At 43.7% G+C, this 144,179-nt stretch overlaps 1 protein-coding gene across 6 annotated transcripts; it reads left to right on the forward strand.

Annotated features, from left to right (window-relative positions):
* Window positions 1-9,746: 9,746 nt before the first annotated feature.
* SIPA1 (signal-induced proliferation-associated 1) lies at window positions 9,747-118,515 on the forward strand. 6 transcript variants are annotated; one of them, XM_088442526.1, is made up of 15 exons: window positions 9,747-9,930; window positions 63,829-65,139; window positions 65,264-65,388; window positions 66,116-66,304; window positions 75,664-75,838; window positions 76,013-76,116; window positions 76,597-77,394; window positions 87,841-88,115; window positions 88,207-88,377; window positions 89,554-89,620; window positions 91,908-92,019; window positions 94,401-94,499; window positions 99,440-99,500; window positions 99,599-99,665; window positions 117,680-118,515. In XM_088442526.1, the coding sequence occupies exons 2-15, from the start codon at window positions 64,398-64,400 to the stop codon at window positions 117,848-117,850; spliced, it is 3,156 nt and encodes a 1,051-aa protein (XP_088298652.1). In that variant the 5' UTR covers window positions 9,747-9,930; window positions 63,829-64,397; the 3' UTR covers window positions 117,851-118,515. The 6 variants fall into 6 exon arrangements, with proteins under 6 accessions (XP_088298652.1, XP_088298658.1, XP_088298656.1 ...); XM_088442530.1 differs by lacking the exon at window positions 9,747-9,930 and adding an exon at window positions 9,938-9,958; XM_088442529.1 differs by lacking the exon at window positions 9,747-9,930 and adding an exon at window positions 28,487-28,637.
* The last annotated feature ends 25,664 nt before the right edge of the window (window positions 118,516-144,179 follow it).

The following is a 144,179-nucleotide window of genomic DNA, read 5'->3' on the forward strand; positions in this document are numbered from 1 at the left end:
AGCGTGCGCCTGTGTCATAAGTAAAGGGCCGGCTGGCTTGACCGTTAAGGGTGCTGTAACCCCCGAAAGTACACTCCAGTCCAAACCAAAAAAAAATTATTTTCTGTGTTTGTGAATTGTGTGCGCAGTAGCCGCACGTGCATCAACAAAGTAGTGCCAAGCGTGCGCCTGTGTCATAAGTAAAGGGCCGGCTGGCTTGACCGTTAAAGGGTGCTGTAACCCCCAAAGTACACTCCAGTCCAAACCAAAAAAAAAATTATTTTCTGTGTTTGTGAATTGTGTGCGCAGTAGCCGCACGTGCATCAACAAAGTAGTGCCAAGCGTGCACCTGTGTCATAAGTAAAGGGCCGGCTGGCTTGACCGTTAAGGGTGCTGTAACCCCCGAAAGTACACTCCAGTCCAAACCAAAAAAAAATTATTTTCTGTGTTTGTGAATTGTGTGCGCAGTAGCCGCACGTGCATCAACAAAGTAGTGCCAAGCGTGCGCCTGTGTCATAAGTAAAGGGCCGGCTGGCTTGACCGTTAAGGGTACTGTAACCCCCGAAAGTACACTCCAGTCCAAACCAAAAAAAAATTATTTTCTGTGTTTGTGAATTGTGTGCGCAGTAGCCGCACGTGCATCAACAAAGTAGTGCCAAGAGTGCGCCTGTGTCATAAGTAAAGGGCCGGCTGGCTTGACCGTTAAAGGGTGCTGTAACCCCCGAAAGTACACTCCAGTCCAAACCAAAAAAAAATTATTTTCTGTGTTTGTGAATTGTGTGCGCAGTAGCCGCACGTGCATCAACAAAGTAGTGCCAAGCGTGCGCCTGTGTCATAAGTAAAGGGCCAGCTGGCTTGACCGTTAAGGGTGCTGTAACCCCCGAAAGTACACTCCAGTCCAAACCAAAAAAAAATTATTTTCTGTGTTTGTGAATTGTGTGCGCAGTAGCCGCACGTGCATCAACAAAGTAGTGCCAAGAGTGCGCCTGTGTCATAAGTAAAGGGCCGGCTGGCTTGACCGTTAAAGGGTGCTGTAACCCACAAAGTACACTCCAGTCCAAACCAAAAAAAAAATTATTTTCTGTGTTTAGCCGCACGTATATATCAAATCGATATAACATAAATGGAGGACCAAACTTTCTCCGATAAAAATAAAATAGAGAAAGATCAAGAACCACTTCCTCCTAGTGCTGAAGCTGCTGCCACTAGTCATGACATAGACGATAACATGCCATCAACGTCGTCTGCCAAGGCCGATGCCCAATGTCATAGTAGAGGGCACATACAATCCCAAATGGCAAAGTTCAGGAAAATGACCTTGAAAAAGACATTTAAATCAGCTGAAGAGAAACGTAAACTTGCCAATATGCCATTTACGACACGGAGTGGCAAGGAACGGCTAAGGTCGATCCCTAGTATGTTCATGACTAGTGGTTCAGCTTCACATGACGATGGAAGCCCTCCTCCCACTAAAAAAATCAAAAGAGTTAAGCTGGCAAAAGCACAGCGAAGAACTGTGCTTTCTAAGAAGATATCACAAATCCCCAAGGAGAGTCCAAGTGTGGTGGTGGTTGCGATGCCTGACCTTCCCAGCACTGGACGGGAAGAGGTGGCTCTTTCCACCATTTGCACGCCCCCTGCAAGTGCTGAAAGGAGCACCCACAGTCCACTTGCTGATATGCAAATTGAAGATGTCACTGTTGAAGTACAACAGGATGAGGATACTGGTGTAGCTGGCGCTGAGGAGGAAGTTGGCGAGGAGGATTCTGATGGTGATGTGGTTTGTTTAAATCAGGCTCCGGGGGAGACAGTTGTTGTCCGTGGGATGAAAAAGCCCATCACGGTCATGCCTGGGCAGAAGACCAAACATTCCACCTCTTTGGTCTGGCAATATTTCTATCCAAATCCGGACAACAACTGTCTTGCCATATGTACCATATGTAAAGGTGAAATAAGTAGGGGTAGGGACGTCAACCACCTAGGAACATCCTCCCTTATACGGCACCTGCAGCGCGTTCATAAAAAGTTACTGTCAAGTTCAGAAACTTTGGCTAAGACCATAAGCAGTCCAGGGACACCTAAATCCCGTTGTCCTGTTGTATCCAAGCGCCTGCAAACCACACCGTCAACTCCCTCCTCGTCAATTTCCTCCTTAGTCAGGATCGGAAGTAGTCCTGCAGGCCATGTCACTGGCATGACTGACTCTCCTATCCGGGATTCCTCTGGAGGATCCTGCATTGCTACGCCTACTGCTGCCGCTGCTGCTGTTGCTGCTGCTGGGAGTCGTTCATCATCCCAGAGAGGAAGTAGGAACACCACTACTTTTACTAAACAATTGACCCTCCAACAGTCCTTAGCGAGGAGGATGAAGTACGACAGCAGTCATCCTGAAGCAAAACGTATAACTGAGGCCTTGACTGCTATGTTGGTGTTAGACGTGCGTCCGGTATCCGCCATTAGTGCAGTGGGATTTAGACAATTGATGGAGGTAGTGTGTCCCCGGTTCCAAATCCCGTCTAGATTCCACTTCACTAGGCAGGCGATACCGAGACTGTACAGAAACGTCAGAAAAAGTGTCCTCAGTGTCCTGAAAAATGCCGTTGTACACAATGTCCACTTAACCACGGACATGTGGACAAGTGGAACAGGGCAGACTAAGGACTATATGACTGTGACAGCCCACTGGGTAGATGTATCACCTTACGCAGCAACAGCAGCAGCGTCACCAGTAGCAGTATCTCAGAAACGCCAGCTCGTTACAAGGCAGGCTACGCTGTGTATCACCGGTTTCAGTAAGAGGCACACCGCCGACAACCTCTTAGAGAAACTGAGGGAAATCATCGCCCAGTGGCTTACCCCACTTAGACTCTCCTGGGGATTTGTGATATCTGACAACGCCACCAATATTGTGCGGGCATTACATCTGGGCAAATTCCAGCACGTCCCATGTTTTGCTCACACAATAAACTTGGTGGTGCAGAATTTTCTGAAAAGCGACAGGGGCGTGCAGGAGACGCTTTGGGTGGCCCGAAAAATTTCTGGCCACTTTCGCCATTCAGCGACTGCGTGCCGAAGACTGGAGCGCCAGCAAACACTCTTGAACCTGCCCCGCCATCACCTGAAGCAAGAGGTTGTGACGCGGTGGAACTCAACCCTCTATATGCTTCAGAGGATGGAGGAGCAGCAAAAGGCCATACAAGCCTATACATCCACCTATGACATAGGCAAAGGAGGGGGTATGCACCTGACTCAAGCGCAGTGGAGAATGATTTCCGTGTTGTGCAAGGTTCTCCAGCCCTTCGAACTTGCCACACGTGAAGTCAGTTCAGACACAGCCAGCTTGAGTCAGGTCATTCCCCTCATCAGGCTTTTGCAGAAGCAGCTGGAGAAAGTGAAGGAGGAGCTAAGACGGAGCGATTCCGCTCGGCATGTGGGACTTGTGGATGAAGCCCTTCATTCGCTTTGCCAGGATTCCATTGTGGTCAATCTGTTGAAATCAGACCACTACATTTTGGCCACCGTGCTTGATCCTAGGTTTAAAGCCTATGTGGTGTCTCTCTTTCCGGCCGACACAAGCCTGCAGAGGTGCAAAGACCTGCTGGTGAACACACTGTCAGCTGAAGCGGAACGTGACACGTCAACGGCTCCTTCTTCATTTTCTCCCGCAACTGGGGCTGCCAGGAAAAAACTTAGGTATCCTAAGCAACCCGCTGGCGGTGATGCAGGGCAGGCAGGACCAAGTTTGGACATCTGGTCCGGACTGAAGGACCTGGCAACAATTTCTGACATGTCTACTGTCACTGCATATGATACTGTCACCATTGACAGAATGGTGGAGGATTACATCGGTGACAGCATCCAAGTAGGCATGTCAGACAGTCCATACCTGTACTGGCAGGAAAAAGAGGCAATTTGGAGGCCCCTGTACAAGCTGGCTCTATTTTACCTGAGTTGCCCCCCCTCCAGTGTGTACTCCGAAAGAGTGTTTAGTGCAGCCGGGAACCTTGTCAGCGAAAGGCGTAGGAGGTTGCTTCCACAGAATGTGGAGAAGATGATGTTCATCAAAATGAATTATCAGCTCTTCCAGGGAGACCAGCCTCCAGAAGGTACAGAGGGACCTGTGGTGGTGGATTCAAGTGGGGACGAGTTAATACTTTGTGAGGATGAGGATGTACACACTGAAGAGGGTGAGGAATCGGTGGATGAGGAGGATGAGGATGACATCTTGCCTCCGTAGAGCCAGTTTGTGCAGGGACACATTAATTGCCAGCTTGTTTTGTGGGGGCCCAAACGAACCAATCATTTCAGCCACAGTTGTGTGGCAGACCCTGGCGCTGAAATGATTGATTTGTTAAAGTGTGCATGTCCTGTTTATACAACATAAGGGTGGGTGGGAGGGCCCAAGGACAATTCCATCTTGCACTTCTTTTTTTTCTTTGCATTATGTACAGTTTGGGGCCTAGTTTTTCTAACTGCCATCCTGTCTGCCACTGCAGTGTCACTCCTAGATGGGTCACGTGTTTGTGCCGCCCACTCGTGTCGCTTAGCATAGTCATCCAGCTACCTCGGTGCAACCTTTTGGACATGAAAACACTATTGTGAGGTGTTCAGAATAGACTGGAAATGAGTGGAAATTAAGGTTATTGAGGTTAATAATAGCATAGGAGCAGAGAAACCAACAAATTCTGTGATTTTAGCTGTTTTTATGCTTTTTAAAAAAAAAATACAGATCCAAAGCACAAAACCCAGAACCCAAAACACGGAAGGGTGGTTTTGGCAAAACCAATCCAGATCCAAAACACGAAGAAAGATCCAGATCCAAAACCAAAACACGAAAAGTGGCCGGTGCACACCCCTAATATATATATATATATATATATATATATATATACACACATCCATCACTCACGGGTTCCACAGGTTACTGGGCCGGGTGCCCTCCACAGTCGGCCTCTAACAGCAGGGCAAACTGTACATACCAAACGCAGGGCGACACTCCGTAACAAACATATCCAACAGCAGTAGGTAGTTTTGCAACGTTTCAGCGCTTTATTCTGCACTTTCGTCAAGCATACAGATCATGCTTGACGAAAGCGCAGAATAAAGCGCTGAAATGTTGCATATATATATATATATATGCTTAAATAAAGACTGCACTCCAAGATTCTTGTAAATAACCATACATGTACAGTATTGGCATCAACATTTCAGAGCCCCCATGACTATGTTTATTTGATTGCCTTTTAAAAAAGAGCCACAAGGGGCTCTGAAATGTTGGTGGTGTAGCCCAATACATGTATGATTATTTACAAGAATCTTGGGGTGCTGCAGTCTTTATTTAAGCCTGACCATCTTACTACTGAGGCCACCCAAGAAGTTGTCTTTATCAGAGAGTGCCAGTCCAGATATATATACACATACTGAACATACACACACACACACAGGGGGGAATGGGCGGCACTCAGGGGACTTATACAGAATAAAACACCACAGCATAGTGGTTTCCAATGCAATTTCAGTTTTAATAACTTTTTTCAAGGCCAGATTAATTGTGGATTCTTTTTGGGAGGGCCCCGGGCATCTACGTCTATTTGTTACAGCTGGAGTGCCGGATTCTTTTTTTTTTTCTTTAATATATATATATAAATATATAAATATATAAATAACAATATACCAAACGAAGAATCCGGCACTCCAGCTGTAATATATACATACATATGTATGTATTGAGGCCAGCATCTTCCCCAGAAATTTACCTTAATCCAGTCATGTCACAACGCGTTGAGACGCGTTCCTGTGACGTGTCTGCTTGAAGCCTGGTGTATTGCCGGTGTATGAATCTGCTATACTTGCTGTCGTTTCAAACGCCAATATTGGTACGTATTTTCAGTGTTTTATGATTGCAATAAATTGTTTTACTGTTTGATGCACGATGTGGCACCCCCTTCTTGTGCTTTGATTTTAGGTTTAGGATAGATAGATAGATAGATAGATAGATAGATAGATAGATAGAGGTAACTACCATAGGTACAAGAGGTGCAGTTGCTATAGGGCCCAGAGCTTAGGGGGCCCATCTACCTTGTCAAAGTTACATGTGTTATACAGTTTTTCACCATTGGGTGGTACATATAAGGTCCATTTAAACTTTTGCTATGGGGCCTTCAAATACCTAGTTACGCCCCTGGATGGATAGATGGATAGTTAGACATCACTGTGTGAATCCATGCTTATCTGTCTATCCTCTAGTCCAGTGGTTCTCAAACTCGGTCCTCAGGACCCCAAACAGGTCACGTTTTCCAGGTCACCCAGCAGGTGCACAGTTGTACTCATTGCTCACTGACACATTTTGAAAGATCCAGAGGTGAAGCTAATTATTTCACTTGTGATTGTGAGGAGACCTGGAAAACATGCACTCTGTGGGGTCTTGAGGCCAGAGTTCGAGAACCTGTGCTCTAGTCATTGCCATGTATCTAATATTGATGGCGTAGGTGCATTATACGCAGGTGATAGGCATACTTGCCTACTTTTGAAAAAACATTTCAGGGAGATTGTGAAAGCAGCACCTATGAGCGCAGTGGTAAAGTGCACGTGTACTGCTACATCTCAGAGACGTGTCATAACATTGACTTACATCCAAATGTAAACGAGCCCAAAAGCAGTAAGCAAGATCGATTTTTTTGATGCAAATACACTGATATATTACTGAAAATGCATGTAGCCATAGGGATCACTGTGCTTTATAACCGATGCAGGGAAATTATACTATTGATCCCATTTGAGTGTAAATATCTCTGTGTATTTTTATATACGTATAACATTATAATGGGGGTAAGGTGCAATCAGGGAGATTGCTAGGCCCTTCAGGGAGTCAGGGAGATTGCTACTATTTCAGGGAGTCTCCCTGACAATCAAGGAGAGTTGGCAAGTATGGTGATAGGACACAGAGGATTTGTCTCATATGCAGACACACTGTGCGCCCCATTGTACGGCCTCTGCCTGCAGCCAGGTATGATCTAGCTGGGGAAGTGTGTGTGAGCCACATATTTACATTACATTGTCCATAAAGAATTTGATTTGGAGCTGGACCACCCACCTGAGGCACCCAGGCAGAGGAGTAGCGTGGAACCATGGCGCCTGGAGAAAGTGCATGTCATAGCGCCCCCTTCCTGTACTGAACTGTGCCAGTGGCGTATGGCCAGCCTGCGGGGGAATACTGAAGTGAAGACAAAAACAGCAGTGACAGTATTACGCTGGGGTATGGAGGCCCCATTGGGGGAGTAGAATCTCACATTAATGAGTAGCTGCTTTGGCACTGCTTTAATTATGTACAGCACCTAGGACCTGACTTTAGCTCCTTTGAATCATTGTTATTAGTCAATAGAGGAGATTGTATTATATATTCTGATCATTTAACTTAAATTGACAGAGTACATGTGCTAGAGGGATATTACACAGGGTGCACAGCTTATTACTGCAATTACTGCCCCAAGCATCACTGGAGTGGGAACACCTATGGGAAGCTCCCTTAGCTATGCTCCTACTTCACAAATATACACTGCACCTGTATTAACGTGAGTACTACTAATCATGTTCTGTCTACCACCATTATTATTATTTCAGGTCTCCTAATATTTTTTAAAAGACCTTTCAAATAACACTTTGTGGTCACGCCTGGGAACACCTCCATTACTTTATATAGCAAAGCAGTGACTTTTTTTAAACTCATATCTTATAATTGAAGTTTAGGATTTTACCTCAGATGTGTAACTATTAAGTCCATTGACGCACAGTGAATGAATGAGGAGAGAAGGAGGGAGGGGATCAAAGAGGAGAGGGGAGAGGAAAGTGCCGATCAGAGAGGGGAGGTGTCAGAGGCCAATAAGAAAAGGTGAGGAGAGGGGTGGTGACAGAAGCCAATAAAAAAGGAAATGAGAGGGGTGGTGACAGAAGCCAATAAAACATGAGAGGGGAAGGGCAAAGAGTCGATCAGAGAGGGGTGGTGACAGAAGCCAATAAGAAAGGAGAGGACGGGGCAAAGAGCCGATCACAGGGTAGAGGGGAGGGAATCAGAGAGGTGAGAAGTGAATGTAATTAATCTGACAGGAAAGGGGAGGTGACAGAAGATGATCACAGAGGAGGGAGGGCCGGAGGGGAGGCAATCTAAGCAGCTTGAGGCAGCATGAAATGTAGAAATGTATCTAAGATCCGTAACTTATTTAGGATATAAAGAAAAGAAACCGAGATAAAAATAACAGGTGGCCGTCATACTGTGCAGTGCCCTTTGAATTCGGGAACCCTGAATGGCGCCCTCTGTCCATTTTGGAGCCCGGAGCTCATGCTCCACTGGAACCACCCTCGCTACTCCCCTGCACCCAGGGTGCTGCGGAGCACAGTTTGGGAACCACTGGTATACAGCATTGTGGGCTTGATTCGGAGTCAGATGCAGTGACAATGTTGTATGCAGTGGAGCAATGTTTTCATCTGATTTGCACCACATATACATCCTGATGGTGATCGTACAGAGGCGCAGTACTCATTCACATGCACACACAAAGAAGTGAATTAGAACTGTGATGGGCATTCCTGGGCAGTTACAGGTTTTTGGCTTATTAGATACAGATGGCCATGTTACTGTAGTCGTATGTGTGTCGCTGAAAGTGACTGCGTATAGAGACTCTGAATTGATCACATTGCAGATCACACTCAAATGGATGACCTGCACCTAGCATAGGGTTGGTGAAAGTTTCAATGGTGCGATGGATGGTTGCATCTAAGACACACAAAGCATGACTGCAGCATCTGTAGACACTAAGAGTGGGCGTCTCAGTCCTTGCACATTCAGACACATGGATGTACACCAGGGAGAGGCACTGTAACGGCATTAGCATAATGTCACAGACGAAACTGCAGCAAAAGACACAAGAAAGGAGCAACTGCGTCCAACTCAGAATCAGGCCCTGTGATCCCGCCCCCTCTTCAGACCACGCCCCAATTAGGGCTGCTTCCATACATTTCCCGGGCTGGTTTTCCATCATAATCCGCCCATGTAACATTGTAGTAATCGTTTAGAAACAGATGCCTGAGGGCAGTGAATAAATGTTGATGCCACAAGGCATTGGGATATTTATATACAGCTTTCAGCATGCCTCCGTACCATCCTGAATCAGGCAACATACCTTCCAGCCATAATGTTTATTCCAAAACTTGTCTTCCTTCTCATATTCAAGAAATTTTGCAGACCAACCTGCTGGATCCTACCCACTTCCTCAGCCTGGGCAACATTATATCCCCTGCAATATACAGGGGGGCAGCAGCAGGTGTGCAGCAACACACACACCGAGTTGTCCCATTACCCCCAGAGCATTATAGAGAGGTCATCTTAAGGTGCGTACACACTGGGCGATAAAGTGGACGACTGAACGATAACGATATCATGAACGACATTGAGCACAGCCTGCCGGGGACACACTACACGATATCGCTCAGCGAGCATATCGTCTAGTGTGTACGCACCAACAGTGATTCTAGCAATGCTATAATTTATATTATCTGGATTAAAGTATGCTCTTTCACAAAATAAATAAGCCAGAGGAGCTGATAACTAAACCTGATCTCACTGCCATACCATACCATGCCTAGCCTAGAGAGTAGCTATTTCAAATTGAAATGAGCTCCTAGCAATATGCTAAAGCCAGACTACCAAACAGCCTACACACTGATCATGTGCAGAGTGCAGAGACCAGGAGCAGCATTCAGGAGAACAGGAAGCACGATGAGGCTGTGATGAGAAGCTGTCAGGGATCTGCAGGAAGCAGGACCCTCTGGAGGGTGTTTTATATGCAGCACCTGGCTAACAGCAACTACAAGGAAGGAAACCCCTCACTTTCTGCTTAGCTACTTGCTAAATGTTTAGTTACAGCATGTCACCAGAGATTGAAAGTGCAAATCCAGGTAAGGGAGAGCTGCTACAGTGATTCAGGTATTCTTACAAAACATATTACTGTTTATCATGGATATATAATATATATTTAAGTATCACACATGAAGTTTGTACTGACAGTTGTCTGTGACAGATTTGCTAACACTTGAATATTTTTTACTGATCTTTGCATAAAGATTTATTGGTTTCTAACAATTTTGACTACACATTATTAAGCCATACAGAATTTTGCTGAGAATGAAAAGTGTCTAGTATTAAAGGTGGTTTAGGGATTGTAAGTAATCAGTTTACAACCCTAAGCAATCTCAAGATTATTAACCTCCTATTTATTACAATCCGCATTTCAAATGCAGATTGTAGTCTGATCATTTCACCTAAATTCTCATTGCAAATTTAGGAACTATTGCGAGAATGTATCAACATTCTCAAGTAGGGACAGAGCTTGTGAAAAAGCTCTGTCCCTGCGAATCACCACAGCATAGTTCTCACTGTATTTTTGTGCATGCGCCAATGCCGGCTAGCGCTCACCCCCACTCCTGAGCGCGACCGCTACCCCCCCCTTTCCTTGGTGATCGGTGAGCTCTCTCCTTTGGACAGCTGTTCTCTGGGCATACTGGATCGCTTTAGGTGGGATGCATTAATACAGATTTTGCGGTCAAACCTCAGACAATGATGTTTTCGGAGGTTTGACTGTTTAACGTATATGCACCGAGCTCCAGAATGTGATACATTCCAGAGCTTGATTATGGTGGGCAACGCCATCTTTAGATCTTACTTGCCTTCTCTCCTGGAATGGTGGGGAGGCTGCTGAAAATTGGGTGGAGCTCCCGGGCATCCGGAAAAGTGAGCAAGTCTCCTGCACCCTCCTCCAGCCTATAGGCTTCTATTCATACTCCTCCCTGAGAGGAAGCGCCCCCTGCGGCATGCACAGTAGTACTTCTGGGACATAAACTTCTATCACAAATATAGAATCATAGAATTTGACGGCAGATATGAACCGCTTGTTCCATCTAATCTGCCCCATTTTTACACATATTGCATTGCACAAGAGTGCTGTCCTTTGTGATTTTATTCAACCATACCGCATTAATAAACGCCATAATGCTTGCGATGAGTGGCGGGATGCATCACATTTAAAATGCAATGCTCCATGCAAACCGCCTAATGCCTATTCAATTACATCCATATAATTTGAGCTGTCACTTTGCTTCTTACATTTTGCCAGGACATGCTTTTATTGGAACCGCTGCTCCAGCAAGATAAGTTGAATAAATTCGGTAAAAAAAAATAATTCTTTATTGCAGCGATAAGAAATGCTAGGCAATAGAGAAATGTGTGTTCATTCATAAATCGGCTTGTGGAGCTTGGCTAAGCAGTAGACAAGGCTTATTGGTGGAACATTGTATTTGGATTAGAGATCGCTTGTGATTGATGGACAAGCACAAGGTAAGACTATGGGGACTCAGTGCAGTTTTTATAAATATACCCCTGTATTAGTTTTATCTTGCTTTAATAAACCTAAAAAGCAAATTACATTATGTAAGAGAGACAGTAACAGTTAGCACTGTGTGAGAGGCCCAGCTTATCAAAAGTTATTTCACTTAAGGTTTCTACTGTATTATGGGGAGCCACCTTTTTCTGTGTACATTGGACGTTCTGCCCGTACCAGCGGACGCAGATGCTCTGAGCTCATGGGACCTGGCATGACTGCAGCAAAGATGAGTGAGGATACGTGTAGAATAATGAACCTGATGGCAATGGGTGCTAGACAAAAAAAGGCAAACAAAAATCATACTCTCTTAAATTATCTCTAGATTATTTTTCTGCATTTAACATGAACCCAGCGTCCAAAAAGCAGCGACTTAGTAAATCTACCCCTAGGAGTAGTACTAATGGGTACTTTGGTTGATGCCCTCTGCAGATTTCTACTCAGCTGCTGAGAGATGAAGATCGAAAACTGTCCAAGGCTTGGAGTCAGGAAACAAGGATGCAGCATAATAGTAAAAAAACAGTACAAGGTCAGGACAGGAGGATATCCAGTATAGTCACAAGGAGAAGCCAAGGTTACCAAGATAAATTAAGTTAGCTCTCAGCAGAAATACTTGGCCAGAGCCAGGGATAGAAGACTGGGAATGGGCAGATTATATAAGAAAGCAAAACTGCTGCATGAAAAATGTACCCAGGCAAGTGAGTCAGTGTGAAATCAGCGCCTGATTCAGGTCAGTACAGTACGTGAATCTGATGGTTTATGTACTAACCCGATGGTGGGTGAACTGCGTATGTGCAGAAGGAGTCCAGCGATTATGCTTGCAGTGCCCGACAGCTGTAGCCTGACTGACGGGTGTTTTGGGACGGGGATGGAGTGGTGCTAACCTGCATTCCCGGAATGGTTTTCTTAGATGGCCTAGTGACCGATGATCGCGATGGTGATCCGATGCTGTGTCTTTGGTCGCAGAACTCGGATCACACCTGCTGACAGGAGGTGTCTATTTCTGCCACACACCTCCTGCAGCATTAGAATATGTACAAATCCCTGCTGTGTCCAAAGACACAGCAGGGATGTGCACTGCGTCTACATCTGAATCAGGCCCTCGGATCACAGGTACAACATACAGTACCTCCCAGTTCTGATGTGACAACGCTGCTGGCCAGAAAGTTGGGATGATCAGACTAGCAGTGAGCTGGTGCCACTGGAGAGAATGGCAAATGGTTGGGTGTTTGGAGGGAAGGTAAGTAAGGGCCATCCCTATGTGCACACCCCAATCATGGTTTGGCCACAGCAGTCACTGCTGCCTCCCCCCAATTTCCCAGTATAAGTGGTGAAACAGGACTGTAGACATTTCTATGTAAAGGATGCGGATGCTTAGGTTGCAGCACAGTCCTGAAAGTGAATCATTGGGAATTCTGTGACCTACAGTAAATATAATAACCACTGTCTGTATGTAAAACGTAACTATTGGATCCATTTCAGCATATATTTATTAGTACAGCATTGAAAGGGAATCCTGATTCATGCATATAAAAGCTGTCTCATAATACCATGTATAGTAACTCAAATTCCATCCTGACTCCATCTTTGGACCCCATGTTCTCCTTAAGTGTTGGGGTCCTGACTGTGTTTCTTACATTTTGTGTTGAAATAAGTATGTAAGAAAAAGCAGGGGGTAGGTGTGGGGTACTTGAATTTTTTGGGTATTTAACAAGTGTGTACAACAGCATACATTGAAGATATGCTACAATTTCCGTAATTCTTGTTTGCTATAACTTTTTAAGCCGGGCACACACTAGACGCTATGTCGTCCAATCCGCCGGATCGGACAACACAGTGTGTACCTGCTATGTCGCTGACAGTAACAATGCGCGTTCCCGCGCAACATCGCATGCACGTCCGACGGGCGGTATTGTCAGTGGGGACCATGCTGCCGAATGCAGCATGGTTCCCGCTGTTGCTCCATCGTTCCTGGCATCGGCAAGTGTGTACGCCCTTGCCGATGCCAGCACCCCTGCCGGGACCCGCTGCACGACACATCGGCTGGGTACCCAGCACTACTCTTTGCCAGGACAGGCTCTTGTCAGAGATTTTTATAAATATGCACCATTGTGTTTCAATTCAACACATTATATATTATACATACACATGTGTGCGTGTTGTGCTGATGTATCCACCTGGATAGCCGTAATCCGCACTTGTCAGGATGTGCTGTGTAGGGGTGTAAGCGATTTGTGACAATCTTACTGTGTGCCAGCTGTTATACTACTGGTATTGGCATGAGTTGTTTCAGTTTGGCAGATGTGAATTTCAAAGTTTGGGAGAGAGCCAAATATGTATAAGAGATTCTCACAGTGTTATTAAGCTCACTGCAAACCTTTCCTTCAGTTATTAGATTTTGATACAAATGAAAATCAACGAGTGCTTTAGCTTTAATGGTTTATTAAAACCAAAAGAACAAATAGGGGGGAATTCAATTGTTTTTCACGCTGCTTTAATTGATGGGCGCCCAACGGAGCAATTCAGTTGTTGCTCCATTCGAATGCGAGAGCCATAGGCACACACATTTCTGCTAGCAGCCTCAAGAGGCGGCGACAGAAATGTGTGAAAAGTACTTGGTTTGGCGCCCTAACCAGACCTTTAGACGGATGTAGCCGCTTTACGCCGCTAGACCCATTGCTTTTGTGTATTACTGATCTCAAAATATTGTCCAGATGGATGTTGTCAGTAAGTTTGATGTACATTATTGGCAAGTTTTTTAAATAGCGAAGCTTAAAGAAACACTGATGGTGAACTACAAAAACGCAAAATGGCAGAGGCTTTGCTGAATATCAGCTTTGGTCCCGATGTGCCCCTCATTTGGCACAACCAGAGGGCTTAGGAAAGTGCAGAAATGGCATCGGCTGAAGCGAGAAGGTGGGCAGAACAAGGACATTCCTTGAAAAGTACATTTGTGAAAAAAAAGAGATTTAATTCTGCAAAGTGAGAATATTTCTAGGGATGTTCCTTGTGCAGTGGGGGCATAATATAGCCATTTTCATTCTGTAAGTGAATTTTGTACCAGCCCAGAGCTGACAGTTTTTGGCTGGTGTTTAGTTCTAATAATATCCCATATTGCCGTTTGGTGAAGGAGCGTATTTCGAGCTATTATACTTTCAGCATATTAATGCTATTTATTTGAAGAATTCAGCTGATTGAAAATCAAATTAATAAAACAGTGAATGTGGCATGTGCAAACGTTTTTTTAAATAATAATAAAATATCTATTTGCATTCGGTTTTGAATTTAGATTGTCAGAAACACCATTAGGAAATAAATGATAAAGCAATAGTCCCATCCCATGAAAACATCACTGTGGCAGGCTTTAAGGCGAATGTTGCTCGTTACCATTTTCAATTGGGTTGTTTCTTCATATTGCTATTAATGAGTAACAATTCTGCAGATTAATAAGAGGTTTATGATACTACAATGACAACCACGGTTACATGGCACATACTGTAGTGTGCAGCAACGCTTTAGAACACCTCTCTGAGCTCTGCTTTCACTGTGACATTATCCACCTCCTTTTCCTCTCTCTGCCTTCACATGATATGCTAAGAGCCTGTGGGGTCTATTTACTAACATTCCCCTTAACGTGGAGTTATAGCCGCAACTGCTAGCGCTGTGAAGCAGGAGCTGACTACCGCAGATATTACCAATAATAGACCCGCTGAGGAGGGTGAACGATAAGTCACCCCCTCGGCGGTGTAAGCAGCAAAGTACATTGTTCTCACCATCACCAGGTCTCCGGAATCCCAAGTACCTGGAAGCAGAGAGGAGGAGGAGTTTTTTTTTCTTCAATAAACTTTATTTACAAACGGCCAAAGTAACACTGCTCAAGTCCTGCTTCTCCAGTGAGGAGAAGCAGATACCAACAGCTCCAGGAGGTGACATCAGCGCTGGAGAAGTCAGCAAACAGTAAGTGTCCTCTCCCCTTAGTAATACCTGGGACACTTAGCGCTGCCATAGGTGTTTATGGCAGCGCTAAGTGACCCAGGTGCAGTGCGATGTTGTAGCCTGCACTTAGCGCTGGCAGGCTGCAGGCAGAGAAAATCCCTTTAGTACATACTGAGAAGCAATATGTACAGGTATTTTCTATGCCTTTAGCATTTTTCCCCTTTTCTCCCCTTAGTAAATAGACCCCTGTGTTTGTGTAATATAATGTTTGTGTCTGGCAGCAAGACAATAGGGCTGATTCTGAGTTGGTTAAGAAAGGCAAGTAGCGTTGTCTGGGAGAAACCATGTTGCAATGCAAGGGGTGCAAATTAGGGGTGTGCACCGGCCACTTTTCGTGTTTTGTGTTTTGGTTTTGGATCTGGATCTTTCTTCGTGTTTTGGATCTGGATTGGTTTTGCCAAAACCACCCTTCCGTGTTTTGGGTTCTGGGTTTTGTGTTTTGGATCTGTATTTTTTTTTTAAAAAGCATAAAAACAGCTAAAATCACAGAATTTGTTGGTTTCTCTGCTCCTATGCTATTATTAACCTCAATAACCTTAATTTCCACTCATTTCCAGTCTATTCTGAACACCTCACACCTCACAATAGTGTTTTCATGTCCAAAAGGTTGCACCGAGGGAGCTGGATGACTATGCTAAGCGACACGAGTGGGCGGCACAAACACGTGACCCATCTAGGAGTGACACTGCAGTGGCAGACAGGATGGCAGTTAGAAAAACTAGGCCCCAAACTGTACATAATGCAAAGAAAAAAAAGAAGTGCAAGATGGAATTGTCCTTGGGCCCTCCCACCCACCCTTATGTTGTATAAACAGGACATGCACACTTTAACAAATCAATCATTTCAGCGCCAGGGTCTGCCACACAACTGTGGCTGAAATGATTGGTTCGTTTGGGCCCCCACAAAACAAGCTGGCAATTAATGTGTCCCTGCACAAACTGGCTCTACGGAGGCAAGATGTCATCCTCATCCTCCTCATCCACCGATTCCTCACCCTCTTCAGTGTGTACATCCTCATCCTCACAAAGTATTAACTCGTCCCCACTTGAATCCACCACCACAGGTCCCTCTGTACCTTCTGGAGGCTGGTCTCCCTGGAAGAGCTGATAATTCATTTTGATGAACATCATCTTCTCCACATTCTGTGGAAGCAACCTCCTACGCCTTTCACTGACAAGGTTCCCGGCTGCACTAAACACTCTTTCGGAGTACACACTGGAGGGGGGGCAACTCAGGTAAAATAGAGCCAGCTTGTACAGGGGCCTCCAAATTGCCTCTTTTTCCTGCCAGTACAGGTATGGACTGTCTGACATGCCTACTTGGATGCTGTCACCGATGTAATCCTCCACCATTCTGTCAATGGTGACAGTATCATATGCAGTGACAGTAGACATGTCAGAAATTGTTGCCAGGTCCTTCAGTCCGGACCAGATGTCCAAACTTGGTCCTGCCTGCCCTGCATCACCGCCAGCGGGTTGCTTAGGATACCTAAGTTTTTTCCTGGCAGCCCCAGTTGCGGGAGAAAATGAAGAAGGAGCCGTTGACGTGTCACGTTTCGCTTCAGCTGACAGTGTGTTCACCAGCAGGTCTTTGCACCTCTGCAGGCTTGTGTCGGCCGGAAAGAGAGACACCACATAGGCTTTAAACCTAGGATCAAGCACGGTGGCCAAAATGTAGTGGTCTGATTTCAACAGATTGACCACCCTGGAATCCTGGCAAAGCGAATGAAGGGCTTCATCCACAAGTCCCACATGCCGAGCGGAATCGCTCCGTCTTAGCTCCTCCTTCACTTTCTCCAGCTGCTTCTGCAAAAGCCTGATGAGGGGAATGACCTGACTCAAGCTGGCTGTGTCTGAACTGACTTCACGTGTGGCAAGTTCGAAGGGCTGGAGAACCTTGCACAACACGGAAATCATTCTCCACTGCGCTTGAGTCAGGTGCATACCCCCTCCTTTGCCTATGTCATAGGTGGATGTATAGGCTTGTATGGCCTTTTGCTGCTCCTCCATCCTCTGAAGCATATAGAGGGTTGAGTTCCACCGCGTCACAACCTCTTGCTTCAGGTGATGGCGGGGCAGGTTCAAGAGTGTTTGCTGGCGCTCCAGTCTTCGGCACGCAGTCGCTGAATGGCGAAAGTGGCCAGAAATTTTTCGGGCCACCCAAAGCGTCTCCTGCACGCCCCTGTCGCTTTTCAGAAAATTCTGCACCACCAAGTTTATTGTGTGAGCAAAACATGGGACGTGCTGGAATTTGCCCAGATGTAATGCCCGCACAATATTGGTGGCGTTGTCAGATATCACAAATCCCCAGGAGAGTCTAAGTGGGGTAAGCCACTGGGCGATGATTTCCCTCAGTTTCTCTAAGAGGTTGTCGGCGGTGTGCCTCTTACTGAAACCGGTGATACACAGCGTAGCCTGCCTTGTAACGAGCTGGCGTTTCTGAGATGCTGCTACTGGTGACGCTGCTGCTGTTGCTGCGTAAGGTGATACATCTACCCAGTGGGCTGTCACAGTCATATAGTCCTTAGTCTGCCCTGTTCCACTTGTCCACATGTCCGTGGTTAAGTGGACATTGTGTACAACGGCATTTTTCAGGACACTGAGGACACTTTTTCTGACGTTTCTGTACAGTCTCGGTATCGCCTGCCTAGTGAAGTGGAATCTAGACGGGATTTGGAACCGGGGACACACTACCTCCATCAATTGTCTAAATCCCACTGCACTAATGGCGGATACCGGACGCACGTCTAACACCAACATAGCAGTCAAGGCCTCAGTTATACGTTTTGCTTCAGGATGACTGCTGTCGTACTTCATCCTCCTCGCTAAAGACTGTTGGAGGGTCAATTGTTTAGTAAAAGTAGTGGTGTTCCTACTTCCTCTCTGGGATGATGAACGACTCCCAGCAGCAGCAACAGCAGCAGCGGCAGCAGTAGGCGTAGCAATGCAGGATCCTCCAGAGGAATCCCGGATAGGAGAGTCAGTCATGCCAGTGACATGGCCTGCAGGACTACTTCCGATCCTGACTAAGGAGGAAATTGACGAGGAGGGAGTTGACGGTGTGGTTTGCAGGCGATTGGATACAACAGGACAACGGGATTTAGGTGTCCCTGGACTGCTTACGGTCTTAGCCAAAGTTTCTGAACTTGACAGTAACTTTTTATGAACGCGCTGCAGGTGCCGTATAAGGGAGGATGTTCCTAGGTGGTTGACGTCCCTACCCCTACTTATTTCACCTTTACATATGGTACATATGGCAAGACAGTTGTTGTCCGGATTTGGATAGAAATATTGCCAGACCAAAGAGGTGGAATGTTTGGTCTTCTGCCCAGGCATGACCGTGATGGGCTTTTTCATCCCACGGACAACAACTGTCTCCCCCGGAGCCTGATTTAAACAAACCACATCACCATCAGAATCCTCCTCACCAACTTCCTCCTCAGCGCCAGCTACACCAGTATCCTCATCCTGTTGTACTTCAACAGTGACATCTTCAATTTGCATATCAGCAAGTGGACTGTGGGTGCTCCTTTCAGCACTTGCAGGGGGCGTGCAAATGGTGGAAAGAGCCACCTCTTCCCGTCCAGTGCTGGGAAGGTCAGGCATCGCAACCACCACCACACTTGGACTCTCCTTGGGGATTTGTGATATCTTCTTAGAAAGCACAGTTCTTCGCTGTGCTTTTGCCAGCTTAACTCTTTTGATTTTTTTAGTGGGAGGAGGGCTTCCATCGTCATGTGAAGCTGAACCACTAGTCATGAACATACTAGGGATCGACCTTAGCCGTTCCTTGCCACTCCGTGTCGTAAATGGCATATTGGCAAGTTTACGTTTCTCTTCAGCTGATTTAAATGTCTTTTTCAAGGTCATTTTCCTGAACTTTGCCATTTGGGATTGTATGTGCCCTCTACTATGACATTGGGCATCGGCCTTGGCAGACGACGTTGATGGCATGTTATCGTCTATGTCATGACTAGTGGCAGCAGCTTCAGCACTAGGAGGAAGTGGTTCTTGATCTTTCTCTATTTTATTTTTATCGGAGAAAGTTTGGTCCTCCATTTATGTTATATCGATTTGATATATACGTGCGGCTAAACACAGAAAATAATTTTTTTTTTGGTTTGGACTGGAGTGTACTTTGGGGGTTACAGCACCCTTTAACGGTCAAGCCAGCCGGCCCTTATGACACAGGCGCACTCTTGGCACTACTTTGTTGATGCACGTGCGGCTACTGCGCACACAATTCACAAACACAGAAAATAATTTTTTTTTTGGTTTGGACTGGAGTGTACTTTGGGGGTTACAGCACCCTTTAGTTGTCAAGCCAGCCGGCCCTTTACTTATGACACAGGCGCACGCTTGGCACTACTTTGTTGATGCACGTGCGGCTACTGCGCACACAATTCACAAACACAGAAAATAATTTTTTTTTTGGTTTGGACTGGAGTGTACTTTCGGGGGTTACAGCACCCTTAACGGTCAAGCCAGCCGGCTCTTTACTTATGACACAGGCGCACGCTTGGCACTACTTTGTTGATGCACGTGCGGCTACTGCGCACACAATTCACAAACACAGAAAATAATTTTTTTTTTGGTTTGGACTGGAGTGTACTTTCGGGGGTTACAGCACCCTTAACGGTCAAGCCAGCCGGCCCTTTACTTATGACACAGGCGCACGCTTGGCACTACTTTGTTGATGCACGTGCGGCTACTGCGCACACAATTCACAAACACAGAAAATAATTTTTTTTTTGGTTTGGACTGGAGTGTACTTTCGGGGGTTACAGCACCCTTAACGGTCAAGCCAGCCGGCCCTTTACTTATGACACAGGCGCACGCTTGGCACTACTTTGTTGATGCACGTGCGGCTACTGCGCACACAATTCACAAACACAGAAAATAATTTTTTTTTTGGTTTGGACTGGAGTGTACTTTCGGGGGTTACAGCACCCTTAACGGTCAAGCCAGCCGGCCCTTTACTTATGACACAGGCGCACGCTTGGCACTACTTTGTTGATGCACGTGCGGCTACTGCGCACACAATTCACAAACACAGAAAATAATTTTTTTTTTGGTTTGGACTGGAGTGTACTTTCGGGGGTTACAGCACCCTTAACGGTCAAGCCAGCCGGCCCTTTACTTATGACACAGGCGCACGCTTGGCACTACTTTGTTGATGCACGTGCGGCTACTGCGCACACAATTCACAAACACAGAAAATAATTTTTTTTTTGGTTTGGACTGGAGTGTACTTTCGGGGGTTACAGCACCCTTAACGGTCAAGCCAGCCGGCCCTTTACTTATGACACAGGCGCACGCTTGGCACTACTTTGTTGATGCACGTGCGGCTACTGCGCACACAATTCACAAACACAGAAAATAATTTTTTTTTTTGTTTGGACTGGAGTGTACTTTCGGGGGTTACAGCACCCTTAACGGTCAAGCCAGCCGGCCCTTTACTTATGACACAGGCGCACGCTTGGCACTACTTTGTTGATGCACGTGCGGCTACTGCGCACACAATTCACAAACACAGAAAATAATTTTTTTTTTGGTTTGGACTGGAGTATACTTTCGGGGGTTACAGCACCCTTAACGGTCAAGCCAGCCGGCCCTTTACTTATGACACAGGCGCACGCTTGGCACTACTTTGTTGATGCACGTGCGGCTACTGCGCACACAATTCACAAACACAGAAAATAATTTTTTTTTTGGTTTGGACTGGAGTGTACTTTCGGGGGTTACAGCACCCTTAACGGTCAAGCCAGCCGGCCCTTTACTTATGACACAGGCGCATGCTTGGCACTACTTTGTTGATGCACGTGCGGCTACTGCGCACACAATTCACAAACACAGAAAATATATTATTTTTTTAGCACTTGGGGGGAGCACCCCTGATGGACAGAGCACCCCCTGGACAACACTGCAGCACTCCTTTAGGACTGGGACACTGCACAGGACTTTGGAATGGACACAGCCCCTATGGAGAACTGACTGCACAACACAGTCCAGCCAGCCCCTATGGACTTTGAAGTAGTGGACACAGCCCCTATTAACAACAGCAGCACAGCACAACACAGCCAGCCCCTATGGACTTTGAAGTAGTGGACAACAGCAGCACTACACTACACTACACTACACAGCCCTAACTCCCACCCTCCCTCTTCACTGTCCACAGCCGAGTGAGAAAATGGCGCCGACGTGGGTACCTTATATAGGATCCAAAACCCGCGAGACTCGGAAGGCGGGATGATGACGTTTTGCCTCGATTTCAGATCCGAGTCAGGCGGGAAAAGTCGAGCCTGATTCGGATCGGACTCGGATCGGGGGGGCTCGGGGGGGTTCGGATTTCAGAAATCCGAACCCGCTCACCCCTAGTGCAAATACATTTATTTTGTTAGCATGCAGGTTAAATACCGGCATGCTATCCCACAACTGCTGGGCAGCTTTATTTTCACACTGCAATTTAGATTTGGACACGATCTTCTAATCTAAATATTTCTGCATATTTGACATCTGCCCCAGGAACGACGAGAGGGGGGACCCGAGTACTAATTACCCAGGCCCAGATTTGTTGGGGGCCCTGTCCTGGGTCAACTAGTAAGGGGGACCGTTAGCGTCCCCCGGCCTGCCCCTCCCCCCGTGCAGCCATCGACTAATTGGAAAAAAGTTTTAATTATTATTCATTTTGAGAGGAATTTGGCCACGCTCCCCTCAGTACCTGGGACCATGTCAGCTCTCGGCACCCCTGTCTGCCCCACCTGCAGTGCAACATGGTTTTACCAAGGTGCAAAGTTACTTGCTCTTTTTGCTTTGCTCCCAACTCAGAATTGGCTCCAATGTGTTTTGTTTCTCCTCTGTGCACTGTGACTTTCTCCTCCTACTCCACACTCTGCCATCACATGACATACTGAAAGATGTGGCAGCCATACTTGTTTTGCCTCCAGAGAGTTATTGATAAGGAGAACATGTTTTGTGGGATGGATAAAATATGCATACTTAAGATACACAGGGGTCTATTTACTAAGGGGGGAAAAACTCTAAAGGCAGAGAAAATCCCTGTACATACTGCTTCTCAGTATGTACTAAAGGGATTTTCTCTGCCTACAATACCGCACTGCACCTGTGGCACTTAGCGCTGCCATAGACACCTATAGCAGCGTTAAGTGTTCCAGGTATTACTAAGGGGAGAGGGCACTTACCGTCGGGTGTCTTCTCCATTGCTGATACCGCCTCCTGTAGCTGCCGGTACCTGCTTCTTCTCACTGGAGAAGCAGGACTTGAGCCGTGTCAATTTTGCAGTTTGTAAATAAATTTTGTTGAAAAAAAAAAAAGTTGCTGCTGCCGGCAGGAGATGGTGAGTCACACAGGGCTGTGAGGGGAAAGGAGTCTCAGCTGTTACCGCCGAGGGGGTGACTTAACATTCACCCTCCTTGGCAGGTCTATTTTTAGTAATGGCTGAGTTAGCCAGCTCCTGCTTCGCAACGCTAGCAGGTGAAGCAGGAGTGGCATTAACTCCACGATATGTGGAGTCTTAGTAAATAGACCCCTTCTTCTTAAAGAAGGAAAACTTACTTGTGGAATTTCTGCTTTAAGAGGATCTGATGAAAATACCAAGAAAAATCATTTGTAGAATTATTCATAAGATCTGCAAAGCAGAAACCGCATATTACAGCAAAGGATATTGTGTTCAAGAAACTTCAGCTGACCCTGGAATAGTTGTACACGGTATAGCACAGTTTTTTTTTTCTTTCGCATGGAAGAGTTGTGAGAAGGAACCCTTTCTTATGGTCTTATGGTTTTTATGGTCTCATCACAAATGTGCAAAATTTATTGGAACAAAGGCCCTCATTCAGAGCCGGACGCTCTGAGCAGAGCGCTCGCTCTGAATGAGGGCCGTCCTCCATAAAAATGGAGCGTCCTCCTGGACGCTCGTATAGCTGTGGGTCACCACCCACAGCCTATACGAGCGTGCAGGTTGATGATCGCGATGGTCTTGACCATCGCGACCATCGCCACTGCGAGCCGGAGCCTGCGGTTGAGTTTCTCAACCGCAAGGCCCGGAGTGATTTTGGCTCTATCAGAGCCAAAATCACTCCCACTGACATCACTAGTGATGTCAGTGGGCCGGCTTCTGACGGTAGGCGTTCCCTTGGGAACGCCCCCGTCTGGGAGGCACGCCCCTGGCACGCCCACCAAAGGGGGCGTGCTGTCAATCAACATCGACAGCACGCCCCCTTTGATCAGACACAACGAGTGAAGGAAAGTCCTTCGCTCGTCGCGTCTCGTGCATGCGCACGACTGAGCTCCCTCCGTCGTGCGCATGCTCAGTGCACACCATCGACCCACTTGCGAGCGGACAGCCGCTCGCGAGTGGGTCTGAATCAGGCCCAAAGTGTCATGGTGTTGGTTTTTATATTTTGTTCTTGTAGCATTCGTGTTTGGCCATCCTGAGATGGTGATAGGAGGACTGCAGAGGCATTTGTGTATATGTTTATTATTAGAAGCCACAAGGTGTAGTGCTGTACAGGGGGTGTACACAAGAACAAAGCATAAATGTAATGCAAAACAGAGCATATACACAAACATTGGAGTAAAAACCATAACTAGAGGGTAACAGTAACAGTGGAAAAGTTAGGACATCACTGTAGCTAGGGTTAAAAGGAGGTGATGAGCTACAGGGGAGAACAACTGTCAATGATCCTGTACCCATCGTATAGGCAAGCAGACAGTGTCAGATTCACTGTAGGGGGGAAGGAGACAAGAGGCAAGGACCACTAGTAGTAAAGATAATGGAGGGAAGGAACAAGTGAAGAAGACCCTGCAGGGCAAGGTTTTTTGGTACCCTGGGCAAAGCCTCAGCCTACAGCACCCAACCACCACCAGTACCCACTTTCCAGCCCCTAAGGTGAAAGTGTAGTGACGGCGGTATATTAGTTCCGTAGCTGCCACAGCCGGCTTTAAGTCCAAGTTAAGTTTGTGATAACCAAACTCAGTGGCACCCACCCTAGATTCCGGCACCCTAGACAGCTGCCTAATGGTAGAGCCAGCCATGGGACCCGGCCCAAAAGCTTGCATTCTACATCGGTGTAAACAGTTGGAGGCAGAAGTGGGAAGGAAACATGGTGGACGGAGGAGGTAAGAGGAGAGCTGGTAAGCGTTAGTGAGAGGTGTCTTTATCAACCTGCTTGTTAAATTGCCTTTCCCCATGAAGTAAACTGTTGCTAAAGAGCTGGCAAAAGTGGTTGCCGTCAATACTGTACCTGGCAAAAACGATCGCTGTCATGGAGAATTTCATAGATCAGGAGAAGCCCCATCTCCAGTGAAAGCACTTTTGCTGGACATAGGAACTTCCTCTAATTAATAAATTGGGCCGATAGCTGGCTAGAAGAATCTAGAAGCTTTAATTTCTGAGAAAGTAGGTGTTACTAAATGCTCTAACAGCTGTTTTACTGGAGATAGAGCTTTGTCTTATGTATCAAATGGTCGCAGCTGGTAATAGCAGGCGAGGGGACTAATCAGCATTGCAAGCAGGAATGTGCGCGTGCACAGGACCCGTTCTGTGGATGTGGCAAGTCCACGGGCTACGTCCACGAACACAGTTTCCTGGCCTTGCAGCCGGCCAGCCTGAGTATGCTGGTCGTGATTGTTATCCCAGCCTGCAATTTTGGTCGCAGTGCTGGGATCGCAAATGCAGCAGTGGGTGTTATACACCTCCTGCTGCAATTGCATGTTTGCAAGGACGGAATTACAAAGCTTCTTGTGTGCCCCAGGTTCAGTTGCTCTGTAAACTGCACATGCGTTACCCAATTCATGCATGTGCATATCCCCCGTGACTGTGTATCACTGAGGGCTTTGGTGAGATTTTATTGATTAGGACATTCTTTTTTTGTTTTTTTATCACTACGATAGGCAGTGATAGAAACTTATACCTACTGACAGATATTAATAAATAGACCCCTTTGAGTAGTGGGGTTCATGCTGCATTCACTATTTTATTTTATATTTTAGAGGGAACCTGGTACAGCCCCAAAAAACTAACATTCCTCATTGCTGTATATTACAGAAATTAGGAATGTTTCTTTAGGACAGTGAATGAAACGCACTGCACTTTTGCCACCGTCCACATCAGTAAAAGTTTTCTCTTCCAGGTTTTGGGCCATCACTGTACGTGAGCATGCAAGTCCTTAAAACTCAGAAAGAGCCTGAGAGAGTAGAGGGATCTAGAGTGATCATTTATGCACTCCGATAGTTCTTTCCATAGGACAGAGGGCCCGATTCAGACCCCTTCGCTAGGAAGCGTTCGCACGCAGCCAGACGATATTTGCATTCTGCGCATATGTAAGCATCGCAGTGAGCGTCGCGAACCAGTCTGAGCGATCAGGAAGCATTTGCTCGCTGCGCATAGACTGCCTAGCTGAGTGAGTAACAAGAGAAGCCGTTTGTGAGTGGTGACAGGGGTTGGTCTGAGAAAACGGGGGAGTGGAGGTGCGAACGCAGGCGTGCCTGAGTGTCTCAATGCCATTTCAGAAGCGTGCATAATTAAAACGTAGCGTCATAGTACACGTCACCTGGCAGACTTTGATACTGAAGTGCTCGCAGTGCTTGCGGTAGGGTATTATTATTATTATCATTACCAGTTATTTATATAGCGCACACATATTCCGCAGCGTTTTACAGAGAATATCTGGCCATTCACATCAGTCCCTGCCCCAGTGGAGCTTACAATCTATATTCCCTAACACATGCTCACACACAAACACACTAGGGTTAATTTTTTTTTTGCTGGGAGCCATCTAACCTACCAGTATATTTTTTGGAGTGTGGGAGGAAACCGGAGCACCCGGAGGAAACCCACGCAAGCACAGGGAGAATATACAAACTCCGCACAGTCAGGGCCGTGGTGGGAATTGAACCCACGACCTCAGTGCTGTGAGGCAGTAACGCTAACCATTACACTGTCTGTGCTGCCCAGGGTATGGTCAACCACAAGCGCTCCGTTCGCTTCCGATGGCACCCAATGGTACCGATGGTTGAATACACTTCCTGGAGATGACGTGCGCAAGTGAGCGTCTTAAGACAGGCTGGTAGGCATCTGCATACACAGAGTGATCGCATGCCAAGACAAATTGGGCGTGCTAATGCATTGCCGTGCGATCGCCTGCCTTTGCCAGATTTGTATACGCTGGGTGCGTGCGAACGCATATAGCGAGCGGGTCTGAATCAAGCCCAGAGGCTTTAGCTATTAGAGACAAGCTCTGAAAGCTATTGATTTTCTGAGCTTGCTAAATAGCACAATCGCAACATCTGCATACCCCTAACAAACGGAGATGTACGTTCATCATTGTATGAACGTACATTTTTGTATCAGGCCCTAAGTTTGGACCCTGCAGAGGTTGTATTCACTTCTTTTTACTTTGAGATTTAGTGAAATTACTCATTTCACCAGGAGTCCCTATGCTGTTCACACGGAATGGGATTGAAATGCCGGCGGCCGGTTCAAATCCGGGCAGCGGATGTCCGACAGGATCAAGATCCCGACAGAAGCAGGTAAGTACCCTAACCTACCCTGTCCCCTCCCCCACCCCCCTCCCCTCTAACCCTCCCGTAGTGGTGCCTAACCCTAACCTACCCCCGGGGGTGCCTAACCCTAACCCCCCCTCCCCTTACTGCTCCCTATACCTAACACTCCCGGGGAGGGGGGATGCCTAACACTAACCTCTCCCTGGAGGTGCCTAACCCTACTCCTAGGGGTGCTTAACCCTAATCCCCCCCAAAACCTAACCCCGCTAGACTCCCTAATCCTACCTCCTCCTCCACGGCTAACGCTACGGGCGCCCCGGACTTATCCTCGTTCGGGATGTCGTCCTAGGCGTTCTGGCGTCGGGATTATGATAGGCGTCGGTATTTCGACACCTATCCTAAATCTCTAGCCGGCATTCCGCTGTCGGGATTGTGACCGTCACATGACTACATCCCGTTCACACACCTGCACCTAAAGTATGTGTAGAAAAATAAGTTTTTGCAAGTGATGCCCTTTGTTTTCTAAGCAAAATATTTTAACCAGGAAAAATCGACCAAACTGCTGTCAACTCTCAGATTTAGTGATACGGTAAGATTGTGTTTCGGAGTGTGGAATTTTTTCTACTGGATAATTCAAAGCTAATGTCTTTTACATTAATACAGCATTACAATGGTCAGCAATAAATTCTGCAACTCTAAAGAGTATTCTCTACTGAGTTCCTTCCTAAGCTGTGCTCCTTTCCTGGATAAAAAGATGTTAGAAAGGCTCCCTAAGTCCCTAGTGATCTCTATGTTCCTCTGGGCGTGTTGTTTACCTCTCTCTCATTGTTGGGATATTGGTCTGCGATGAAGTTAAACAATTACTCCTGATATTTGTATAAAAGGCTTTTGTTAGTTCACAAATTGTTTCAAGCTGTAAGTGAACATTGTCAAAACATGTTGTAATAAGGTTGCTGTATATAGAGTTGGATTTTTGTTTTATATATGTATATATATATATATATATATATATATATATATATATATAGTGTGTGTGGGTGAAGGTACATTCTATACAGTTAAATGTAGATTGCCAGATTGATCAATAATTTTAATATATTCAGGAGGAAAGTTGAATCTAAAACCAGTCAAATTGCTGACAATATTATGATACCTAGTAGGCATCAGCTGCTTATTGATTGAGTGACTCTATAGAAGTTACAGTATATTGTTATTTCAAAAACAAAGAAATAATGATGTTTTTGCCTGGCTTTAGTCAGTTGTTCTTGAACTACAACTTCCAGCCTGGTCTGAACGGGGTCTTACAGAGGAACAGACAGACTCTACAACAGCTGGTGAACCACACTTTCCCACACTCAAACAGTGGATCTATTGGGAATTGTGAGTTATATTCCTGTTAAGAAAACCCAAAGGGGGGTGCAGTATTTTGGAATAATTATGATCAGTAGCATTGGGGTACATTGGGGGTAGTAGCAGGATGTTTGTCTCTCTCACATAATGTGTTGCTCTCTCTCCCCTCCTTTACACTCTGGTTCTGTCTCTGTCTCATTGTATCAGGCTTCCTGGCACTCTCAGGATGTGATTGTTGCAGGCACAGGGGGTGGGTTGCCGGTGAGAAATAGAGGAAGCTGTGGTTACTTCAGTGCAAGGCCGTGCGAGAGAGACACGCAATAGGTGATGTGACCAGACAGAAGTACACAGTTTTTCAGAGGTAAATTGTACATAGCGGTTATACATTTTAGAATGAAGAACTAATCTAGGGTTACAGTCAGTCTGTTCTCCCTATGTGACCATACATTAGAGTGAAATATCTTGTGGCTTCCTGCTGTTTGTGTCATGGTGCAAGTGCAGAATTAGACTGATCGCTTCAATTTCTGTAGTAAAATGTCTGTCAATTTTGGAAGCAATAGGAGAGACTGACAGAGCCTCCTGCCCGTATGTAGCACAGATGGTCTCCCATCTCCTCTCCTTACACAGACTGTAAAGAAAAATGCTCAATTACGTTTGTGTCATCTTGTGAGGAAAGGACATACTCAAATGTTCTATTTATCACTGTCTAAGACGCTGGTGTAGAGTAGATCCATAGCTTCTTTCTGCCATTGTGTAATTCTCAAAGGGGAGGCAGAGGCTCATCCAGTAGCTTCTCTTTGTTTCATCTTCTGACACTAATGGATAAGCGAGAGATTGATAGCTTCTTCCTATAATTATCACTATATCTGAAACGGCAAATAATTGCTCTCAGGAGTAGTATTTATGCCAACATTAAAGTTGTAGTGTAGCAGCAAACGTGGGGTTTATGCTGTAGTGTTCCCCCACTTCAGTGCATCATTTATTTATAGGTAGAATTTACTTTTGTTTTTTATTTTTTGATCACAGAGAATCAGATTTATCTGCAAGCTTGTTTTCAATGGGATGTCCACTACATGTACGGGTATGGGTTATCGTTGCTCCCTCGGGCAGCTTTCAGACAGCCAGTCTTCTGATGGCTTGTCCTACATGAAAGCTTGAAATGGGGTACCTAATTTCATCCATCCAATCAAGTGTCGTATTATATTTGGTGCACTGGATCTCTGGCCTGTTTTAAATTAGATGTGTCACAAGGAGGTGGTTTTATTTATTTTTTAATGTCTACAAAATGTAAATATGTTATTCTCTCCACCAGTAGACACAGGAGAGAGGCCACATTTTATTATGCTAAACCACTTATATGGGCAGTGCTATCGGACCTTTGTCAGCTCTCCAATTACAAAATCTAGGAGATGGAGGTGGAGGCTGATGTACAGGAGGGAGGCTGTCACTGGAGAGACTTAAGCTGGGTACACACCATACAATATATCGTCCCGACGCGCATCGGAATGATATATCGTACACATCGTATAGTGTGCACGCCTGATCCATAGTTTATTGAATCGTCCCTTTGGACGTCCAATGGGATCAATCAAGGAACAACGCGGTGTAGTTGTATGCAGCATGTAATGATACACTGTCCCGTGGTATGGCTGATCGTGTAGATTGCTTCCACATCGCTGGGTCGCACAGCTTCAACTTTGCTGTCTAACTAATAGTTTATAGTCATTCCTGCCTAACAGCACTGAGGTTGTGGGTTCGTTTCCCACTATGACCCTAACTGTGTGGAGTTTGTATATTCTCCCTGTGCTTGCGTGGGTTTCCTCCCCGGGTGCTTCGGTTTCCTCCCACACTCCAAAAATATACAGTAGGTTAATTGGCTCCCAACAAAAATTAACCCTAGTGTGTATGTGTGTGAGCATGCGGTAGGGAATATAGAGTGTAAGCTCCATTGGGGCAGAGACTGATGTGAATGGTAAGATATTCTCTGTAAAGTGCTGCGAATATGTGTGCGCTATATAAATAACTGGTAATAAATAGTTTGTCCTGGTTCTACGTCCACTTAAAAGTATCAAGTCAAGTATTAGAAGCAATGGTGACCTCCCCTTCAACATCCCCCGTTTGACCTTTATTCCCACGAAACTTGACATTTATGAAGAAGAGCTAGAGCTGTCATACTGGTTTTTTTTTGACAATACAAGTTGTAGATATACGAAAACAGCACAATGATCTTCTAATATATTCTAATGCTTGCTTAAAACCGCACTACCATCTACGCAAAATTATTTTACTTTGGCGACCCTTCCACTAGCCAGAGCACTGGCGAAATAGCTTCAAAAGAAGGTGAAATGTCAGTGGAGTGGGGTATGAGCAGGAGGACCAATAGTAATAGGTCCTTCCTTTGAAAAATCCCACGGTTTAAAGCTGGGATGTGGGAGGAGCTGAGGCCTCCAGCTAGGGTGAAGGGTGTCTTATTAATAAATTCTCTTATTAGATGGTAGTGCAGTTTAAAAATAACTATGAACAAAGCATCTCAAAGACAATGGGTCTGATACTGTGGTGGGAGTAAAGCACTGCAGGTGGGGCAGATGTAAGATGCGCAGAGAGATTAGATTTGGGAGCGGTGTGTCCTAACTGATCTCTCAATTGCTGTGTAAAAATAAAGCTGTCCAGCATTTGTAGGCTACATGCAAAAGCAGCCAGTACTTACCCTGCATGAAAAAAAAAAAAGTATTTGCAAGCCTTGCATGGCAACATAGTATCATAATACAATAGCATGAGTTACTAAACCCAGAAGATCAAAGCCGTGTATCCACTTGCTGATTAAACAGAGCGATTGAAAGATTACGATGTCGCTCATTAATCGTGCATAAATCGGCCAGTATAATGTCGGAAACGACCAGCGATGCGCGCTCCCGCAGGTCGTTTCCGACATCAATCATCAACAGAACATGATGGTCAGTCCGCTGATAACGAAAGATTGGCCATGTTCAGTGTAGGCACTACAGGGGATGAGGAACGACTGTACGATTACAATGTTGTAATCGTACTGTCGTTCCAAGATCTACAAGTGGATACGCACCTTAAGGTGCATTTCACTAGGGCAGAACACACAATGGAATTGTTATTTCCCTGCATGCTAGTGTCTAATCAAGCTTTTACCATTCAGGAAATGGGTATACTGCTCCTGAGAACGCAGATGCCTGTCCACTAGGTGGTTGTGTAAGTGAGGAGAGGGCTGCAAATGTCTGGTGCTATGTCATGATGTGTGTAAGGGAGTGGACACCAGAAGTAATAAGAGGAATGATCATGATCACTAGTAGTGATAGTGTAGTGATGATGCAGGAAGATTGTATTGCAACAGCTGTTATATGAAACAAAGTCCTCATATACAGATGTGTCCTCCATCTTTGTTGTTGCAGTCACATTAAACAGCCCTTCTAGTCGCGCCTAGTCCCGTGCCAGATTACTCATGTCGAGCGTCTTTCCATCCGTCTTATTTGCCACAAATGCTTCTTATTCACAATGTCACTGTCAGCAGATCGCCCATGTTGACTTTCTTATGTCGGCCTGATGATTGTCGACTAGTCAAACAACACCTATATAAGGTGTCTGGTCAGAAGGTCGACCGTAACCATGTAAAAATTCATAATTGAATTCTGTGCAAAGTACAGGTGATTGGCAAATATTCTATTCTAATTGTAAAAAAAGAGCAGACAGCCCCTTCAGTGTGTCAAATTGACAAACATTCTTTGCTGTTTTAACTTATAAATAACATTAGTGCTGACGCTATCATTAGGAGAAAGAAGGTGTTTGCCCTGCTGACTGTGCGACGAGCAGACCAGGACTCTTGCAATGTTCTAAACTCCCTGAATCTCCACCATCTTTCATCTCACGGATGATATGTCGACATGATGAACTGTCAACAAACCGTGTGATATCGACATTATGACTGTTGACCTGGTTACTTTCGACCTTCTGACCATCCGGTGAAATGGAACAGACTTGGTAACAGTGTTCAAGTTACCGTGAAATGGAGTATATGTAATATACTGTATACATGTTCTGTAACATCTGTGCCAGTCTGCAGAAGGTAAGAAGTACAAGTTCTTTCAGTCACTGCTTTTTTGACTAAGGGAAATAAAAAATCCCTAGCACTATAGTTCATTTTAGTATGTATCACCCAGTGTGAGGAAGGATAGGTTCATGGCTCCCTATTCACTATGACACCCTGCAGGAGGAGGATGGGAGGAAGGGAGTGAGGAAATGGACGGGGGGTGGAGGAAGAGAGGTCAGAGGAGGAGATGCTGATGGGAGGAAACTGACAGAGAGTGAAGCAGCAGCAGCAGCAGCAGCAGCAGCTGTGTGTAAGGAACAGAGGGGGATTGGGAGAGAGAAAGGAGAGAAGCACAGCATAGAGGATACCAGATGATCACAGAGGTATGGCAGTCCTTCTGCTCTGATTCAGGGTCCTTATGTTTGTTTGTAATTCATTTTGTACATATTTGCATGTGTGTACCTGTGACATGTTGCTTGTACGCAGTAAATCATTGCCTCTGTATTAGCAGTGCCCATACATGATATGCATGTGATGTCTGCCTACCTTTGTATCATTGTGGGTATACACTGCCAGCAGACTGGTGTACACATTTCTGTGACAAATGCCATCTGCCTAGGACTATACATGTCTGTCAGTGACATATACATATGGTCTGTCAGTGACATTCATAGATTCATATTTACATAGATGTTATGTGTAGGCGATATGTGATATTGTATTACATGCCGTGCTTTGGCTGTAGTGAGATATTTGTTACTTAATGATTTGTTACACATGGACTCTGAAATACACGTGTTACATTGTACAGCTAACTCTGTATAATACACTGTGAGTTTAGTCTATTTCAACCCCTATCATCATGTTTTTCTTGTGAGCATATTTTTTATAGCGTACAGAACTGTAATTTTACATCCTCTATCCATGAAAGTCATATTTCTTGCTCTGACTCTCTAATTTCCGCTCGGATGACAGAGGAAAAAGGGCATGTGGAGCAGAAACAGACAGAGGAAGTGACTGACCTAGATGGGGGGGGGTGTAGAGGAGGAGGGGGAAGAGGTGCATGTCAGTAAAATAAGGGAGGGAGAGAAAAAGACAGTGAGATGTGTGATCCACAATGGGGGAGAGAATTGTCACTTCTAGTGACACCAGTACAGCTTAGTCTCTTGAGCAGCCTGATCATTTAGTATATATTTTTCCTTCTGCTTGCAATGCATTCTGGTCTTTGTAGTCTTGACCAGTGATTCTGTGTCAATATACAGTCTGGTCTAATCAGTCCAGTATTCCCAAGCCCTGTGTTTTTAGTGAGATTTATTCCTCTGCTCAGGTTATTTGCTGTCCATCCCCGTTCATTTGTTCTAATTATTTAATTTCAGTATCATCCTTTCTAGATTTTAGATCCGTATATTTTGTAGCCATGTACATAGGCTATATAAGACATAGTAAACTCATATAGCTATATGGTCTATGCCAGGCATGTATTCATGTGGTTTCTGTGTTATTCTGTGCTCCTACATATTTGGCTATTTACATATTTTACGAGCTTTTCTGGGCTAGATCGTATTGAAGAGTACGTAATGCTAGGAGGAGGTTTCTTCATACAGAGGGACCTCTGTTCACTTCTCAATACTTATCATTGTTAACACATATCTTCCCCCACCACTGTATTCATCTGCTCTCTTCCAGCCGTATTCTCCCATCTTGTACTATAATCATTTATTCATAAGGTGTACATATGTTCTTCTCACAATGAAGTGTGAGACAATGGCATAGGATCAGCGACAGTACTTTATTGTATCTAAAATTGATCTGACATAATAGACTGTATTCTAGTTGGCGTAACACTTGATTAATATTTACAATACATAAGGCAGCCCAAATGTGAAATTTACCTAGCTATAAAATATGTACATATAAGAAGGAGGAAATTCTGTTGTGAGCGTTGCTGGCGTTGTGCGTCAGAATGGCGTGGGAACACGCGTGACTCTGCACATAGCAGGTACAACATCAGTTTACCTGTGCATAGTGTATACAGTAAAATGAGCAATGTTGTTCTCCCATAATTATCATAACAGAGACTGTTTTCTAGGAACAGTCACAGTACTAAAGACTATCAAGCCATGCTTACTGTGTATCACTTACAGTATTACAACTACTAACTTCCTTACACGCATTCCTGAAACACTTAGTTTAGGGTTGGGAAACTTGAAGCTTGCTTGCACTTAGTTGAGAAGTATTTCATGTGGAATAATTATATATTTCACATTTTTGCACTCTTTCCCAATGTCCTAGTCTCAGGAGGACTTGTTTGTTTTTTGCACCGTAGTAAATGACCATCCAATATGGTTGTTGTACGTGCAGTATATTCTAAATGGACAGAAGGCACTTTATCCCCTGACATCCTCTGCATGCAGAACAAGGATAGTAGCTCAGTACAATGGAGGATAAAAACTTGCACAGTTCCTGGGAAATAAAGGGCAGTTGGCAGGACTGCCATACAAACCCATATTTTAACAGGCTACAATATATATTAAGCTGTTTTCTTTTGTAAGCATATGTAAGCATAAAATCTGATATTTCTTCATAATTTGTTGTAAAATCATAAATGATAAAAAAAATATATATATAGAATTGGGGTTTATATTCTTTATGATAAGCTATGGCTGAATGTGTTATACTCATGATTTAGCAGCTGCCTAAATCGTAGGTAAATTATGAATCATATAATCCTTTTTTCATGTACCTACAGTATTTGTTTGCTTTGCACATTTCAAGTTGCACGCCCACCTTTACTTCTTTGGAACCGCCTCAATGGAAGTGGAACATGCCTAAAAGTGCCACTTTACAAGTATAAAACAGGACCAGTCATAAAAGAAGACATGCACCCTCCCATGATCCTGGGAAGACCCCCCATAACTACACAAGTCTTTTACCCCCTGATATCTTATCCTGCTAACAAAATGTGTTTTTGGAGCAAAAACAGGTATATTTATGTGCCGCATATGGAAACCCCCCTAATCTACACAAATAATCTCATTGGATGGTGTAAATCTTTGTACGCATAGAGATACCACCATTTTGCTCTCTTATTAAACCAGAAACATTTGGTCACAACTATAGACATGTATAATCACAAAAGAGGACAAATCCTAGCAGAAGATAATATATTTCTTATGCGTTATATTTTTTATGAAGCATATATGCATGTGCATGCAGTGGTGGCCATACTGTGAAGCAGATTTACGTAGCTGTCTTAGGCCTCCTATTCACTTGGTAAAATAATTCTGTTGTATCCACCACATTGTGATCTCAGCTGGTACGCCTGTTATTATAGAGATCATAGATCTCTATAGTAAACACGTCTTTTGACATGTTGTGTTGTAGGAGTACCTGTGGATAAGTGAGCGCAAAACATGTATTTACTATAGCGATCCCTGTTCTAGCTGAGATCATCTCATGGCTGCAGGTATCAGTGCCAAAGGTAACATGATTGTTTAGCCTAGTGGAGGAGGCCTTAGATGCAGGTTTTAGGGTCTGGAATTCACTTGAAAAGAGAGAATTTGCTTGATAATGATTATAGTGAAATTTACAGCATTCAGTATATACCGAACCCCGTACTAATGCAAGTGCAAATGCGTGCTACTGATAGTTCTTGTGTAAGGGCAGAAGAACACACACCGGTGCTGGGAGGGATCTGATTGGATCCCTCTATTAGCACTCTGCGGAGAGAAGCGCATAGGCTTCTATGGGTAACGCCAACAGGAAGATAGCGTTACCCACCGCAACCAAGCCCAGGAGTGCATCGCATTCTGGGGCATGGTGCATATGAGAAATGCAGTCAAACTTGCATTTTGGGGGTTTGACCACATTGCTCCCCTTCCTGCATCTCGCCCAATGTATGTAATAAAGCTATAGAGATTTCTGAGAAGCCCTGTTACAGTCTTCTTTCTTTGTTTCTATGTAAAACGCAGTCTGCAGCAACATAACAGCCCTATCTTATAGTGCACACATATTTTGCAGTGTTTTACAGAGAATATTTAGTCATTTATATCAGTGTCTGCCCCAGTGCAGCTTACAATCTATATTCCCTGCCACATGGACACATGTATACACTAGGGAGGAAACCAAAGTAAACCCAAGCAAACATGGGGAGAACATACAAGACATCAGTGCTGTGTTGCCACAAGAGAATATTATACAGGTATCTCAGTCCACGATGCAGTACAGCGTCCAATAATTTCCACACCACGATAACACTAACACAAAGTACAGTAACTTGAGCAGGAGCAAAAACCACGAGACAGAAATTGCACATATACAATATAAGGCTCAAATGCTGTGAGTCTGCAATAAATATGGCAGAAAATGATATCTTCAACAATGCATTTGAAACCGTAGGCAAGTCTGCACTTGTGTTAGACAGTGTCAAGCAAGTCAATATGCTAACATCCACATACTGCCTGTAGCCTGACTACTGCTAAGGTTTCAATATAGCCTGCAAAGGGGATGCAGTCAGGAAGCCGACAGTCGAAATGCTGACCACCGGCTTCCCAACTGTCAAATCCCGGCAGGGTACTAATGACAGGCGTCGAAATCCCGACGCCTGTCATTATACCTACGCCGGGAGCCCAACACCCGGCATACCGATTGAAGGTAAGCCGGGTGGTGGGTTGCGTTAGGGGCACCCGGGGGGGACTTAGGCACACCCCCGGGAGGGTTAGGGATAGGCTGCAGGGTTATGTTTAGGCACTTTGAGGGGGGGGGTTGGGCACTAGGGGGGGAGGTTAGGGTTAGGCACCCCTAAGGGAGGGTTAGGGTTAGGGGGGGTAGGGTTAGAAATACTCACCTAAATCCCCTGCCGGGCATTCATACTGATTCCCTGCAACGTGCAGAGATGGGTAGATGGACCTGTTATCCATAGCAACCAAACTTAAAACTATTGGTTCTGTGTCAAGTTGTAGGCAAATATTATTCTGGGCCCAACAGCTTTAATGGATAGCAGTTTGTGTGAAAAGGACAATGAAAGAAACTCTAATTTATTGGGATGCGAGCAGAAATCCGCCATCAGCAGTTTGTTGCATTAGCTGAGTGTGCTAGAAAGATCAGCGCAGAGAGCGACACCCCAGGTAGGAAAGAGGAGCTGCATGGGTTGTGACAAGTTCAGGGTGCTACAATGAACACTACTTTAGTATGTAAACTCTCTACAAGAAGCAATAACTTGCCAAACTAGCTTATTCAGCTATGTATATAATGCTTCCTAGTAATATAACTCAATTACAAAACTTCAATATGCACAATTCTAACCAACGAGATTGACTAACGTCTTCAGAAATGTCTCCAAAATAGTTGGATTTCATCTGACACCTCTAAGTACTTGACTATGGGTTAAAACTCCCATTTTCTACACAATTACCAAGACATACAATGATCCACCCGTCTGTCACATCTGTTCTGCTCGGGAGTCCATGTAGCAAAGTCTGGCCATTTGTTTTGCCTCTATTCTCCAGCTTGTGGTTCAGAACATGCCATCTACATCAGTTATGCACATTTTATGTTACCTACTGTAATGCTGGCTATACATCTACTGCCCGATTTCCCGATTCTGATCCTATCCGCTAATTGGTAATCCAGTCCATTGATCGGCGAACTCTGATGATTGGCAATTTGTTGGGGAATTGGCAAAATTCTGTATGTGTAAACTCCCTGACACGTCTATTCCAATAATATTTGGCCCAGAATCAGAAAAATCGAGGATTTCCAACATATTTGATTTTCTCGATTTACCCCCCCCCCCCCCCCGACCCAGGAATCGGGAGAACAGCAAATTGGCCTAATACACTCCAATGTCTGAGCCCCTTTAATCCTATCCCAGATTACCTTGTACTTATTACAAATGATCTAAAAAGGTGCTACTCCACATGTACAGTATAAGGCTTGAAAGGTCATTCTTATTGAAGACTGACAAATCCTGTTGAGTTTTTCATTCATTTCCTAAGAGTGCTTCTAATTTTAAACTAATTTTAAATTGTGAATCTTATGTTTTACAATTATCTGGATCAGCCATAAGAACTATGTAATGTGCCCCCTTTTTTTTGCTAATCCATGCATGAAACAGTATGAAGACAAATGTTTTTGCCCCCCCTTTTAGTAAGACTTTCCCTGTAAATGCTCCATAGATGGCTTGTTGTTACTACCATGGCTGGGTAACAGTGACAAATTATATTGTGCCATTGACCCATTGATTAGACTATCCGATTTATCGGACTCTAAAGGTGCATACACACGGTACTATTAAAATGCACGATATGAACGATAATGATATTGATCATATCGTTATCATTTATAGCTTGCATTTTTCAGTGCCTTCAACCCACCAACGATCTGCGATGCGCGGACACGTATGAACAATAACGATATGATCCATCTCCCGTGCATGCAGGCCAACCTGGTCAATATCGACCAGGTTACTATAGGATCGCAGGTCGTTGGCCATCATTCGTGGTGTGCTGGAGGATCAATATCGATCATCCAGCACACCCGTGAGATCGTTCAACGTTATCGTTGACGCTCATCCCGTGTGTATGCACCATTACTTTTCTCTAACTGATTTTATTTATTTTTTAGATTTAAATATCAATAAAATAATGGGACAGAGAGCAGCACAACACTTGTGACATGTCTCTCTTGTGAAGTCACTGACCACAATGCCCTTTTCCATACTGACAGGCGTCACCCTTTGTCCCGTGTCCTTTACCTCTGATCCTAGGCGATCGTCACCTGGGAGAGCAGGTGCAGAGATCTAAAGAAAGAGGCTATTCAAGCTCTCTTTTACAACAATAACTACTCTGAGCCATGTATAATACAATTGGAGAACTCTGTATTCTGCATTTTACCCTCACCAAGGCCCATTTTTGTTGGCCACTGGATAATCATCCAGGTATTACCCCTCTGCTTTTTTTCAGTTCCTATTCCCTGTTATATTGGAGGGACTGCAGTTGCTGTGGTTAAAACTAGATCTTAGCCAAAACCAAACCACTTTTCTCTAAATAAAACTATAGTGACAATGACTTACAGGACCAACAGCCAACTCCAATGACTATAAGTCATACTCACCGTCTATTACCCTCTTCTTTTTGCACATCCTGCACTGCATTGCCCTTCAGAACTACTCTCTGCTGGTTAACTTTTACATCTCCAACCGCTGCTTCTGTGTTACTTCCTCTGTCATAGCATCTCCATTCTTCTATGTTCTCTGCTTTTCTCTTGGCACATCTCTTCTATTAGCCATACTGACTGTTTCAGCTTCCAGTACTTTCTCTGCTAACATTATGTGCACCAATTAAGGGGGTGTAGGATCCTAGGCTGCTAAGTTTACACAGGAGAGTGTTCTAAATATTCTATTCACTAACTCTGCATCACCTTGCGGTGTTGTGTGTTGAGGACACTCTGTAGTCCTTTCTGCCATTCATGAGTTGATTAGATGTAACTGATATACTTGCATTCAAAAACAATACTAAAATACAAGAATTAATGCAGTTTTGTTAATATAGAACATATTCTACTCTCTTTATTTATGGCAAATTGATTTAAATAACTCCAGTCCTCAAAATACTATCTTAAAATTCCCTTAACATAAGCAATTTAATTATCCCTGGCAAAGCACTTCTCAAACTGTACTCCATGTCTCTGCAAGAAAAGAGAGTATATGTAGTTTAATGAGCCCCATCGGATATCACAAGGGGTGAGATGTATCAAGCCTTGGAGAGAGAGAAAGTTGAGTAATTGTACAAAACAACCGATCAGTTTCTAACTGTAATTTGAAAGATTGTGCTGGAATAATGACAGAAGCCGATTGGTTGCTATGGCCCACTTCTCCACTTTATCTCTCTCTAAAGCTTGATACATATTCCCCAGTAGTGGTCATTTGTGGCTCATCCAGTTAGCAGTGTCTCACAGTGTATAATTCCACCTCATTTTTTCAAATTCTGTACGTGGAGAATAGATCTAGCAGGAAGGCAGCAGTGATGAGAGACTGTCACTGGGGTTGCAGTGAGACGAAGGGGAGAGCTTGTTGTAGGGGAGGGAGAAACTAGAAAACGAAATGCGTTAGTATTCTGTAGTTGTTCTTTAATTGCATTCTTTTCTTTTTTTCTTTTTGTGGAAAGACAGATGTTAATGCTGTGCTGTAGCACATATTCCTTCTATGCTTGGCCTGTAAATGATGGTTTTCACTTAATCTAATCAAAACCCCACCCGGAAGAATGGCATTAAGAATCTCTGGTTGCATGCGGCCATGCACTATGAATTTATCCTAATGACTCCATCTTTTAACACTATAGTTTCCAGCTTATTTGGCACAAATGAACAGTACTTTTTATTCTTCCTTACATAGCTGCAAGACTCACTACACGCATATATTTTCTTTAGCAAAGGCGATTTAACATAATCTGTTGCCTTGACGATTGTCAGCATTCATGTCAGCTTCCCTCAGAAGTGGGCATCTTATCAACCTGACAGCCAGGCACTATGTATTTGTAGCCAAGCATTTGTCATATACTTACATTAGGATCATGTATTTATAGATTCTCAATGGTTAATAAATGTTGCTGTCGGGGATAGTGAAGTGTCGAGAATCATTACTTGTTCCAATATTTTAAATCCAAGAAAAGGATGTAAAGTCACGAGGAAATGTTCTCTGAGTACGGTCTCGCCATGCACATTTCTATTTAATAAGGAGCCACATTCTAGCTGCCACCTTGACATTAGTTGAGTTGGCGAAACAATTTGAGTAAATTTATATTTGCTGTAAGCTGTTGTGTACCTATTATATTATTAGTAATTTATTTACATATATGGAGTTTGAAATGGTGATATTGATATACTTTTGTACAGTACCATTATAGACTATGGCTAAAACACAATGAAGGCAGCCATTTTGTGGTATGAACCAATATTGACACTCATTGAGGCATGAATCATTATTACTGGATAACAGTTGTTATCCCATCTGTGCATTAGGGGTGCCACTTTTTCCAAGTGATTTGATAGGCTACATACTTATTTGTATTGGTTTAGCCCACAAAATGGCTGCCTTCATTAAAGGTTACATGTGCACTTTAAATGAATAAAAGGATTAATAAAACACTTATGTGAAAATATATCATGTCACTTCTGACTGACTTTTCCAGAAAAAAAAGAGGGATGTGATCATATAGCAGTTCCTCTTTTTACTGTGATACCATATTGTAGGTGTGGGGTATATATTTAAATCACTATTATTAGCAGCACCTTGTGGTTAGCACTGCTTGGGTGCAGAAAGCACGACCTAGAAACTAATGTACAGTGCAAATATTTCTACACGCAGAATATATATTGGTGTAAAATGTCAAAAATGTAAAGGACAACAGCATTTCTACAAAGGCAGATTATTCCCAATACTGGCAGTGAGCACAATATGTAATTTGTCTTTACACTGCCTTGACTGTCTTCCAGTGCGGGCTGTCAGGGTTAATACCTCTTGTATATGTGATACATGCACTCCCTGTCTCTAATGTCGATGACATAACGTTCATCATATTCAGCACATTTAATGTCTCTTTAATATAAATCCAGTTTGGTCATAGCAGCATCATGAATAAAGTCCGTTTCAGCAACTCCTCTGCATAATAATGATACATACAGTTCATTCATGTGGCTTATGTTATGTTGTGTATGCTACCTATAGCATAATGACACTCTTCTAAAGAATAAATAGTATACAAAGCACAGCGAACAACATATTGTCAGTGATATAATGGAATTGCAATGTACTTGTATATCGTACCTGAAGGTAACATACATTGACCAATCAGACTGCCTGCGTTGACTTTGTGAGGGCAGGGAATGACCATGCCATACACGGCACAATGGCAAAGCCTATTTGTGAGGGCCACTACATCCTGGCTGCCTTAAATATAATCTGGATTTGTAGAGCTCTTTCTACTTCAGGGTCCATAGGGTATCCACAGGATACCTTGGGGTATAGGTGTGACGTCAGTCGCAGGGCACCAAAGAGTTAAGCTTTCAGCCTCCCAGGATGCACTAGGTCCCCCTCCTATACCCCGCCCCCGAGCCAAGGCATCTCAGTTTAGTTTGGTGCCCGGCCGGAGTCGGGTGCACCTGTTGGAGTGGGGGCTAGAAGAGCCCCTGAAGCTTTTTCTTCATGCAGCTGTGGCTGCACATCTGGATGAACAGCATGGACAGTCAGTCCTGACGTCCATGCTGTCTTCCCTACACCCCGCCGGTACCAGAACGCCGGTACTGATCCGGGGATGCTGGTGGGCATCTGGGGTCACAGCTAGCGGTGACCCCAGATGTTCCGGACCATGGCCGGATTCAAGGGGGACAGAGGTAAGCAGCGGGGTCCCGCGGTGGGTCCCCACTGATCACATGGTCCTAACTCCCCAGGCAGGGGGCTCCCTGGGGACTGGCTGCAGTGTGGAGCCAGGCGACCAACCTGCGCTTCCACTACCCCCTGGGACAGCGGACCGCAGCAGAGTGGTAGCGCTGCGGCGTCCCAGGGGTTAAATGCATGCCAGGGGAGCGCGCCTTCCCTGTCTCACAGCCGGCACCTCCCCCGCTGCACACAGCCCTCTCTGCACTGTGCTGACTGGCCCTGTGTCAGCGCTCCTCCCCCAGGCCAGCCTTCTCTCTGCTCCTCGGTGGCCATCTTTTCAGAAGCATGGTGAACACTGCTGGAAGCCTGCATTGGAAGCATCGTGGTCTGGGTCCCCCCGCATACCTCTCCTCCGCTGTGGTCAGGTCTGTGTATGCAGCGCTGTGTCCTACCAGGCCCTGTGTCTGTGTAGTTGAGTGATCAACGCTGTTAGTGCAGGAATTGATTTTCTTTGCATTGTATGTGACTGTGCTAGCGCTGCTGCCTGTAACTTTTCTTCTCTCAAGACTGTCAGCTTTATTACTGTCCCTGTTCTTTCTGCTAAGCCCTTGCGGTGCGGTGCTGCAGGGTGGTCTCTCGCCTATTTAATATATAATTGGTGAGAGGGGTCACATACGTGGTGCCATCATGTCTGAAAGTGATTTTCCCCTCCGGCTACAGTGTACCACGTGTAAAGTACCGTTAGCGGAGGGTGGCCTCTTACGGTTACAGCACCGGTACAGGAGCCGCCCTGGGCTTGTTTCGCTCAGGCGCTAACAGCTTTAGTGGGCCACTTAGCTCCGCAGCCCGCGTTTACTCCGATGGGTTTGTCCCAGCAGTCTGTGGTGTCGTCACCCATGCAGGGTTTCCCACGACAATTGGTGGTACCCCACAGTCTCCCTATTTCCCCGCTCCCGGTTTCTCAGGAGCCAGCGTGGGTTAACTCCCTGACGAGTTCTGTACAGCACTTGTCGGATGTGTTGCAAGGGGAGTCTGTGATGCGGCCTCATAAACGGCCGGTGGCGTCTCTGTCCGCTCCTTATGAGGATGACGAAGGGACGTCTGATGATGGGGAGATTCTGGATCCTTACGATCAGGAACCTCTCCATACTAAGGACGCTGATGCTAAGTCCAAAGTATATATTCCTGGACTTATTCGGGCGGTCCGCACAGCCTTGGTGATTGAGGTCGAAGTTCCCCCAGCGGCTAAGTCTAAGTATGCCTTTTTCAAAGACGTGAAGGGCGATGCCACAGTCTTTCCTCTTTCGGGTCAGTTGGTGGACCATTTAGAGGAGGCGTGGAAACAGCCTGGCAAAAGATACCAGCCGCAGAGACGCCTGGCGGTGGCTTATCCGTTCGCGGATAATTATTTTGCTAAGTAGGAATCCCCTCCACAGGTGGATTCTCACGTGACCCGTCTTGTCCGTAGTGCCACATTGCCGATGCCATCCATGTCCTCCCTTAAGGATGCTACGGACCGCAAGGTGGAAATCTGCCTGAAGTCCGCTTATTCCCTTGCGGGGGGGCAGCACGGCCGGCTATGGCCATTTGCTGGGTTGCCAGAGCGATGGAGCGCTGGGCGGATTCATTAGAGGCTTCTTTTGATTCCGACTGTCCGGCCGAACAGGCGGAGTTGATTGGCAATCTCCGTGATTCGGCCACCTACATCAACGAGGCGGCTCTAGACATTAGTACTCTGGTGTCTAGAATTTCTTCAGCAGCGGTAGCTGCTCGTCGCACCTTGTGGCTACGATCCTGGAAGGCGGACGCAGATTCCAAGAAGGGTCTGGAAGCGTTGCCGTTTACCGGAGAAGTTCTCTTCGGTCCGGATAAGATTGTGGCCACGCTGGCGGCAGCCAAATCGGCTTGTCTCCCGTCGGCCGCTGCTCCTTCTGGTTCTGGACCATCGTCCTTTCGGTCATCTAGGGCCCAGGGCAGGCCCAAACCACAGTCGTTTCCTCGTCAGGCTGGCCCTAGGAAATCGGTCAAGCCCCGGAAGCAGGCATGGAGTACCAGACGTCCGGCCCCCAAGCCAGATGACAAGCCTGCGGCCTGACGGTCCGGGCCTCCCTTTGGGGGATCCCAGGGTGGGAGGCCGCCTGCTGCAGTTCGCCCAGTGTTGGTCAGTCACTACGACAGACACTTGGGTTCTGGAGGTGGTCTCCCACGGGTACGCCCTCTCCTTCCGGCACAGACCCCCGGCTCGATTCTTCACCACGGGTCTACCATCAGACCGGAACAAGGCTACGGAGCTGCGGAAGGTATTGCACACTATGCTCCAGGCTGGAGTTATAGTGCCTGTTCCATTTTCCCAGAGGGGCCAGGGTTTCTACTCAAATCTTTTTTTGGTACAGAAACCCAATGGGTCCTTTCGTCCGATTCTCAACCTCAAAGCACTCAACAAGTCTTTGCGGGTACCGAAGTTTCGGATGGAGACCCTACGGTCCATCATTCTGGCGCTGGAACCTGGGGACTACATGGTGTCATTGGACATACAGGACGCTTACCTGCATGTCCCTATTCTTTTGCGCCATCAACAGTTCCTCAGGTTTGCAATCCGCAGCGACCACTTCCAGTTTCGGGTGTTACCTATTGGCCTGGCGACAGCACCACGTGTTTTCATCAAGGTGATGGCGGTCATGGCGGCTTCTCTGCGGCTGCAGGGAGTCCGCATGTTGCCGTACTTGGACGACCTGTTATTGGTGGCGGGATCTCCAGTGCTCCTGTTACGCCACTTGGACCTGACCATTGCCCTGCTGCAACGGCACGGCTGGCTAATCAACTGGCAGAAGTCCACTCTAATCCCGTCTCGGAGGATTCTGCATCTTGGAGCCTTACTGGACTCGGGACAGCAAAAGATCTTCGTGACGGAGGAAAAGATCTCTGCTTTACAGTCAAGGGTGCGCAGTTGTCTGCACAGCCGCCGGGTGTCTCTACACTCGGCGATGAGGTTACTGGGCTCCATGGTGTCGGTGTTCGACATGGTGGAATATGCCCAGTTTCACTCCAGACCTCTGCTGCACCTGATCCTGTCAAAGTGGAACGGGCTGCCTCAGTCTCTGAAGTCCCAGACGATTGTGTTCACCCCGGAGGTTCGCCTGTCCCTTGCTTGGTGGTTACAGACGACCCACCTCAGCGAGGGACGTCCACATCTGTTCCAGGGCAGGTGGACGCCGACAGAAGCGGAGCTTCCAATCAATATCTTGGAACTCCGTGCGGTCTTCAATGCTCTCCAGCAGGCACATCGGTTTCTCCAGGGTCACCCGGTACAGGTCCAGTCGGACAACGCTACCACCGTGGCCTACATAAACAGGCAAGGAGGAACCCGAAGCCGGGCGGCTCTCGTAGAGGTGTCTCGGATCCTGGTTTGGGCGGAGCGCAAACTTCCGGCCATATCAGCGGTCTTCATCCCGGGAGTGCGCAATTGGGAGGCGGACTTTCTAAGTCGCCAGGACGTTCATCCGGGGGAATGGTCCCTGCACCCGGACGTTTTTCAACTACTGGTGGACAGATGGGGTCTTCCAGAGATCGACCTCATGGCGTCCCGGCACAACAACAAGTTGCCGGTGTACGGGTCTCGCACAAGAGACGAAGGGGCGTCTCTGGTGGATGCTCTGTCCGTCCGGTGGACGTTCCGGTTCGCATACCTGTTCCCTCCGGTCTCCCTTCTTCCACGGGTAATCCGGAAATTCAAACAGGAAGGAGGGACGCTCCTGTTGATAGCTCCCGTGTGGCCCAGACGGCACTAGTTCTCAGACCTTCAGGGTCTGTCCGTGGACAGTCCTCTGCGGTTGCCGCTACGACCGGACCTCCTGTCTCAGGGTCCTTGTCATCACCCGGACCTGACTCGGCTGTCTTTGACGGCGTGGCTGTTGAGACGGCCATGCTGAGGTCCCGGGGGTTTTCCAGCTCTGTGGTGCGTACCATGTTGCGAGCTCGGAAACCGTCTTCCGCGAGGATATACCATCGCGTGTGGCATACGTTCTTCCAGTGGTGTCGACCGAGAGGTTATGCACCGCGGGAGTTTCGTCTGTCTCGGATTCTCGCCTTCCTGCAAGCGGGACTAGATCATGGGCTTCGCCTTGCTTCTTTGAAGGTACAGGTTTCGGCCTGTCTGTCTGGTTTCACCGTAGGATTGCTACAATCCCGGATGTGCGCACCTTTATGCAAGGTGTTGTCCGCATTCAGCCGCCCTTTGTTCCACCTGTGGCGCCTTGGGATTTGGCTGTGGTCCTGAGGGCTCTCCAAGGACCGCCGTTTGAACCACTGGGATCTGTGGATCTTAAATGGCTAACAGCGTTTTCCTTCTGGCTATTGCTTCGGCCAGACGTGTTTCTGAGTTAGGGGCTCTTTCTTGTAGACCCCCTTTCTTGGTCTTTCATGGGAACAGGGCAGTACTCCGCACTCGGCCCGAGTTTCTTCCCAAAGTTGTTTCCCAGTTTCATGTTAACGAGGAAATCGTTGTTCCGGCCTTTAACTCACCGGGTCTTTCCGTGGGTGAGGCCTCTTTGGATGTTGTGCGGGCCTTAAGAACTTATGTTGACCGCACTTCTTCGTTTAGGAAGTCGGACTCTTTGTTTGTCCTCTATGGCTTCCGTAAAAGGGGTTGGCCTGCTTCAAAGCAAACTTTGGCAGCCTGGATCCGTATGGCTATTTCTGAAGCTTATCTTCATGAAGGCCTACCGGTTCCTCCTTCTCTGAAGGCTCATTCCACTAGGTCTGTGGGTCCTTCGTGGGCAGCTCGACGTGGTGCCTCTGCAGTCCAGATCTGCAAGGCTGCTACGTGGTCCTCTGTCCATATCTTCGTGAGGTATTACAGGTTTGACACCTTCGCCTCTCAGGATGCTTCCTTCGGGCGGCGGATTCTCCTTTCTGCACAGGAGCGTCCCCACCCTTAAAGGATACTGCTTTGGGACATCCCCAAGGTATCCTGTGGATACCCTATGGACCCTGAAGTAGAAAATATGAGATATGGTAAGAACTTACCCTTGTTATCTCTATTTCTACGAAGTCCATAGGGTTCCACAGGACTCCCGCCCTGTCGCACCTGTGCTGCAGATGGGCTTTGCTCTGGTCACCGGTTTTCCGTCTCCCTCTGGTGAGAATGTGATTCTTGTATGTGTCCAGATCTTTGTTCTCTCTCTTCCTTCTCCTCCTCCGGCCTATGGCTTGGTAACTAACTGAGATGCCTTGGCTCGGGGGCGGGGTATAGGAGGGGGACCTAGTGCATCCTGGGAGGCTGAAAGCTTAACTCTTTGGTGCCCTGCGACTGACGTCACACCTATACCCCAAGGTATCCTGTGGAACCCTATGGACTTCGTAGAAATAGAGATAACAAGGGTAAGTTCTTACCATATCTCATATTATCTTTATGATGCCAACTTCACACACAGGAAAAAAACAGCATGGGGTGGTTTGTACATGCTGAACAGTGCATCCGGAAAGTATTCACAACGCTTCACTTTTTCCACAATTTGTTATGTTACATCCTTATTCCAAAATGGAATAAATTAATTTTTGTCCTCAAAATTCTACAAACAATACCCCAAAATGACAATGTGTAAAAATTTTTTTGCAATATTTGCAATTCATGCTCGTAGCAAGCAGTGGTAGTGAATAAGAGGAAGTACAGATGCGCCCAAGTTTATTGCGGCTGATCGCGCCACAAACGCATGCGCATTGCGCTATATGCCACGATACACTATGGTGCATCCCCGATCGCGGGAGTGTATCTATTCAGTCCTATGGAGACGCGAATGCGCTTCTCCTATCGCGTGAGTGCGTCTACCATCGATTCCTATGGATACGCAAATGCGCGTCTCTGATCGCGGGAGTCCATCTCGCCCACGCATGGTGCAATTCGCTGCCCTACAGGTAAAGATGTAGCTGGGCATATCTGTATTGGAAGTAGAGGAGGAGAGCAGTTCATGCCCATCAGGGGCCGGCATACAAAAAAAGATGCACTCACCTCCACCTCCTTCCAGAGGAACGCACAGAGGCAGTCCCACCCAGAACACATTGGTTAGGATGGAAGGAATTATGTGAATTGCTGCAATTTAGTTATCATGTTTTTTTTAAAAAAAGAAAATTACTATGAATGGATTTGTTACACTGATAAAAAGAAATTAAAGAGAGAGCAAAAATATATAAATATATATATATATATATAAAAAAAAAGTACAATGGAAGACACTATATAAGAAACCTAAGGTGGAGATTTTGTTGATCTTTTTTATTTTGCACAGTCTGTGTTGCAGATTAGGGGTGATGTTAAAGTAGGGGGAAACGGGGAATTGGTTGGAGTAAATCTCGTCTCAAGGTTTTGGGTTATTATTATACCCCAGTTTTGGATTGTCACTAGGATTGATCATGAGGTGGACGCTGTACAGTAATTGTTATACTTGGATTTTTGTATATCTGGCATGGTATACGTAGCCTGCAGCTACAGTTGGTTTCCAGTACACCCCTCCCCTTAAGAGTTAAAAATGCAAGATTTTAAATAAAAGGCTGTGATCATATTCTCCCCACTGCTATTAGAGCAGCTACTGTCTGATTGCAGAGCATCGGGGCACATAACGTCCCATGCACACAGACTTCTTTCTTCACAGGTAAATTAATGGAGATCCAGTTTTAAAGGTTCAATAATCAAGTGTAAAAAATACTACTTTACATAACTTTATCTAGTAAACAAGATTTGTGGTTATTTCACATATCCCAGAATACAGAACAAGGGAAGTGGCATTATTAATTTGTCAATGCTGAAAAATAAGAACCAGAGCCGACTCAACAGAATGTGGTCTTCTCTTCGCCTTACTCAAGAGACTTACCCTGGCTGCCGGCAAAGTGCCAAAACAACAGTTTACACAGATCGGAACCTGCTTTAAACTGTTGCATAAAACATATCTGAATGTTGCTTAATCAGTTTGTTGGGTAAACATATATAATATAAAATGACAAAGCCTCTTAAGGTCAATCATTTCTATATGAACTATTCCCACTAGATGATCAGATTGTTTGTGTTCAACTGATTGAACTGAATGTACATCCAGTTGCATGTGCAGTAGGAAACAAGAAAAGTAGACTTATTTGACATAATAAAAAACTATATTTTTGAAATATTTAACACATCCTGATCTTCAGTCATGTCAAATAGAAAGAGGAAGAAGGTTATGTATATGTTCAGAAAACTATGCTTTTCTAAAACTTTATATTTTCATTATTATCGTTTTATATATATATATATATATCTATATAGTGTCACAAATTTCACCATGGTGAAATAGAACGTATCACAATGACAACCTACAAATACTCCGGTTTCTGAAGTCTGCACACCCTTTCATAATGGGCTGGAGGTGAGATCAGGTTAACCAATCGCATTCATGTTCAATGAAAATTAGCATACACCTGGCAGTAGTGAACTTCAAATGTTATTAACCCCAAATAAATATTAGCTGTTCGATTAGGATTTCCCTGCAGTTTTCTTGGTTACAACCTACTGGAATAGTAGTCATGGTTTCCAATGAGCTTTCAAACATCTACAGGACCTCCTTGTTGGAAGGTGATAATCAGGAACGAGTACCAAACAGTTCCAATTGTATTACATGTCCCATGGAGCACTGTGAAGACTATCCTCAATAAGAGGTGAAAAGGACCATTGCCAGTATCAGGGCATCCCACCAAAGTGATGACCAGCCAAGTAGAAAACTCATTGGGGTGGCTACCAAGAAGCGTATGGCTACACCACAGTAGTTACAGAAATTTCTGGCAGCAAAGTTGCAAGTGCCAAAAATCTCCAACATTCTGCACATGTGTGGTAGGGTGGCAGGAGGGGAGCCATTTCCCTAAACGATAGAAAAGCCTGTCTAAAAAAACACATTAATCCCTCCCAAACCACGTGGTAAAATGTGAAAGTTGAACTTTTAGGATTTAAACCTAAAATATACTGTATGTTTACAGCAAAGTCAGTAAAGCTGATCTCCCAAAGAATACCATACCTACTGAGAGAGAATTATGGATGGAGGTTCTAGGATAGAGATCATAATTAGTAGCTCAAACATTTCTCTGCCAGAAAGATGATGATGTAGAAAAAAAAAAAAATCACTTTTTAAATATCCAAACCACACACCCAAGTCACCCAAGGAATGGCTTCTGAAAAGGAAGATCAAAGTCTTATAAAGGCCCAGCCAGAGCCCAGACGAAAATCTGTGGTACTGTATGAACTAAAGCAGGGATGGGGAACTCAGGCCCAGGGGCCATATAAGGCCCCCGGAATCATTTGGTCTGGCCCTCTGAGCTTTTTTCTGCTAGCCTCATTTGGCTAGCAGGATGCCTAGAATTGCACCCTGCAGCCAAAATCTATGCAGAAGTGCCGCCTGGAGCGTCCTTAGGATGCTTCAGACGGTCACATCTCTGTCCTTACAGCTCCCCGGAGCATCCTGAGAATTCTCCAGGCATTGCTGTAATCACCGGCGATTGTGGCCCCGCCCCTGTGACATCACATGGGGGGCGTGGCCTGGACTGGGACTGCAAATAATGTTATATATATCAAAATGGCCCTTGGCAGAAAAAAGGTTCCCCCAGCCCTTGACTAAAGGGGTGGGGAACAGGGGATCAGGGGCACAGGGGATCACATCACAATTTGCAGGAATGAGTGGGACAGAATTACAAAGTTGACACTTAGTCAAAAAGACATACTGCTATAATAAAAGCAAAATGTGCATCTACAAATTAGTTTCAGGGGTGCACACTTCTGCAACCAGAGTGGTGTTGGTTTTGTATTTCACTTTATTTTCCTAAACATTGCCTTGGTTGCAAGGTCACATTTAAAGGTGTGAAAAGGTCCGACATGAAGACCTCACAAAAACCTGCGATTTCAGTAAGGATGTGTAGAACGTTTTATTCTCCTCTGTATGTGCAGAGCACAGAGAGCTACGTGCAATCAGAAATGCACTGATATACTTCATGTTACTACATCATGTTATTTACATTGAATATTTGTGTTTTGCTTAAACAGCTCACAATGCAGAGTTTGTAAAAGTTCAGCGTGTTACTATCTACAACATAATCCTGGGTATTGTTTTATAATGATACAGTTGTGGAGGCTGCAGTTGACTAGGCAGCTACAGAATGACACAAAATAAGTGCTTCATTGTTCAGCGCAGTGATACATAATGCATACTGACCTGCCTACATGATGCTGTTTACATGAAGTATACGTTTGTGTAATCCCACAGTTTCTGCAACATTTTTGGTAGTTCGGTTGATTAAGCAATGTTTTGTACAGTTACAGTATATATAGAATGCACTGTTTTTATCCTGCATGTGGCAATATAAGTATAGAGGTACAATAGCCAGTGTGGCCTGTAATCCAATGAAATTGTACCTGTAAAGTGCTGCTACTTATGATATTCAGATAGCAAAAGGGTTCAGCAAGTGCTCATGATAAATCTCATGTTGATGGAGTTCAACTCCTTTTGTCAGGTTGATACAGATATAATTAATGTGTTGCTGTGTTGGCTTTTGTTTTGGGAAAGAGAAGATATTGGTATTTGGAGCTGTCTGTACTGATACAATGTGATGAGAAATAGTTGCTTGCCACATCCTTCCAAAACTACCAATTTCATCGCAGAATGATGTGCTACTGTTAACTGTTATTTTAGTAGTTTTACCCCTCACCCAAAATATTGTCATTGTCGACCAATAAAATAAATGGTGGAGCTCTTACATTATAAAAATTCTGCGAAGTTCTGTCGCTAGTTTCATTCTCCTCCAGGGTGAAATATGTAAAGCCTTCTAAAGCAAATAAGTTGCCCATAGAACGTATTGTTCATTCTAGCACCCTGCACTTGTCTCAATCCGTACAGTTCCTCTTTCCTGCTTGGGGTGTAACTCTAAGCTCTGGTGCGTCTAACACACTCTGGTCTGAAATGCACCAGAGCAGAGAGTGAAACCCCAGGCAGGAAAGAGGAACTGCACAGGTCGTGACAGGTGCAGGGTGCTAGAATGAACACTAGAATCAATCAGCTTCTAGCTAAGATTTATCAAGTCCATTCTGATAGGTAGAAGCTGATTTGTTGCTATGGGCAATCCACTTGTCCACTTCTCCACTCTTTAGAAAGTTTGAAACATTTACCTCCAAATTACAGTCTCTATGTACAATATTTAATTATTTAATGTAATTAAGAAACCAGGATTTTTATTAGGAACTATGGATGAAAAAAATGCTTTCCCTGGATGGAATTAATTATAGCATGTAGATTGTAATTGCTTTGATAACCCTTGTTATGGGTCATTTATGTGTAATTACACAATTACTGTATGGAACTAAACATAGTAGTCTATTTATCACCTTGTAATTTAACAATAGACTTTGCTGGGTGAGCTGAGCGATACTGGCAGGCAATGGTAAGAAGGGACTCGCCGTTTCGCTGCCTAGTACTGGTCCCCTCTGGGCATGTGTGACCTGGCTCTCTATATTAATTATAAAAATTATTTAAGAAAATATTAAAAATGCTTAATTTTAGTAATAAAGCCTATTTTCTACTGCGGTGTATCTGCTATTGCCATTTTGGGAAGGTGATAGCAACTATCAGGCTGGTTGGACTTGCTATCCTTACTGAATAGTCAGTGAAGATTATTGCAGCAAACATTCTGTCATGCCTGAGATTAGGAGTTGGTCGGAACAGGCGTGAGAGGCTGAAGAGGAGTAATATGAATTGTAGAGGATGATGGGCCCGAAGGTGAGGACAGTAAATGTCTTTATTGAGCAGCAGGTTGGAATGGATATATAATACTAAAGAGATGGGCAGAATCGGATTGGGACCGATGATGCTGGATTGAGAGAGAGGATCAATTTCAGACTGATGTTGACGAATTGCAGTACTGGATCGGGTTGGAACCGATGATGAATTGCAGTACTGGATTGGTTTGGGACCGATGATGATGAATTGCAGTACTGGGTCAGTTTGGGACTGATGATGAGGAATTGCAGTACTGGGTCGGTTTGGAACTGATGATGGAAGTATTGGATGGGACTGATGGTTGGAGGTATCGGCTGGAACCGATATAGTTTAAAATTAATAAGTCTCTGTGGTAAAACCAGACTGGAATGTTAGATGGAATAGGAAACTTGATAACAGAGTTTTAACTGTAATGTAACAGACTAGGACCATTCAGCTACAGAGTACCTGTGAGCTCAGCACAGAGTTCTAACTTCAGCAGAAGTGACGTTGTACTGGCAACAAAGGCCAGTCAGGAAATGGAATTTATAGGGGATCATCCCCAGGGATTGGATGCTGTGATCAGCTAGTCTGGGAGCAGCGCTTTGAGTGGAGGAAGAGTGTCAGGTGACAGAGTCCATCATGGCTGCGCCCATACTGTGGTTTAGGAGGGAACTCTGGCGTGCAGCTTGTTTGCAATCATGCTGTGAAGACATTGTGAGCAAGGAGCTGCGGAGAGTCATCTCCATCCTTTGTGACAGGACACTGAGCGGATAAGACAGGAGCAGCACAGACAGACCTCAGTACCGGCCGGGAGCGATGTGCAGCGTGTGTGGACCTCTGTGCGAGTCTGGACAGACACCGGAGTTGTAAGAAAGTGGTTTTTAAGGGCCGGAGCGTGACACATTCATTGATAGCTATCACTGGGCTGCAACTCCTGAAAAAATGTGGAAAAGCTCCATCTCTGATGAAAGCATCATCTCTCTCTCTCTGTCTCTCTCTCTCTCTCTCTCTCTCTCTCTCTCTCTCTCTCTCTCTCTCTCTCTCTCTCTCTCTCTCTCTCTCTCTATATATTCATATATATATATATGAATTTTCTAGATGTGTCCACATACATCTACCCTCCATACGCTACAAGTCGCGCTACACATAACACGTGAGCTCTGTGGGACCCGGTAGCACCGAGCGTGTCTTTGTGCAACTTTTCACCTTCAGATGCGTCTTATTCACACAGTTATGTGAATAGGACCCAAGCAGCTTCTGCTGATTAAAATGATATGCGGCCTTCCTATATTCTGTTTGTGTGACTGCGGCTCTATCTGCATGCAAAATGCTACGTTACACTACCAGCGGCTGTGATACTAACGTAGCGGTTTCGTGTATATACCCACGGTCGCACATATAGTATAGGCATGCCGCGGTATAATGTTAAGAAATAGGCAGGATTTAATGACATATGGTTTAATGACTCCCCTCAGGGCCAGCTGCAACTTCTCTCCCGTCTTCTCCCAGAGAGGAGTTCAAAAATATAGGAAAGTATGGTCAGGGCCCTCTTCCCTCTTGTTCTTCCCTAGTACACGCCATGTTACCAATGCTCTGCTCCCTTGTTTCCTTCAGTGACTCTAACTTTGTTGGGTCGCCAACTCGTTGGGTACAGGATGACTGATACTGCAATGATTCCCATCCGTAAATCCTGCTAGCTTCAGTGAGTTGCCCAACCCTTACCCTTGTTATCTGTCTATGATATTAATGTTTGGTACTTGCGTTATGTACTTATGGTATAGTATGTTGTGTATTGTACTTACACTCCAATACCCTGTTACTGTGAAAAGTTTTCTGTTTACCTTGCATGGCGCGAGTTTGCAGACTACTATTTCAGTTGCTGTAGACAAATTTGTTATACTCCATGCCATTGTAAGGAAGGGATTTATTTTGTTTTCTTTATGTGTGGACACTGAACAATGTACACTATGTTATGTTTTTGTGTTTAGTGGTTCATTAAACTGCACAGGAAATTAAAAAGTGTTGATTCTTTTGAGTTCTGAGGGCTGGGTCCAAGGTCACAAACTAAGGCAGAGGAATTTCAGGATTTAAAAATAATAATTCTAACAATGTTACACTACAGTAAGAAGTATGCATGGAGACTGCTCGAGCACTGTAAGGTAAGTTATATCCTCAAATTACAGTCCATTAAGTGAAGTCAACAAATTGTCTTTGAAATGTGTGTCCGCTAATCCATATAGCATTTGTGGAATTGTAACATGTATTTGTAACATTGTGAATATGATGGGTGACGGCCAACAAGTACTTTTATTGCTGCAGTTTTTTTTTTATTGAAAAATTCTATGCTTAAATGCTTTAATCATGTTTGTAGCATCAGTGAACAAAAGTAAATTGGCAGCATAGTTTTAGTTAATAGTGGTCCTGTCTCTTGTGAATCAACCCTTGTAAAGACTACATTCATAAACTAGTATGGAAAACATTGCAGAAAATAGCAGAACCTGCTAAAAACTAAGGCCCTCATTCAGAGCCGTACGCTCTGAGCAGAGCGCACGCTCTGAATGAGGGCCGTCCTCCATAACTATGGAGCGTCCTCCTGGACGCTCGTATAGCTGTGGGTCACCACCCACAGCCTATACGAGCGTGTAGTTTGATGGCCGCGATGGTCTTGACCATCGCGACCATCGAAACTGCGAGCCGGAGCCTGCGGTTGAGGTTTTCAACCGCAAGGCCCGAAGTGATTTTGGCTCTATCAGAGCCAAAATCACTCCCACTGACATCACTAGTGATGTCAGTGGGCCGGCTTCTGACGGGAGGCGTTCCCATGGGAACGCCCCCGTCAGGGAGGCACGCCCCCGGCACGCCCACCAAAGGGGGCGTGCTGTCAATCAACATCGACAGCACGCCCCCTTTGATCAGACACAACGAGCGAAGGAAAGTCCTACGCTCGTCGCGTCTGGCGCATGCGCACGACGGAGCTCCCTCCGTCGTGCGCATGCTCAGTGCAGAACATCGACCCACTTGCGAGCGGGCAGCCGCTCACGAATGGGTCTGAATCAGGCCCTAAGACTAAAAGGAAAACTAACCTGTGCTGTGATAACCGAAATTGTATATGCTATAGTTGTAACGCTCCAGGATATTAAAACCACTTTCTTACCTCTCCGGTGCCTGTCCAGGATTGCACAGAGGTCCGCTCAGGCTGCACATCGCTCCCGGCTGGTGCTGTGGTCTGTCTGTGGTGCTCCTACCCCGTCCGCTCAGCGTCCTGTTACTGAGCATGGAGATGGCTCTCCGCAGCCTCTTGCTCACAGCGTGTTTTCCCAGATTGATAGCACACAGGTTCTGGTTGCACACCAGAGTTCCCTCCTAAACCACAGTGTGGGCGCAGCCATGTTGAACTCTGTCACCTGACACTCTTACTCCACTCAGAACGCTGATCCCAGACCAGCTGATCGCAGCATCCAATCCCTTGGTATCCTCCCCTATAAATTCCATTTCCTGACTGGCCTCTGTTGCCAGTACAACGTCACTTCTTGCTGAAGCTGAAGTTACAGCTCAGTACTGAGCTCCCAGGTACTCTGTATCTGAACGGTTCCAGTCCATTATATCCAGTTCCTATATCTGGTAAACAAGTCTCCTATACCATCTTGCACACCAGTCTGGTTTTTACCACTTAGACTTGTTCTTACAGTCACCATCGGTTCCAGCCAATACCTCCAACCATCGGACACATCTGATGCTTCCAACATCGGACTCATGGCCTGATTCAGCTTTGGAAATAGAGGGCCTGATTCAGACCCACTTGTGAGCGCTCAGTGCCCAAGTGCCCATGCGCATGACGGAGGCTGCTCCGTCGTGCGCATGCGCGAGACCCGTATAGCGACGGCCAAGCAGCTCTGATAGAGCCAAAAGCACTCCAGGGCTTGCGGCAGCGAGACCCTACCGCAAGGGTCTCATCGCAAGCCCGATGGTCGCGATGGTCTTGACCATCGCGACCATCATTTTGGCCGCTCGTTATAGCTGTGGGTGGTCACCCACAACTATGCGAGCGTCCAGGAGGCCGCTCCAAAAAGTAGGAGGGACGGCCCTGATTCAGAGCGAGCGCTCTGTCAGAGCGTCCGGCTCTGAATCAGGGCCAGAGTGAGATTTAGCAGTAACTGATCATCTTGGTGAAACCATGCTGCACTGCAGGTGGGGCAGATTTAGAATGTGCAGAAAGATTTAGATTTGGTAGGGAGGTGTCCAAACTGACATCTTAAGTGCAGTGTAGTAATAAAGCTGTGCAGTATTTGTGGGCTACATGCAAAAGCAGCCAGTATTTACACTACATGCAAAAAATGTTATGTATTTGCACCCATTATATTGCAACATGGTTTGTCCAGGTACAAAGTTAAGTGCTAATTCTCACTCTATTCCCAAAGCTGAATCAGGCCCTCAGTTCCTCAATTCTTGAACATCAGTCTCAAATCGATCAAGTTCTTTAAATCATCAACATCGGTCTCAAACCGATCCAGCTCTCAATCCAGCATCATCTGTCCCAATCCGTTACTGCTCATTCACTCAGTATTCTAAGAAAATATAGGAAAGTATGGTCAGGGCCCTCTATAAAAATGTGTGTTTTTTTTCTTACTCATCATCACTGTGGCAAGTTATAAAGGGCAGCTTATTAAATACAGCACCCTTTCCCGCTTGGCTTGTGTCTTGAGAATGTTATTAAAGATTTATACTGTACTGTATGTATCTGCCATGGCACATAAGGTATTGAGCAGAGAAGGTTTGGAACTTCCTATTGATTTTGTTTTCACTGGGACTTCTCCCCTTCCTTCCCATCATATGCTGTTTGCTGTAAGCCTGTGTCTGTGGAGCAGACTGAGTGTGTCTGTATCTGGCAGCCAGGCAATGGGCCTGATTCAGATGTGGACACAATGCCGATATTTACGCAGTTTGAGCTATTGTTAACCACTGTGCATGCTTGTAAGCCGCACTGCGCACGTGCATCAAATGAATTGCGATTTCTCTGACACAGGTTTTACTCGCAAAGTGAGTGACAGGTAGTCAGCATGTGGGGGAGGTAATGGGGGATTAGAAAAATTATTAGGTGTCAGACCGTTTAAACACGGTTTTCTGGGCATCTGCGTCCTTGATTGCAGCAGGAGAGCCCTCTGAGTGTCTAGTGACCTGCTATGTCTGCAACAGCTTAGACTTACTGAGAAGGCTGATGGCTGCCTGACCTGCATTCGATGTATTCAGTTTTATGCATGAGCGGCGGATGTGAGATGCTTTCAGTGGGCGTCTCTAAGCGCTGGATGGCGAGTGAGTCATTAGCATATGTTAGCAATTGAGAGATCACAGCAGCTGTGATGTCATTTGTGTCCACATCTGAATCTGGCCCAATGTGTTTTGTGTCTGTTCTGTGTCATACTTACCAACTTTTGGTTAAAGAGGAGGGGAGATGCAAGTGGACAATGTATGATTGTGCTGGTTTTGCCTCACCCTTGCATTGCCACGAAGAGGCTAGTCTCTGCTCTTCCTGTCACTCTCATTTAAATAGGAAGTAGGCGAGGTGCAGGTGGGTGACCTTCTCTTTTCGAATCTGCAGGGACTCCACAAAATATGTGAGTCTCCCTGATGTTCTGGGAGGGTAGGCGTTTACAATCCATTGTACTGTGACAGCCTTCACCTCTTACTACCCCATCTGCCATCACATGAAATGCTGAGAGCTACAACCCTGAAGCAGCAATACTTGTTTGCCATCCAAAGATCTAAAGAGGTCCTTTGCTTTATTTTAAAAAAAACAACAAAAACTATATTTAATTGCTGTTTCAATATTCTCTTGTGATACTAAGTACAAATAAGAATTAAAGTATAATATTAAACAATCCAATAAAAAAATAAATGAATACAAGCAACAACTTAAAGCTGCATTTCCACAGCCATGTATTAGAGCTCTTGTGTTCCCCAGGGATAATAAGAGAAATTGCATTGGAAGCGAATTCACACAGTCCATATCTGCATTTCCCAGGAGCTGAGGTATCTGCTAAACCCACATTACTCTTAGACTTGATTCTATGGCACTGTTTATGCATGTTTAAATATGTTGGTTCCTGCTTTATATTTCATTCGAATTTCAGTTCCCCATCATGAACCACAACCTTTTGCTGTTTTCCTTTGTCTCACGCTCTGTGTTTCTTCACTTCATATACAAGACTGGGGCAATGACAGTTTCAAGGTAACATTTCTTTCCCTTTACGCTCTGTGAAACAACAATGTATTTTCCCTTTTTCTTTTCTGTAACTCTACATCCTGACTTCTTATCATCTCAGGGTCTTTTCAGCGTTTACACTTACAGTGCCAATGAGTCTAGCCTATAAAACCATTACATTTCATATGCATAGTAGTGTGTACATAGGCATACAGGTTTACAGCAAAGGACATGTCAGATTGAGGCAAACATATCAAAATTAAATTTTTCTTTCTTCAAACGTATAAATTGCTGTATATCAGCACAATCTTTTTATGTAGTACTAGCTTTGATCTGTGGGAACAATCTCATCACGCACTAAAGGCTTGTACTTGCTTGCAGTGTTACATGCACCTGCTGTGTGTTGCCCTGCTTGAATGCCTAAAATATTCATCAGTAGATATAGATTACCATGATAAACACTTCTACTTTAATTCTCATATTAGCAGTCATCCAACAACCCCAAAAAAACAACAAGCAGCTCTCATGGTTAATCAGGGATTTGTCACATTTACAGTGAGTATTGTTAAAACATTAATCATTCGTAAATTATTATTTAAAAAAGCTTGTGATGTAACACTAACTGTGTGCAGAGTACTAAACCTCTTCATTCACAACAGTAATGTGCTAGGAAGTTACTTCAGTATTGTCTGTTCTTATTATACTTGCAGAAAGCGTGCATGATGTGTATTGTTATATATAAGCCAGCCATACATGTAACATGCATATTATTTATACGATGGGGTTAATCCAATTGCAATGCATGCAAAGTACTCGCAGGCGTGAGTCACCACGACAATGGGCGCGCTTGCCAGCAACCCGAAATCGCATAAATGCTTACAGCCCCATAGGGCTCCGAGCAAACTGGGTGCGAGACGCGATGCCGTTGCCGACGTTTTAAAATAATTGCAGCCGCAACTCGCACTCTTCGTATGGAATTGGATTGACCCCTAAGACATGCTTTATAAAGTTATTACAAAGTTGTGCACTTCTCCAAAGCTCTAGGTTACTCATTGTTTAAGCTCTAAGAGCATCGGACAACAGTTTGATAAATGTCCCTTGTCATGGATACTTTCTGTACAAGAAAGATCAGTGAGCAGGTTACAGTGATTCTATTCATCTAGTGACAAGGTTATGACTCCCCAGAAACAACAACAAAAGCTGTGCTGACCTCACTTCGGCCTGTTTGCACTTGTAAGTCCTCAAAGGAAACATGATCTACTGTTATTTTTTTTTAAATAATCAGATACCATACAAACATGTGCAAGGTAAGTATGAATGGTCCTTTGATTGTTTGTTATAACAGTTGTGAAGCACATTGCAGAAGCTACCTGTCCTTTAGTAAAAACCATACCAAACTTTTATATTATGAAAATATCATGTGCGGTGGTTGCCCTCTTATGGTGTTTTTTTACTAGGTATCAATGGATAGTTTTAGTGCAGCAACAGCAAAAATGGGGATGTAGTTGGCATCCTGACAGTCAGGATGCCGACGGTCAGAATCCCGGCGCCAGAATCCCGACAACAATCTGAATTTCTGCTCCAGACTCCTGACCGCTGATATTCCGATGGTGAGTATTAGGTTTAATGTTAGTCACTAGGGGGAGAGTTAGGCTGCAGGAAATGTGGGTTAGGATTAGGGGGATGGTTAGAGTTATAACACTTACAAAATTCTGTCTGGATTCTGACTGTCAGGATGCTGCTGCCGGTATTTTGAACGACAGCATCCTGCCCGCGTGATCCCGTACCCAACCCCTTATATAGTATATACACACTTTTCAACTTTGCAGATTCACAGACCTTTGATGGGCTTATGGGGCAGTGGGTCATCCCTTTAGGAAAGTGGTTGGTGGAAAAATGGTCAGATGGAGGTGGAGATTGTGTGATGTGGGGTCATGGTATGTGTGGCACCAAATGTTGTGAGGTGTGGTAAATAAAAAGCCTTATACAAATCTCAACATCTAGAATGACTAGATTAATCACACATCGATTAATTAGTACGCTCCAGCTGGTACATTGGCCAATGAGCTGGCTGAGAGGGGAATTTAATTAGCCATGGGGTTTACCCCACAGCTAATTGTACGCGTTGCCCGGTTCAATTCGCTGAGGGAACCCCGTGCACTAAGCCCCAAAGGATGGTTTTTACCTCACAGCCTCAGGACCTGTTAAAATGCAGACTTCTACATTTAACGCGCAGGGAAACCTATAGGTTTCAGCTTTTTGTTTAGGATCTATGGGTTAATGCGTGGGGAAAATGCTGATTAATTAAATAGCTCCGGGCTTGAACCCCGGAGTCTTTTCCCGCGCTGCAAACCCAGCGGCTAATTCATTTCCCACCTAAGACTGAGGTTGAGAACCACTGATTTAGACCATTCATGGTAAATTTGTTTTATTAAAGAAGAATTGGTAAATGGAGAACAGACTATGGAGTCATTTTGAGATATCAGATAAGCTTTATCACTTTTATGTTTTGATACCAAACCTATTTGTTTTTATTGCACACTTTATGTTAAATGTAAATTTAAATTGTGGCTGTTAATAAATTCTTCTACACTCCCTGGGCCATCCTGTCTATAAGTTATTTGGCTCTCTACGGAATGGCATACTGTAATGGCAGACATCTCAGATTTTGTTAAGGTTGTAGGGGAGATCTCCAGTTTCTTATACCCATGTACTAAATCCCTTCACTTACCAATAGAGGTCTTTAATGCTACACTACTGGTAGGTGTTTTTTTTGTTTTGGTATTGAATATAGATTGTTAGATTGACTGGGATGCAATCGGGAAGCCGGCTGACATTATACTGACAGCCGGCTTCCCGACTGTCCTATCCCGGCGACAGCCGCAGGGGGGTGGGTCGGGGGAGGGTTAGGTTTATGGCTCCCAGGGGGGACTAAGGGTTAGGCACCCCCCCGGGAGGTTAGGGTTAGGCCTAGAGGGGAGGGAGGGTTAGGGTTAGGTACCCTCCCGGGGGACTTAGGTTTAGGCAGCGGGGAAGGGGGGGGTTAGCTTTAGGCACTTAGAGGGGGGATTAGGGTTAGGCACTTGGGGGGAGGTTAGGGTTAGGCACCCCTAAGGGAGGGTTAGGGAGGTAGGTTAGGTTAATTCATACTTACCTGGGGACGATCGGGATTTCCAACGCTGTCGGGCTGCCGCTGCCGGGATCTGTTCCACTGTCGGCCTGACGCTGCGGGAATCGAACTGCCGGCCATGCGGCCGCCGTTATTGCATACCGATTCCGATGGACTGGGGCAGGGACTGTAAAGTGCTGTGTAGCATGAAGGCACCATGTAAATAAAGATAAATAGTACTATTATATAGTATACCATACAGGAGACATCTGACAGTCGGGCTGCTGTAGAGTTCAATGCAAGTCTCTCTGTACGGCGCTACGGACCACATGTCCGTAATAAAAGTCAGTTTTGCGGATTTGTGTTGCACATTTTCGCACTGCACACACCCTGGAGCCGAGTGCACGCAGCATAGACTGATGCTGAGTTATACGCAACTCTGTTGTCTCTGCACTTCCATCTGAGGAAGCGTAACTGGGTGGTAACAAAGCATTTGTTTGTAAGCTTAGATTATTGAGAATGTGTAGACAGAATTGCAGGCTGTAATACACTCCAGGAACAGGGCTGGTGCAAGAATGCATGTATGATGATGGCTATGGAACCAAACCGGAGATCTGGCCATACAGAGGCGTACCATTCTACATACCGGCAATTAGACACATTTAGTGCAATGGACGCAATTATTACGTCCGACTTGTCTTCAACTCTGCAAGCCCTATAGGGGATAAGTTGGATCTCCCGTAATTGCCAAATTTGATTGGCAGAGATACTGTACCAGCTAAATAAGTGTGTGTGTCTGTTCCCTGCTAAGTGTAATGAATGATGGATGCCAACATACTGTACTGTTGTTGAGACAGAAAATTTTTTAGTAAGGGGTATATATGTCTTAATATTGAAAACCCTTTAACAACTCCAATTTAATTGTACTTGATACAATGATATACATCATCTAATAAAATGTTTAATTAAAATATATTGTATTTATTACAAGTCATTGTTCCTCCAAGCACTGTTAAATAGCTCATCTCTTTTTTTTTTTTTTTTCTTTATAGATCTGAAGCCTTTTGTGTGTACTTTACATTGGATTAGTCTGCATGGGGGAAGGATAGATTGTTTGCTGCAGTCTCTTCATTTTGCCATGGAATATTTAACAGAGCATAAAGCACATGGGAACAAATAAGAATAACGAAACTACCAAAGAGAGAGCATGCAAAAAAGTAAAGAGCCAACTTGAAAAAATAAAAAGAGGAACTACGAGCATTAAAAAACACAAAAAAAACAAAGCAAGATAGCAAAGGGCCGCTAGTACGGTACAGGAAAATAATATAAAGAAAAGAGGAACTGAGACAAAGTTGCAAAGAAAGATATTTCGACACATAATGTCTGAGAGCAAGCAGTTTTCTACAAACAGGGAAAGGTAATCATCAAATACTGCACACAGGTGATATATAGTGAAACCCAGCACATCAGCCATCCAAAGTCAACTAGTACATGGAAGACAAGACAAAGCAAAGTTAGTGAAAAACATAAAGAAAAGAAACTATCTATTATAATCAAACACCTTCGATCAACTGAAAACCAGGAACCTTTTAAATAACATCAATGAGTCCTTCCTCATGAGATGCAGTCCGATGACCTTTTTGTGCGTAAATTGCGTCAACCCCCATCTCGGTCATCCCCTCACAAAAGCTCAAATGACTCAAAGTCGCTTATAGCCACAGGGAATAATAGACATAACTGTGGGGCACGTTCCCTTTCAGAATCAGAGTTTGAACTTCGGGATAAAGGGACAGGCAGCCCATCTGCCCCACGTTTTAAAGATCCCTTCATACTGCTTGGGCTGGCTGGGAACAGCCAAGGGCCTCCGGCCCAAGAAGTGAAGGAGAAGCCCCCTGAAGGAGATCCGGTAACCCCTCGACCAAAGAGTTTTGCTCACCACGATATCCAAAGTATATTGTTTGATCCTTTTCGAAGGAGAGAATCTGAAGGTCGAAAGAATGTGAGAAGTGGAGCTTCTGCTGCCTCCCACATCAGAACTTGTACTTCTTCACCCAGAAGATCTCTGTCCTCCCCAGAAGATCCAGGAGACCCGGGAGATGGAAAAGATAATGAGCTCCTGCTCAGCTGTCCATATTTCCGCAATGAGGTGGGAGGAAAAGAAGCAGAGGGCCAAAAAGATGAAGGATGGAACTTTACTTCTGTTTTATCTCTCAATGCTCCACTTATCAATTGTCCTGTTAGAGGTCCCAATGCAGCTGTATCTGTATTAGAAGAAGCTAGGGAAAGAATTAGGGATAGCAGCTACTTTGTGGAATATCAAGACTTGGGTGCACTATATTACCGAAAGTATTTTTATGGCAAAGGTTAGTAAAATTACCAATTTGTTTTGTCTATAATTTTTCACCCACTCACTAATTTCTGTATTTTTTATATTTAATTCACCAGTAATGTACATGACTGGCCTGCTGTTCCCTTCTTTTTTGCTAGAACATCAGAACTTTTTTGGAGTTGATGAAAGACTGGGGCCTCTGGCCATAAGCTTGCGACGGGATGAGAGAGAAGGTGTCCAAGGAATGCAATATAATTATAGGATTATATTTCGAACAACTGAGGTAAAGTTTGTTATCTGTTTTCCTTTATTTTTACTATTGTCATTCAAAAATGCACTCACATAACCATAGTAATATTATAGATGTTTTTGTTTTGTGTTTGAAAAATGCAATAATTGGAAAAACCTCACAGAACTATAATGTTGGTTATTTGCTTGCAGTTAGTAGAAATTCAGAAACAGATCAAGGGGGAGATATGTCAAACCTTCTAAAGAGAACTAGTGAAGGTGTTTCCCATAACAACCAATCAAATTTTAGCTATCATTTACTACATTAATATAAAATGACACCTATAATCTGATTGGTTGCTACAGGCAACACCTCCAATTGTCCTCTTTAAAAGGTTTGATATATCTCCTCCCAAGTTTTAAGTTGATAACATCCATAGAAATGTCACACATCTCAGTTTATGACACTACAAGCTTATATTTTATATAGTATAATTTGCTATAATATTGCAATGTTAAGGTGAATGTTGTCCTAGGTCCTGTAAACATTTATTGGATTTATAGAGAAGTTTCACAGCAGTCCTACATAATTTAATAACTGTTTCTATAAAATCTGACTATTATGTCATCTTTCATATTCTGATTTTTCAGAAGTTGTAAAATGCCAGCTAGATCGTTACTACTGTCTACTTTCAGTGTTTATCATGTTGCCAAAGTTGTTTGCGTGTAGTGTGTATTTTTATTATTATTATTATTATTATTGCTTTATTTTCCATTTGTAGTTGAAGACTCTTCGAGGATCCATACTAGAGGAAGCCTTTCCTTCATCCATTCGACCAAACTCTTCAAGAGCTATATCCCCCAAAAAGCTTCTGGAATACATCGTGCCAGAAGTCAGCCTGCAAAATCTGCGATTGGCGTCCAACTCTCCCAAAGTGCCAGAAACGCTACTAAAGTTGGATGAACAGGGGGTAGGCGTGTAACTACATTTTTCTATCATGTTTCTAAAGTGCAAATTATTGCAGAGTGTTTTGTGTGTTACCTTGAATTTAACAGAATTGTAATGGATTGCTGATATTGCAATTGGGAATTTGCTTTTGCTTCCATTAAATGGTTAGGTATCTGACTTTGTGCTAGCCAGGGAATCAAAAGGTTCTTCTTCTAAATAATTTACATTGCACTGACATATTCATCAGCAATATAAAGTCAGAAAACTTTATGTAGAAACATCAGTCCCCATCCCATATTCTTACCCTCCCCCCACCCCCCAGCACCCTAGTTCATTGAGAAGCCAATAAACCTACTAGTTTGTTTTTGCACAGTGGGAGGAAACCAGAGAGCTCAGCTCAGAGGAAACCACACAAACACAGAGCGAGTGCAGAAAGTCAATGCAGACTGCACTCTGGTCAGAATGTCAGAAAAGGATTTACTGTGTGCAGTGCTTTTTTATATGAAAAAAGGTAGCAGTACTCAGACAATAATGGGGCTCTTTACTCTAATACAATGTTAATGGTGCTGATACAAGATTTACCTTATCTTCCCTACTCTGGACAAGTCTTCAGACACTTGCCTTATCCATATCTAAAATGACTAATGATTTCATCCTGCTTTCGGAATTAGTTATATTAAAAAAGATATATATACCAAAAAAAGAAAGGTCTGATAATGGGAATCGGTATGAAATACCGCCGGCCGCAATACCTAACCTCCCCCCCAAGTGAATAACCCTAATACCCCTTATAAGTGCCTAACCCTAACCCCCCCCTTCCCCGCTGCCTAAACCTAAGTCCCCCAGGGGGTGCCTTACCCTCCCTCCCCCTAGCCTAACCCTAACCCTCCTGGGGGGTGCCTAACCCTAAGTCCCCCCCCGGGTGCGCTACACCTAGTTCCTTCCAGCCGCGGCTGTCCGCTCGCAGTGCCCGGCATCCCCTCAATCGGGATGCCGGACGCCTGTCTCCCGGCATCAGGAAAATGACAGGCGTCTAGATTTAACCCACGTCGGGATAAAGCAGTCGGGAAGCCGGCTGTCAGGATCACGTCAGCCGGTTTCCCGATTGCATCCCCTGATAATGTTGTGTACCATGAGAAAAACCGCACTGGCTCTGTGAGACAGGAATGCAAACCATTGTGCCAGCCTTTACTGTGTTTGATCAGAGAGAGCATTTATCCTGTCCCAGCATAATTCCTTGGAATTGGATTGCTTCAGTTGCCAGTGCAAATGCCATATTGTTACAATGTACATATAAATTTCATGTTTTAGGTGTTACGCTGTATTTTTTTGTTTACTTTAAGTATTTGAGGATTTTCTTTTGTACACTAGGGTTTATGTGATTTTTTTGGACAATATATACTTAGAATGCACTTTAAACCTAATATCACAGATAACCGTAACATTGCCCCTCTTTGCGATACTATTTAAGCTGAATGTTGGAAGAGCTCAGCTTTCTCTGCCCAGAGCCCTCCATGATTCTACTCTCTCCTGGTGCCACCTGCAGATTACAATAGTTTATTGCAGTGAATAGCACATGTGTAAAGAATATAGGGTCTACTTCTCAAATGTAACAGAAAAATAAACCATTCCCTTTGCATAACAGAAAAAAAATCCTGTTTCCACCAGTGGCGGTTCCAGAGTTGGAAATAGGGGAAATTCAAATAGGGGAGCAACACCAACTGCCAGTGAGTCCCGCCGGCGATGTTTGGAAGGACACCTCTGGATCCGCCACTGGATGCCACCTAGAAACGCCCATGTAGCAACTGCAGATATAAATATGTTCGTGACAGTACATGTGCTGAAATGAGCTAAAAATTGCTAAATGCTGCCACATATGGCGCTGCTGACCACTAGTGGTACACGCATTGATTAGAGTTACTGTGGATTATACATAACTGAGTGCAAAATGTTGTCCCTTTTTCTATTATTCTAATTCTAGTATTAGTCATAACCAGCCAAATCCCACCATGCTCTAAGAATTAGCCAGGATTACCCTGCTGCTTATGATACCTAACACTAGAATCATGTCTGCACTGTACTCCCTATATCTCCTGAATTGGCAGGCAGCCTGCTGCTCATTGGATGCCACTCATTAAGAACCATCGGAAGTGGGTACCAGATTTAGAAGAAGGAGTCTGTATTACATGGATAGCTTTAACTATTGTTATTGCATGTTAACAAGCTGTAAGATAAATATAGTTTAAAAACAGAAAAATAGTGAAACAAAAACTGCACTGTAAACTGACGAAAGGTGAAGGGGCTAATTTGTGGCATTTCATGACAGATGAATCAACTGTAGCAAGTACTTGGAAAGGCTACAAGCAGCAAGGATCAGCACTGTCTTATATACAGGTTACATCCTCTTTTCTTCACTGCGGACCTGATCAAATACACGTGGCATTTAAAATACAAGTGATATCAAAAATAAAAAAACAATGAACTAACACATTGTGTCAGAGCATAAAACTTGAGCTATTCCAGTCAGGTGATGCATGAGAAATCTTTTGCTGAGCCATAAGCCTAACTACAGGGGTTGGGTGTCCATCATAGCACACTATAGTAAAAGGACAATTCGTAAAAATTATACATAAATTCCGGTATCAAATGGGATTAAAATTATTCTTGTTGAATTTGGCTACCTACTTTGACTTGTATATAAAAAGCTGAATTGTATCCATTATTATATTTTCCATTAGTTATATAAATCCAGACTATATTCATGAGTGTATATGTATACATATGTGTGTGTGTATGTATGTATGTATATATATATATATATATATATATATATATATATATATATATAATATAAATAATAAAAAAGTTAGCAAACGGTGCAAATAAAAGTCCTTCTTTAAAATGCTAAATAGCCCAAGTTTTGTCCAAATTTCTGTCAATATGACACTTATAGGTGTCAGTCTCCTATTGCCACTGGTTTAGCCCAGCACTAAACCAAAGCCTGAAATCTGTTATTAGATTTATTTGGCAATATTATACTATGGGCCTGATTCAGAGTTGTACACAAGCCTGATGGTTTGCCTACAATGCCAATGTTTGAAGATCTGCACATGTGCAGGATCTGTACTGTAAATGTACAGGTCTCTTTCTGCAGTGCCCGGATGCCGCAGCCTGATTGAAAGGTTGCGGCCATTTAGGGCAGAACATGGTGATGTCAGGCAGTGTCACAGAAAACGAGGATGTGTCAGCCCCATTTTCTGGGTGGGCTGAAGCCCAGTGGATGCATTTTTGCACACAGCTTCACTGGCTGCAGGTGTGTGAAAACACTAGTACTCCTGAGAAACCTGAAGATGGCCAAAGTTCATGCAGAGTGATTCGATGCTGCGTCCTCGGACGCATCAGCGGATCATGGAAGCAGACATTAGGCGTATATTTACAGAAGATGCCTCCTGACGCATTAGCATATTTTGGCATACTTGGACGCAGCAGCGATGCTAAAAGTGTACAACTCTGAATCAGGCCCTTAGAACTTGTTGCAGTAACGGGCAGGAATCAGTGGAATGATTTCAGATACTAATAACATAAGTGCCTGCAAACCTATCTAGAGTGTGGAAAATGCTATACATTTGGTACCTTTTTGCTGAGTACCGGCACCTTTTTCCATAGAAAAAAAGTTTTTGTGAATATAATAAATATATATATATATATATATATATATATATATATAGTAGTGAAAGGATAGCACTCAGGGTCTCAACAGTACTTCTAATAAATAACAGGCACAACCTGGATATATAGTCAACGTTTCAGATTCCTTTTTTGCCTGCCACGCCCACTGACCTCCACGCCTGGTGGGGGTTCTTTTGGAAGATCCAGGGTGGCACGTGTGGCTACCCCTAGGGGGGTTTATAGTTGGGCCTGCAACCGCGGACCCAATAGGGATAGGAGACCTAAGTTGCGGAAACAAAGAAGGTTTTCATTTGAAACTAACAATTCCAGCGGAGCGGCATCCTCCAGCGAACAGAATGTGCAGACAGGGCATCTCACCCCAACAGCCAAAGACCCCCTTTAGGGGTAGCCACACGTGCCACCCTGGATCTTACAAAAGAGATAGTATTCAAACTCTCATCACGTACTCTGACCAAAGATGATTTGAGTGTACTGAACAAGTGCTTGTCATTTGTGCCTACTCAGGCACCGGATTGTTTGCAGAATAAAGTGGACTTATTTAAATTTGACTGCCGCATGAGGCTAAAAGAGTTTATGGTCAATCTCCCATACAAACTGATATGCCTCCAATATACAAGAAATCGTCATTCATTCTTCAATCTTTCAATAGCAACATCAAAAGCTTTACCAACTATATGGATAATATGATTGATAGAAATACACCTTTGAAATGCACAACCAAGAAAAATTTAACAGCAGCCGAAAGACATGCACTCAAGAACCTGGGCTCCTACAGGGACATCACAATCTGCCCCGCCGATAAAGGTGGGGGGATAGTTGTACAGGACTTATTAGCCTATAAAGCAGAAATATACCAACAACTGTCAGATGGGAATGTATATGAACAGCTGACTACAGACCCCACCCCTTTGTTCATAAAAGAAGTGGATGAAATCCTCCAGATGGGAGTGGATAATAATAATATTGACACTAAGATTCACGATGCTCTAACACAAGATTGGCCCAAGATGCCGGTATTATACACCATACCGAAGCTACCTAAAAACGCTGTATCTCCACCTGGGAGGCCAATCATTGTGGCAAGAGAATCCCTATACTACAATATCTCGCAGTACTTAGACCACTACTTACAGCCGTTGATACAAAAAGAACCAACGTTCTTGAAAGACACCACCTCATTCATGCTTAAACTTCAATATCTTTCACCTTTACCTGCCAAATATCTCATGTGCACAATAGACGTCACAAGTCTATATACCAGTATCCCACAAACCCCTGGTATTGAAGCAGTCCACAGATACATTATGCATCTCCCTGTATACTCTGGTCCTGATGTAGATTTTTTCATCCAATTAGTACGCCTAATGCTAATGTGTAACTATTTTTTATTTGATGGTAAGATCTTCATCCAGCTCTCTGGATGCGCAATGGGCAGATGCGTGGCACCAAGTTTTGCCAATATTTATATGTTTGCTATTGAAAAAGACTTTTTACTTTCAGACTCAAGTATTGAACAACAGATAGTGGGATACTCACGCTACATCGATGACATCTGCTTGTTTTGGACAGGCACACAAGATACCTTCATTTCACTGATGTCAGATATTAACTCAAAGGAATCCCCGATCAAATTCACCTTTGAATCAAGTTATGACAACATACATTATCTGGACGTCACCGTTACTATGAATGACAACTTATAGTTACAGACATCCATATACTTCAAAAAGACAGACCGTAATACCGAACTACAGGCTGGGAGTCATCACCCCCTGTCCCTCAATAGGTCATTACAGTATACACAATTCTTAAGGATTATTCGGATCTGAAGTGACCCAGCTGATGCGACTATACAAATTGAGAGCATGCTGCTAAAATTCCTGAAAAGAGGATACCATTATAAAACTTTGAAAGCTGCCAAAGAAAAAGCACTTACAGTATCAAGGAATGAAGCACTAACCATTGCCAGAAGCAAGGACCAAGGTAACAGAATTGTGTGGACTCATAGTATCTACTGACCGACAGCTACCAGCATTACTAGGATCCACCATCTTACTATCATTCCAGCGAAGGAGAAATGTAAAAAACATTGTTGTGCACAATGACATCAGCAATTTCACTACCCCACGACCCACCGATTTCCTCACCAGGAAAGCTGGTAACTATAGATGCTTTGGGTGTACCACCAGTAGTTAACTTGAAATAGGTAACTCATTTGCACATCCAAGATCCGGCAAAATCTTTCAAATAAAATACCCAGTAACATGCACAAGTCGCTACGTTGTATATTACATCAAATGCCCTTGTAGCCTACTGTATGTGGGCAAAACCACTAGACAGTTGAAAGAACGGATGTCTCAACACAGGTCCAGCATACGAGCGGCTATTGAAGGAAAGAACTCTGACCAGCCGGTGGCACGCCACTTCCGAGATTTTCAACACAATCTTGCTTCTATCCGGTATAAAATTATAGACTGGATCCCACCCAATCCAAGGGGAGGCAATCATGGACGTGTGTTATTGCAAGCCGGAGCTAAATGGATACATATCTTACAAACTGTTCACCCGCTGGGCCTGAATCAAATTCTACCTCTTACCTGCTAATGTTTGTCGTTGTACATTTTTGCCTCCATAGTTCCTTTTTGATCTTTTTCTTTGAGAGTGCATTAATAATATTTTTTCCATAGCTGGAATTATTCTATTGTATAGGTGATATATTCATTATTTCCCTAGTAGTTTGTTACACTTAGTTAATTTATGGTCAGTACCATATATTTTGGAGTGTCCAGCACCCAGATCCATTTTACATGGTTCTACTTGATTGTGCATATTTAACATTTATCCCTATTGCATACAATGTGGTTGATGTGTGTGCGCCTCTGAGTAGCCGCTGTAATGTTCTATAAGTTTATCTGTAGCTGCTGCTCTTTATGTATGATTATGCCTCCGTTTTTTATATAGTTTTTTAATTTAGTTTCTTTTGTCACTATGGTAATGGTATGCACAGCCCTAACCACACCTTCCTGCTGGATCCCGGGTGTCGTCGCTTACTGATGATGTCACCAGGACTCCAGTGTGTGTGGCAGGGGCGGGAACTTGACTCTCACTTGGTGGATACACAGGTATTTATGTCTCTATTTGTTCATTGTACTGCATGTCTTGATAAAAGAGCCAACGCTTTGAAACATTGACTATATATCCTGGCTGTGCCTGTTATTTATTAGAAGTCCTGATGAGACCCTGAGTGCCATCCTTTCACCACTGTATATACTATATCTATCTACCAGAGAGGCACCTAGGCATGCTGTGGAGGCTGGGGTGAGTGCCGGATTATCATCATATATATATATATATATATATATATATATATATATATATATTCGTCTTTGCTGCAGTTGCACCAAACAGCCCCTCTGCTAGCGCTGGGCATCTTTTTTGTGTCTTTTTTTGCCGAAAATGCGCCTGAGTCGCAATGTGATATGTGATACTTGTACATCTGAGTCTCTCAATCAGCATACGAAGTTTTACGATACAGTGGCCGCAGCTTTTTTCCACACCAAGTTCCATTTAGTCTCAGTTGCACACAGATATACCAGTGTCACATACAGTATCAAATTAGCACAGTCTCCCAGTGTGTCCTACGCTAGCAGAGATGCAGGGACCTGGCGGCTCACTCACTCCAGGCATATTGTACTGGGTGGCGTAGATAAGTAAGTACACATCTGTATTCAGGACGGACCGCGATTAAGAGATACAGCTATCAGGAGCTCACACTCTAAGGGTGAGGCAGCAAGTGGATACCATCATATCCCTAAAAATGGCCTAAAAATTGCATGAACTATATGTCAATAAAGATTATTTTAAATATATATTTTATACAATGAAAACTATTGGAATAACAGAGAAGTGCATGTTTTGTTGGGTGTATGCAGCGTGAGGGTCTTGATTCAGGATCTAGCAAGTGGAAACCATACCTCTTCAGTCCTCTATCTGGAGTTTAAAGAAGTTACCCAGAGATACAAAAAGGTGTGAACTATTAAGGTCCAGTGGTATATGGTACATATGAAATATTGACATTGAATTATACTTTGAACCCATTTACATAGTCACCTTATTTGGTGCCCCTTTGGAATAGTTGTATATACACTAAAGTGCCAAAAGTCATGAGTTAGTAGTATGTAAAGGTAGTGACATCACCGGTACTGTGACGTCTTGGAAATGTCCAGACCTGTATCACTTGTAATCTGACATCTCGTAAGTCAGTTTGAACACCGGGTATGCTGCTGGCAAGGTAACGTGAATTATTGGAGTTTGTACGGGGCATGATAGTGGGTGCCCAATGGATGGGACATTCTATTTCCGAAGTAGTGCGGATATTCAACATACCTCAATCTATGGTGTCATGTGTGTAGTGGGAATGCCTCAAGGAAGGCAGTACCACCAACTGTGGACACCACAGTGGCTGACTATGGGTGCTTAATGATCGCGACCAGCGTAGTCTGGCTAGAATTGTCATGGTAATAGACAAGCAACACTGTCTCAAATCACATCCACATTCAATGCAGGAAGTACCTGATGCATATCCAGCAGGTGATTGCAATGTTCTTTAACTTCCATGGGATATTGGAGCAGCAGACCCACCAAAGTGTCTGTTAACACTACGACACTGGACACAGTGCCTCACCTGGGCTTGTGATGTCACTAGTTGGACTCTGGAGCACTGGCATTATGTGGCATGGCCCGATGAGTCATGGTTGATTTTGGCTGATTGTACGGTTTTGGCTGATTGTACGGTTTAGGTGTGGTGCAGACCCCATGAGGCCATGGACTCCAGTTGTCAAGAAGGCATCATGCAGACTCGTGGTGGTTCGATAGTGGAGTGGGGTGTGTCCATGGGGCATGGGTAGGGTCCACTTGTCCGCCTGAACACGTCATTGACCAGTAACCGCTACGTTGAATTGTTTGATGATCATTTGCAGCCTTTCATGGACTTCATATAAGCCCACAACGATGTCATTTTCCAGCAGGATAATGCACTGTGTCATCTGTTACAAGTTGTCCAGAATTGGTTTGAGCATTCTGGAGAAGTACGCCAAATGATGTGGCAACCATGTTTGCCCGACATGAACCCAATCGAGCAATTATGGGACGTGCTGGAGAGGTCTATTCGCAGCCAAGATCCTGCACCTACAAATATCAGGGAGCTGTGGGAAGTTATCTAAACGACATGGGTCTCCAGGGGTCTTCCGTCTACTTGTGGCATCAATGCCAAGTTGCTGGGCTAGAGGGGTTCCTGCACGATACTATTTATTACTATTTATTTATTACCAGTTATTTATATAGCGGACACATATTCCGCAGCGCTTTACAGAGAGAATATTTGTCCATTCACATCAGTCCCTGCCCCAGTGGAGCTTACAATCTATGTTCCCTACCACATGCTCACACACATACACATTAGGGTTAATTTTTGTTGGGAGCCAATTAACCTACCAGTATATTTTTTTGGAGTGTGGGAGGAAACCGGAGTACCCGGAGGAATACCACGCAAGCATAGGGAGAATATACAAACTCCACACAGTTAGGACCGTAGTGGGAACTTAGCATCTATCCCATGACCTTTGGCACTTCATGTGGGTGTGTATGTGTTTTGTGGTTTTATTTGTTTTATCTCTACCTCTTTGGTTCCAGCTCAGCTTTCAGAGAAAGATTGGTATTTTGTACTGCCGGAGTGGACAGGCCTCTGAGGAAGAGATGTATAACAATGAGATGGCAGGACCAGCACTTCAAGAGTTCCTGGGCCTATTGGGGGATAAAGTCAGACTTAAGGGGTTTGACAAGTACCGAGCACAGCTGGACAACAAAAGTAAGAGATCCGTCTCTTCACATACTGACAGGCAAATACTCATTGCCTTCTGTTCTTTTTACTTTGCCATTACATTCACTCTTAGGTTTAACTATTATGATTTTTGTTAATGTATTTTTCACATGCAAGTTAGTGTGTAACTTCTCCCACTCATTGCACTCTACTTGTTAACAGCTGACAGTACGGGTACGCACTCTCTTTACACTCGCTACCAAGACTATGAAATCATGTTCCATGTTTCAACAATGCTTCCATTTACTGCAAACAACAGTCAGCAGGTAATTAGCATAAACAATCATGGTTGTGTTGATAGTGATCAGTGCAAGTATATTTCTGTCCTCCAGTGATGTAGTTTACACTAATAAGGCACAGAGAAAAAAATGGTTGGAAGAGTATGCCAGCAATGTTAGTGTGCTTGTTTGTCCAGCTACTGTTTTAATAATACTTTTTAAAAAATGTATCTTCATTTTAAAAGTGGACTTCCTTTTCTTAATGTGGTATGCCAACTAGTGTAGACAGATACATTACTTAAATGATGCAACAATATGTATCTTTTGTCTTGTTTTGCACATTTGTATTAGCTTATTCAACTGCTCTAACAATGTAGATATTGTTATATTTACATTATTTTTAGTGTTATTTAACATATATATATATATATTTGATTTATATTGGATTTATATTGTGTTTGTTTTGGGTTTTCTAGATTGTTTTTATTCATGTTTCTTTTCTAAACTATACCACTTCCTTTTTTCCAGTTGCTCCGCAAGAGACATATTGGTAATGACATTGTGACGATAATTTTCCAAGAACCAGGTGCCCTACCCTTTACTCCCCAGACTATACGGTCACATTTCCAGCATGTTTTCATTGTGGTCTGCGCTCACAATCCGTGCACTCCTCACACCACCTACACTGTTGCTGTTACCCGCACAGCTGACACACCACCCTTTGGTCCTCCTCTGTCTACTACTCTATTCCGACACTCACCTGAACTTAGGGATTTTTTGCTCTCCAAAGCTGTAAATGGTGAGAATGCAGCCGAGCGTGGTGGTAAGTTTCTGGCCATGGCCACACGAACCAGAGAAGAATACTTAAGGGACTTGGCTTGCGATCATGTTACCACCACTACTTTGGATTCATGCTCCTCCAAACTAGCCATATTAAGTCTTTCTAAGAAAAGAGACCGGGCTGGTAGCACTGGCCCTGGGGACAAAGCTGGAAAAGGAACTCGTTGGGCGTACACTGTTCCTCCAGAATTCCATAGCTCCGGAGCCTTGGTGTGGACAGTTAAAGCCATCAATGTCTGCATTCCTGAAAGTGTCTACATGCTGGGGATTTCTTCTGAGATGCTTGTGCTGGTAGATCCAAAAAAGGAGCGGGAGGGAGCAGTATGCTTTCACTGCTCATGTAGAGATGTACTTGGGTGGACATATTCTTCTAAAGGGGGACTGGACCTGTACTATGGACGTGCTGGAAGACTGTCACTTTGTCCAATTGCAAACAGTGACAGTGAGGTGGAAGAAGAGGTGAATCACATTGTCAAGAGGCTGCAGGTGAGAAAGAGGGTAACAAAGAATGTGTAATGTAGTGAAAGTGCTTGCTGTAGCTCAGTGAAAAGTGGCCCTGTGAAATAGGTGTAGATGGGGGTATAACGACTAAAATGGTAAGAGTATGATGGTCTATGGAGCTGAAGAGTGGCCATGACTGGTAGAGAGAGAAGAATCATGGCATGTGGAACAATAATAGGAAGATTCAATGTTTGATACATCAGGATCCTTAGAGTCATAAATGCCTGAAGTGTTGCAGAATAATGATAAAGTAACGGGGATGTTGGCCGGGCATATGGGTAGTCAGATAGAGAAAGAGCAGCGTGATCACTTGCGGGTTCAGGTTGGTGTAGTGTAGTCCGAAGATAAATTCACAGACAGACCTATAGCTGTCATCTTCTGACCCCTTTTTCCACCATACCCCATAATGATCCGATTGCTAATGTTGATGCATTCCTTATTTGGCTTCACATTCATTTTAGGGCCACACATATTTCAATATTGGGTCGATTGTAATGACCAGCTTGATCATGGGGAAACAGAGTATGTTTGGATTAAAAAAGTAGGCAGGAGGTTCAAAATATATTTTTTGGCATAGAGAAATTTTAATTTCCCTGACTTTAGAAGTATTGGGCATATTTATTATAAAGAAAAATACAAATCTCAGGCAAGAACTGGGGCTTATAACTGTTGGTTAAAGTCGCACAAGTGTGTCCCACATCAGGGTCCAAATCAGTGGCGTATCTATAATGGGTGCAGTGTGTGTCGGGCACACGGGTCCAGGGGGGCCCCGCACCGCCCACACTGCACCCATATTATTTTAGACTTACCTGTCCGTGGTCCCACGTCGGGTGTCTGTGCTGCTCATAACACCGGAAAATGGCCGCTGCGGCCATTTTTCCGGTGTTCTGCGCATGCGCAGTAGACTCCGGGCACTAGATTGTGCCCGGAGTCTACTGCGCATGCATAGAACGCCGGAAAAATGTCCGCCACGGCCATTTTCCGGCGTTCTGCGCAGTAGACTCCGGGCACCCTCTAGTGCCCGAAGTCTACTAAGGCTCCGGTGGCTGGCTAGCCGCGTAGTTCTGCGCAGTAGACTCCGGGCACCCTCTAGTGCCCGAAGTCTACTAAGGCTCCGGTGGCTGGCTAGCCGCGTCAGTCGGCTGCCGGCCACCGGGGAGGGAGGAGGGGGCCCCGCACAGGGAGTGCACACGGGCCCCCTCCTCTCTTAAGACGCCCCTGGTCCAAATCCCTGTTGCCGGGTCCAACACTGTCATCTCACAGCCATCCGTGTCCCTCCTGGTCGCTTGTGGCATCACTGAGGGCTGTGGTTACTTATCTGCATGCCCTGCTCTTCCAACTAGGGTCCTGTAACTATTGTCACATGCTCTTCCCATCTAGGAGCGCCCTACTTAAACCTGGACCTGCACTAGGTACTTTACCAGAACAATTTTCTCCGTAGAGATCAGTACCCCGGGTCCTAGTTCCATTTGTGTTCCAGGCATTAGTCCCCTGTATTGCTAACATCATTCTGCACTTGTTCCAGTTACCAGTCTCCAGTATTGCTAACATCATTCTGCACTTGTTCCAGTTACCAGTCTCCAGTATTGCTAACAGCATTATGCACCTATTCCAGCCATAAGTCTCCAGTATTCCTAACAGCATTATGTGCTTGTTCCAGTTAACAGCTTCTAGCATTGCTAATAGCATTTTGCGCCAGTTCCAGAGGGTGCCTCACAGCATTCATGACCTGATTCAGACCCACTCGCTAGGATGTGTTCGCTCGTAGCCAGATGATTTTCGCATTGTGTGAATGTGTACGCATCGCAGAGATCGGGATGCGTTCGCTCGCTGCGCATAGACAGCCCAGCAAAGTGAGTGATAGGAGAAGCCATTTGTGGGTGGTGACCGGTGCTGGACATTAAAAACAGGGGAGTGGAGGTGCTAACGCAGGCGTGCCAGAGCGTCTTAATGCCGTTTCAGAGGCGTGCATAATTTAGAGCTAGCGTCATAGTACACGTCACCTGGCTGGTTTTTACACTGAAGTGCTCGCAGTGCTTGCGGTAGGGTCATGGTCAGCCACAAGCGGTGCGTTCGCATCCGATGTTACCCGATGTACCGATGGTTGCATACACTTCCTGGAGATGACGTGCGCAAAACAGGCTGGTCGGCGTCTTCATACACAAAGCGATTGCACGCCAAGACATAAGCGTGCTAATGCCTTGCTGTGCAATCGCCTGCCTTCCCAAATTTGCGTACGCATCTAGCGCGCGGGTCTGAATGAGGTGCTCAGTTCCAACATCACCTGCAGTCCACTTCTATTGTGCATCTCAGCTGTCCTCCTATCACCATTTCAGGATTCTGACAGCAGAAGAGCCTTATAGGATAAAACAGGTATTATTTAAATAAAGCATTTTTTCCTAAGTAATATTGATATATAATTTTGAAAGTCTATTGTCATATTTATTTTTATTTTATTCCTATTGTCACTTTTATTGAAAGTGGAACTAGAAGGTCAAGCCTACACTTCCATTTCACTTCACATGTGTAATAGGTGGAGCTGGGTCACACATACATGTGAGGTATACATGCTGTGCTGGAGAGGCAGACATTGGAGATGCATTCCTGTTGTTCACAATAATATCAGTCCATCATGGCATACAAATAAGTGGCAGAGCCCAGCCAATGGCATATGACTTGCACCATCTCTCTTTGGGCTAGGGACGGCATACAGCGTGGGGGGGAATAAACTGGCTTCTTGCACCTTACATGAGCACTAGTGTGTAGGGGGGGAAACAGTCGGGAAGCCAATGGACGGATTCCTGACCGCCGGCTTCCCAACTGTATAATGCGGGCAAGGGTTAAATGACAGGCGTCGAAATCCCGATGACGCCGTCTGGGGTGGGTTAGGTTTAGGGTTCCCGGGGGGGACTTCGGGTTAGGCACCCCCCCGGAAGGTTAGGTTTAGGCTAGGGGAAGGGGGGTTAGGGTTAGGCACCCCCGGGGGGAGGTTAGGGTTAGGCACCCCCCCGGGGGACTTAGGTTTAGGCGGCGGGGAAGGGGCGGTTAGGTTTAAGCACCTCTAAAGTAGGGTTAGGGGGGGAAAATAGGTTAGTGAATACTTACCTTGGGACGATCGGGATTTTCATCCTTGTCGGGCTGCCGCTGTCGGGATTTGAACCACCTGTAGGAGAGTTAGTATGCAATTTATTTTATATTGCATATTGCTTTGATGCTTTACCACTAATAGCTGAATATATTATATTTTGAGGTAAATATGCAGGTTATTGTTTTTACTCCTCCCATTATATTTGCTAAAGCTCTCTCGTTTTTGTGTCATTGGGGCCCCGCCCCCTGCTACCTAAAGCCTCAATTAGCAGCAGTGTGGTTCAGGGCCATGGAGATGTGATTCCCCCTGTCCCCAAGAGTTTAGCCTACTGTCTCGTGACTTAGGGAGTGCTCCCTGAAATTTGGGAGTCTGCCGGACATTCTGGGAGAATAGGAAACTAAGCTAACTTTATTTTGAAATAGCAGGGAAATAACAATGGTCTACCTTATTTTTGGGTGCTTGTTTTGTTTGTATAATGTGTAACAGAATTGTGTTATAATTAAGTCTAGTGGTTATGTTTTCAATTATTGGCAAGTATACTAATGGAGAGAGTGACACACAAGTGGTATAGGCATGCATGAACTGATGGCATTAAGGTTATGATGGAAACCATTTGTATCAACTGTCCTCATGATCAAACAACACTCTGACAGGACAAGCAACCAATCAGCTTCTAACTGTAAGGTTACAGACTGTGCTAGATAAATGATAGCTAGAAGCTGATTGGTTGCTACAGGTGGACAACTTCTACACTTTTTCTCTCCCCAAGGCTTGATACATCTCCCTTAGTTACATTGCGCCCTTGCGCAGTAACTATGTAGCTTAGGAATGAAATGGTGTGGCCTGTGAACCTGTCCTCCAGCATTTATCTAAGCGTGCTCTTTACAGTCTATGCTGTCTGCTGCTTCGACTTCCTCTCTACCTCGCTGCTTTCCTGGTAGGCTGGAGGAAGCGGGCCTGGACAAGAACATGCTGTACTATAAGCGTCTAGCTCTAGAATAAATAGTATCCCAGAAGAAGAGCAATTCTTTATATGTATTTTGCTGACTACATGCTGCAGAAAGCACTATGTAGTAATGCAATCATGACATCAGTTAGCCTAAGAGCGTGTCCTCTTGTAACAGTTACGGTACATCTTTCATTTATGTAGCCCAGACAAGTTTTGAATTTGCTATAATAATCACACAAGCAATGCAGTTTATGAGACAGTAGATGGAGCTATTGAGCATACACCAGTTACTGCTTCTGTCCCTGTTAGATGTACTTATGGAGATCTGTTCCTATGGCCATGTGTAAGTCTGTGCACATGGTACTGGTGTTGTGCTGCGCTTCATTTTCAGACTTTCTGTAGTGAGAAGGAAGCTGAAGAAAAGGCTCACTGATGTCTTGTCACATTTATTGATGTATTCACCAAATACATGAAGTTGGATAATATAAGTAGATTTTATTTTCCCTTTTCATCCCTTTGACAGTGATTTATTTTGTAAATCAAGTCTTATTTATCAACTATTATGATTTAATTAATGAATGCAGTCTACCATAACACTGGGGTTTTATATAGACAACAATGTAATACAATATGGAAGTGGTTCCCAAACTGGTTGCCATGGGGTACCTGCGTTGGTGCCACAGAGTTTGTGGTCCAGGACCAAATTATATTTATGGTCAATGTAACTGGCAGCTACCAGCACTGGTTTTACCTTTCATAAAATATGTGGACAAAGAGAAGTGCAGCCATGTCCACCACCACAGGACGGGATGACAGCTAAGCATAGTTTGCTTCATTTAATAATCTTTGCTGAATTTCTCAGTAAGAGACATTAGGCCTAGGGGTGCCATGAAATAAATGCTGATACTCTAGAGCGCTGTGATTTAAGAAAGTTTGGTGACCACTACATTATAGTATTACATGCCACTGCTAAACAGTAACTGCAAACCGAGATACAGTAGGATTACATTTGTTTCATACAGCAAGAAGAGCTATACAAAACATGCACTATTTTTAACATAAACTCTGTATTGCTTGTAACATAAGATCTTGTGAAGAAGACTCACTGAAATGCTTATGGCCCTGGCTGTAGTGTTGACTCCTGCCCTAAGTGTACTGCTCCCTCTGCTGATTTCTGGCATCTCCTTTGGTCATGTCCTAGAGTCACTCTGTTTTGGACTAGAGTGGTTGATTGTGTACGGAACACGGGTGTTCATGTTCCTTTATTGAACCCATGTATCTGTTTGTTTGGTCTGGATTTGGAAGAGTCACTTTCTATTCCCCTCCGATTATATGTCCAGTAACCAAAAAATAAATTGTGTCTGGTCAGTTCACAAATTGAGTCGGCTGGCGCACAAACTGAAAGATTATCTGCACTGTTGTGTACATATATGAATTATTATCAGACTTGCCTACTGTCCTGGGGTGGGCCGGGCGGGAATGCTCCCGAATCTCCTGTGGCGATCCCACACGCCCATAAGAGTATTCAAGTCTCCCGCACGTGCCTGGTGCAGCCCGCTCCCCAAGTAAAGTTGGTGGTCTGGGCAGGCCAATTACGCCATTTGCGATGAATTGCATTATCATAGCCCCCCCACGGGCTTTACAATGCCTGTAATCTTGAGGGGTCGGCCAGGAAGTTGGCAAGTGTGCTTATTATATAAATCTGTGAGTCAGCCAAGCAGTAAAACTGTTATATTACAACACAAAGATAAAAAGTACATTCACACCTGAGCTGCACCCGTCTCAGTTGCCTATTTCCTTATTTACCGAACGAAGGTAAGCCGGGCGCAGACAGCCACGGAGGGGGGAGGGTTAGGTTTTAGGGCTCCCGGTGGGGGACTTAGGGTTAGGCACCCCCCCCGGGAGGGTTAGGTTTAGGCTAGGGGAAGGGGGGATTAGGGTTAGGCACCCCCGGGGGGAGGTTAGGGATAGGCACCCCCCCGGGAGACTTAGGTTTAACGCCGGCAGCGGCAGCCCGACGGATGAACAGATCCTGGCAGCGGCAGCCCGACAGCGCTGGAAATCCCGATCGTCCTGAGGTAAGTAATAACTAACCTAACTCCCCTAACCCTCCTTATGGGTGCCTAACCCTAACCTCCCCCCCCGAGTGCCTAATCCTGATCCCCCCTTCCCTGTTGCCTAAACCTAAGTCACCCGGGGGGTGCCTAACCCTAAGTCTCCCCCGGGGTGCCTAACCCAAACCCTCCCTCCCCCTAGCCTAACCCTCCCGAGGGGGTGCCTAACCCTAAGTCCCCCCCCAGGAGCGCTAAACCTAACCCTCCTCCAGCCCCCCCCCACGGCTGTCCGCTCGATATAGACACCTGTCATTTAACCCATGCCGGGATAAAGCAGTCGGGAAGCCGGCTGTCGGGATCATGTCAGCCGGTTTCCCGATTGCATCCCGCGGTAACACCTACTGCACCCCAATAAAGTGCTGATATGAGTAAAAGAAAAAATTTATGTTTTAAGGTTTATCTGCTGCTTGTTCTTTAGCCAACATCACAGGTAAATATGCAGATCTCTCACCAGCTAATGCAGAGACTATTTAAAATGTCAGAGATGCAACACTTTAAATGGCTTTCTACACCCCCACAACTATATTACATCAAGGGACAAGCTGTCACACACACATCATTGGGGAGTTGTACTTCTATTTTTCTGGACTTGTCACTATTTGTTATTGTCTTCTCAAACAAGTTTTCTTATTACAAAATATATTGAGTACTCTCCTATATTATCTATATATTTGAAAGAATGGGCAATAGCTATAACCCTTTCAGAAACAGTGATTATATATATATATATATATATATATATATATATATATATAGTGTGTGTGTATATGTGTGTGTGTATATATGTATGTAAAAGCCGTGTATGTGTGTATATATATATATATATATATATATATATATAATATTGTATGAGAGTGGTTGTGTCTAACCTGAATTGCCCACATTCTGGTGGGATCAACCCACTCCGGGGGAGGCTGGAGTGAAACCTGTGGCTTCTGCATTAGCAGTGGAGGTGTTGAATTCCAGGTTTTCATGTTTACACAGACCCAGCTGGAATAACCACTGGAGCACAGGAAGGGTTTAAAACTCACACACCTGGTGCTCCTTGCTCCTGATGTCAGACAAACTGGCCAGGCGATAGGCTGGGAGGGGGGTGGTCAGCATTAGGGTGCCAGGACCTGGAAGGTCCACAGATATTGTGACTGCTGACCGTGAAGCACAAGGAGTGCTGGAATATTTACTTTTATGTCAATTGCTTATTTTTTATTATGTTCCTGTGTGTGTCCAGGCCTATGCTCACGTATGCTAAGGTGCAGTGTTTGCTGCCATGAAAAGCAACTGCTTTACCAAGTACCTGCCTGTCTGGAGTCCTCATTTCTATACCCCATGTTACAATATATATATATTTCTCAGTAAATATATTTGTAATGGGGCTATTGTAATGAAATTTTCACCAAATGTCAGCAACAACCCATGCAATCCACACATGCAAAGAAATCAAACCATAGATGTCCATAAATTAAGTTATGTGTAATAATGTGAAATTACACAGGGAAAAACTATTGAACACACGAAGAAAAGGAGGTGCAAAAAGGCATAGAAAGCCAAGACCACAGCTGAAATCTATTAGTAATTAGAAAGCAATCCTGTCCCTGGTCAGTGCAAATTAATATAAGCTGTTTCAGTCTCAACTGATGGCCTATAAAAAGGTGTCTCATTACCAAGGTGTCACACAAGAAATATCTCATGATGGGGTGCTTCCATAGTAACACAGCTGTCCATTAGTGCATAAACTCCATGAATTTTAAAGGAAGGAGCACTCACCACGTTCACCGTATCAAAAAAAGACCCATTTAATAGCCAACATAGAACATATTCCATTTTCTGTATCCAAACAATATTATAACTGTGGCATCTTGGTACAGGCATTGCGGCAAAATTATAAATTATAATTGTAAAATAGAGCTGTGGCTGGCGTGTGGACATAATGTATATTTGACACATCTTGATTACAGTTCGCTATTGAACCGAAATGTTGATGAAATTGATAAGTATCGATGTTTGAAAAATAATTTTGCCTGTACCAAGATGCCACAGTTACATTGTTTGGATACAGAAAATAGAATGTTTATATATATATATATATATATATATATATAATGTGATATCTTGGGTGTACTTAGCTCGGCAGAGGGTGGATTGGTGCAGTGTTTAGGTGCTTAATGAGGGTCCACACACAGCTTTCAAGTAAATAAATGATGCTTTACTTTCCAGCATGGAAAGTCAGGAAACAAACAGAAAATAATAAACAACCTAGCCCCTATTTAGGGCATCTAACTCACTTCTTGAACCCTCTCTATAAGGGTGCAGCTAATCTGCCAATAAAGTCTCTCACAGTCTCTTTGCCTTCCCTGTATCCTCCAGGTATACAGTAGGTCCTGGCTTCCTCAGCCTACAGCCCCGCTACTTCAATGTCACACAGTCTGAGAGGTTTATGGTCCCCCCTTGCCTCCTCCAAGGTCCAGACACAGGCCTCCTGGCCCCCAATGGCTCACTTAGCTTCACTGGGCTCTTTGGCTGCCACAGTCCCACATAGACTGTTTCCAACAGCAGCCTGACTGGTCTGCCTTCTCATCAGCCCACACCTGAGCTCTCTCCACAAGGCAGCTATTAGGCATCTTCCCACAATGCTTTTCTACTCTGTGTGGGTGGATCTGTCCTGCCCCACACAGAATCAGCTGCTCACCAGTGCCATCTCTGGTGATACTGCCACAATATACATATATATATGTAGGGCATAACGATGGGTTTCGTTCTGATCTAAATGAAATAGTACACACACTTGACCGTTTGAGTGAGTACAAATGAACACACTTTATTTACAACTAAGAAACAAATAACTAACTTACAAAGTATACAGTATACTCAACTTTTGCCTATGTATTCTATTCAGATGACATCGGTAGTTCATCATCTTCAACATAAGATGTATTTCATCTTCTTCTGGGGAGCCCTCGTTTCAATAACGCCCAGGCAGTTCAATATACATTGCAGGCTCCCTACTGCAGTCTCAGGTCCATACACGAGCCAAAGAGCCTTTGTCTAGGTCCTTGTTTTATATACCCTAGTATATGGGTGTTGGCGTTCCGGATATTAAGCCCATATTAGTTACAAACTGGGTGTCAAGCACTGATTGGTAGAACACAGCATGAACCATACTTATCTCTTGCACATGCTCTGTAAGCACTAAGATATACTCAGACAAAGAAATACAGTAATGACGTGTCCTAATGTCTGGAGATAAACTCTTCCAAAGCCCCTTTGTATAGACTAACCCATAATGCATAGCGTCTCTACACAATTTACAATGGTCACCCCACTGGAATGTGGCTAACTGTCTACTGATAACACATATAAGCCATGAGTTGCTCATGCTACATCTACTAATAGTAACAGGTACAAGTTGGCCCCTCAAGTTATGGCTTGTTTGACCTAAAAAGGTTATCTGACCAGTATGTGAATAGACTGGTTGAATACAATCTCTTTCAAACCTCAATGGGGACTAGTAAAGGTTGTGTGTTACAACTTATATGCCCATGTAGAAATGACTTATTTAACCCACTAGTTACGTTATATATATCACACCCTGATGACAAGGCCATTCCGGCCTTGAAATGTCGGCTTAATAAAAAGTTATTACACTTTGAATAAGTCCGGATGAGTGCCTCCTGCTTCTAACTGTAGGAGAACTGCTTGGTATAGATCACCCCTAGGAAGGCACCACGGCAATAACCATTGTGATACCCAGAGTGCCCATCCACATGCTGCTATATATCTCACAAGACCTGTGAGTGCCGCTGCTATGTACCGTATTGATTAGGAATTTTTTCATACTACTGATGGCAGCATGGCAAGTTATGATCCTAAGTGTGGAGTGCTAGCCTCATGTTCTTTGTGTGTGTGTGTGTGTGTGTGTGTATGTATGTGTGTGTGTGTGTATGTGTGTGTGTGTGTGTGTATATATATATATATATATATATATTTATATATCAAGTGATAGGGTTTGTGGTAGCCATGCAACATCTAAATACCTCCCTATCTCTGTTCAGGGGAAGGTCTGTCTGTCTGCATCAGCTGTTTTTAGAGCAAATGATATCCAACAGCACTTGGAGGAACTACTTATCTTTAGTAAATGCTTGCAATGTGACCATAATTCAAAATACAGAAGTTTCACAATAACAGAGTTAAATGTGCATGTGAAGAATTCAACACATCAGTTTTGGGGCAACTCCACATTCTGTTCTTACCTTAGATAACTCCAATTACATTTCTCACTTTAGGTTGTATCTGGTGGCTGTGAGACCCGTGAAATTCCACTGCTGAGAAATGGTCTTGGGCAACTCGGATTTAATGCAGATTCTGGAGGTTTTGTGACGGAGGTGGAGAGGTTTAGCATGGCAGAGACTGTAGGACTTTCTCCTGGAGCAAGGCTGGTAGCCATTTGTGGTCAACCATTCTGTTCTTTGACCACTGATGATGTTCGCTCTCTTTTCATTCGTGCAAAGAAGGTGACAGTAACTACTCTGCCTCCGGATGAATCAGGGAAGCCTCGCAGGTAAAAAAAACAAGAGGAATTACTTGCATGGCCATTTATATGTCTACAGGTGCTACATTGTTTGAATGTTTTTACGGGTCTTGATCCTCAGGAGCTTCTCTGAGCTGTATGTGAGGTCACTTCAAGAACAAAGAATCCTGAGACGTTCTGAAGAAGACGTAGAAGAAAAGGATGAGGTGACATCAAGAAAAGCAGACCCTGCTCCAGAGACTCAGAACGTCCTGCGCACCCTTTCTGTGCAGGAGGAGAGGACGGAGTTCAGGTAGCACAATGTCTTAAAGGAAAAAAAGAGAGTATAAAACCTATATCAATCGAATTGTTATTGACTATTACAATATTTTTATCAGCTTTGTTCTATACAGTAGCTCTGACAAGATTAACTTCCTGCAGTACATGGAAATAACTTCTTACATAGGAATAACCTCCTACATGGGAACAATTTCGTACATGGGAACAATTTCGTACATGGGAACAATTTCGTACATGGGAACAATTTCGTACATGGGAATAACTTCGTACATGGGAATAACTTCTTACATGGGAATAACTTCTTACATGGGAATAACGTCTTACATGAGAATAACTTCTTACATGGGAATAACCTCCTACATGGGAATAACTTCTTACATGGGAATAACTTCTTACAAGGGAATAACTTCCTACATTATAATAACTTCTTACACGGGAATAACTTCCTACATGATAATAACTTCCTACATGATAATAATTTCTTACATTGGAATAACTTCTTACAAGGGAATAACTTCTTGCATGGGAATAACCTCCTATATGGAAATAACTTCTTACAAGGGAATTACTTCTTACTTGGGAATTACTACTTTTTGTTACAAGGGAAAAACTTCCTATATGGGAATAAATTCCTACATGGGAATACTTCCTGCAAATGTGTGACAGGAGAAAATATCACCTTAATTGTAGTTATTGCTTAGTATTGTTGTGAAGAGGTGCAACGTCTAAAGTTTTCGAAGCATGAATAGAAATATGACCTGCAGTACAGTATGTAGTGAATGAAGCCTCTGAATGGACAGGTACTAAAACCATCTGCTATGTACTAGAGAGGATGAGGAAGTGTTTTTTTCTGTAGTAAAAACTGTTCAATGACTACAGCTCCCAGTTATATGGGAATAATTATATATATTGTCAAGTAGTATTTTGTTAATTTCTTCTTTTTGGTTTCTGCTATTTTTCTCATTGTGAATTATGTTTTCTATATTATTATTATTATTAGTATTATTATTATTATTAGTATTATTATACAATTTGGGATCAATTTCAATGCTTCCTTTACAGTGCATTGTTTTATTGATTTGGTTATCTGGCTCAGTTTCCATTAAGAAGCTAGCTAACATTTTGCTAATAGGTTGCATATCTCTTTTTTTTTATTTTAATAATTTGTATCACCTTGTTTTTTTCCCAGGTTCAATAATGCTGATTTGGCTCCTCCTGATATTATTCCTCAACATGACCCATCAAGGGATGAAGTGGTGAGAATGATATCCATTTTCTGTCACAGCTGAATGATGTCCTTTCCATAACTACAGTGGTGTCATCATACACTATTTCTGCAGTCGCGCCATACAGCCCTTCTTCTCCCGCAGAGGCGGCCCTAGCCAAATTATTGTTCTAGGCAAGATTTTGGCTGATGCCACCCCCCATCCCCTCTCTCTTGTGGGATCCTGAAAAGAGATGTGGCCTCATGGAAAGTGGCGTGATCTCGCTGTGCTGTGGCCGCTTTCCCCATTGTGCTCTGCTCCCATCACATACAGCCTCATTCCCCCCCATATGTCTCTCCAGCCCAGCATCATTTTTCTTGTGCAGAAATATTTATAAAAACGCACCTTTATTTCTTCAACTGTATGATGCTTCTGAATCCTCTCTCTGTGTCAGACTCCTCTTTAGCCATCTGCCATTACAGAGTCTCCTGCTATCATTAATAGCGTGTGACATTCTATAGGGCACATTCTCCCCTCACAGCACCCCATGCTCTCTCCCCACAGCACCCCAGGCTCTCCCCTCACAGCACCCCTTTCCCTTCACTGCACAGCACCCCTGACACAACACTGCATCCCTCTCCCCTCACTGCACAGCACCCCTCACCCAGCACAGCACCCCTCTCCCCTCACTGCACAGCACCCCTCACCTAGCACAGCACCACTCTCCCTGCACCCCTCACCCAGCACAGCATCCCTCATACAGAACCCCTTTGCCCTCTCCTAGCGCAGCACCTCTCACCCAGCAGGACAGATCATAGCAACACCCATTACCCGGATAGCACACAGCAACAGCACCCCTCACAGCAGTCAGCTCAGCAACCCTCACTACATGCTGAGCTGACTTTAATCAAACATTTTTATAAAACATACTTTTTAAAGCTATATAGATATACAAGTTTTGCATATGAAATTAATCAGCACAGTCTGCTGACGCATACTAGTTGCATAGCATTGCGACTTAGATGCATTTTCGGAAAAAAAAGACACCTGAAGCTAGCGGAGTAGGACGTGACCTGGCGGCACAGTCATGCCAAGTAAGTTGCCCTGCGTTGCGTATTGAGGCTAGCTGTATGAGGACACATCTGTAGAGCCAGAAGCATGCAGATAAACAAGTGTCGCATATCAAATTAATCAGTGCAGTCTCATGAAGTGACCAAGACGCATTTTCGGGCAAAAAAGACACTCAACCCAAGCTGGTCTACCTTATGGGACCTAGCAGCTCACTTACACTAGGCGTATTGAGGCTTCGAGCCGTATTCAATTAGGAGCAAAAAGGCGCTTTTGCCCGTTTTTTGGCGGAAATTTTCCCTGAAAATGTATCTCCGTATTCAATTCCAGTTCGTTTTCGCCTATGCGAAAAGTCAATGCACTGAAATAGGCGAAACTTTTTCTCCACAGAATAGCAGGAGAAGAAAAGTGTAAAATCTATATTTTGGGGTGCAGATGTTGGGAAAACACTCCCCCAAAGGAAAATTTACACATAAGAGTTAAAAAAAATTCCAGGAACACCCTAAAAGACGCCTTAGAAATTTGGGGCGAAAATGAAAAAAGTAGGGGGACAACTTCAAAAACTAGCGAAATAAGCTTCTGGGGGTGCTCTAAGAAGGAGCCAAGTGTTTTTGGGATTGCAAGTGCTTGTATGAAGGAGTCATTTCACTTTTTATTTAAACTTCACATTAGAGACCTAAAAATAAGCTAGTACCCATTTTCTAGCACCCCAAATTTGATGGAACTAATTTACTCCAAAAAACAATGCTTTATGCCATTCTTCCACACTTTTACCAAGACGTTAATAGCAAGCAATTACCACCACTTAAGTACCCTAACTAGTTCAATTAGGGCTAATACTAAGCTACCATCATGATTTCCGAAGTCAGACCATCTTTTTCAGGGGTACAGAGTGATTCCCCCAATTCTTTCTGCACTTTTCGCCTGGTTCACATTTGCTGGGTCCCGTTTTCGCCTGTTTGCTAAATGAACACGGAGTAAATCGGGAGCGCACATGAAAAGTTTTCGCCTCCAAAACTGGTGAATGCGGCGAAAAGTGGGGCAGACGGAACTTTTTTGCCAATGCGAAACTAATTGAATACTACCCTAGGTGTATGAGGACACATCTGTATTTGTGTCATACATTCAGCCAGCAATTTATGTTTGATACATACAGAATATAAGTATATTTGTTGTCAAGCACTGTACATTTTCTAGTGATTTGTAATGTAGGGTATTGTACCTTTAAAAACATTTATTTTATTAAATTGTTTATTTCTGGTTATTTTAGACTATGGATGACACTTTTGAGGAGTCTCAGGAAGAAATAATTGCAACTGATATTCATGTTAAAGAAGAAAGGTTCTCCCCAGTGCCCTCTTCTCAGGAACCCATCAAAACTAGTAAAGTCAATTTACATAACTAACATGTTTTTCTCTTTGTACTTTATTAACAACTGCCATCATAAGAGGTGATAAGCGCAACCTCATTTGTTTTGTTAAGTTAAAAGAAAAACTTTAGAGATCATAAAAATATTCCTTCATTTGAAATGCACATTTTGTATTACTGAAAGAAAGGTTGTTTGATGTTGTTTTTATAAATAATTGCAATTTCCTAAAGCTACGACTGTCCAGGTCTGTCTTTTATTTTAGGCTTCTGTTATGGTCTATACATAGTTAATTGTATATTACAATATTAGTATGATCCACCCTTGGGCTTGTAGATATAGAACATGACTGCTAACATATAGGGCTTCCGCTTCCCCTATGCATGTGCAAACTTGCTAGCCACTTTACTCCTGCACAGATTCTGTCACACCGGTCAGGTGAAGCGAAACTCAAAAATCTCAGTGAGGATTTGATAGTATATAAATGCAACAAGAGAATTTCTATTACTGTGATAAGTGGAGATGGAGAACTAGCCCTATTGTCATTTATTAGGTGCTTACATCCATGCATTCTCCATAGTCATACATTAGTAGTAGGATCGGTGGTACTGAAAAGCTCAGTGAATTACAAAGGAGCTATGTCATAGAATGCCACTTTTCCAACAAATCAGGTCCTCTAGTTTCTCCCTGCTAGAACTGTCCCAGTCTATTCTAAGTGCTGTTATTGTGAAGTGGAATTGCCTAGGAGATACAGCCTTCTGCCCCAAAGTATTAGGCCACACATGCTCACAGAATTGGATTATCAAGTGTAGAAGCTAGTAGCGCATAAAAATAGTCTATCCTTGGTTGCAACACTCAGTACCGAGAGTCAAACTGCCTCTGGCTCCACATGCACACCGTCATTGGACTCTGGAACATATTCTCTAAAGTAATGACTCACTATCTGGCAGTTTGAATCTGGGTTTAGCATATTCCAGGAAAGGAAAATGGTTTCTGCTCGAATGCAGTATGCCAGCTGTAATGATTGGTGGCGGCAGAATAATGGTTTGGGCAGCTTTCACTGTATGGCCTGGGCCCCTTTGTTCAAATAAAAAGAAATCTAAAAGCTACAGTACTGTATATAATGTCATTCTAGAGCAGGGGTGGCCAACCAGTCAGCGTCAAAGAGACCAAAAATATCTGTAGGTATGTGAAAGAGCCGAGATTATGTGTGCTCCGAAGGCGCACACATAAAGGGTTGTGGCCTTGTGCCAGCTAGGCCACACCCCTGGTATGATTTTCGGAGGAGCATGTAAAAGCGCATGTGCACAATCACCGTGAAGGTAACTATTAAAGGGAAAGAAAAAGCCAGAACAATATAAAAAACATTGAAATAAACATACACACATAAAATACACTGAAACAAGCCAGATCCACATAAAATACACTGAAAAAGCCACATCCACAAATAATACACTGAAAAAGCTACGTCCACAACAGATTCACATAATACAATCCAGACCCCCCCATGTGTCACTCCAGCCCCTCTATATGTCACTCCAGCAGCCCATCATGTGTCAGAACAGCAGCCTCCCCATGTGTCACTCCAGCAGTCAGTGTCAGTCAGGGGAGCCGCATCAGGACAATGGAAGAGCTTCATGTGGCTTAAGAGCCACAGCTTGGCCACCGCTGTTCTAGAGAATTGTGTGCTTCCAGCATTGTGGCAACAGTTTGGGGAAGACCAGTGCCTGTTTCAGTATGACAATGCCCCCCTGCACAAAGGCATGGGCCCAGACCTGGTCATCCTACATTAGTTCTCAACTTCACTAATGCTCTTGAGGCTGATTGGATGCAAATCTCTGCAACCATGTTCCAAAATCTAGTTTAAAGCCTTCCCAGAATATGGCTGACATAGCAGCTAGGGAGAACCAACTTCATACCCATGGTTTTGGAAAGAAATGTTCTACAAGCACATATGGGTGCGATGTTCTGGTATCATCATACTTTTGGCCATGTTGTGTAATAAGCAAAATATTTACAGACTGGCCTAGCTTCTGCTTTCTTAATCAATAAAGATAACTGTAAAATTTTGTGTTCTCAGATCTCAGTTTAATGTGCCACGATGGCAGCATAGTCTTGTACTTGCTCAGTGCATTAGGGAATGATATGCCCTAATGTAGTATAGAAAGTAAATACAAATTTGTCTGTATCACAAACAACCACTTAAAGTCAGTCACAATGTTAGTTTACTTTAAAGAGAGAAACCGCTCTAGTTGCATCTTATCAAGTTGCAGCCTTATCATTTTATTAATGTCAATCCAGTTTGTGCTATTATTGGCCTCCCCTAGTAATAGAGAGCTTTCCTACTTATACATAACATGTTAGTTGTTCTTTTACTAGTTGTTTCTCCTTTCCCAGCACTTTCACCGGCTCCCCAGTCTCTTGAAGAGGAATGGCAGAGTATTTCCGATCTCACTCTGGCCTGTAACAGCATACTGGAAGCAATGTCTAAAGAAGGTAAGTTGGATAATTAAATAGAAATAAGGAGAAAAGTTTTCAAATAATGCAAATACAGATCATCCTTTAGGTAGAAGTTAGGCTTTACTTCTACCTATTGATCTAAATTTCACTAATCACTGGAACAGACCTAGCCCATTCACGGGATAAGCAGCAACCCATCCTCGCACCGAAATCTCATTTAATGTTTGGCAGGCTCCAAGTAGGAGAGGGGGAGGCTGTAAGGGTGCAATGCCTGCCTCCAGTGCAGGGCGGGCCCGGGTCAAGTTGTGGAGCAGCCAGCATCCTCCTTCCAACAGGGGCTGCTCCGACCAGTGACCTCTCTCGATCTCTCCCTCTCTCTCTCTCCTCACCCTCTCTATCCCCCCCTTCCACTCCTCCCCTCTCTCTCCTTCCCCCTCTATATCCCCCTCTTTCTTTCTCTCTGTCCCTCCCACCCTCTCTCTCTCTGTCCCTCCTCCCCTCTCTCTCCCCCCTCTCCTCCCCCTCTCTATCTCCCCCTCCCTCTTTCTCTCTCTCCCTCTCTCTCTCCTCCCCTCTCCTCCCTCTCTCCTCCCCCTCTCCTCCCTCTCTCTCTTCTCCCCTCTTTCTCCTCCCCCCTCCCTCTCTCTCTCCTCCCCTCCCTCTCCCCCCACACACACACACACATGTATCTCTCATTTACAAGTTTCCCAAAGTGCGCCTCTATTTTCACAGTCCCTTTATTTAATTGTAAAATTATTGCAATATTCTATTTGATGTGAATTCTCGCCATGTAATTATTCAAAGTTGGTAGAAAGGATTCTTCACTTTCTGGTATTCTACGATGAAGCCCTCATACCAGAGGCACCCGGAAAGATGGCCAAACAGCCGCTTAATAACGTCTTCCAACTTATTTATAAAAATATTTATAAAATATTCTTTATAAAATATCCTTACATTGGACACACAAGCCATGTAGTTCAAGCCACATAAGGTAGTAGATGTCCCTTTGCTGTCTTTTACCCCTTACGGGATATGAGTTCCTGACAGCAACATCGCCTTATTATAGTGGTCTGTTCTTCACCATACTCCAAAGCGTTTCATCAAATACTTCTTCAAGGATGTGTTTTAAAAAGAGGAATAGATGTCTCATAGTCTTTTTTTTTTTTTTTTTGTCATAGTGTTTTTATGTAACCATTGGTGCCACAAGATCTCATCTCCTCCCTATACAAATTATATCTATACAAGTCTGATGCTCATATTATATGATACCTTAATTTTATACTTGGCTTAATTTATATGTTTTGCAGGACTGCTAAGTGAACATACACATTACATATAATAAATAATATAGAAATATTTTGAAGATATCTGCAACAACCAGTATGATAAACAAAGTTCTAGATAAAAGGATTGCCATGGAATAATCACCAGCCAAGCCTATAGAGGCAAATAATTATCTAATATAACTTGATTAAAGTTAGTCCAACATTGGAGAATCAGAGATTACAGGCAGGAGACAGAAAAAAACCGACACTAAATATAACTGTATACTAATATAATAAATATGAAGAATTGAATGTAGTGAATTAGCCCATTAAATAGCAAACTTGTGAACAGGAAATTAGATAATACAATAATTAGATATTGATTAAATTGCAGTGAACTATGATTGTATAAACTGACATTAGAGGATGTGAAGGTCAACCTAGGCTACAAAGTAATAACTTACCTGGCTGAGGATGGTGAAAACTGTTATTCGTAATTAAACTGTAATGTTACAGGTGTGCAACTGGATCAAAGTCTGTAACATTCTTTTTTTGGTTTTAAGTAGCCTAGTAGAGCTTGTACTGGTATAAACATGTATATGCACAGTAGATTCCTCAAATTAGGACAATAGACTAGCCAGGGCTAGCTGTGGGAATGGGCTGGCTGTGGGAAAAATGTTAGCCTTAGGGATCACTAGATCACTTGTGCAAAAGGTAACCAGTTGCTAATACAATTCCTGCATGGAGGGTGAATTTGAACATTGCATCTCATGTCATCTGTGTTATTTCAGATGATCCAAAGCATTTATGAATATGACATACTTCTCATAATGCACAATTGGTGAAAAGTCTTTAATATAGCAAAAATGTAGAATAATATGACAAAGTGAGTCCAATCCAAAACAATATTGAATCTAAAATGTATTATCAAAGAGGACAGGTTCATCCAATTACTCTGACATGGCCAGCCAGATCAAACACATCCTGGTTACAAATCTGAGATAATAGAAAATATTGTTGAAGTATCTGGAAAATTGTGTCTTTATATTTTGCCAAATACAAATTGATGAAAAAAGGAGCAAATGAGAGAATAGTAGATAATAATGGGTGCTACATTTAAACTAGCTACAAATAATTAGAGTAGCTCCAGAAAAAAAAACAGATTGGCAATAAATTCCAAAAACTTCCCTTGTACTTTCCCTTCGTCTGTGTGTTTTGTAGTATAAAGTGAATTGACATCTCAGTAATAATAAAATAATTTGGTTTTAAATGGGTTTGGGAATATTTTTCTTATTTCTGTATTTGCTTGTGTATTGGACTGGGGTCTTAGAGACAGACCCCTTGCCCATTACATGTTTACCCCAGAGGGTGTAAATTTGCCTCCTCTTTTGGATTCCTTGGCACCTGCCTGATTTATTACAGGGGCTTGCAACTAGGAAAGCACTGACACTTGTATTTGGGTCCCCCATGTTGTGGATCACCTCAAAATCATGGTGTCCGCTAATGCAGACACTGTTGCATAATGGCCATGTGGTTCTTTGGATTTACAGGGACCAATAAGAGATGTTCTAGTTGTCGCTTTTTGCATTTTTACCTAGCAACCTCTGCACAACACGGGCAGGAAGCCAATTGCTAATGTGATTTGCTATTGTAAGCACACAGTCAAGTAGCTACTTAGGCTAGACTATTCTTGACTGAATAATATTTTATTAGTGCAATCAAGGTGATTGCTAATTTTCTCATTGATATCATAGGGTGTGTTGAATGATGTCTTTGAGGTCACGTTTGAAATTATGTCATCAGTGACATCATTTGTGATGTCATTTTTATGAATGACATCAAGCAGTTTACACATAAAATGAATAAACTGAACATTAAGCTTCCTATTACTAAACTAAAGTGCCCTCCTGGAGGGTTGAAATACTACAGATGACAAAGATCAACACCAGCAAACACACATTTCAGTGTTTCTCCATGCAAGTAATTCTCCTTTGTTATCACCCATGTTGGATCCTAAGGATGGTATTTACTAACAAGTGGACATTTCCAGTAAAACAAAGCGCTTGGCAGATAACTTCACTGCGACATTTACTGGTTCTTCTGATGACAACATTCATAGAAGTCAATGGTGGGAATACACTTGTTTTATCATGGCCTCAGCTTCGGCTAAAAAGGTGGGACCTATTCAAATGTTTTTGGGCTCTCATCACTTATCGTGGATGTTGCACCCAAAATGCAGGGGATTAGCTGTATAAAATGGCTTCTCCCATCTAAAGTGACAGTTAAAGTGCCCAAAAGCCTGGTGCTTTGCAGTTAAGTCGTCAAAAAGCGGATTTCTGAAGGGTGCGATTCGAAATACACGACAAGTGAAAAAAATTGAATGGGATGTAGCCAGGATCCTGACTTGCAGAATGCCGACTGTCACAATACCGACAGCGAAATTCTGACGGTCACAATCCCAACAAATTCTGACAGTAAGGGTCAGGTTGCGGGAGGGTGGGTTAAGGTCAGGCTGCCGGAGGGGTGGGTTAGGGTCAGGCTGCGAGAGGGGTGGGTTAGGGTAAGGGTTAAGATTTGGGTTAAAATACTTACAGAAATCCGTCGAGGTCCTGTTGTCGGTATTCTGACCGTCGGCATTGTGTCTGCCAGGTTCCCGTACCCAACCCCAATTGAATAACTTCCAGTCACTTTAGACAAGAGCTATGGGCGTTGCAAACAATTAAATCCCCCCCAGTGAATGTAGAGTTTTGGGCATCCATTACCTTAGGCAAGTCTTAATTTTCTGGCAAGCAGCATTGGTAACAGCCTAATTAGCAGACTGCTGCTATGTAGATTCCATAGCACAAAAAAGGATGTGTGACATGGGGTACTCTCACTACTTTGAGATAAATTAGGGGATCTAAACCTGAATTAAATGCTGCTGACTTGTAAGTTGGAGAAATTGGATAGTTATTGTTTTGTGTGGGCTGGGTACTAAACATAAGTAAACACAATGGTAAGTTAAAATACTTTAATTTGTTTGGCCTACAACTTGCCTTTTTTTTTTTATTTATTTAACACTTTTTAATTTTTTTTTAAATTTCTCATTTTTATTTTGAATCTGCTAGATCTGGCTTCCAGAGTAATGCGCATATGGTCACACATCTAATAGTCTTTTATTTTACAGTAGGGGGGTGCATTAGCCCATATACATTAGTTAAAATTACACAATGCATTTGTCATATAATGTATATTTCAGGCTTACGACACATTCATATTGATACATTAAAAGCTGTTTTAAGGCCCCCATACACGGGGCAATTTGTATCCGATCCGATCTCGCATACGATTCCCTTGAATATCTTCCCTTGACATTCTGTACGATTTGTATGTAGAAAAGGTACGATTGTACAAACGACTATACGATCCGATATATTAAGATGTGTCACATCGTACTGTTCGGTCGAAATCCTTCTGCAAAACCATCTGATCTACGATGCTGATACACGACGCCGGGGACACGCATCGTAATCGTGTATGAAAACTCTACTTTTCACACGATTGGTCATTACGATCAGTCGAAAACGGCCATATTGTGTGAAAAATCGCCCGGTGTATGTGCACCTTTAGACGTCTCAGAAAACAAATGATTTGCAAGGACATGTTTATCAGTTAAAAAATGTAATAAAGAGATTTATTTTTATTTTGTTTTTATACTTTGTGTTTTTACAGAACAGGTGCCAGCCTTTAAAAATGATTTAGGAGCTCACAGCTCGATCCCAGCAACATCTGGGTAAGAGGCAGATGACTATTTCTCAGGGCTGTTATATCTGACACAATCAGAACTCGCTGTGACTTCCTCTACATTAATACACATCCATCTTCTTACAGAAATCTCAATGACAAAGTCACAGAGCTGGAAATGAAGCTGAAGAAACTGCAGGAAGACCTTAGAAGGGTGAGGGGAAAAATCAGACATAAACACAAAATGAGTGAAATAATGATTCTAGTAAAGGAAAATGTTTGTGATACAAAAAAAATAAGAATGCACTTCACGACCAGTAACCTTGTTAATTTTCCCTCCCAAGCCATAATGGTGCACAGGAAAATTAGCAAGGTTTGGTTACAGTAGTAAAAAAAATAGATAAAAAATAGTTTTAAAATTTAAAAAAAAAGGACTTCAAAATTGTTTTATTTAAAAACTAAAGGATTTTTTTTTTTTAACTAGCTGTTGTCTGTGGCTTTGCCCACAATGAAATCGCTCCTGCCAACATTTTTTTTATTTATTTTGAGCTGTTATTGTTGTATTGCTTTGCATAGGGGCCATGTCGTGGGAGTAGTCCACGTGACCAGCAGTGCTATACAGACTGGTGGCAGCAGTGCCTTCACCCATCACTCTCACCAATGTCACTGTGTGCCCTGTGCACAGAATGCTATGTTTCCTATCCTAGTCATGTGAATGCGGGCCTAAAGTATTTCTCCCCTTACCGACCACGCGCATGGTGCCACACCTATCTCTTGCACTGATGTTGTCCATAAATGTAGTTTTTTATTGCTCAGCTTTAACTTGACAGATCGAGATCAAACAAAGTGCAGGTTATGTCTAGTAGTTTCCACTTCAAAATGATTTTATGAAAATTGGTTCAGTAGTTTTTGCGCCAACTTGGAAGAAACCGACAGACACAATGTTGTTATTATATTAGTATAGATTTTCATCTGTTCTTGCCATTCTGAAATGGTGATAACAGAAAATAAATTGCATTGGTACATGTACTGCCACAATACTTGTTCAATAGGCAAAAGCTTGCAAATCAACTAATGGTGGGCTTTACTATCCGCAGTAACATTGTTATCTCCAGCAGTAAACCTTTGTTGTACAGGCCATAATGGTAGAAAAGCCCTTTCACCAGCTAAAACAACAATGTTTGCATTTTATTAAATTGTTTTTTGTATAGAAGTATTCCGGCGCTCCCAAGGATCAGTGTTATTTTGGGGGAAAAAAGAGAATGGAAAAAAATATAGTGTAAATCTGTGATAAAAAAACAAAAAAGAAAGTATATAGACATATACTCACCCTTTATAGATGAGATCAGTACAATGGACACAAATCAACACCGTTGTCCTACGGTGGTTGCAATAGGAACGATGAATCGATCTGGATGGATCTCAAATCCTGACAGTAGTCGTTATGTAAAGAAAATAAAACATGCCTCCATAGTGCAAATCGGTTCTCATCAAGTCAGAATAATAGTAAATAATATCCTGCTCACCTTATTCCAATTGCATAAGCGCCTTAGACATTCATTTTAAATCCCGATGTCCATCGGTAATGAAAACATATATATCTCTTAAAAATTATTTTATTTAACTTCCATTAAAATAATTTCATATATGGCCATACAAATAAAGAAAATGAATAAAAATATAAAATATAATATAATTACAAATTATAAAATAACCATAAATAGTGCCAACCCATAATATAAAAAATGTGAAGAAGGCACCAATAGCAGCAACGCGTTTCACAGACCCTGTGTCTGCTTCCTCAGGCTGACAACTTGGAAATGAACCTTCCAGCTCTTAAATAGGGGACTGAGGTTCAGACAAATGATGATTGACATATGGTTAATTAACTTAAAATATACATCAAAATAGATATTGGGAGTATAACCGCATTTGGAACAAGACCTTTTGGTGCAAACCTGGTCCTATGTTGAAGATATATTGATGAAATAATTTTTATTTGGAAGGGGGATGAAGACACGCTGACTCAATTTTTAATCTATCTTAATACCAATGATCTTAATCTGAAATTTGAATCCATTATGAGTACATAAAGAATTACATTTTTAGATTTAGATATATATCAAGACCAGGATTCTTTTAAAACTAAAACTCATTTTAAACCAGCGGATTCAAACAACTATCTTATGCCTTCAAGCTGTCATAATCCCCAGTGGATTCGCAACATCCCTAAAGGTCAATTTAGGCGTTTTAGGAAAAATTGCACAGATCTTGATGTTTATAAAGAACAGGCCACTTTTTTAACACAGAGGTTTAAAGAAAGAGGTTATTCAGCTCCCCTTTTGGAAAAATGTTATACTGAATATGGAACATTTAACCAAGATGAATTGTTAAAGAAGAATATTACTGACAAAAGCCATAATGACATTATTTTACCCTTCATCACGTGTTTTAATGATCAATCAAATGCTATTAAAACCATTATTGAAAAACACTGGCCTATACTATGTTGCGATCCTATTTTGGGTACACACCTTCCAAAGAAACCAAAAGTGATTTTTAGAAAGGCACCAAATATCAAGAATATGTTGGCTCCACTGTACCAGTTTCATTAGGCAAGAAATCCAAAAATTCGCTTAATATACAACAGAAAGGATTTTTTCCATGTACTTCATGCATTTCTTGCAAGTATGGACAGAAGGTCACATCATTCACCTCTATTGTGAAGAAACAGGAGTTTTCAATAAAGCAAAATATCAACTGTAACAGTGACTACGTGATATATCTGTTGGAGTGTCCATGCCATTTACAGTACATCGGGAAAACAGTAAGACCTTCAAAGAATAGGATTCGGGAACATATACTGAATATTAAAAAAGGATTTCTCACTCATAGTGTTTCCAAACATTTTTTAGAGAAACATTCAAGTAATCCAGCTGGACTTAGAGTTATTGGTATTGATCGTGTCCATTTAGGAATAAGAGGGGGTGATAGAGCAAACCAACTCGCCAAAAAAGAAACTTATTGGATTCATAATTTGAAGACCCTTTTCCCAATGGGCTTAAACATAGATATTGATTTGGCCGCCTTTCTGTAAGGAATACTGCATTCATACTGGCTTTTAGTTTTTGCCTTGTATTCCATGGATAAATCATGTGATTATTTTTTCGGCTCCTCATTATGCTATATTGATTTGATCTATGTGGGACCATTATTGCATTTTGTATTACACAATTTTTTCATGCATTTTATGTTTTTCATGGTTTTTCTTTTCCATTATTTTTCCAATTTGTTTTCTTTTTTCTTTTTTCTTGTATTCACATAGTTATTATACATGTTATATGCATATAGAATTATATGTACAGGTAGGGTTTAGTACAATTATTTTAAGACACTGTATTATATAATTATATAGTGTAATTACATATTAATTATATTATTATATTCACGTAATTTATATTTCACATTTATGTCACACGTATTCGAATCCCTTATGTATTAGTATTATTATTGTACTATCATTTATTTAGATTATTCACATAAGTGACATTTAATTAGGATATTTCCTTCTGATAAGTCTATGGCGTTTGGATCACAATGTGTGGTGTGGCTTCATAGTCTCTAAGCTCACATTTTTCTGATTGGAATATTGGGTGTTTTATATACACATGAAGTCACCTGTTTATTGTTTCTATGGATACTGATTGCGCTGATGGCTTATAGACCAGAGCGCTTAAAATATATATTATATATATATATATATATATATATATATGTGTGTGTGTGTATATATATATATATATATATATATATATATTTTTTTTTTTTTATCATATTTTTTTCTATACGATTACTATAGGTGGGGTAGTTATGATATCTAATATCTACACAACGATAGCAATATAGTAACTAAAGATGCTATACTAATAATCTATTGACAGGCTTTCTGGAGTTCTTTTTTTTTTTTTTTTTTATTATTATTATTATTATTATGTTGGTTAGATGTGGCTACCTAGTATTCAGGACAAGCGCTCCACCCATTAGAGTGCTGGGCACGTCTTCATACATTTATGAGTTAATTTGTCTATTATTTCCATGGTTACCGACCACGCTAAGGGTTTACATACCACAGCGATGATCGGAGTGCTTTTTAACAATGGCTTCAGTGTTCTATAACTAGGAGGTTGATCCATATAGATATATATTTCTTGGATATATTTTTCATGAGGTTTAGTTTGTGTGTGGGGTGTGTTTGCCCGGTATCCAGGACAACCGCTCCACCTATGGGATTGCTGGGCGCGTTCTTTTACATATGTATGAGCTCACCCGTCTATTGTCTCCATGGCTACCGATCGTGCTGATGGTTTACAGACCACAGTGCTGATCGGAGTGTTTAAAACTGGTTCAGTTTCACACAATCAGGAGGGCTATCCATGCAGTTATCTTCGTATGTGTCTATGCATGAATCTTACCATGCTGATTGCTCTCTCTGCTGTTATTTATCTAATTTGCTGGCTCAGCTCCTCCCATTTTCTTATGAACTTTTGGGATTCATTTTAAACATTGTTTAAAACACTTATATGTTGTTCTTTGATATGCAGTATGTCTTATTGTTTTTTTCTATGTATTTTGATGTATATTTTAAGTTAATTAACCATATATCAATCATCATTTGTCTGAACCTCAGTCCCCTATTTAAGGGCTGGAAGGTTCATTTCCAAGTTGTCAGCCTGAGGAAGCAGACACAGGGTCTGTGAAACGCATTGATGCTATTGGTGCCTTTTTCACATTTTTTACATTACGGTTTGGCACTATTTATGGTTATTTTATAATTTGTAATTATATTATATTTTATATTTTTATTGATTTTCTTTTTTTGTATGGCCATATATGAAATTATTTTAATGGAAGTTAAATAAAATAATTTTTAAGAGATATATATTTTTTCATTACCGACGGACATCGGGATTTAAAATGAATGTCAAAGGCGCTTATGCAATTGGAATAAGGTGAGCAGGATATTATTTACTATTATTCTGACTTGATGACAACCGATTTGCACTATGGAGGCATGTTTTATTTTCTTCACATAACGACTACTGTCAGGATTTGAGACCCATCCAGATCGATTCATCGTTGCTATTGCAACCACCGTAGGACCACGGTGTTGATTTGTGTCCATTGTACTGATCTCACCTATAAAGGGTGAGTATATGTCTATATACTTTTTTTTGGTTTTTATCACAGATTTACACTATATTTTTTTTTATTCCCTTTTTTTCACCAAAATAATACTGATCCTTGGGAGCGCCGAACTACTTCTATACAAAAAACTATCTTTATCCGGATCTCTGTTGAAAGTTCCGATTATTCCAGGCTGCACCTTCTTTCGGTTCATTTATAAGACCACATAAGGATAGTAGCGCCAATCATCCAAACCTATTTTTATTTTATTAAATTGGCCTAGAAGAACCCAATTGTTAAAACTCTGTTCTAGTCAGTGAGAGAAATCTATTTGCTGGTGTAAAAGGCAGGTGCATTCTAGTGGACAGATGGATTTTTTTCTGAGACAGAGAAGTCTCTGATTATCTCTACGATGGCTGATGTTCTACTGATGTATTGGAGCACGGGGCAGGCAGGCACCTTCAGTAACATTTCCCCTGTATTTAAAACCCAAGTTTCTTAGCATGCCATACCCAGTACTTGAACTCTAAACCTCATACATAGCAGACCGACATCTAACACATGCAGCTATTAGATCCTGCACAAGAAGCATGGTAATTCTATCTATATAAAGCTAGTTGTAATGGTCCATTTAAAACCATTGTAGCTAAGCAGATCTATGTCTGTAGTGGCTGTAAGGGACTGGATGTGTGGCTTGCATTATTATTATCATTGCATATAGATAAATAAGGGGCCTAATTCTGTTACTCTTCCTTTCACTTACGAGTTTCACTGTCCTATTATTAATTAACTGGATGTCTGGAATCAGCACTTATTTATGAAGTACTGCAAATTTTCACAGAGATGTACAGATCAAAAATTCAAACGGTAAACAAAATAAAAACATGAATATATTCGTCGCTTCATAAAAACTAAACTGCCATTAGCTGTATATAACACGACAAAACTTGAACAATACAGCATATGACAAATAGTTGAACATGATAGATAGCTTTCTTGAATTTATGTTCTTGAAAGAGTCACAATAAAGACAATCATAGGTACTTCTGGTAATAGTTTTGTGTATCTTACATCCTTGTACACTTAAAAGATGGACCTGCTGATAGAGCTAAACTTATGTCAAGTTTACTCACCCTGTTATCGCTTATGCCACTTTAAACCATTCCAATTCCTCATAGGGTCCAGTTTACTGATGTCCTTGTTCTACAGGTGATGTCCTTGTTCTACAGGTGAAGAGCAAGGATGTGTTTACCGGCAATCTTCTTACTTAGTCATTTGTAGGCTCTTCGTGACTTTCAGTGCCATCGATTTCTTCCTCTCTCCAACACGTTTCACCTGGTCTGGGAGGCTTTGTCAGGGATTACAGAGTGTTTACAGATTACAGGACGAGGAGAAGACCAGAGAGAAGGTTGCAATAGTTGAGAAGAGAGATGGTGATGGAATATTCAAGCATTTGGGCAACGTCGGGGGAGAGGATTGGGCGGATTATGGCAAAGTTCTGGAGATGAAACCAATAGGAGCTGATCGATGACTACATGTGAGGAGTGAAATTGAGGGTGACGCTTAGGCCGCAGACTTGAGATGATGGTGTTGAGGACGGCAAGGTAGAGATGGTGAGGGGTGGAGATATGAGAAGAACGGAAGACAATGAGCTCAGTCTTGGACATATTAAGCTTAAAAAAGAATTGAGACATCCAAGGACAGTTAGATTATAGACAGTTAGAAATGCTAGACAGGAGTGGAGAGGCCAGGGGGGAGTACAGGTAGATATGTATGTCATCAGCATAAAGATGTAATTGAAGACCAAAATTGCTGATAAGTTCACCAAGTGAGGATATGTAAAGTGAGAAAAGTTAAAAGCAATTAGGACTGAGCCTTGAAGGATGCCTATGGGGAGCAGGGGGTGCATGTTGTGACAGAGAAGGATCAGTTAGAGAACTAGGAGGAAAACCAAGAAAGGACTGTGAGGGAGATGTATCTAAGCTTGGAGAGAGATAAAGTACCAACCAATCAGCTCCTAACTGACATTTTTTCAAACACAGCCTGTAAAATGTCAGTTGGACTCTGATTTGGTTGGCACCTTATCTCTCTCCACTTTATCTCTCTCCAGGTTTTGATACATATCCCTCCTTGTCACTGAGGTCATATAAGTGAAAAGAGTGGAGAAGTGGTAGTTGGTCGACTGTGTCTAAAGCTGCATAGGTCAAGAAGGATGAGGACCAAGAAGTGAACCTGGGATTTAGAGTGGAAGGTGGAGAGTTGGATGTAGATGAGCCTCTTGAATTTTAGAGGTAAAGGGAAGGAGAGAGATTGGAAGGTAGTTTGACAGAGAGGTGAGTTCAAGAGAGGTTTTTTTGAGGGTGGGGGACTCGAGGGAATGTTTGAAGGAAGAGGGAAAAATGCCAGAGGAGTGGGAAAGGATGAGAAGGTGGTTAGAGACAAGAGAACGCACGGAAGTGGTAGGAGGGAATGGGATCAAGGGAGCAGGTAGGGAGAAGCAGAAAGAACCGACTAGGATTACTCCCCAGTGGGAAGTAATTGTGAACACTATTAATTACTTATATTATTATAGCAACCATTGTACAAGAAGCCTAGACATTATAATATAAATTATGGTTACGTGCAATTGTTCATCAGACAAAGACCTTTTAGAACAATACTATATTATGTATAGTGCCATCCTAGATAGGGATTATCCACTGGACTTTTTTGAGAAAACTCTGGATAAAATAAAATCTCTTAAAAAGGATAAAGCATAGTTTTGTCAGAATAAAATTATGGTTACTCACAGGTAGATATATAATTCTCATTTCATTGAAATTTGCACCCAAATTTTACAAGCGTTCAGGTAAAATTAAATACATTGTTGTTAAACATCATGGACTTTTAAAACAAGATTTTTTATTAATTGTTCACCAGATAAAGTGAATGTGGTTTACAGGAAATCAAATCACCTCAGGAACTTTCTAGCACCTAGTTTTTTTGTGAAACCAAATGTCATTAGAAAACTAATGTTGCTGGTTGGCAGCCAAACCATTCGGTTGTTTTAGTGTAGCCAATCTACTTGCATTACTTCTACTGTTAATATTAACCATGACCAGAATTTAAATCTTTTTCTTAAGTTGAATTATTTCATATCAAAAATTTCATTAATGACAGCAATTAAACTATGTATTTTAGTACTGTAGCAACATAAGATCTTGCTGTTTCTTTTTGTAGCATTGTGGAAATATTTTAAACTTTTTTATAAAATCAGTGTTCCTGGACACTCTGGGCCTGATGCCCACAAATAGAATGCACACATTTGTACCAGTGTACAGTAGCTGTACTTTGTATCCGTCTCTTGCACCTCTTTACAACTGCAGATGTGGAACAGGGGAGAGATGGGGCATATAAACACAGCCTGAGTACAGTAAATACTGATATACGCCTGTTAGAAGATGTACGCTTATGATGACTTGTCATAAATCATATGCATGTGCTAACTATGTGGAGCCGGTTGCATATCAGTGGATAAACCGGAGTTTCTATCGTCTTGTTTTCTTTTCAAGAGTTATTTTTGGCCATTTTATGACCAACTCTGCATGCTGATCACCGTAAGAAAAATTGCCATGGATTTATTATCTAAAGGGTTGTAGTGTCCGTTCAGCGCAAGCGCAAGGAGAACTGATGTGATTCCCGCCTTCCTTTCCTCACACTCTCAGTTTTTACTGGCATGCACAGCCCAGGGTTATGCAGAACTTTGCACCTCAAGGCCCACCCCAAATGATGACTACCCGTGCCCTTGCCACCTCTTGGAATACCCTGCTGAGCTCTAATTTGCATGGCCAGTGCATGCGCTACCTCTCCTCTCCCCACAGTGTCAATCAGTAAACAGTAACAGAGGACAATACAGATATACATTGCACCCCTAAGGAAGCTAATCCGAGTCTGGCAGGAAGGCTTATTAGGGTATTGATCTCTATCTGAGCTGGACTTTCCTTCTTCAGTATCTGCCACCTCTGACCAAGCCTCATTTTCCAGTGCAGTTACCTCTCTCCCCCACTGTGCCCAGAGCAGGACCAAGTTGAGGTTAACAATGACAGCGCTGCACACGCAGGAGGTACTGAGTGGAAGTTAGGAGCAGCAGGCCAGGCAACAAGCACAATCTTTCCTGAGTTACCAGGCCCTGTATGCTATATACTTCCGCGGCTACCTTGGGTGTTCCCAACAGCTGCCACTTATACAGCATGTCAATAGACCGCCCACTGGTGACATTGGTGTCCTCTGGCACTAACCCAGAGACTGTCCTACCCAGCTAGAGAGAGGTGTGAGCCTATAGAAGAACGCAGCAGAATCAGACGGAAAACAAATCGGGACTGATCTCCACATACAAAGGAAACCACAGCACCCAGCCTACTCCACAAACGGTGGGATCACTCTGTGAAATATGCTTCTGGGGGAGGTATGGGGGGATGGGAAGAGCCAGAGATGGGATAGACAATTTATAGAGAAAGACAGGTGGAAAGAAGAAAAGATGGTGGAGGACAGATAGCATAAAAAAGCAGCAGCACCGGGCACAACTACAAGTTACCCAGCGAATATTAGTAGAACATATTTTGATTACTAACAGAAGAATACATAGATTCAAACATTTGTTAATGAAAGAAGCATTTTCGGGTAAAGTCCCTATACCCAAGTGAATTGACAGAATGTTAATCTGGGCATTTGGCACTAAGATATGGTATATCGTACAGACATGGACAAATCTGTTGGTACCCATCCACGAAAAGAAGGAAAACCTATAGTTTTCACTGAAATAGCTTGAAGGTTACAAAAGTAATTGGCATCCATTGTTTATTCCATATGTAATAGAAATCGCACTTTGCATTTGATTTTTGATTCAACATGGACAAATAATGATGGGCCTCTTAACCTTACATTTTTTGCACATCCTCTAGACTACAATCAAGCGATTTTTGTAGCTGTCAATGAAGACTTCTGCACCTGTCAACAGGTGGGTTTGGCCCACTCTTCCTGAGCAAACTGCTCCAGCTGTCTCAGGCTTTATTGATGCCTTCTCCAGACTGCATGTTTCAGCTCTTTCCATAGATATGCAATAGGATTCAGATCAGGGCTCATAGAGGGACACTTCAGAATAGTCCAATGTTTTTGTTCTTATCCATTCTTGGGATATTTTAGCTGTGCATTTTGGGTTATTATTCTGTTGAAGGTCCCATGACCTAGGACTATGACAGAGCTTTCTGACACTGGGCAGTATGTTTTACTCCAGAATTCCTTGATAGTCTTGAGATTTCATTGTGCCCTGCACAGTTTCAAGGCACCCTGTGCCAGACGCATCTAAGAAGCCCCAAAACATAACCAAGCCTCATCCAGATTTCACAGTAGGTATGGTGCTTTTTTCTTTTAATGCTTTTTCATCTGTGAACATAGATCTGATTCAGTTTTGACTATTCTGTCTAAAGTACATTCTCACATGAAGAATTGTGGCCCGTAAATACTGTAAGTATTTGTAAAAAACTAGGGGTGTGCACCGGCCACTTTTCGTGTTTTGTGTTTTGGTTTTGGATCTGGATCTTTCTTCGTGTTTTGGATCTCGATTGGTTTTTTCCAAAACCACCCTTCCGTGTTTTGGGTTCTGGGTTTTGTGTTTTGGATCTGTATTTTTTTGAAAAAAAGCATAAAAACAGCTAAAATCACAGAATTTGTGGGTTTTTATGCTCCTTTGCTATTATTAACCTCAATAACCTTCATTTCCTCTCATTTCCAGTCTATTCTGAACACCTCACACCTCACAATAGTGTTTTTATGGCCAAAAGGTTGCACCGAGGTACCTGGATTACTATGCTAAGCGACACGAGTGGGCGGCACAAACACATGGCCCATCTAGGAGTGACACTGCAGTGGCAGACAGGATGGCAGTTTGAAAAACTAGGCCCCAAACAGTACATAATGCAAAGAAAAAAAAAGAGGTGCAAGATGTAATTGTCCTTGGGCCCTGCCACCCACCCGTATGGTTGTATAAATAGGACATGCACACTTTAACAAACCAATCATTTCAGCGCCAGGGTCTGCCACATGACTGTGGCTGAAATGATTGGTTCGTCTGGGCCCCCACAAAACAAGCTGGCAATTAATCTGTCCCTGCACAAACTGGCTCTACGGAGGCGAGATGTCGTCCTCATCCTCCTCATCCACCGATTCCTTGGATAAAACAGGAAAAAGGGATTTAGGTGTCCCTGGACTGCTTACGGTCTTACCCAAAGTTTCTGAAATTGACAGTAACTTTTTATGAATGCGCTGCAGGTGACGTATAAGGGAGGATGTTCCTAGGTGGTTAACGTCCCTACCCCTACTTATTTCACCTTTACATATGGTACATATGGCAAGACAGTTGTTGTCCGGATTTGGATAGAAATATTGCCAGACCAAAGAGGTGGAATGTTTGGTCTTCTGCCCAGGCATGACCGTGATGGGCTTTTTCATCCCACGGACAACAACTGTCTCCCCCGGAGCCTGATTTAAACAAACCACATCACCATCAGAATCCTCCTCGCCAACTTCCTCCTCAATGCCAGCTACACCAATATCCTCATCCTGTTGTACTTCAACAGTGACATCTTCAATTTGCATATCAGCAAGTGGACTGTGGGTGCTCCTTTCAGCACTTGCAGGGGGCGTGCATATGGTGGAAAGAGCCACCTCTTCCCGTCCAGTGCTGGGAAGGTCAGGCATCGCAACCGCCACCACACTTGGACTCTCCTTGGAGATTTGTGATATCTTCTTAGAACGCACAGTTCTTCGCTGTGCTTTTGCCAGCATAGCTCGTTTGATTTTTTTAGTGGGAGGAGGGCTTCCATCGTCATGTGAAGCTGAACCACTAGTCATGAACATAGGGAAAGACCTTAGCCATTCCTTGCCACTCCGTGTCGTAAATGGCATATTGGCAAGTTTACGTTTCTCTTCAGATGATTTAAATGTTTTTTTTAAAGTAATTTTCCTGAACTTTGTCATTTGGGATTGTAAGTGCCCTCTACTATGACATTGGGCATCGGCCTTGGCAGACGACGTTGATGGCATGTTATCGTCTATGTCATGACTAGTGGCAGCAGCTTCATCACTAGGAGGAAGTGGTTCTTGATCTTTCCCTATTTTATTTTTATCGGAGAAAGTTTGGTCCTCCATTTATGTTATATTGATTTGATATATACGTGCGGCTAAGGCGCACACAAACACAGAAAATATTTTTTTATTTTTGTTGGAGACTAGTGCACTTTGTGGGTTACACCACGCTTTAAGAAATGAGCCAGCCGGCCCTTTACTTATGGGACACAGGCGCATGCTTGGTGCTGCTCCTTTGTTGATGCACGTGCAGCCACAGTGCACACAATTCACAAACACTGAAAATATTTTTTTATTTTGTTTGGAGTGCCCTTTGGGGGTTACAGCACCCTTTAACGGTCAAGCCAGCCGGCCCTTTACTTATGGGACACAGGCGCACGCTTGGCGCTGCTCCTTTGTTGATGCACGTGCAGCCACAGTGTACACAATTCACAAACACTGAAAATATTTTTTTATTTTGTTTGGAGTGCCCTTTGGGGGTTACAGCACCCTTTAATGGTCAAGCCAGCCGGCCCTTTACTTATGGGACACAGGCGCACGCTTAGCGCTGCTCCTTTGTTGATGCACGTGCAGCCACAGTGCACACAATTCACAAACACAGAAAGAAAATATATATTTTTTTGCACTTGGGGGGAGCACCCCTAATGGACAGAGCACCCCCTGGACAACACTACAGCACCCCTTTAGGACTGGGACACTGCACAGGACTTTGGAGTGGACACAGCCCCTATGGACAACTGACTGCACAACACAGTCCAGCCAGCCCCTATGGACTTTGAAGGAGTGGACACAGCCCCTATGGACAACAGCAGCACAGCACAACACTACACTGCACTACACTACACAGCCCAGCCAGCCCTAACTCCCACCCTCCCTCTTCACTGTCCACAGCTGAGTGAGAAAATGGCGCCGACGTGGGTACCTTATATAGGATCCAAAAGCCGCGAGACCCGGAGGGCGGGATGATGACGTTTTGCCTCGATTTCAGATCCGAGTCAGGCGGGAAAAGTCGAGCCTGACTCGGATCGGCCTCGGATCGGGGTGGCTCGAGGGGTTCGGATTTCAGAAATCCGAACCCGCCCACTCCTAGAAAAAAGTAAAATAAAAAGCCAGACTGGAATTTGCTCAAAGTGGAGTTCTCCTGAGCATTCTTCCAGTATCGTTCAAAAAGCGTTGTATAGTGATCAAACACTGATGTACCTTGAACTTGGAGTTCAGCTTATCTCTTTGGAAGTTTTCCTTGGCTCTTTTTCTATAATTCTCACTATTATGTTTAATCTGGGGTCGATTTTCCTGTTTCAGCCACACCCAGGGAGGTTGACTATAGTCCCATTGACTTCAAACTTCTTAATAATAATTGCAACTGGAGCCTAAAGCTGCTTGGAGATGGTTTTATACTAGCCTTTATCTTTACCAGGCTTTTATTTCTAATTTACTCAGAAAACTCTCTCCTTTGCTTTCTCTAATCAATGTTCAGTATGGTTCACACGATGATCCTAAAGATCAGAGTGACGACTTTTCTCCATTTAAATAGGCTGAATGACTGATTAGAAGATTGAAGACGTGTCATTCTAAATCAAGAAAGCAATTAGCTTAAAATATAGCTGTAATCCAATTATTTATTATCTTTTCTAGTGGGTATTTTAGGCCATTTTAGAAAATCTTTATGCAATCATTTATCTCTTTTCACAGTTTCTTTGCTTTATTTTATGTCATACAGATGTGTCCATATAAATCTTACTTTCTTGCGCATTAAACAGCACTTCTATTTGCGCCATGTTGTGGCTTGACTCAGCGAATAGGACGCACAACTGGCTTCTGCTGATTAATATGATATGCGGCATGCCTATATGCTGTGTGCGTCTTCGGGTGTATCTGCATGCAAAACACTACGTTACAGTGTCACAGCTACTGACACTGTAACGTAGCATTTCATATGCAGATACACCCGAAGACGCACACAGAATATAGGCATGCTGCATATAATTTTAATCAACAGAAGCTGCATCCTATTCACATCGCTTTGCAAATGATGCATTTGAAGGTAAATAGTTGCACGAAAAGATGCTCAGCGCTACTGAGTTGCACAGCGCTTACTCTTTATGTTTAATAAGACTTGTAGCGCACAGAGGTAAGATGTATGTGGACATATCTGTACATACCAAAGGCATGCAGGTACAGATGGGTCCACATACATCTAGTCTTCTTGCGCGTTAAACAGCTCTTCTAGTCACGCTATGCCGTGGTGTGATTTGGTAGCGCTGATCATCTTTTCTTGCAACTTTTTACCTTTCTCGTGCATCTTATTCAGCTGTGCGAATATTAAAACAGTAAAAAGTCACACGAAAAGACGATCAGTGCTACTGAGACACACGACACTTACGCGTTATGTGTAGCGTGACTTGTAGTGCAGGGAGGATAGATGTATATGGACATATCTGTATACATGAGACAATAGCTTTTACTTTCATCACTTTTCAGGAGGAATAAAGCATTGTTTCAATAGCTGTAAGTGTTCCAAAAAATGTGTCCACGTCTGTATAAGGGGAGATGTATCAAGCCTTAGAGAGAGATAAAGTGCATACGTTGCCCAAAGCAACCAATCAGTTTTACTGTCATTTCACAGACTGTGCTACATAAGTGACAGTTAGAAGCTGATTGGTGGCTTTGGGCAACGTATGCACTTTATATCTCTCTCCAAGGCTTGATACATCTCCCCCTTACTGTCTCACTATTGCAATATGTTAGATCCTACCATGTGATATGTTCTATTGATTATTTTAATTTATTTTAGTAATTTGTGCCTCCAAACATGGTGGCATTTAGAATCAAGAAACCTTTGCATGGTTGCTACACACTCATACTTCCCAACACGACCCTCTCCAGGAGGGACACAATGCTCTGGCCCTGGACTTCCCTGGTAAGAGGTGGGGCTGCAGCGCAGTTCAAAATTCAAATAGGGGAGCCACACCAACTGTCATTTCAAATGCTGCCAAACATCACTGGCTGGGACTCACTGGCGGTTGGTGCGACTCCCCTAATTTAATTTTGAACTGTACTGCAGCCACACCTGTGGAGCCTCCACCAATCATAAATTACCAGGGAAGTCCAGGACCAGAGCATTGTGTCCCTCCTGGATAGGGTCATGTTGGGAGGTATACACACTGGGGGCGTTGTAGTGTGTGGCCACATCCTTGCTGGATGTGACCATGCCCAAGTGGACTTGCTAAGTGCTAGAAACACAATTTACACTGGAAGAACCTACCTCTGTTGCATGCAGCAGGGGAAATACCTACCGCAAATTGGGACCTCATGCAAACTGAAATCAGGACTGTCCTGCTCAATCCAGAGCAGCTAGGAGGTATGAATAATTTATTTATTTATTTTTGGAACCTTCTTCTAGAAGACAGGGCCAAATCTGAGTAGGCTGGGCTCGGAAATGTAAGGAATAGGACGCAGCTCAGATCATTAATGCATGCAGGAGGCTTGACCCCTCCTGCTGCATTAACATATTAGCTTAGGACGGAATTGAAAAGCTGCTTGTGTGTGTGTGTGTGTGTGTGTGTGTGTGTGTGTGTGTGTGTGTGTGTGTGTGTGTGTGTGTGTGTGTGTGTGTGTGTGTGTGTGTGTGTGTGTGTGTGTGTGTGTGTGTGTGTGTGTGTGTGTGTGTGTGTGTGTGTGTGGCTTTGCAGCGTAATTACCCCCTGTATTCCAAAAAGATCTCCAAACTCAAACATGGTTTGAGACCTTGCAAATTCATATATGCATTTTAACATACAATTTTGCCTTATTAAATCACAGAGTTCACAAACTGCAGGTGAAAACACCTGAAAATGGCACTTTGATAAATTTCTCCTCTAGGAGCCTATTTATCATTCATTTTTCTGTTTCTGAGCTGTACATTATATTGGCAGTGCAGGAGATATCCAGATACCTCCTGCTTGCCCTGCTGCACTGAAGTGGACTGCTGTCACCCTACACTAGTATGGACGCATGCACAGTACCACTTCAGGGAGGAACCCAGCAGTGTAAACTTTTGTCACTACTACTTAGCAGAGAAAGTAGGAGTGGTAGGGCTCGCAGGGACAGCTACTTTTCAGAGCTGCGGCTCCCTCACCAGAGCAATACTGAATTTAGACGGCATGATAAGGAGCAGACACTGCCGTGGGTTTAAAACATACCAAGGTCCGTGTATGGTTAATGCAGCAATTTAAAATCATATACTTTATACCTGCTTCCCAAACAAATTAAGGACCAATACTGGATGGTTTTAAACCTCTGGAGCAGACTATTCCGATTGAGGAGGAAAAATACTTATTGGTGCATTTAGCACAAACTAGTAACTATATGTTTGTTTTAAAGATCTATTGGACACAATACAGTGGATTTTGAACAAAGGATATATGGACAACATGTACTGTGCTGGAGAAGAGCTTTTTTACCTTTGTTTCCAAATTACTGTATTGAGAGACATTCAATTTTTTATAACTATTTCATTTTTATTTTTTCATTTTTATATTTTAACATCCCCCCCCCCCTTTTTTTTCTACATAGAAGCTTATATGTTTGCCCGATTTTGTGATATCAGGGGACTATGATGATATCCCATAACTATTTTATGCATTTATAATTAAACAATGTTTATATATTTACCATTGGCTTAATTGAATTGTTTATTCACTACTTTACTGTATGTATCAGTGGAGACATGACTATTGGGAATTGTTTTCATAACTTGTGTGCGCTCCCTGCCTTTTCCTTTTGTTTTTCCATACACCCAATAGAGGGGCAGACTACCCCTCATAAGGGAGCAGCATCAAGTTACGAATATATAAGCAGAGTGTTTGGCATCCATTTGTATATCTTTTTCTCTTACATTTTGTGGCTGAATTGGTTACAAGGGAAAGCCAGGCTTATAACTGATTGCTGCTTTACATTTAGCAGCAAACTTGCCAAAATCACAGAGGTCCTGTAATCTTGGAACCCCTTTAAGCTTTTCAGATTTTTTCACATTCAACTATGAACATGAAAAGATAATGACTTTCAGACACAGTTATTCAGCTTACAATATTAATATAGTATAGTACATCAAAGTTGAATACAGATATTAAATATATACTTTATATCCAAATGAAACATGCACATATTTTATAGCTCTCACTAATTATTGAACTACTGATGTCTAAGGTATCTTATGTTAAATATGCGCATGTTTTCTATGTATGGTATATGTGCATTTGCTTATAACAAACAGTATGTTACTGCATTTTGTGTATATATATATATTAACGTATTTTGATTGTATACTCATCATCTTTCATCAACCTGATTACTATAATTAGGAGGACATTCAATTAAGCGCAAAAACCCTAGCATGATGTGCGGCTGCGCATATTGCTGTTAATTATTGGAGGAAGACCTTCCCGGATAACATGCGCTATATTGGCACGCAAGCTTCCGTAAAGAACCTCAAGACTAATTGAATCTCCCCAATAATATATTAGCATATGCACTGATCATAGTGTGTATTTTTGTTTTCTGGTTACCCAGCTGGGTAGTTACATAGCTTGGTGCCAATATAGGTACTACTATACAGACATATTTGTGATGTAAAGAAAGTGGTTTAAGAAAAAGGAAAAATAATATGCTAATAGAAAACTAGACATATTGTACAGAACAGAACTAAGAAGGTAAACTGAATGAAAATACAAGCACAAAACAGAGTGAAAATAAGTAAAGTGGAAGGAAAGAAAGAAAGAAAAGGTAAATCATAAAATTGAAAGCAGGCACTGTTAGTTTGGAGTCTAAGTGTTATAGGTGAAGAAATGAACAGTGGTTATGAAAACATTCTGTATAATATTTAAACTTTTATAACTGACCTGGTGGTACCACTAAATAACCATTTAAATTACTGTTGTGCAGGAACAAGAGGGAAGAGCACAGCTTCAAGCAGAGGTTCTGAGTCTTAAAAGAACACAAGAAGAAGCATTCACTGGAACTTTGCCCCGCGAAGGTGGTGCTAAGATACTCAGGGGTGGAGCCAACAACTGTGAAGGAACAACCACTGATTGTGCAAAAGTAGCAGAGGACTGAATACAGGAGATGGGAAGGTCATGTCATTAAGGGTCAGGAAGTGAAGATGTAGAAAACCAATACAACGTTAAAAAAGAATCATTCAGGAGGATTGGCCATTTATCAGACGACAACGTTCCGGAGGAGGCAATTGCATTTTATGTAACTGCAAAATTGAGTCAAACACTGAATTATTTAAGTGACTACATGTGGTAAAGGCAAAAAAACCACTAACAGATACTTTTTTTAGGGGAAGAAAGACATAAAGGTAAATAATTCAGAACATTTAAAACAAGAGAGGTGAAAGGTTTTTCAATTACAAAACAAAACCTTGATACATTGAGTGGGATGAAATAAGTGAGGCTGTAAGCAAAAATGAAAGGGAGCAAATGATTTCCATAGTGGGCAGTGATTTTTGTACCCACTGATAATTCAGGTATGGATTAAATAAAACTGTGAAGGGGTTAAAAAAAACATGCTGTGCAGGGGAGATATTTGCAATGGAAAAATAGGATGAGTTCATTTGTGTTATGGGGGTAATAAAGAGGTTGTGTTCTGGTGGATTATTGTCAAGGAAGGATGACCTACATTAAATAACTTTGTACATACATAGAGTATACATGTCTTCCAGTAATCATCCTGCCATTATGAATGTATATCTGGGACAATAAAGGGTTACAATTGTCTGCAATCTGATATTAGCATGACTAAACTTAAATTCCCCCCACAACAAGGACAGGGATAAATCATACAGAGGATGTGATTAAAACAAGAGAGATCATTGCAGCTGAACATATAGCTAATAACTGTCTCTATGGGGTAGATGTACTAAGCATTTGGGGGCCCATTTATCTTTGCCTATTTGAGGTATAATTCCTGAAAACATCCGTTTTTCAGGGTACACCTCAAATATTAAGTTTCCCTTGGATGTATTAATGAGGGACTGCAGGCAGCCGCATCCCCCGTAGGTTTTTTTTGGGGGGTTGCCATACTGCCAGATTTATTAGCATATTGATATTGGCCCCTGCAGCTAACGCCATCCGAAGATGGTGTTAGCCGCTGTAGCCTATGGGCTACACCGTGCTTAATTAACCAGCAGAGGGTTCTCCGGAACCCTCCCCGGCAATGACGAGCTTGCATGTGCAGTCCTTTCGGAGCCCGCGTCCCTGCATGTGCCGAATAATCCATTCGGGCGCTATGATCACATATTGCAATGTCATGCCCAGATCGCATTGCAAAAGCAAACATTAATAAATGGGGGTCTTAGAGAGATATAAAGTGGAGAGATAAAGTACCAACCAATCAGCGCCTGTCATTTTCCAAACACAGCCTGTTGGTTGGTACTCTATCTCTCCCCCAGTGATAGAACATCTCTCCCCCAGTGATAGAACTTCCACAGGTTAGGCAAGGAACACACAAAGCATTGATGTGAGAGGTTTCTTTTATTTTCCTACAAAGACCTATTTCACCAAAAGGTAACATTCAAAGCGCTAGGGACCTGATGCCAAGTTGGTAGCAAATTGGGCATAATTTACGATAAAAGAGAGTCATGTAAAATGTATCTACACCGATAAGCTGTACCATAGACTTCACAGTATGTTTGCATGTACACACCAGTAGCATATGTGAATGGTGTGAGTGTATGTATGTGTGTGTATGTATGTATGTATGTATATATATATATATATATACGCACACAGTATACACTCTATATACTGAAACATGTTTTTAAGCATTTGCTTTTCTTGCACAAAATACATCCACTACATTGCCCCTTCCCTGCCTTCTGCAGCCTCTTTAGGTGCGAACGAGCATTATTGCCAGAATCAGGCAAGTCTGCGTACACTCATATGTGCGATTTCACATGAGATTTGCTATGCAACTGGTGTAGTACTCAGTTAGCATCAGGTCCTACAGTAGGGTCTTGAGGTCATATGTGCCCAGGACCAAATGAATAAAGCATATACTGTCATGTTAAAGGGAAACTTAACACCCTTCAACCTGGAAGAGTCATTTCAGAAAAAGTAATATAGGGTAAGTATACTGTCCTTCTAAAATACCCACAACCACTCATGTTTAAGCACTTCTTATATGTATACAGGTGAAATCAAATTCCCAACCCCTAAATAGTGGTGAATCCTCCTCTGCATAGGCCTCCACAAAGAACATATTATTGGAAGCGCTCGTGGACATTGAGCTAATAACGTGCCACTTTATACCACCTTTTACCCTGTAGCCATAACATTTTAATGTTCATGTACCATATTTGCATCTCAAATAATATTACAGCAATGGAATGAAACAATACCATGGCACAGTAGGTTACGTCCGTTTCATCGGGGATTCCCCCGGGCAGAGAAAAAGACTGGCCCACACTATGCAGGTTACGGGCAACTGATTTCTTCAGGGTTTTATATAAAGTGGAATTGTCCACACATGGATTTAAGGGCCTGATTCAGCAAGCAACGCAGTTGCTTATACGCACACAATCGGTCGATTAGTTCGCACTGCATATGCATTGCAGTGGCTACGCAGACCCATGGCAGAGTGACAGGAAGTGCCGTTTGTGGGTGGTGACCGGAGGGGGGGGGTCGGGCAAACGCAGGTGTGCCAGTGCGTTTCTACACACTGTTGCAGGGGTGTGCATACATTATCCACTACGATACCAGATGCCGCCTGAGCAATTCCTGAGTAAGGTCTGGGCTTCATTAACTGTCCGATGTTACTCGAAGTTACCGATTGTTTCTCTACGTTGGCCAAGTATACGTATGTAAGGGAAAGTGGGCGTCTTTATGTCAGGCTGCGATCGCAATGCGAATGCTAACATTTACCTGTCACCGCTGATATTAGCAACTGCGTTGCATGCATATGAGCTAGAATAGTGATCCATAGTGAATCAGGCCCTAAGTACATTGGCAGTAGGGGCAGAGAAACTGATCTAACAAAATGTGGTGAATTACAACCTGATTATTAAATAATATATTCAATTTCTTTGGAATGTTTATCTATATTTTTTTTAAAAATGAGAGCTATTCTGTGTCAATGTGGGACTATAGTCAGTAGGTAAGCAGAAAATGGGCAGATTTAAGAAATACTGTAATAGTTTTTTTATGCATCTTTTATAAGAACACAGACACCTGTACATATCTTTTTTTTTGTGGATAACAATCTGTATACTGTTATATTGTTACAAATGTTTATTGCTGCTTCCCTTCCTCAGTTGTTATGGATTGTCCCTTTTCATTATGTTACAAACTATCAATACTAAGGGGTCTAATCATCATAACTTAATTAACGCAAGTGAAAATGAAAATTTTCACCTGCTTTTGTAGAAATAAAGTTATTGGGCCATTCATCAAAAAGGTAACGCAGGAGATATCACAGCCTGCTTATGTTTCTCTCCCGGATTGGCCACTAGTATGGGGACAGGAATTCATCAAGCTCCGAAAATACTACTACTGAATCACTAATGATAAACAGAGTACTCACTTTTAAACACTTAAATAGTAGGTCATGGAGGGATCTATTGTTTCAGCAAGTCTCAGGCTTGTTCAGGTTAATTGGATGGAATGTGCTATTGGATATAACAAGTGTGTGTTTTTGGGTATCGTATCCTTGTAAATGTATTGCTGATTCAGCACTGAACACTAGTCTGCTGTAATTACACCTGCATTGCGTGCACAAAACTAAATGCAGATATTAACCCTTATGATGAGTTTCATCAGTGCATAAGGGGCCTGATTCAGAGATGTACACAAACCTGATGGATTGCGTACATCTCCAATGGCGGGGGGACTGCGCATGTGATGGACCCTTTCTGCACATGTGCAGAAAGGGTCTTCCGAGATCAGGCGCAGTGCCCCCTAAGCCGCAGTGCCCCCTAAGCCGAGATCACGCGCAGTGCCCCCTAAGGGAGGGGGAGGCACTGGGCAGGGTGCTGAGGCCAGTGTCTGGGTCTACAGATGCAGATTTACTGGCCACGGCAGCGCAGATGAGATGGCCATTCTGAGTGAGCTTAGGCTTACTCAAGTGACCAATGGTCGCGATGTTGATCTAGGCTTTGGATCTGAGATGCTGGTTGGAGGCATTTTTCCTTCACACTCCTCCTGCAGTATTAGCATATATGCACACAGCAGCAGCATCCAAAAACGCAGTTGCTGTGTGCGTAGCATACATCTCTAATCAGGCCCAGAATACGGTATAAATATGAATGTTAAACTACAGTATTTAAAAAGGAATCAAGCAGCCTTGATTCCTTCTACAAGGTGGTTACTTGATTCCTGCTTAGATATTATATAGTCAAATTAGATTTATACAGGCAGATTGCAAAGAACTTGATATGCAAATCCAATATATTTAGCGTTGTTGTTTACCCTCTTGGCACAGGTCCTGTGTGACTCCGCTAGCGCTGGGCGTCTTGTTTATGTGTCTTTTTTTTTTTTAATCTCCACTAGGGGGCACAGGGATCAGTCTGGATAAACTTATATTCCCAACAGCCCAGGCTCCCTCTCCTCTGTACCCAGCCACAGGCAGCCAGTTGAGTTTGGTGCCAGCAGGAGCTGTCACCATTTTGAGGGGGGCTGCTTTTGGTGGTCTCCAATGGTTTTGTTTTTTTTCTTTAGTTCTGAGAGTGCAGAAGGATGCCGCCCCAGCACCGGTGGCCACAGCACTGGCAACTGGGTTAGTGACTCCGGCTGCGGACTGGACTCCTGGAGCCACAGCTGGATGCTTAGCGGGGACCAAGGTAAGAGTGGCTCCCTGCTGTCACTGCTGGTGCAGGAGACCACTGGCGGTACTGGTAGTGGGGACTCTGGTTCTCAAGCTCCACCCACTAGACCACCAGGGCAGTGAGAAACAAGGTGCTGTTAGAAGAGCGGTAGCCATTTGACCTGGCGTCCAGACCAGAAGGGGAAGTTAGCCTCCCCCTCTTAGCTCCTCCCCCACCCCTGGGGCGTGCTTCCACTCAGCAGACAGCAAGCCCCAGGCATAATCCTCCCCTCCACCTCCTCTGAGACTCTGGGCGGCCATTTTCTGTGTAGCCTTCCTCAGCACAGCTCAGGTACTGACGCTTGGTCTCCTGTCTCCTCACCACTAGCAGCCAGGTTATATCCCTAGCTCCTTCCTGCTGTTGTTAGCTGGTTTGTTCAGCACTATTTGCCCACTTATTCAAAGCATTGAGTGGTCTGTGTGCATGTAAGTATTACTGTACTTTCAGCCTGTGTGTCTGTGTGCCCTGCTATTGATACAGATCACCTTTGGGACACCCCTGGTCAGTTGGTGAGTACAACTCTGTATATATAAATATATACATACCAATTGCACACTTATTGTATATTTAATATTGTATTAGACGTGCTTTGCATTTATCTTCCAAGAATAAGGCTTCCAAGGAGGTGGGTGCTCCAGTTATGCGCAGTTATAAAAAAAAATGGCATGTCATTTCTCTCCAGGGCCCAGACCACAATGGGCTTTGTGTCCGTTGCTTTATGGCTCCACAGCAGGATATGCCTTTAGCCGCAGGATCCAGTCAGGAACCGGCTTGGGCTTCTACATTGCACAGGTAATGTTGCAGTTAGTAAACAGGCTTGCTGCTCCTGGTTCCTAACCTCCCTGCTTCACAGCTATCTACTGTTGAGCCACCATGGATGCAATCTATTATTCAGTCCATGCAGGGCTTGGCTCAAGTGTCAGCATCTTTTCAGCCAATGCTGGACAAGGATAGAGCTCTCAGATGCAGGCCTGCTATGCAAGAGAGCCCTACGCCGCTCTCGGGGAGGTTCTGAGTGTTCCTTGGACAATGAGGCTAGTGTCTCTGTCATCTCCGAGGTTGAGACTTCATCAGCTCTTACCGGGCAGTCAAATCTGTACTTCTAGTTGAGTATTCGGAGCACCCTCCTAAATCCAAGGCCCCAGTATTCATATATCAAAAGAAGGCAGTAATGGAATTCCCTTCGGCGCAACTGGAGGACCTCCTAACGGAGGCGTGGACTCACTCCAATAGACGCTTTCAGGCTTCTAAGCATATTGCTACCTTTTATCCTCTCCCAGCGACGGATAGGGCCAAATAGGAGCCTCCTCCACCAATTGATGCCCACAGTACCCATCTTATCAAGTCACCTCCCTATTCTGAACACATCTTCCCTTCAGGATCCTACGGATAGGAAGCTGGAGCATTACGACCATATATATTAATGCTGGTGCTATTGCTCGCTCTGCCCTTTCTTCTGCTTGGGTGGCTAAAGCTGTTAGCCGCTGGGTTGATGCTTTAGAGGACGGCCTTAGTTTGGGTACACAGAGATTTATTGTCTTTGGTGGGGCACGTTACGGAGGCAGCTTCCTACCTGTCAGAGGTGCAAAAGGTATTCCCTAGTCGCACAAGAAAATTCTGTAATCCAATATGATAAACACATAGATATATCACCCAATTTATATATCGTCAAAAACGAGGGCTGCTACCACTGTTAAAAGACCAGTGAAAATTGGATAAAGAAATTGTGTCAAAAGTTAGAAATAAGTGATTTTAAATAACTTATTTTCTAACTTTTGAAACAATTTCTCTATTTTTTATCCAATTTTCGCTGGTCTTTTAAGCATTATAATACTGTGATATTAATTTGTTATAAATAAAAGTTATATTTTAACAACATAATAATTTTTCAGCGCATCACATAGATATTTCCTTTTTTTCTTTGGTTCATCTTCAGTCATACCTGTCAGAGGTTGCCATTGATACTGGGGTCTTAACCTCTAAGGTGTCAGCATCAGCCATTGTGGCTAGAAGAGCTTTCTGGTTGCTCACCTGTCGGGTGGACTCAGACTCTAAGAAGGCTCTGGAAGTGCTTCCATATTCGGGGAACATATTTTTGGCCCTGAATTGGAGAAGATAGGGGTTACACTGGCCTTCTTGCCTTCTGCGGCTCTGCCCAGATCCAGAACTTCTACTTCTTGTTCCTTTCATCCGCAGGGCAAGGCCAGTGGTTAAACTTTTTCCATAAGCCAGGGTCCTTCTTCCAAAGGCTCTAAGTCCTAAGGTAAACAGTCTTGGTCCACTAGATGTCCTGTGGCCAAGACAGCAGACAAGCCTGCCACGTGATGGGATTAGCCTCCACTCGGGGTGCCGGCTTCTGCTCTTTTCGTCTTTTTGGCAGTTTGGATGTGGACCCCGACAGATGCCTGGTTCAGAGTGTCTTTTCTCAGGGCTACGCTCGAACATTTGTAAAGCGACTGACCCGTTTTTTCCCACTGGCCTTCCAGCACAGTCAGGAAAAGCAAAAGCTCCCAAAGAGTCTATTCAATCCCTCCTGGCCTCCAAGGTCATCATTCCAGTTCCCCATCTCAGAGAGGTATGGGTTTCTATACCAATCTCTCATTCAAAAGCCGGATGGCTCATTTCAGCCCATCCTCAATTTGAAGGAGTTGAACAAGTTTCTCTGGATTCCCAGGTTCAGCATGGCATCTCTTCATGCCATTATTCTGGCTCTGGAGCCGGGGGAATTTTTGGCTTTGTTGGACATCCAGGATGCCTACTAACATATACCCATCTGAGTCAGCTACCAAGTGAATCATCAGGTTTGTGGTGAGGGGCGAACACTACCAGTTTCAGGCATTGCCATTTGGACTGTCCACGGCCACTCCTGTGTTCAGAAAGGTCATGGTGGTGCACATTTGCTGCCAGGGCATCCAGATCTTACCTTATTTTTCTCCTGGCCTAGTGTCTGGCTTTTCTCAGGAATCACATCCAACTGGGGATCTTCTGCAGGCACACAGGTGAATAATCAATTGGCGGAAATCCACCTTGACTCCTCGACAGCCGCCCCTTTTGGATGTGAGTGCCGGAGTGAGTGATTCTCGCTCACGCCGCGCGTGCACACTGGCCGCCCATCGACCCACTTGCGAGCGCATAGCGCTTGTGAGCGGGTCTAAATCAGGCCCAATGTCTGAACTCATTTCATAGGTTATTATGTCACATGGTTTCAGTAGCTTGCATAAAACTAAGAGCATTCTATGGTGTGCTCCAGTAAGGTAACATGCCCCCCTCTCCGTATCTCATGGCTTGATTGATGTGTATGCTTTGATGGCTTGTTGCTGTTACTCCAGTCGCTGAAGCATATAATGAGTGGAATTCCACCTGGTTACTACTTCTTGCTTCAGTTGGTGGCATGGCAAATTGAACATTTGTTTCAGCTGATGCAATCTTCTGCATGCAATCTTCTATATGCAGTTGCTGAAAGTCAAAAATTAACAGAAATTTTGCAGACCACAGCCAGCATCTCCTGCCTGCACCTGTCCTTTTTAAGAAATTCTGAATCACCAAGTTTATTGTGTGTGCAAAACATTGTATGTGTTGAAAATCGCCCAGTTGTAATGTTCATACAATGTTACTTGTGTTATCTGAAATTACAAATCCTGTGGAAAGTCTTAGCAGGGTAAGCCATTCTGTTATCAGATCCCTGCGCTTTTTCAACAGATTGGCACTGGTATGCTTCTTAGTGAAACCAGTGGTACAGAGAGTAGTCTGCCCATTAATGAGCTGGCATTGAATGGTAGATAGTGCTGCTGAAGGTGATACACTAACCCAGTAGGCTGTCAGTCATGTAATCTTTAGTTTGACGAGTACCGCTTGTCTACACATCTGTGGATCAGTGGATAATCTGTACAATGGTATTTTCTAGGTAAACGATAACTTTTTGTTTAGCATCCTGGTACAAGTGAGGGATTTCTGTTCTGGAAAAATGGAATCGAGATGGAATTTGGTAGCATGGACACATGACCTCAACTGGCCAGCTAAAACCAGATATATTGATGGCGGATATTGGATGCAGGTCTAATGCTAAAATAGCCTTCATGGCTTCGCTGTGCAACTGTATGGGTGCCCGTTATACTTGGTTCCTTTTGATAAACAACTTGAATGAAATCGTTGCAAATGATGTAACAGGGTGGAGGTACTTAGATGGTTAACCTTCCTACCTCGGCTTACTTTGGCACTACAAATGTTACAGATGCCACGACAAATGTCAGGATTTGGAAAAAATATTTCCATACATATTCGGTCTTTTGTCCAGGCATGACAATCCGGTTGTTATCACTGGCATGAAGTGCCGCCACTGGTGGCCTACTTTGACACAAAAAATATTATCCTCCTGAACTTTATCAGTTTTTCCAACGCATTCATCATCCTTTTGAATACAATTGTCCCCCTCATCCTGTTTCACATTTACAACTTTCAAAGTTGCATCCTCAATTTCTTTGTCTAAACCATCATTATCATTACTTTTACTACTACTAATCCTCACATTTGCAGAGGGTTCAGAAATGGTGGAAAGAGGCTTCTCTAGGATTACAGTGTCATAATAAGAAGTGTCAGACTTACACATAGCATTCATGGACAACCTTAGGCCGGGTACACATAAAACGCCCCTGCAATCTTGCCAATATTCTTGCCATGCAAGATTGCTGGTACATACTAGAAGCTTGATCACTCATTCCGGCTTTCATTAATTCAATCTGTCTTCCATTAATTAAATCTCCCAACAGAAGGCAGATATTGGACAATATTATAGAGACATTGTGAAGCCTTGGGATTTTGCTTCCACAGGGGTGCCCACAGAAAGAGATATCTGCAATTTTCTGTGAGGTGGTAGCCACTAAATACCCTGGGGTGTTTAACACAGTAGGCACAAATGCCAAGGGTACAGCTGAGTACACAAAGCATGCCACAAAATACACTGATGTATTGGCATTTTGGTAACATGCCACAAGATACATGGATGCATTGGATTTTGGTAACATGCCACAAGATACAAGGATTCATTGGCACTATATGTACAGTGTGTAGTGTGCGATAGGGTATACGGAGGTGTTGGCATTGTTTGGACAGCGGGTAAAGAGTTACACATATATACTGGCACTGTGAGAACAGCGCGTAGCATGCACTAAGCGGTAAAGATGTGTTGGCACTGTGGGAACAGCATGTAGTGTGCAATGAGATACACAGAGTATATTGCACAAACCCTGGAGCTCAAAACAGATAGCAAGTGTAACAGTACATACACACAGCAGATAAATGCAAACTGGCAAATAGCACAATCATATACCCTGGTTCAGAGATCCCCACCGGACTTCATAAGGAACCCCATAAGAGGATATGGACTTAACTCAGTCAAGGCCCAGGTCGCTGCCCAGTGTAGTTGCTTCCCACCTTGAAAGCAACAGAGTACTTAGCTGGTATGAGGACTCTGCCTGTAAACTCAGTGGATGAATATGTGGGTAAGGATGTGCTGCTGTTAAGGAAACTGAACACTAGATTTTAAACAACACTGGGAGTAAACTATACTGGAGAGTATAGTTCTGGAGTGGGAGCATCTATGTAGAAACAATAGATACTCAGGCACTGGAGGAGTGTACTGAGCAGGTTTTTATTGTGGCTGACTGATGGGTGATTCCCACACATGAGTCATTGTTGAGGTTGAGCCCAGCTGCGTTCTGTTAAGGATTATAATTGGGAAGGCCAGCAATCGGTGGCCTGCTGAGAGTTGGAGGCAGGCCAGTGGTGTTGGTGACTGCTGATACTGATAGACATACAGTACACTGAAGTGCCAAAGTCATGGCATAGATGCCTAGTATTGGGTAGGAGAACCTTTATGGTTATAGAAGGATAATAATTATTTTGAGATTGTGGGCCTGATTCAGACCCACTCGCGAGCGGCTGTCCGCTCGCAAGTGGGTCGATGGTCTGCACTGAGCATGCGCACGACGGAGGGAGCTCCGTCGTGCGCATGCGCCAGACACGACGAGCGAAGGACTTTCCTTCGCTCGTTGTGTCCGATCAAAGGGGGCGTGCTGTCAATGTTGATTGACAGCACGCCCCCTTTGGTGGGCGTGCCGGGGGCGTGCCTCCCTGACGGGGGCATTCCCACGGGAACGCCTCCCGTCAGAAGCCGGCCCACTGACATCACTAGTGATGTCAGTGGGAGTGATTTTGGCTCTGATAGAGCCAAAATCACTCCGGAGCTTGCGGTTGAAAACCTCAACCGCAGGCTCCGGCTCGCAATTTCGATGGTCGCGATGGTCACGACCATCGCGGCCATCAAAATGCACGCTCGTATAGCCTGTGGGTGGTGACCCACAGCTATACGAGCGTCCAGGAGGACGCTCCATGAAAATGGAGCCCGGCCCTCATTCAGAGCGTGCGCTCTGCTCAGAGCGTACGGCTCTGAATGAGGGCCTGTGGTAACTATTATATACACATTGTTTTTAATACATTCCCAGGAGTGTCAATGATATCTTATGAATGTATTGTGTTGCTAATACACATTTATATGTGCTTTTTTTAAATAAATGTAATATACCATTTTGATATCCTATTGATATTTTGGCTGATGTCTGCAGTGCCTCCCAGTATTTTTTGTCTGCTTCCCACAGCTCCCTTATATATGTAGGTGCAGGATCGTGGTTACAAATGGAACTCTCCACCACATCCTATAAAGGCTTGATTAGATTCATGTTGGGTGAAGGTGTTGACCACCCCATTCATCTGAACACTACAGAATGCTCCTCAAACCAATTCTGGACATCTTAGGACCGATGACACTCTGCATTTTTCTGCTGGAATATTCCATCGTTGCGGGGGTACATGAAGTCCATGAAGGGCTGCAAATGGTCATCAAGAAACACAACATAGTGGTTACCGGTCAATGACATGTTTAGGCAGGATCGGAATGAAATACCGTCAGTCGGGAGCCTGGCCGTCAGAATCCAACGCCGGGATCCCGACAGGGTTAACATAATGACACTTCTTGGTCGGTATGCTAACCCTCCCCGCACCATAAACCTAATCTTCATCCCTCAGTCCCTAACCTTCCCCCTAGTGCATAATCCCTAACCCTACCCCAACCCCGCTACTTACTTTTGGCATCCCAGAGGTCGGGACGCTGGCGCTGAGATTGTGACCGGTATCTGTATTCCGGTGCCAGTAATGCAAGCGTCGGCATCCTGACCATTCAGGCAGACTAGTGGACCTAACCCTTGCCACGTGAACACACACCAAACCATTATGAAACCACCACCAGCCTGCACGGTGCCTTCTTGACAACTGGGGTCAATTGTCTCATGGGGTCTGCACCACACTCAAACTCTACCATCAGCCCAAAACAACTGGAACCATGGCTCATTGGAACAACGCCACATGTTGCCAGTCCTCCAGGGTACAATTAGTGGTGTCACTAGCCCAGGTGAGGTACTGTGTCTGGTTTCGTAGTGTTAATAGGGGCACTTTGGTGAGTTTTCTGCTCCCATATCCCATGGAAGCTAAAGGACACTGCTCTGACCTGCTGGATATGTGTCTGGTACCTCCTGAATTGAATGTGGATGTGATTTGATCCAGTGTGGCTTGTCTATTTCCACAAACAAATCTGGCCAGACGCCGCTGGTCAAGATCATTAAGCACCTGTGGTCAACCACTGCACTGTCCATGGTGGGTGGTAATGCCTTCCATGAGTTATTCCCAGTACACACATGACTTCATAGAATGTTGAATGTCTGCACACCAATGTCCCATCTGTCGGGCACCCACTATCATGCCCTGTTCGAACTCCAATAATTCACATCGCCTTCCCATGAGCAGCCTAGCTGGTGTTCAGACTGACTCATGAGATGTCAGATTACAACTGATGCAGATCTGGGCATCTCCAAGAAGTCACAATATGGTGCAGCCACCTAAAAAGCAGCTTCTGCTAACAGCATGTTTATCTGTACTACAGAAAATAGACAACTTTCTCTTCTCCAACCATGTCACAGTCACTTCCTCGTAAATTAACTGTCCTGTCAGACTCGTGACCACCACGTCTGTCGCAACTACCGAGATCGAAGGAAGGATGATCATGTGGCAGTGTCCATCGATGACAAACTATTCTTGAAAATAATGGAGAATGGACTACTCAAAGATGAGGGAAACAGCTGGGTTGCACCCTTTAGAACCCACCGATGTTGTCTACCTAACAATAGAGAACAAATACTTTAAATGCTTCTCTTCACGTAGGTCCTGATTCAGAGAGGAGTGCAGTTATGAGAAGATCTCAATACCGACATCCAAATCCCAACAAGGGACTTAATACCGAAGCCTACCTTAATCCCGATGCCGAAGGTCACCAGCCCGGCTAAGGTAAGTCCAGGGCGCCCTCAGTGTTAGCCACAGGGGGGTAGGGTTAGGTTTAGGGAGCGTAACGGGTTTGGTTTTGGGGGGGAGGCTTAGGGTTAGGCACTAGGGGGGAGAGGTTAGGGTTAGGCACCACTAAGGGAGGGTTACGGGGGGGAGAGGGGTAGGGAAAGGGTACTTACCTGCCCTTTTGGGATTTCCTCTCTTTGGGCTGCCGGCGTCAGGATATGAACCGGCAGCTATTCAGCTGCCGGGACTTCATACCCATTCCTTCAGAGATGTACGCTAATGCAATCATACTGTAGCTGTAATCCTGTATGCAACTGCTGTGTGAAAATATGGTAATGCTGTAGCCACCTGGGAATGTATTGAGATCCCCCCTTTGTCTATTGAGACACTAAGGATTCTGCCTATATACCTTCCTACCTATACCTTCTAAACCCTGACTATAAACCTCTAAAATTGACGCTATTTGTGTACGCAGTCATACAATAAAATAAAGACTTTAGACCTTGAACATGTGTTACAAAGCACAAAGTATTATTCAAGTAAAGTACAGTCAGTTACACGCTGTGATCTAAGTACAATTTAGCGCAAAGAATTATACAGACCCAAGATACAGTCATACATACGCAAGCGCTCTGGGACCAGATTCCGGCATCAGCAAGAGACCTCCATCAATCAGCAGAATAGACTAGAAACCCAGGGTCAGAGCACACATATTTATACCCCCCCAGAAATAAGCTGAACAAAAGAGAGATCTTGTTGAGATTCCATTGGCTCTCCTTCACAGAGCGTTTGTTACCAGGCACTTAACAGGTTGATTCAAATGGCCACAGTCCAGCCTCCAACAGCTGATTGCCTTCGTTTTCCCACCTCATGCAAATCTAGACTGTTGGTTTTACAAAGTACATTTTGGTTCTTTATGTCTTTACGGTCCATAAGTTGCAAACGCATGTTCCGATCTTCACACCGATGATTTTGGAAAGCTGTGGATAAAGTTTGGATCAGTATAATATCAAACACGGCTTACTTATCACGTATTAAACCTTAAATACCAAAATAGTCTTTATTTCACAGCATTTGTAATAAATGAATAAAAAAACTTGGACCTTTTACTTTATAGCTATGGAACCTTTTGTGTAAGTGTGCATTATGTAAGTATTAGGGATATGGGAAAAGATGCTAGTTAGGTTTATCTGATTTGGGGCAGATGTGCATGCATGCAGCTAATAAACAGCGTTCATATGCAGGATATTGTGCATTTGCTACTGTGCGTCATGTTAGCAGCGCAACTGTGCGTAATGTGCGGTGTTTATGCATGAGATTCTATTTATGATGGATTTAACATATATATATATACATACACACATATTTAATTCCTTACTAACAGTTTTAAACTGCAATGCAAATGTGTTATGGGCAGTGAGCTTCACTTCTCAAATGAGGTGGAGACCCCCAGCTGTGAAGCTGGGGCCATTTTGTCTGGGAGTGAGACTAAAACCTGTTTAGGATTCAGACAAATTCAATTGTGTAGATCAATGTCTGGGTTATATTACAATTGCCACAACTACACCTGTCCACATGTGAGGTCTCTCCCTTTACATGCAAAAACACTCACAGTTCCTGGTGTATTGTCTATTCTATTTACTTTTCTCAGGAGGCTGTTTTTCTAGTTGTTTTGGTATTTCTCTATGCAAGGTTGTCCCCAAAATGGGCCTGTCATGGCTTCTAAAAAGATTATAAAAAACATTGCCATCTGTACATAGCTCGTGAGTTGTAACTTAAAATGGCGCTGGTAGCAAAATGGCGTCTTGCAGATTCTTGTTTCTAAAATGGAGTCTAGCTGCCATTCACAAGATGGCGTCGCGCACGCTAATTTTTACGCTGATTCCGTCTCAGCCACTAATCCAGCTTCGACAGTCCACCCATTGATAGCGAACAACATGCTATCACATTCTGATTTAAAATTAATTTAGGCATACATTTATATATATTACTTAATGTTATTAGGGGATGGCACAAGGTGGTTCTTAATCCATCAATAATGTGTCTCTAGGAGGGGACATAAAACTACCATTATACGCACACCGCGGACCTTGGGAGATCATGTGAAAGATGTGGGGATGCACCAGTCCTATAAAGGAAGTTTTGATGGGGAATTAGGGACTTACATTATTTGAGGTGTTTTTAAAATAAAATTTTGATAATACCTTTTATGCACATCTAAATATAATACATTATATGATGGTATTTCTAATTCAGGGTTGTAATGCAGTTCTACATTTACCTCAGTATTCATATGGGTACTACTAACCACCATCATAATTTCGCTCTTCCGATTTATCTTATTTTTACATTTTCCACACTTCAACACATTAGGAACACACTTGACACATATGCCAATTACTATGATGACAACTAATATAAGGATCAGGAGTTTACCTATGCTTGCGATCATTTCCTGGACCCACTCCCCTAGACCTGAGAACCACTTCACGGGGTTCAACCATGACACCCATTCCTCTACCTTTTCCTCTACTTCAGCCACTGAAGCATTATGATTCTTCCGAAATTCCCATTTTAGCTGCAGAATTTCATCCATCTTCTGATCTATCACCTCCTTGGGGTCACTGGTGTTATTAGTAATATATTTGCAGCACTTTACTCCAAACTGGGTGGCCAAAGTTACGCAATACCCTCCAGTGACAGCTGTTAAATAATTTAGCACTAGTCTGTGTTGCACCAGTTCTTTCTTCTACGCTTGCAATTCCCTACCTGTATACCTGAAGGTGTTATCATACATCTCAGTGATATTATCTATCAATTTAGCAAGCTCTTGGATATATCTAAAATTTAGCGTACCCCGAGCGATCCTGGTGGGATCCAATGCGACTAAAACTTAAAAGCCAGTTGTCTCACTAATTAACTGAGTGGCTTTATGCAAGTCACCAGGTATCATATTTCTTTGGTCTCTGTGTTCATACTGTGTGTGAAGATATGGTGATGGTGTGTTTTTATGAATGCCAAGCATTTCACCATGTGTAAGGGTCATAATTTCTGGAAGCAGTCTTCCCAAATAACATAACAATTATGGTACTAAGATTGGTCAGACACTCCCCTGATTTGGCATAGCGCTCCTCCTCCTGACTCCACTCCATCAGCACTGCCATCAGCTCCCATCTCCTCTATCGGTCCTCTATCACAGAAACTGGGTATCCCAAAACAAACCAATATGATGGAAACTCTGGAAGAAGAATACAAAAATGAACACTGCAGAACAATCCCTTGCTGCGACACTGATCTACAGTTTTCTTTTAGCTCAGGTTTCTCACTGTCACCTTTTTAATCCTCCAAGCACAAGCTCGCGATCGACAGGTCCACGTTATCGGCCTCGTCTCCGCCTTGTATCTCCACCGGTTGGTTAACCTCCCTATAGTGAGTGGAATGGACCCACGTATCTTCCCCGGCCACCCTTTGAGGATGTGGTACTTTGTCAACAATGTCAGATACGGACTTTTCCACCGATCAGTCAGGCTTTCTTCCCTGTGCCTTAATACCCATCACCTTACACAGGTTATAAAAGACATAACTTGTGAAATGAGTATCCCTCCTATATTGAATTATTCTAGGGATACTGTATTTGTACACAAATTCCTGCAATTTAAATTCTGTTCTCAATATCTACTGCTCTAAATATTGCCTGGGCCCCTGGGTTGGACAGTATTCCGAGTATTTGACTTTAGCCTGGCATGGCTGCCATTTGTCCTTAGCGACCTTGTGTCCTGTGTGTGAGAGATAATGCACAACAGTTTAATATCATTTAAACATGACCTAAATACAACAATAAATCGTCCACATTTTACATTAGAACAGATCAATTGGCAGGTTGAAAAGATTGTAAACAGTCATATAAGGCCTGGGAGAAGATACTGGGGTTGTCTATGAACCCATGGGACACTCGTGTCCATGTGTAGTGTACACCTCCCCCTAGGTGGGAAAAGAAAAATACTGACAGTCAGGGTGTTAGGGCACAGGGAAGAAAGCAGAACAGAGATTGGGTATCAGTTACATCAATTACCATTACCAATTTTTCCCTAGTACTTCCCGTCAACCTGTCTATCTGCAGACCACAAGTATGACCCGACTCCTAATGTTGGCTCCCATTCTCCGATAAAGCATTAACGGCCACAATTGGAGCTGGTGCCTGTTGAAAATTTGCTGGTCTCTGTGCATATCCCTTATGGGGATATCCAGGTACTCCCTGGTTTGGGGGTCCTACCCTCTTTGCCATGCAGCTCTTACTTATGTGTCCTGGCTGGTTGCAATTAAAACACTTTCGTGGAAAGGATTGTTGTGTGGGTTGAGCAGGAGAGAAAGGTGGTGGGTATGGGTAAGGATATTGAGGAAAAGGATAGTGTGGGAGGTATGGAGCTTGTGGGTAGTATGGGACTTGTGGTTGTGTAGGATAAGTGGGATAAGGCTGTGTTTGCTGTGGTGTAGGATTAGTGAGGGCGTATAACTGTTCAGGTGCAGGTGTGGGTGTGGGTGCAGGTGTGTCTGCTGGCTGTGATGTTACCATCATTCCTTCCAGAGCTTGAATACTGACAGCCATTAGTTCCTCGCTCTGTGTCTCTCTCTTCTTTGAGATGTTTTTATCATGTTCTATGGCGGATTCTATGAGGGTATCTATTGTGACTCCCCTCCAGCCAGTGAGGTCTTTTAAGGCCATCAATGAGTATGGTGACAATCATTCCCCTGTGGTGAATGCTATCTTTAATATCCTCTAACCCAGTGTACTGGGTGATAGCCTGCAGAGCCCGGTCACAATAATCTTCTGCAGATTCACTCTCCTTTTGCTTTATGGTGAAAATTTTGTTCCAGTTAATTACTACTGGAAAATATATACCCAATTGAGTTATAATGCTGGAAATATTACCTTGGTTTACTTGGTCTGTTAAAGGAACGTCACCATCCAATACACAATCCGTGATAAATTTTCTCACGTCGATATTGGGTGGTAGACAAGAGAGGGTACAGGTTGCTTGTTACATTTTTATGAGTTTTTTTCATGACTGTATCTGCACCTCCATCCACATAAGGTGGTGGTGGTGCGTGTGAACTACTGGCAATACCTTCCGCAATGCTACATCGCCGCAGGTGCGCGCCATTTTGCGGCTCACACGCATTGCAATCCAGCGCCGCGGGTGTATTTGCTGTCAATGCGCTCGCAATGCTAGCTTGTGTCACTTGCACATTTTAAAGCCACGCATCCCCTTCATGCTGCCACAATTTTAAACATTCATAATATTTAACTTTCTACTTCAGGGTCCATAGGGTATCCACAGGATACCTTGGGGGGTATAGGTGATGATGTCAGGCATCGGGCTCCATAGAGCTACAGCTTTCAGCCTCCCAGGATGCACTAGGGTCCCCCTCCTATACCCCGCCCCCGAGCCAAGGCATCTCAGTTTAGTTTGGTGCCCGGCCGGAGTCAGATGCACCTGTTAGAGGGGGGCCATGAAGAGCCCCTGAAGTTTTCGTCTTTGCAGCTGTGGCTGCACATCTGGAAATACAGCATGGACAGTCAGTCCTGACGTCCATGCTGTCTTCCCTACACCCCTGCCGGTACCAGAACGCCGGTACCGATCCGGGGATGCTGGTAAGCATCTGGGGTCACAGCTAGCGGTGACCCCAGATGTTTGGAATTGATTTCTTTGCATTGCATGTGACCTATGCTAGCGTCTGCTGCCTGTACTTTCATTTTCTTCTGTCAGCATTTCACTGTCCCTGATCTTTCTGCTAAAGCCCTTGCGGTGCGGTGCTTGCAGGGTGGTCTCACACTATACTAACGAGTATCAGTGAGAGGGGTCACATACTTACCATTATGTCTGAAAGTGACTTTCCTCTCCAGCTTTTATGTTCTACATGCAAGGTACCTATAGTGGAGGGGGACGGTAGCGCGGAGGGGCTGTGTCGGCAGTGTTATTCATTGACGCGGCCGATTACAGTCACGGCTCCGGTACAGGAGCCGCCCTGGGCTTGTTTCGCCAAAGCGCTTACAACCCTCGTGGGCCAGTTAGTTCCTCAGCCTGCCTTCACTCTGATGGGATTGTCCCAGCAGTCAGTGGTGTCGTCACCCATGCAGGGTTTCCCGAGACAATTGATGGTACCCCACAGTCTCCCTATTTCCCCTCCTCAGGTCTCTCATGAGCCTGCGTGGGTTAATTCGTTAACAAGCTCTGTACAGCATTTGTCAGAAGTGTTGCAAGGGGAGTCTGTGATGCGGCCTCACAAGCGGCCGGTGGCGTTGCTCCTTATGAGGATGACGATGGGACGTCCGATGATGGGGAGATTCTGGATCTTTCTGACCAGGAACCTCCCCGTCCTAAAGAGTCGGATGCCAAGTCTAAGGTTTATATACCTGGCCTTATTCGTGCAGTCCGTACTGCTTTAGTTATTGAGGATGAGGAGCCTCCGGTATCAAAATCCAAATACGCCTTTTTCAAGGATGTTAAGGGAGATGCCACAGTGTTTCCTCTTTCGGGGCAATTAGTGGACCACCTAGAGGAAGCGTGGAAACAGCCAGGCAAACGGTATCAGCCTCAAAGGCGTTTAGCAGTGGCGTATACGTTTGCGGACAATTATTTTGTAACACGCCTGGTCCGAAGTGCCACGTTGCCCATGCCCTCCATGTCCTCCTTAAAGGATGCCACGGACCGTAAGGTGGAAATCTGCCTAAAGTCCGTTTATTCCCTTGCGGGGGGGGGGGGGCAGCTAGGCCGGCTATGGCCATTTGTAGGGTTGCCAGGGCTATGGAGCGCTGGGCAGATACTTTAGAGGCGTCCTTCGATTCCGACTGTTCGGCTGAACAGACCGAGTTGATAGGCAATCTCAGGGATTTGGCCACTTACATTAATGAAGCGGCTTTGGATATCAGTACCCTGACCTCACGGATTTCTTCGGCTGCTGTGGCGGCTCGTTGCACGTTATGCTTGCGATCTTGGAAGGCGGACGCTGATTCCAAAAAGGGCCTGGAAGCCTTGCCCTTTAACGGAGAAGTCCTATTTGGTCCAGATCTGGACAAAATTGTGGCCACGCTGGCGGCAGCCAAATCAGCATGTCTCCCGTCTGCTGCAGTTCCGTCCAGCTCAGGTACGTCGTCCTTTCGGCCTTACAGGGCCCAGGGTAGGCCTAAAGCACAATCTTTTCCCCGACAGGCTGGCCCCAAAAAATCGGCCAAGCCCCGGAAGCAGGCCTGGAGTACCAGGCGTCCGGCTCCTAAGCCAGATGACAGGCCTGCGGCCTGATGGTCCGGGCCTCCCTTTGGGGGATCCCAAAGTGGGAGGCCGCCTGCTGCAGTTCGCCCAGTGTTGGTTGGTCACCACGACGGACACTTGGGTTCTCGAGGTGGTTTCTCACGGGTACGCCCTCTCCTTCCGGCACAGACCCCCATCTCGATTCTTCACCACGGGTCTACCATCAGACCGGAACAAAGCCTTGGAACTGTGGAAAGTTTTGCACACTATGCTCCAGGCTGGAGTTATAGTGCCTGTTCCATTCTCCCAGAAGGGCCAGGGTTTCTATTCCAATCTCTTTTTGGTGCAGAAACCCAATGGGTTGTATTGTCCGATACTCAACCTCAAAGCTCTCAACAAGTCTTTGTGGGTACCGAAGTTTCGGATGGAGACCCTGCGGTCCATCATTCTGGCGCTGGAACCTGGGGACTATATGGTGTCGTTGGACATACAGGACGCTTACCTGCATGTCCCTATTCTTTTGCGCCATCAACAGTTCCTCAGGTTTGCAATCTGCAATGACCACTTTCAGTTCCGGGCATTGCCTTTTGGCCTGGCGACAGCACAGCGTGTTTTCACCAAGGTGATGGGGGTCATGGCGGCTTTCCTGCGGCTGCAGGGAGTCCACATGTTAACATACTTGGACGACCTTCTCTTGGTGGCAGGATCTCCAGAGCTCCTTCTGCGACACTTGGACCTGACCATTGCAGTACTGCAACGGCACGGCTGGTTGATAAACTGGCAGAAGTCCACACTGATCCCGTCTCAGCGGATTCTGCACCTCGGAGCCTTATTGGACTCCGGACAGCAGAGGATCTTTGTGATGGGGGAAAAGATCTCTGCCTTGCAGTCGAGGGTGCGCAGTTGTCTGCAGAGTTGTCTCTGCACTTGGCGATGAGGTTACTGGGCTCCATGGTGTCGGTATTCGACATGGTGGAATATGCCCAGTTTCACTCCAGACCTCTACAGCACCGGATCCTGTCCAAATGGAATGGACTGCCTCAGACTCTAAAAGACCAGACGATAGTGCTCACTCCGGAGGTTCACCTGTCCCTAGCCTGGTGGTTGCAGACGACCCATCTCAACAAGGGTTGTCCATTCTGGGTGGCGAATTGGGTCCTGTTGACAACGGACGCCAGTCTTCGGGGCTGGGGAGCAGTTTCGGGTCCACACTTGTTCCAGGGCAGGTGGACTCAGGCAGAGGCAGAGCTTCCCATAAACATTTTGGAGCTCCGCGCGGTATTCAATGCTCTCCAGCAGGCACATCTGGTTCTCCGAGGTCACCCAGTGCAGGTCCAGTCAGACAACGCTACCACCGTGGCCTACATAAATCGGCAGGGAGGAACCCGAAGTCGGGTGGCTCTCGTAGAGGTGTCCCGAATCCTGGTATGGGCGGAGTGCAATCTCCCGGCCATATCAGCGGTATTCATCCCGGGAGTGCTGAATTGGGAGGCGGACTTTCTCAGTCGCTAGGACGTTCATCCGGGAGAATGGTCTTTGCACCCGGACGTCTTTCAACTGGACAGTCCTCTGCGGTTGCCGCTGCGACCGGACTTTCTGTCTCAGGGTACCTGTCTTCATCCGGACCTGACTCGGCTGTCTTTGACGGCGTTGCTGTTGAGACGGCCATGTTAAGGTCCAGGGGTTTCTCCAGCTCTGTAGTGCGAACCATGCTCAGAGCTCGGAAACGGTCTTCCACGAGAATATACCATCGCGTGTGGCATACGTTCTTCCGGTGGTGTAGACCGAGAGGTTATGCACCTAGGGAATTTCATCTGTCTAGAGTGCTAGCCTTCCTACAAGCGGGACTGGACCTTGGGCTTCGCCTTGCTTCTTTGAAGGTGCAGGTTTCTGCCCTGTCTTTCTGGTTCCATCGTATGATTGCTACAATCCCTGATGTGCGCACCTTTATGCAGGGCGTTTTGCGATTCAGCCACCCTTTGTTCCACCTGTGGCACCTTGGGATTTGGCTGTGGTCCTGAGGGCTCTCCAGGGAATGCCGTTTGAACCACTGGACTCAGTGGACCTTAAATGGCTAACAGCTAAGACTGTTTTCCTTCTGGCCATCGCTTCGGCCAGACGTGTTTCTGATTTAGGGGCTCTTTCTTGTAGACCCCCTTTCTTGATTTTTCATGGGAACAGGGCAGTGCTGCGCACTAGTCCTGAATTTTTTCCCAAAGTTGTTTCCCGGTTTCACATTAACGAAGAAATCGTTGTGCCGGCCTTTAACTCACCTGGTCTTTCAGTGGGTGAGGCCACTTTGGATGTGGTGCGGGCCTTAAGAACTTATGTTGACCACACTTCTTCATTTAGGAAGTCGGACGCCTTGTTTGTCCTCTATGGCTTCTGTAAAAAGGGTTGGCCTGCTTCCAAACAAACTTTGGCAGCCTGGATCCGTATGGCTATTTCTGAAGCTTATCTTCATGAAGGCCTACCGGTTCCTCCTTCTCTGAAGGCTCATTCCACTAGGTCTGTGGGTCCTTCGTGGGCAGCTCAACGTGGTGCCTCTGCAGTCCAGATCTGCAAGGCTGCTACGTGGTCCTCTGTCCATACCTTCGTGAGGTATTACAGGTTTGACACCTTCGCCTCTCAGGATGCTTCCTTCGGGCGGTGGATTCTCCTTTCAGCACAGGAGCGTCCCCACCCTTAAAGGATACTGCTTTGGGACATCCCCAAGGTATCCTGTGGATACCCTATGGACCCTGAAGTAGAAAATATGAGATATAGTAAGAACTTACCCTTGTTATCTCTATTTCTACGAAGTCCATAGGGTTCCACAGGACTCCCGCCCTGTCGCACCTGTGCTGCAGATGGGCTTTACTCTGGTCACCGGTTTTTCCATCTCCCTCTGGTGAGAATGTGATTCTTGTGTGTGTCCAGATCTTTTTTCTCTCTCTTCCTTCTCCTCCTCCGGCCTATGGCTTGGTACGTAACTGAGGTGCCTTGGCTCGGGGGCGGGGTATAGGAGGGGGACCCTAGTGCATCCTGGGAGGCTGAAAGCTTTAACTCTATGGTGCCTGATGCCTGACGTCATCACCTATACCCCCCAAGTTATCCTGTGGAACCCTATGGACTTCGTAGAAATAGAGATAACAAGGGTAAGTTCTTACCATATCTCATATTTTTTTCCTCTCGAGAACGCATCAGACTGATGTGATCCCGGACATTATCCAATACATCTTAATCAAATATACCACTCCTGGGAAACGGTCTAACATTCATCGTTATTTTAAACCATACGTCACAATACCTTATTGCATAAGTACCGTACTTAGTATGCATAATACGACGGGCCGATCCAAGCGGCGCTTCCATTAGCAGCACATCATTGTCTAACATTTCTATTGTTTGCATGGCTCCCATCTTGGGACAACTCCTACGTTTTTCAATAAAAATTTAAACTGGTGAAAGACAATTAATATACTTTCACTTACCTGCGGACGCCTTGGAAAAAGGGTGTATCCGCAAACCCTATGGAGGACTTCTAGACGCTTCCACTCACCTACGGAAGTAAAGGCCGCTTCCACTCAGCAATCCCTTTTTGACTACCTTTCAACTGCTAGGGGGCTGCAAAGTACCCTTTGTGTTCCAGTTGATTTCGTCCACCCTTCCACCAGCTCACAATCACAATTTAACCAAAATTATGTGGTTCAATTATAGTGTTCAAATAAGCCTAACAGATCACACACATTGATTACTGAACGCTATAATCATGCTGGGGGCCGAACCCTAACAAATATAACAACCCATACTCCTGCTTTGTGTAAAGTAAACGGTAAGCTGCTACCGAGTCACTAGGCCAACTACTGCGCCTAGCACTTAAGGGTCCTATGATACCCTTAACATTTAGGTCCCGTGTTACACCCTAAACAAATACTCACTGATACACACTTTTTTCCTGCGCAGAAAAATACACGTTAACCCAGTTATTGGCAACAATTGACAATGTGACCTTATCGGCTTTGTTTAAACACGTGGCAGCACTACAGGAAATACGTATACGCTATTTGTGCGACTAGTCGCATACACAACAATGCGACTAGTACACAACCATATGACTTAACGTTAACTGCGTACGCAAAAGTGCGTTGCTATTATGCGTGCAAAAATGTGACTCAGCCGCGTGCGCACTACTGTATCCTTTTTAGCGTAAAATATTATCAACAAAGGAAAACAAACTTTTTCCTTTCTTGTCCCTGGATTCTAGTCAGCGTACCTTGACTCACACGATAACAGATAGCGATCTCTCAGCATAGAGTGGTTGCAGGGAAAACTGCTAGTGGCCACTATCCACCCTTTGGTGTGAACAGGTAAGTGACCTCACACTATGAGCCCCCATCTAAGGATTCTGCCTATATACCTTCCTACCTGTACCTTCTAAACCCTGCCTATAAACCTCTAAAATTGCCGCTATTTGCGTACGCAGTCGTACAGTAAAATAAAGACTTTAGACCTTGAACATGTGTTCCAAAGCACAAAGTATTATTCAAGTAAAGTACAGTCAGTTACACGCTGTGATCTAAGTACAATTTAGTGCATAGAATTATACAGACCCAAGATACAGTCAAGCGCTCTGGGACCAGATTCCGGCATCAGCAAGAGACCTCCGTCAATCAGCAATCAGCAGAATAGACTAGAAACCCAGGGTCAGAGCACACATATTTATACCCCCCCAGAAATAAGCTGAACGAAAGAGGTCTTGTTGCGATTCCATTGGCTCTCCTTCACAGAGCGTTTGTTACCAGGCACTTAACAGGTTGATTCAAATGGCCACAGTCTAGCCTCCAACAGCTGGTTGTCTTCGTTTTCCCACCTCATGCAAATCTAGACTGTTGGTTTTACAAAGTACATTTTGGTTCTTTATGTCTTTATGGTCCATAAGTTGCGAACGCATGTTCCGATCTTCACACCGATGATTTTGGAAAGCTGTGGATAAAGTTTAGATCAGTATAATATCAAACACGGCTTACTTATCACGTATTAAACCTTAAATACCAAAATAGTCTTTATTTCACAGCATTTGTAATAAATGAATAAAAAAACTTGGACCTTTTACTTTATAGCTATGGAACCTTTTGTGTAAGTGTGCATTATGTAAGTATTAGGGATATGGGAAAAGACGCTAGTTAGGTTTATCTGATTTGGGGCAGATGTGCATGCATGCAGCTAATAAACAGCGTTCGCATGTTAGCAGCGCAACTGTGCGTAATGTGCGGTGTTTATGCATGAGATTCTATTTATAATGGATTTAACATATATATATACATATATATATATAGATATATATATATATTTTTATATATATATATATATACATACACACATATTTCATTCCTTACTAACATTTTCAAACTGCAATGCAAATGTGTTATGGGCAGTGAGCTTCACTTCTCAAACGAGGTGGAGACCCCCAGCTGTGAAGCTGGGGCCATTCTGTCTGGGAGTGAGACTAAAACCTGTTTAGGATTCAGACAAATTCAATTGTGTAGATCAATGTCTGGGTTATATTACAATTGCCACAACTACACCTGTCCACATGTGAGGTCTCTCCCTTTACATGCAAAAACACTCACAGTTCCTGGTGTATTGTCTATTCTATTTACTTTTCTCAGGAGGCTGTTTTTCTAGTTGTTTTGGTATTTCTCTATGCAAGGTTGTCCCCAAAATGGGCCTGTCATGGCTTCTAAAAAGATTATCAAAAACATTGCCTTCTGTACTTAGCTCGTGAGTTGTAACTTAAAATGGCGCTGGTCGCAAAATGGCGTCTTGCAGATTCTTGTTTCTAAAATGGAGTCTAGCTGCCATTCGCAAGATGGCGTCGCGCACGCTAATTTTTACGCTGATTCCGTCTCAGCCACTAGTCCAGCTTCGACAACACCCACTTTGCAGATCCAAGCAA

Source organism: Taudactylus pleione, unplaced genomic scaffold, assembly GCF_031769625.1.
Source record: "Taudactylus pleione unplaced genomic scaffold, aTauple2 ptg000313l, whole genome shotgun sequence".
In the NCBI taxonomy this organism is placed as follows: Eukaryota; Metazoa; Chordata; class Amphibia; order Anura; family Myobatrachidae; genus Taudactylus; species Taudactylus pleione.

What these genes read in the sequence shown, in the direction of transcription:
- SIPA1 (XM_088442526.1), top strand. Translation starts at nt 64,398, where the DNA reads ATGCAGTCCGATGACCTTTTTGTGCGTAAATTGCGTCAACCCCCATCT. An exon ending in GGAAGCAATGTCTAAAGAAG is followed by an intron (nt 94,500 to 99,439) that starts GTAAGTTGGATA and finishes GTGTTTTTACAG; the next exon opens with AACAGGTGCCAGCCTTTAAA. An exon ending in TCGATCCCAGCAACATCTGG is followed by an intron (nt 99,501 to 99,598) that starts GTAAGAGGCAGA and finishes ATCTTCTTACAG; the next exon opens with AAATCTCAATGACAAAGTCA.